At 35.8% G+C, this 144,179-nt stretch overlaps 1 protein-coding gene across 1 annotated transcript; it reads right to left on the bottom strand.

The window, feature by feature from the left end:
* Positions 1 to 48,224: 48,224 nt before the first annotated feature.
* On the bottom strand, positions 48,225 to 90,903 carry LOC131035143 (guanine nucleotide-binding protein subunit beta). The gene is made up of 6 exons (XM_057966782.2): positions 90,398 to 90,903; positions 90,183 to 90,277; positions 73,069 to 73,493; positions 72,301 to 72,658; positions 48,955 to 49,068; positions 48,225 to 48,797 (listed from the first exon to the last, which is right to left on the bottom strand). The coding sequence occupies exons 1-6, from the start codon at positions 90,501 to 90,503 to the stop codon at positions 48,762 to 48,764; spliced, it is 1,134 nt and encodes a 377-aa protein (XP_057822765.1). The 5' UTR covers positions 90,504 to 90,903; the 3' UTR covers positions 48,225 to 48,761.
* Positions 90,904 to 144,179: the final 53,276 nt, after the last annotated feature.

Here is a 144,179-nt window from a genome sequence, read left to right as displayed (position 1 = left end):
CATGAAAAATGGACAAAGCAAATAAAGAATGTCCGCTCATTTAATTCATCCTCTTTTGGCTCTCTCTCCATCATAAATGAGCTTGTCAATAATAAAACTTCGCCCCCAAACATAACACTCTCATTACGTTATCTGTACTTGAAGAGAAGCACCAAATCCAACTCAATCTTTAGTAGACTTCCCAAAAGAATTAATAAAAATTAAAACTCCTCAAAATTAATGTACCTTAGGTCCTCGAATCTTAACTCTCCTATCTCATTAAATGTTAATGCCCACTTTGAAAGAATGTCTGCCTCTACATTTCTCGACCTTTTGACATGACTTACTCGGAAGTCTTCAAAGTTGTTTAATTCTTCCACAATACTTAGGATTGAATTTTGAAGATGCCAAGCTTCAATTGAGCCCTTCATTATGGCCTTAATAATAGTCACAGAATCCCCCTCCAAATGCAATTTTCTAACACCTATCTTCCTACACAATTTGATTGAAATCAATGCAGCTGAGACTTCAACAATATTATTAGTACCTGGGTTAATTTTTTGGGCACCTAAAGCCTTCACATCCCCTTTCCAATCTTTGATAATGAATCCTGCACCAGAAGGTCCAAGATTACCTTTTGATGACCCATCGAAATTGATCTTCCACCACCCCTCCGGTTTTGGTTTTAGTATTATTATATATAGTTGTCACGTAAAAGTCACCATTTATATAAATCAATATAAATGGGCTCATTAAATAAATAGAACAATTAAAATGAGTTAAGGTTGGAAATAATAAATAAATATAAAAATTCAATACATTTAAATGTTATATTTTGTTGGATTTTGATAATGAGATAATGGTGTAAAAAAATATTATTCAATTTGATCAAAATTTAAGAATTTTGAGTTTATTTAAAAGTGGTCTTAGTGGATTGTGCTTTGTTACTGGATTGCGTCTTGTTCAGATTCACCTTAAAATGGCTATGTTACGATTGCTCTAATGTTTCCACTTGCATGCCATGGATGGCATAATTATAATTATTGAGATTTTAATGCTCTAAATTATTTTTAGGGGTTTATTTTAATCCACCTATATTAGAATTTTGAGTTTATCTAAAAGTGATCTTAGTGGATTGTGTCTTGTTCATATTACCTTAAAATGGGTATGTTACAATTGCTCTAATGTTCCCACTTGCATGCCATGGATGTCATAATTATAATTATTGAGATTTTAATTAGTTTTATTTGATTTTAATGCTATAAATTATTTTTAGGGGTTTATTTTAATCTATCCACTTATATGTTATGATTATTATATTATTATTTTTACTTTAAATTTTGCACACATTAATATCAATAACATTATTTTCATCATGTAAATTGTTTCACAACACTATGCATATTTTTCACACGTGTTTAATAAATAAATTTAAAGAAGTATTTTAAAAAAAATTCACTTGCATATCATGAATATTATCTTAGCTTTTTTCTCTCAAATTTTATTAGCATTAACATTATTCGATTTCACAACATCAATATTATCATTATCATTGTAAATAGTTTGATTAGTTTTTTCAATTTGTTTTCCAAATTTTAAATTATTGCATACTTATATTTTCACACGTTAAAATAATTTATGTAAATATCTACAATGTCACAACATATATCAAATTATTTTATTGCTAATAATAATTCTAGGATTTTGCATGCAAGTAAATGAATTTTCTATCAAAAAACATCATACCAAATCTTTTTTGATTGTAAAAAAAGATATAATTTTTTTATATATATACTTCCTTTAAAAAAATCAATTTAAGGAATTGTGGGAATATAATATTTTTGCATTATTACAAAGAGTATAATATATAATTATTTTTAAAACTTATTTAATTTTTAAAAAATAAATTTTATTATATATTAAAAATATTTAAGTAAAAGTAAGAACTTGTTTTTGCTTGTAATTGTCATTTTAATTTTTATAAAATATTATCAACTAAATAAGTATGGCCCATTAATGGGTTGGGTAGGGTTGATTCATTGATGAATACCAAGGAATTGGTGAAATAGCAAAGTTCGGACATAGGATGGATAAAAGTTAACTTTGACGGTATCTCAAAAGGAAATCTAAGGCCTTTGTGGGCAGGTTGTATTGCGAGAGATGAATTTGGGATTGTTTGTGTTGTGAGTGAAGAAACTGCCAATAGGAACAAATAATGAAGCACAAACACAAGAAACACTCCTCGCAATTAACCTAGCAAGTAGACTTACAATATCAAGATTATATCTAGAAGGTGTTTCTCATATTATAGTGGATGCAATTTCAAAGGGAGAAACTCATAATTGAAAGATAAACAAGTTCATCAAACTGATTAATCAAAGGTTAAATTCCTTTCAAAATTTCAAGGTCTCTCATATACAAAGAGAAGGCAACAAAGAGGTAGATCTACTTCAAACTAAGGTTGTACATTCAATGATGATCAAGAGGAGGATTGGTGGGAGGACCTTCATGGCATCCAGGTGGTAGAAAACTCTAAAGAAGGTGGTAGATAAGGATAGAGTGTGCACCCACATGGAACCCAAGTGTAATAAGTCATTGAAGTAGGTGGATGTGTTGACTCGACATAATTTGAATTGCAAGAGACAACCTTGACCTCAGGGTAATTGTATCATCGTCATTGTTACCCGTATTTATAGAATGCATGCCATTGATGCCTCTTAAAAGATCGAGAAGGAGATTTCCACACTAAAAGAGGATGCTCCCGCATGTGAGCAGTTATGGAGAGGCAAATGTAAATTTTGCGGGCAACGATAGGGATTCTTTGATAAGCTTTCACACTCGCATAAACATTTTACCAAAGTAGGTGGAGCTTGTGGTTTTGAGTGGTTTCAATGGAGCCAAAATTTTCACTAGTTGCATCCAAACAACTATTAGCTATTAAGGGTGCCATATCAAAAGAATAGGTGCACAATGTGTTTAAAATAGAGGACTTATGCTTCCTATGGATGTTGGACTTACTCCTTGGCAAGTAGTATATGGATTCAGAGTTCAGGTATCGAACCAATGTTGATTTGGAATCAATGTTCTTTGCTTGGGGGTTGGAGCTAGGCATGAAGGAAGACGCCAAGTGGGTCATGAGGGAATGTGTGAAAGAAGAATGAAAGAACGAGATGGACATATCCATGGCCATGGCTAGACTTGGTGAAGGTTTTGTGAACAAGAGCGGTGAGTGGATGCATTTTGTCAATTTTACTCTACCAGTTTGGTCGTTTCTCTTGTGGGGTGTAGATATGGACAAGGAAGTAAGGTGAGTGAAGGTGTAGAGGGGTTGGGAGCACATTAAGGACTATCTAAGATGTTGAGAGTAGGAGCCTCAAGCTAAGGGCCTAGAGGACACTAAGAAAGTTAGGAAGCAAATTATTTTTGAGGATTACTGGTTCACCCATGGGAAGGCAGAAGGACAAGATCAAGACAAGTTATCTCTTTGTTTTGTGTTTGAATTGTAGTAGGCTAGATTATTTCAAGATGGGTATTTGTGATATTTTAATTATTTATGTATGGGTTGGACAATGTTTTTTGGCACTGTGGTAAAGGTACACAACAGTTAAATAGCAATTAGAACTTTGTGTTGAATTTATATATGATCTTTGGTTTTAGCTTCTATTGGGAGACTCGTTCTATGCCTTTTGTATGGATTTCCTTGCTAATATATGGGTTGAGCCATTGAAAGGATTTTCTTTTTTTTTGTAATATTTCTTATAATTATAAATATAAATATATAAATATTTAACAATTAAAAAAAGTATATATTAATTTATTTATTTTTTATTTCTAGGATTTTAATAATTAAAATAATATATATTTAGAATTTCTATATATTTTTTCCATTTTTAAGATTTTAATAATTATTACATTATAATATATAATGAAAGTTCAGGTTCCATAACGTAACTATGTAATAACATTTCTATTATATTTTATTTTTAATTAAAAAAAAAACTTTTTAATTTTTATTTATTTATTTCAATAATTATTATAATGGCATCCTTCCCTACCTACCTCCCTTTGTTCCCCTCTTTATAAATTTGCAATTAATATTATTATAAATTTTAAATTAATCTCACAATATTCTTTATTATTGATCAATAAATTTGGCAGTTATATATATCTTTAAAGTTTAAATTCATAATTAATTTTATAAATATAGAAGATATAAATGTATAATTTTTTATGTTTTGAGTTTTCTTTGATTAAAATATCCTATATATAATATATTTTATTAAGAAGATTTTAAATATAATAATTAGTTTTCAAGTGACAAATTCACATATTAATGTAGCTTATAACATCCCATGTCCCTTTGTTCTGTTAGAGGAAAGTTGAGGGGGTTGTAATTTTGTTGTTGCTCTGCTGACAGTTGGCTTGCCACTGTTTCTTTGTTTTGTACCTGGATCAGTCCCCTTGTTTTGGTTGCTTTTAATATCAAAAACATCCCATGTCCCAATCATACTAATATTGATCTTTAGAATAGTGATACTTCTTTCATCACCTCATATTAGATCTATATGTGTAGGCTTGACCTAGGTCACTATAATAATCCTAGATGTGAACCTTGCAGCTTTATCATTTTCATTTACCTTTGATGTTTTAGATTCCTTCATACTAGACATTGTGAGTCGAGATAGCACACACACACTTTCAAATTATGTACTTTCATCAAATGAATACAACATCACACTACTAATCCCACTTAATCCTGACTCTAAACACATATCCTAACACCATTGGTAGGATCTTGACACATTGTGTCCCTTGTTATATAGACAAGCAATCACAAATAAGCATAATTTTAGTCATATACAATTCTATGATTACTATGATGAAATTCAAACAAAAAAATAGTGAACATTAATACTAATATCAAAAAAACCTCATGATTAATAAAATGTAAGTAATTTAGATAATATCATCATGTCCCAATATCCAATAATCAATAAGAATATTAATTAGTGTAGATCACCACATCCTAATAATAACCTAGTATATTTAGGCATCATAATTAACATTATTAATACTCAACTAAAAAAAAAAAAATTCAACTTAAAATCCTAAGATATTAGTACTTGTTGCATGTAATGCTATTGCATTCAACAAAACCTAATTAATCAATTGTTTTGCACTAATCAAAAGTGGTTATTATTTTCATTTTCAAAATAAACTTGACTTTAATAAAGTTGATATTTATATTTTTAAATTTAATATATTGTAGAAATTATTTATGTACACTATGACTGGTTTTAAAAATTTGGTGTTATAGGAGATTTTTCTTAGGAATGATACATTTTTAAGGTTTATTTTGGATTTTTAATATTTTAAAAAGAAATATCTATTTTGATTTTTTTTGATTTTTTATTTATGATATTGTTTTGATAATAGAGAGTAAACTGAAATACAAAACAGTTATAGCTTTATCAGCAGATCATGGCAACCTTCTAAGTAAGTAGTCACATCAGAGAGTATGTAAAGGTTAGGATATTGACATATGGGTTTAAACAGAATACCCATCAACATATACACAAAGCCTATACAATCCTAAACCGAGATATATGAAAAACATATACAGGCCTATACAACTAAAGAGACATATAAAAAATTTGTTCAGCTAAATATATCCATCATGAGACAATTATGTGCTAGATCCAAGCGATCCATCTTAAGTGGCCTTCCATCCAGACCAACCTCTGATCATACAACATTCTGGCAGAGTGTACCATTTGCTGGCGAAAAAGTTGTCCATTTCCTCTGATTTCCTCTATGAGAGCATCTAGGGCGTTGACAAAGGGTGTTCTTTTAGCATTCATCCTCCCCCAGGTATAGCCATGAGAGAGTTCGAAGATAAAAATTCTTGTATGTCCATCAGTAAGGAATCTATGAAATTTCTCCTTATTTAGCCTAATAACCATAGCAACATGCGAGAAAATAAAATGAAAGGTGAGTCTACGAAAAGACTCAGTAAGGGCCCTTTCCTGCCCTTGAAATCTTTCTAAATTCCTAATTTTCCATAAATACCAAAGGATTTCACAAGATAACAGATTCCAGAAAAGATCAGTGTCTTTCTTAATGCCTTTAATAAATCCAGTAACAACATCAAGTATGTTAATATGCATCGGTAAAATCAAACCAAACATAAGCCACACTTCCTTAGCAATAATACAGTCAAAGAAAATATGTCTACTGGAGTCCTTAACTTTACATATAGTACAAAGTTCTTCTTTACTATAATCAAATATGATAGGCAACTTATCAAGTATTAGCAACCATCTAAAAGTTTTCTTTTTAGGAGCCAAAGGAGAGCTCCAAAGAGCCTTAAACATTTTACCCCATTGAGCATGTGATAGATCCGAGTACCAGTTAGTATTAACATGATTAAGCATATTATCATTATAAGATAGATTTTTATAGATAGAAACTGATTTCACATTACAAAGTGGGCTGCCATAAATCCATGAGAAGGATACAAACATGTCTTCATTCACATCGCATTCTTTAGGAAGCTGTAAGAGATCATAAGCATTGCACATTATGTTATAAGTCCTTTTATTAGATATAGGAAGCTGATACTTGCTGGAGAGATCATCCCATGAGATGAGAGCACTATTAATAATAATATTTTTAGGACAACAAATACCTTTGGTGGCCCATTTCTTGACCGAGCAACCTTGAGTGAGGGCGAGAGGTTTACCATTGTGGGTTAAGTTCCACCAGATTGATCTTTCCCCACAAACTTGGTTATCTCATCTGATCCAATTATTGCCAATACTAAATCTAATGCTTTCCCATGCTTTCCATATAGACTTAAAGACAACAGAGCTTGCAGTAGAGACTAAGAAGGATCCAGCTAATAGGTCACTAATAGGAAGGGATTTCCAGGATTTAGCCTTCTTGGGAACACCAAGTTTGATATTGTTCTGAATGAGCACTTTCCAAGGCTCATTACCTTCCAATGCATGGAAGATCCATTTAGCAGCAAGTGCAATCCCTTGCACTTTAAGATCCTTAAGTCCTATACCTCCAATAGACTTGTCCATACAACACCACTCCCATTTCACTGAGTGTGCTTTTCTATGACTTCTACCATCCGAACATAATTTTTTTTTGATGATCTTCTGCAGCTCATTAATTTGATAATTAATAAACATCCATATAGAGGCATAGTAGATATTGTAGGATGATAGAATCTTTTGACAAACTTGCACTCTCCCTACTAGTGAGAGGTAGTGTTTGTTCCATTTGGTAAGCTTGGTGTCAATCTTACCCTTAATCCATACCCACATATCTTTGAGGAAAGGAGAGAGTGCAAAAGGAATCTCCAGGTATCTGACAATTATGTTAGGTCCTCCCCATTGAAGCCCATAGGTGGAAAGCCAATCTGGTGGCCGCTCAGCCCAACTGAGCATAGTAGATTTGCTTTGAGAAATCTTTGCCCCTTAAGCGTCACAGAACATGGTGAGTTTGGCAGATAGTGAACTCATGTTTTCCTTGGACAGTTCAAAGAAAAGTGCAGTGTCATCTGCAAACTGAATGTTAAGCAACTCAAATTTATCCGGCAGGGAGATTCCTCTAACCTTAGGGGAGAGAGAATTATCCCTGAGCAGGTAAAACAGAGCATCAGAGGCTATTACAAAAGGGCAGGGGCTAGAGGGCACCCTTGCCGAATAGATCTACTAAGCTTGAAGGGTTGTGAGATCAACCCATTAACTTCCACCTAGGCATGAGGATCCCTAAGAGGAAACTGAACATAATGATAGAAGACCTCAGGGAAACCAAAAGCTTTAAGAATTATGGAGATAAAGTTCCATTTAATCCTATCATAGGCCTTTTCAAAGTCCAACAGAAACATGGCCACCTTTTGATTCAAAATTTTAGCCCACTCCATAGCCTCCCAGCTACTAATAAGGTTCTCCAAGATGTATCTCCCTTTAATAAATATGGTTTGAGTGCTACAGATAAACGTGGGTAGGATATTCTCAAGTCTAATAGCAAGCATCTTTGCAAGGATCTTATAGGATACATTAAGTAATAATAGGACACAATTTTTTATAAGAGCCTTGTCCCCTTCTTTAGGAATAAGTTTGATAAGGCCTCTATTAATGTCAGCAGCCAGAGACCTTGTCTTAGCAGCTTCCTTATAGACCTCAAGTAAGTCATCTGCAATCCAATGGTAAGTCCATCTGGCCCGAGGGATTTATCATTGTGCAGGGAGTTGATGGCTCCTTTGACCTCCTCAGTCAATAAGGGTCTAATAAGAGTCCTACCTTCTTCAAGAGATAGAATCTTGGGTATAAGAGTTAGACATTTGTCTCTAGCAAGCATGGATGCAAGAGAATCCTCTGAGGAGAACAACATCTTGTAAAAATTAAGGAATTCATCCATGATCTCCTCATCTACAGAGACTTCCCTATCATCCACCCATAGCTTGTCTATTTTCACCTTGAACTGCTTCTACTTCAGAAGATTGAAGAAGAATTTTGACCGTTTATCTCCTTGAGACAACCGCAACATCCTAGCTCTAGTCTTGAATCCCATGGCTCTACCATGTTGAATTCTCCTGAGTTTATCTCTAGCCCCCACCACCAAGTGGGTAAGGTGTGAGTTGTTAGGGTCATTTTGAATGTCTTTCTCTGCCTTATGCAAGTTAGAGGATAGGATAAGCTCTACCTGTCTAGCATCCTTGGCCTTTTTCTTGCCAATGGTACAAAGAATATTCTACCAGCTAGACACTGAGGTATTCCACCTAGTAATATTAGAGATAACTTGAGAATCCCACTTATTGAATAGTCTCACAACATGAGTAGCAGCCAAAACATCATAATCTTGCAATAGTTTATTGTTAAGGATGAATTAGCCACCACTTTTGATATTAGTCTTGTTAGAACTTCTAAAGACAATATTGGCAAAAATGGGATGATGGTCAGAAAGGGAGGAGGGCCTCACAATCACTGGGCACCCTTGTTGATCCAGAATAAAGGAGAAGTCATCCTTGTTGGTGTAGAATATGTCCAGTCTAGAGAGGATCTCGTTTCCATCTTTTTGATAATTGCACCAGGTAAACCATATGCCCTTATAGGCTTTTTTTAAATCTTCCAGGGGCTCAAAGAGTCTCTTAATTCTTTTCAGTCTTTCCCAATGTAGCTTCTCTCCACCTTTCCAATCAACATTGGCTCCCCCTATCTTCTCTTCCTTATGCTCAACCATGTTGAAATTACCCCCTAGAATCCACGGGATATTTGGAAGGGATGCAAGCCATTGTCGGAGGTTAGATCTATCCCTATAGTCATTGAAAGCATATACAATGCAGAGCCCAAAGGAAGAGTCACCATGATCAAAGGTGATCCATATAGCCCTATTGCAGGGGGATACTCCTGAGTAAAGGATAGAATTTCTCCATTTAGGGTTAATCAGAATAGCAGCCCCCCCTTTGCCTTTCTCATGTTTAGTGCAGAATTCGAGGGAATCCCTCCACACAAAATTAAGATTGACTTCCAATGAAAAACTAATGGCTTTAACTTCCTGTAGTAGGGAAAAGTCCAAATCCTTATGTTGATTAAACATTCTTCTCACCACATATTTTCTATCGAGGGATTCTAACCCCTAGATATTCCAGGATAGGCACTTCATGGTAACTAGATATTTAATTATCATTCTTGTCACCTTTAAAGCTGCTAAAACACTTGGGGAAGCTAGCCTTCTAGTTATATTTTTTGTGCAAGGGAAAGAGCTTATTTTTAGAGCCTAGTGGCTTGCCTCTTTTCCTCCTAGTGAGTGCTTCAGACTCAGAAATCTCCTCATTTGGATTATCATTGTCCTTATTCCCTTCACAACTAATAACCAAAAAGTTGGATCTCAACTCAGTCTCAAATTCAGACTTATGAATGTCAACTGAGGAGGCTTCCTCAAGGGTATCTCCCTCAGATGGGCAAATAGGTTTAGGATTATCAATCATTGGAGCGGTCGGGATAGCCTCATAGAAGACATTGTCATCATCAACCAGGGAGATAGATTTCATAGGGGTAGAGCCCAAGGAGGCAATGACATGAGAGGGAGGGGGACAATCTCCATCTCCCCTGGGATCCTCAGCGCCAGTCTATATTATGGTCGAATTAGATAAGTGACCCAAGGCTTGGAATTGATTAAGTTAGAAGCAAAATGAGGATCACAGGGGGTAGGGGAGGTTGCATCCCTTCTTATAATATCACAGCTTCCTCAATCAATCCCTTAAAAAATTTTAATAATAGATTTAACATGGGAGTCCTTGTCTGAATCATTCATTGATAAAGTCTCAGGCGGGGGCCTACTAGAACCATCTTCCATGAGTGCCTCAACAGAGCATGGCTTATGTTGCCCTCTAGCCCTGATTGTTTCTTGTGCCAATTGTTGGGCATTTTTCCTTTTTGTCCTCTTATTCTTTTTGGAGACCACCTGGAAGCCAGAGCCCTCAACTCCCTCCATTTGGGAGATGGCAGTAGATACAACCGAGTGGTGGGGGCGTCGGCAATAAAGCATCCAAAGTTGACATCTTTTTCAATAACAGGGGGGTTAACAAGTTTTTCTTTTGGGAAACTAGCCACAACATTATTAATGGCCTTTTTGAGAGAGTCCAATTTATCCAGGATAGGCAGGGATCCTTCAATCTCAGTGGTTGAGTTGGGGGGAGCAATGACACCTTTCTTAGCAACGGCTCCAGTAGGGTTACCACCATTTTTTTTCTTGGCCGAAAGGATATGGCATGGCCTTTTGATGTGTCCTTCTTGTTTACACAGAAAACAAGAATTCAACCCTCCTAGGGTTTCCATAATACATGTGAAAGTGTCATCTTGGAGTTTAATTTCAATAAATCTAGTAATATCAATGCCAGGGTTAATGGAAACTAAGACTCTGGCATCCAGATGGGGGACAAGATTCGAGGAGTGATCAACCCTAATCACTCTACTGATGGATTCTAGAATCTGAGGGATGAAATTCCAGAAGATGGGAGTCAAATTCTTAATCAGGAGCCAACGAGGGCAAGAGAGAGCCAAAATCTCTTCATTAATCACATCAAAGGACTATTTGAGGGCTCTGAAGGTGGTTTGACCAACAGCCCAGAATTGTTTTTAGAGGACCTCTACCTGCAACTTATTATCTTTAAAGAAAATAACGAATAAACCTTTCTAAATCATTCTACAGAAAGAGAAATTAAACCCTAGCTTTTTAATCTATACATTTTTCATCCAGTCATCTAGAAATTTTCTAGTTGGACATCTATCTAAATCAGTAACAACAAAGAAGATGGCGATGTCTTGAAGCCTAAGATTTTCTAATTCAAGATATTTGTACATAGAATCATTAGGTGAAATAGAAAAGGTACAGAGAGGCGAGGAAGGGCCCTTACCTCGTCCTCCATCTCCACCATCGCACCCAGAGGATGAAGCACTTACTAGGTCAAACTTGGCTTCACGGGGGACCTGCATAGTGTCTCCAACAATGGCGTCTCTAAAGGACTTGTCGATAAGTCCTTCTTCCACCACTTTTAAGGATATTGGCTGGGTCGAGTTAATTCTCAACCCACTTTATTCCTCTTCCATCAGGTATTGATTGTGACCGCGTCCTTCACACGCCTGCAATAAATTCTTCTACTGAACGGAGAGAGCCAGACATAGAATGAAGCGAAAAGAAAGGGTCAGAAAAGAAAACAAGAGAGAAATAATTACCACCATGGAGGAAACCTTACCACCTCCTCCACATGCAGGAGTGAGAACCCCAACGCCAAGTGTAGCCAGAGGATCCACGTCAAACCCTAGGTTGCAGAGCCTATCCTTTCCTAAAATTAGTTTTCTTTTATTTATGATATTGTAAATAAAGTGATTTTTATATATAGATGTATAAATTTTAATAATTTTTTATTTCTAAAAATGTAGGTGATAAAATCAATTAGCTATTTTGAAAGGACTTGATTCACATTATCTAAATTAAATTAAATAAAAATTTAAATTAAGCTATTCAATTACAAGCATTACACTTCAAATATCTCTCTAAAATAAATACCTAATTATTGTGTGTATTCTTTAGAATTATAATTTGTATATTTTTTTGAAATCATTCTATTTTTTATTACTTTTTAAAAATAATTAAAATTATTTTTAATTATTTTAATATATAAAATTAATTTAATAACTTTTAATCATAAACTTAAATATTTTTCATTTAGTCATAAAAAGTCTATTATCACTCTAATATTTATATTATATAATTTTATAATTATTAATAATTATTTTATTAAGATCAATTAGAATTAATATTATATAAAAATATAATTAAAATAATATAATCTTAAAGTAATAATTAAAAAAAAATTTTAAGATTAATTTTTTTATTATCTTTTTGAAAAAATACATATAACATATTTATTGATATTAATTATATAATTAAAATACATATTGTGAAAATTAGTCTATAAGACTATTAAGAACTAAACTAGTCAAACCTAACAGAGGAGTTAAGCTCAAACCCAAAAAGAGAGGAGAAATTAAATTGTAGAATTGTGACCAAGGAAGTAGAGCTCAACCCATGAAAGCCAAAAACATATCTACAAGTAGATACAATGAGCTTAGATTAATTTTACAATTATAATTAAAATTATATATTTTTAAATTAAATTAATTTTTTTTTTAAAGATGTTTTTTCACTATAATGTTTATATTATAATTATTAATACTATTTTATTGAAGTGAGAGTTATATTTAATATTACATAAATATAATTACTATACTTATAAAATAACAATAATTCAAAATTACAATTATGTCAAAGATGTATAGTATACTCACATACGGATGCAAACACGTTCATTAATAAAAAAATAAAAGCATTTAATTTGACATGTTTGTGACACTAAAATGCATGAAAAGAAAAATATTTTATTTATTTTTATTTTATTTTTTGGTAAATTAATGGCTACATATGGGGTAGCTATTGTGTTGATAAAAAAAAGAGAGTATACATTGTCTATGAGTAAACCAAAAAGCCTTGCCCAAAGGGTCAGTGCCAAAAAACACCAGTCCATGAGCACTAGACAACAAAACGATACCCCCAGTTTAAACAAATTCCTACACATCCTATCAACATATTTATATCTACGATCTAATAACAGAGAGACAAACAAAAAATAGAGCAAGAAGCTACTCTAATAGGCATCCACTTCAGTCCTTTAGCAACGAGACATCCACAAACACACCACCCCCACCACCACGGATCAAGCCAAGCAAATCAACGACTTTGAATCACATATCCTCTCTGATGGTCGACCCAAACTCATCATCCTCATCCTCACTATCATTAATCATGCCTTCCACTCACTTGTAGTCCTTTATCCAATCATCTCCCTCGTTCAGCATTAGCACAAGCAACTTCTTCACAAATGTGATATTCTTGGAGATGATGGCCTTACAACTTTAAAATGCCTCTGGGTCAAAGAAAGTGAATATAGGGAGTTTGGGCACATCTTTGCCCTGTTGACAAATCACAAAGTAGTCTTGGGGGTTGGGGATTCTCATTTCCTCATCCACATTTTCCACCACTAGGTCTAGCTCCCCAAGGAATGGCTCCTTGAATATCTTCCTACACAACTGCTTAGCTCCAACTTTAGATTCACCTATCATTAGAGAAATCACCAAGAACATGGTGGTGATATCCATGTTCACCTTGTAGCGGTAGCAAGTAAAGATAAATTCCCCACCCAAAACCTTCCTCACTGCATAAATTATTAATTCATGAGAGTAGTTGGGCACAGATTTGAGCTATTTCTCCTTGACTTCATCGAGAAAAGACATTTGCCTCTTGTTAGAAATGAGTCTGATAGGGGCATCTGTGAGCACCTTCATCAAATTTCTAGTATACGCTAAAAAGCCCAATAGAATGAGAAAGGATAGAGGGCAGGATATGGAAGGCTTCCACCAACTTGTCACTTAATGGAAGCGTTTAGTTAGTCATGATTACATTTTCATTTCCCAACTAAAAAAAATCATCAAAAAGAATAACTTTGTCTGGGTGAGAATTCATTCAATGCTTAAGGGTGTCTCTGGCCATGAAAATCATCCTTTGCCACCGAGTTCATTCATTATGAGTTAATCCATGGTCGATCGTATATGCCTCATATGCTACTAAATCTCCTTAGGGTGCAGAATCGTCATTGCTTTATAATTAATGAGATGTTAAGATGATTTTCATACCCACTCATCCCACCACCAATTTTGAAATGGAGATGGTATACTAAGCAGAGTTCACATGGCACCTTCCAACACCATACGGGCAATTGATGTCCATTGGGGCCTTTTTGGCTAGGTCATCTGCATCCCCGTTACCCTCTTTGAAAATATGAATTAGCTTAAAATCTTCGAATGAATGGATTAATTCATGATTTGGCTTTAGCCAGTGATCAAGTTTCCAATTGGAAGCAATAATTTCTTGAATTGCATTGACTACTATTAGTAGTCCCCTTTAAGATGAAGTTGCCTAACCTTTAGATCCTTGGACATTTGCAATCCCAAAAGGGCAAACCTAAACTCTAAAATATTCTTCGTGGTCACCCTTAAATATTCTACTCTTCCATCAAAGTGTTTTCATTATGATCTCATGCAATACACCCAACATTGCTTTCCCTTGGATTCCCCTTAGATGACCTGTCAAAGTTGATCTTTATACAACCAGATTCAAGAGCATGCCATATCACATTGGCCTGAGGGTCCTACAAAAGACTAACCTTCCTAATCCCATTAACAAGGGGCACTATGAGACCATGAAAGAGCTTCATCATGTCACCATCCCACTTGGTGAAGATATTACCTTTCAGGGGCCTCTTGCAAACTACCGCAATAGCTAATTCCACTATTTGACTGTCTATCTTCTTAATCATATTTTCATGGGACATCCAATCTTATCCTAGAAAATTCAGCGGTTTCTCTCTTTTCATAATTCCTAGACCCAAATGGATGGGAGTATTTTCCATAGGCAATCAAATGTTCCCTTTAAGACCATCCTTGGCCATATGCGGAACCAAGCTTCCAATTCTTGCAGTAAAGAGCACTAAATGTTTAGTTTCCCGATGAAGTGTTTCTAGCATGTCTTTGCATACAAACAAGTTAAAAGTAGGTGATTTTCTATCTCCTCCTTTGATTTGCATAAACTACATTTCCATGTACCCAAAATTCTCAATTATCCATCCATGTAAAGAACCCTACCTTGGGCAAACAATGCTTTCCCCATAGTAATTTAGTTAGCTAGTTCTACTTTGTTAAGGTCATTTCTTTCATCTTGTACCCAATTTTGAATTTGTAATTCCTTGTGGACTTCAATCCACACCATATGATGATATCATCTTCATTGGATGGGATGAAAGTTTTTTGGCTAATATTTTCTGCAGTGCATTCTTTTGTTCTCTTGGTGCTTCAAGATACTCCAAGGATCGCCATTTCCACCTCAAGGTAACATTTTCTAAAGTTTGCTCCCCATAGTTGCAAACTTTGTTTTCCCATGCTCGTGTAGTCTCCTATTTTATGTCCTCCAAGTCTAGTTCATTTTTAAGGGATTCATATACATCCCAAGAATCCATCCAAAACTGGCATGCCTCCCAAACTATATGCTTTGTGATAAAATCTTTGGACTCAAGAATGTAGTTCCAAATTGCTGAACCTCTTGGTGGATTCCTTGTGGTGAGGATTCAAGCTAGGTCATTTGAATTGAGGTACTTCCTTTTGAATGTTTGCACCTATTTTTTCTCTCCTTTGGTGTATAGGTGCTAAACGATTTTGGCCCCCTTGACTATGTTTATTATGTTTAGTTACCTGATCATTGCACCCCCAACTTCCTATGGTTTGTAGATCTTTTCCATGACAGTAGTGGGAATTTCTATTTGTTCTCTATCCCACTAGAAAAAAATCTTCTCATGATTTGCATTATATTTTCCTCCACTACTTTCGGGATTTGCATACATGACATTGAGTATATTGGAATGGTTGAGAGGACCACCTTTTACCATGAGGATTATGCCTACAAAATCCAGCCACTTCCCTCTCCATGTTTCCATTTTGTTCTTGCAATGTAATATACCCAATCGTACGGTAAGTACTAGAGGGAAATACCCAAGGGAAGTACCTGAGGGCAATTACCGAGGGAAGTACTCGACAGAAATACCCGAGGGAAGTTTAACCAAGGGAAAAGTACTTGAGAGAAAAGTACCCGAGGGCAATTACCGAGGGAAGTACCCCAGGGAAGCACTCAAGGGAAAAGTACCTTTGACCCTCAATCAACAACACTTGACACCCTTCGGATCCGAACATAAAGTTCCACTCGTATAGAAAATTAGGTTGCACACTTCCAAACACTTCGTACGACAATGTTACTTTCACTGAAGGATACAACCGTAGATAATTCCTCCATCGATAAGATTATTGCAGATACAGAAAAGAATTATCAACACAGAGCATACACCAACAACATTGAATGGCCAAGAACTAGATATTTGTAATTATATTTTCACACGGTAGAGATAGATCTAACAATGAAGTACAAAGTGAAATATCAGAAATGAGATCTCCAACGACAAACTAGGGTGGCTGCTAACCATTGAAACTGCGACTATAGAATAGGGAGGATCTTGCACCTCCAAAACTGCAACAATGCCAAACTCCAACTAGAATTCACAAATACAAAGAAAATATTAAATCACCATACCTACAACTATGCCAAACTTCGCCTTATAAATGGGCTCCGGGAAGTTTCCCGAAGGGTTACAAACGGGCCGACACCAAAAAATTTATAACTAACAAATTAACAAAAAGGGCCCGAAAGATATTATTAAGTACGGGGTCATACAATAAATTATTTAAATTGATTATTCAATTATATCAGGGACATTACAGTCCTCTCGGCCCAAGAATTGCTTGCCCTCAAGCAATTGCAGACTCGGATGCTCCTAGATTTGTTCACTCTCCCATGTAGCATCTTCAATCAGCAGGTCCTCCCATCGGACTAGGTATTCCTTGATGGTACGTGACCTCAACTTTTTCTCTCAAATTTTGATGATCTCTATGGGCTCCAAAATAAGTTTCCCTTCATCATCGATGGGTGGAAGTTCCTCAGAAACCATGACATGTTGACCGACAACCTTTTTAAGACATGAGATATGAAAAACATTGTGAATCCAACTTCCCTTGGGAATTTCCAACTTATATGCAACTTCACCCACCCTCTAAACCCCTTTGTAAGGTCCATAGAAGCATGGTTTCAACTTCTCAGCACCACTTCTTTTTAGGGAAGATTTTTTTGTACGGTTGTAGCTAGGGGTAGACCAAATCTCCTACCTCAAAACTCTGCTCTACCTTGTGTCAGTCACCATACATCTTATGTTGACTCTAATCCCTTTCTAGATTGTCCTTCAAAGACCTCGGGATATCCAAGCTCTCCTGCAACCAGACTTTGGCCCTTGGTGCATGACTGTCACCTAAGGCCAGATCAACAAATGAAAAAGGCTCATAACCATAGAGTACCTTGAATGGAGGCATAACAATGGACATGTGATAGGTAGTGTTGTAATAGTTCTCTCCTAAATGAAGCCAGTAGACCCACACTTTCTGTTGAGTTGAAACATAGTTCTTGAGATAGCCCTCCATCCACTTGTTCATAATCTTTGTCTGACCATTCGTTTGTCGGTGGTAGCCGGTACTCGGTGACAACTCTGTTCCTGCCAAGCAAAATAGTTCCATCTAGAAAGTGTTGAGGAATCGGTTGTCCCTATCACTGACTATGTTCTGCAAAAGGTCGTGCAAGCATAACACCTCTCAAAAAAACAACTTGGCCACCTGAGCTGCTTGACATCTCGTGGAAATGGAAAAGAAATATGCATATTTGGTCAAACAATCCACCACGAAATAAATGTAATCCTTCCCTTGCACTTTGGGAAGTCCCGTAATGAAGTCCATCAAGATGCTTTCCCATTTCTGATCGGGTATTGGTAAAGGATGAAGTAGCCCCCCCGGTAAGGTGTGGCCATATTTGTTTTGTTTGCCAGTGGCACATTCCCGTATGTACTTTAGTACATCATTCTTGAGGCCCTTCCATGTGAACCTTTCCCGAATTTGCCTATATGTCTTGAGGTACCCAAGGTAACCTGCAAGAGGCGAGTCATGAAATTCCTTCAAAATCTTCTCCTTCATCTTTGATCTGGGTACCAAGAAGATTCGATCCCTGTAGTAAATGACATCATTCACCATCTTGTACCTATCATCCTCTATTTGGTCGTCCATCAATTGGCACGCAAATGAATTCTTGGAGTATTCGACCAACAAGTGTGCCTTCCAATCGGTTGAGATCTATGCTAGAGAACATATGGTAGGCCTCCTTGATAGGGCATCAACTACTACATTATTCTTCTCCTTCATGTACTCAATGTCAAAGTCATATGCTTGAATTTTCTCACTGATTTCTGTTGTTGCTCATTCAAGTCCTTCTGCTCCAAAAAATATCTCAGATTGTTGTGGTTTGTCCGCACAACAAATTTTGCTCTGACTAGGTACTGTCAAAACTTGGCCAGCGCATGCATAATGATGAGCATCTCCTTATCATGTCTGTCAGTGGTGCTCCAGGCTGTGAAAATCCTTTCACAAATCTTCTGTAATAACTGCATAGTCCAAAGAATCCATGCAACTTTGAAAGTGTCTTGGGTGGGGGCCAGTAAAGGATTGCCTGTATATTTTCCTGGTGTACCTGAACTCCTCGAGCACTAATGACGTGACCCAAGTACAAGATTTCAGTCATCCCCAACTCACATTTGGACCTTTTTGAAAACAATGAATGCGACTCCATGATTCCTAATGCTTCATCCAAATGTCTTAGATGTTCCTCTCACGTCTTGTTGTAAATGAGTATTTCGTTGAAGAACACTAGCAAAAACTTGTACAGTTGTTTGTTGAAAATGTGGTTCATACGGGACTGGAAAGTGGTCAGAGCATTGGTTAACCCAAATGGAATGAACAAGAACTCGTAGTGTCTATAGTGGCAATGGAAATCTATCTTCTCGAAATCTTGTTCCCTCATTGGACTCTGGTGGTAGCCGAAGTGAAGATCAATTTTGGAAAAGTAAACCGTGCAATGTAGTTTGTCCAACAACTCATCGATCCTGTGGATGGGGTATCTATTTTTGATATTCCTTTTGTTTAATGCACGGTAGTCGACACACATCCTGAGGGACCCATCCTTCTTCTTTACCAAAACTACAGAGGATGCAAAGGGACTAGCGTTGGGCCTGATCCATCCTTTGTTGAGGAGTTCCTGGATCATCTTCTCTATCTCATATTTAAAATTCTTAGGGTGGTGATAGGGCATGGTGATAACAGGCTTGGCTCCTTCCTCCAGCTCGATGGTGTGCTCAAAACCTCGGTGTGGGGGAATACCAGGTGGAATATCTGTGAAAACCAAACTGTGTTTTCCCAACACTGCCTGAAGCTCATCATCCTAGTAGTATGCATGTTGCCCATACAATGGTCTATTCAAGACCAAGCAGTGTGCCACCTAGATGATGTCATCATTTCTGAAGATTGCCTCCATCCCTCTGGCCGAAATTTCCCTCACACCGCCATTGGACACTCCCCTTAGTACCACCTTCTTTCCATCCACTTCGAATGAGAACTCCATCTTTTTGAAGCTCTGTGTGTACTGGTCGAGGGTCTCCATCCTTTAAAGGCCCAATATGACATCTGTATCATCCAAATCTACCACAAAGAAATCATTGCTCACTATGTAATTTCCCATTATAATGCTCAGTTGTGGAACCAGATGGATACATGACAAGAGATTTCCTCCCACCACCTTGCCTTCAAACCCTTTGTGTTCCTCCATTCACAAACCCCTCCGAGTGACGAGCGATGAGTTGATGAAGTTGAGTGTGGCCCCACTGTCGAGTATGACTACTGTAGACACCTAAAATTGTCATGTCTAATTAAATAAATATTTTATTTATTTAATTACTTTAGCCTAATTCTTCTATTAATTAAATAAATCTTTATTTATTTAATTAATTCATTTATCCTCTTCTAGCCTTATTTCTCATTTAAATAAATACATTTATTTATTTAAATTATCCTTTTCCTAAATTAAATAAATATTTTATTTATTTAATTATCTCACTTCTTTTATTAATTAAATAAATCTTTATTTATTTAATTAATCCATTAACCTTTTCTACCTATGACACATGTCATTCATCTCTTAATTCATACACTACGTACCCCTTTCATTATTTTATTATTTCTTTTACCTACCCTCTAATCATAGCCGACCTCCTTTTACACCTCTCAATCTTATCCCTCCATTTCATATAGTGTCTTCTATATAAGGAGATGCTTCCTTCATTATCAAACCCTAATCATTCACTGGACTACACTACGATCCTACTTGCAACCACATTCTGTTCTTTGTTGAGCTCTTGTGCATATAAAATCTGAGAGCAAATATATCAAGCAAGATCAATGGAGATAGGAAGAATGGAGATCAAAACCCTATTGGACATGTGATGGTATAATCTTTGTGATTTCGTTTGATTTGCATTGTCTTAGGTAATCTTCATATGTTATGGTGGATCTTTGTTGTTGTTAGGCTAGGGTTTTTGTGGTTGGATTCATTTAGCCTTTCAATATTGTTATTATTGTTATCCATTTTCACCATATACAACTACAACCTGATGTCCTTGGAGTGTGCCACATACTCGGAATATACTGCACCTTGGAGTGTCTGCCAGTGCCATGATAGCACCTCCCCTTTGTACTAGTGTGGAAATTCTCTCTACATGGTTTATCTTTTCTTTAGCCTCCTCAGTACCTTGTTGACCATCTTCCTCAATCTCGTGTTCACCATCAGACACCACTTCAATATAGTGGATATTTCCCTTTCCAAATAATTGGTGCCTAGGTTACCATGGTTCCCTACAGGTAAAACATAGTTTCTTCCTCCTAAGTTCCTGCCTTGTAGCCTCATCCAATAATGGCTTCTTCGGATGGGGTTTGTGGTCTTTCTCCTTTGGGGCGAGGGGTGGTTTTTCATGCAAGTAACTCTTGGTGGAAGAAGATGAGGTGGCCATGTCACGAGCCTTCTTAATCGCTTCAATGAGCGTGTTGGGGTTGAAGCCCTTGACCCAACCCTTCAAGGGTTCCATCAACCCATCCATGAACAACACAACTAGTCTCCTTTTCGAGATGTTTGTCACCAATACTGACAATTTCTGAAACTCTATGATGTAATTGTCCATTGATCTAGATTGCTTCAGTTGAGCCAATTCCTCGAAGTTTAGCTTTGGATCTTTTCCATCAAAGCAGTCTATAACTCTCTCCGTGAAATCAGCATATGAAGGTACTTGATTGTGACCGAGGGTGATCATCCCATGATGCCACCATTCGTGAGTGACTCCCTCTAGGTGAAGTGCTGCAAACTTGATCGCCTCATCCTCAGGCATCGGGTTGAGATGGAAGTAGGTATCCGCTTTCTGTACCCATTCTCGTGTAGATGTTGATATGGTCCCATCACAGAATGATAAATGCATCTTGTCAATTTTTCATTTGATGTCATCATTGTAGTAGACATGACTCCTTCCATCTGAATATTTCATTCTTATGTCTATGTAATCCTTGAAGGATATATCCCCCTCAAGATCCACATCTCTCCAATCTTGTCTCAGCTACCTCTACATCTCTTGAAAAGTGGGATCTTGTTCCCTGTGAGGGGATTCTATTCTTTGGGGAAATGTCAGCATCAACAGTCGAGAATATGAGCATTGTGTGTTAGACCTTCCCGTGATAGAATTATCGCCATATCCATTGTGTTATCCATTTGTTCTACCCTCTGCCAATTTTTGCAATGTCTCTTCCATGAGTTTTTGTCGTTGTTCCCCTTAGATCATAGCTTTACTGATCTCATCTTGAATTCTGGCTAGTTCCCTCAACAATGTTGTGATTTCAGCATCAGGATCCCCCATTCTATCCACAAAATGGTATCTCCTTTTGGTGTATACTTTGAGCTCATTCCTAATCTCTTTGTCTTTCGTATGCATCACTTATTATTTCGGCATCCACAAATTTCCTATCCACCTTAGCAACCAATGTGGACACCATCCACCTAGTGGTCCTTGTTGCCTGCTTATGCCTTGCCATGAGTGTGCTTCCTCCTATAGGATGGAAGGCATGAGTTTTTAACTCATGATTGATCTATCAACAGGGCACGTGACTTATGGTCATGCTTCGAGGTCATCCCCATTATAAAATTTTATAAGTATTAATAGTTATTTTATTAAGATTAATTATACTTAATATCACATAAAAATATAATTAAAATAATAAAATAATAAAATCTTTAACTAATAATTAATTTTAAGATTAAGTTTATTATTATTATTATTTTGGCAAAACGTGGATAGTATATATATTGATATTAATTGTGAAAAGTAACTTGTAAGACTATTAAAATGTAAGAACTAAACTAGTTAGACCTAGCTAGGCATAGCAATAGACTTAAGCTCGACCTTGAGAAGAGAGGAGAAATTACATTATAGAACTATGACAAAGGAAGCAGAGCTGAACCTATGAAAAGTCAAAAACATATCTACAAGGAGATATAAAGAGTTAGATTATTAGGGGAGAACTCAAAACAATTGTATTATTATAATATAATTCTATAAAATTTTAACTAAATAAACTTTTTTTAAAGCATATTTTCACTATATTTTTCATATTATAATTATTAATACTATTTTATTGAAGTGATATATTTTATTAATAATTAGGCTCGTTAATGGGCTTTCTAGGGTAGATCATATTGGTAGTGGAGTTTTGGGCTCTATCTGGGAGAGATCGGAATTTAAAGGATTGGTGAAGATCAATTTCGATGGTGCTTCGAGAGGAAACCTGCGTATTTCAGGTGCTAGTTGTGTGTGCCTGGGATGATGAAGGAATTTTTTTTTTAAAGGTGCTCAAAGGTTGCAGGATGGAACAAACAATGAGGCTGAGGCTCAAGCAACACTTTTGGCTATTGAGTTGGCTTGTAATCTTAAAATTTTGAAAGTTCATCTTGAAGGTGATTCTAAAATAATCACAGATGCAATCTCAAGTGGATCCTCCCAATGTTGGCATATTAATAAGTTTGTTTCAATTATTTGTTCAAAGTTAAATTCTTTTCAAGACTTTCATATTTCACATATTAAGCGGGAGGGAAATGGGGTGGCAAACACCTTGTCTAATGTGGCATGTGACTTGGACCCCCATGTGATCTGGTGGTGGGACATCTCGAGTGGGGAGGTGACTTGGCAGGCATAGTTGGCACAAGTCATATTTTTTTTGAGCTTGCGATATCGCAATCTTTTTCTCATCCTTTGGGCCTGTACTCTGTGAAGATCTTATTCTTTTATCGCTAAATATGTGTCATCACCTTAATTTTTCATAATGACAATGGTTTTTGGGATTGGTTGTAATTGTGGTGGCACATTTTTTGACATGGGAGGAGGCCTAATGCATTTATTTAAAAATTTCTAAATTTGGCTTGCATTGCAAAGTTTCCTTTGCTCTCTGTGAAAGTTGTGTGAAGTTAATTGGTTCTTCTTTTTTGAGTGGCCATGGAGGCAAATTTTACTCTACATTCCACAAAGCAACAGTTGGTTTTCCTAGGTGGCATTTCTAACAAGTGATTGGGTGGCATTTCTCTTTGTGATGAGGAGGATTTCCTTGATATCATTAAGCGCTTGTTAGGTTGGGAGTATCTAGTTTCTGAATAGATACATAACTAATATGGACATTGTGTCTATTATGGTGGCTTGGGGATTGGCGTTTGGTACTAAGGTTGAGGTTGAATGGGTGATGAAGGCCTGCGTACCTGCCCATTCATTTTGTGGATTAGTTTTGTTGATGGGGAAGGTGGTTTCTAGACAAGGATTGAGGTGACCCTTTGGAGAGGATGTAATTCCAGACCGAGTTAATGTGGAATATTGGTCATTCTTGTTGTGGAGAGATGGTGCAGATCGTGTGAAGAGGACAAATGAGGCTCGGGAGGCATGGGAAGATTTGTTGGTTTATGTTCGTTCTGCATAAGTTGAAAGGGAAATTGCACAAGAAGCAAAGAAAAAACAAGACCATGGCAAAAAGGTGGATGTAGAATTTATGGAGGGGTCAAGGTCTATGTTTGGATAGAAGGAGAAATGCAAAGGCAGTGAGTAGTGAAGCTTAATAGTTCATTGGTGATGGCCTGAGTGGAGGATTTTGTAGAGTGCCCTATTTTTGGAGGTGCGAAGGTTTTGGTGACTGCATTTTCTATATTTTGATATGTATACTCTACTTTTAGGATTGTAGGGTTGCAGATGTTGTGGGTCTGGGGATGCTTGCCTGTATTAATTCAGGCTTTTTGGATCTTTTGTAGACTTTATATTTTTGAATATTAATAAAATATATATATTACCGATCAAAATAAAATTATAATAATTAAGTATTACAACAAATATTTTTACACCGAAAGCATTACTTTGAAAGATTACGAATTTAACTCACAAAGAAAAACTGAACTGAAAAGAAGATGTTATTTCATAGAACTAATAAAACTGATATTATAAACTTGAATCTAAAATACAATAACAGTAATTGCCTTATAGACAATCATTTTCCTAAGAATAGGAAAAACATAAAACTTAAAACAATAAAACTAAAAAAATTGTTTTATAACAAAAACTAAAAAATTCCTTCCTATCTTAGCAGTATACGACTGTTGATTCACAAAAACAAAAAACAACAATAAAGTTGTTTTATTTCCAGCACAACATAGTTTTATTTTGAGCTTTCATCATTATCTTCAATCTCCCCTTGAATGATGAATGGAGGTAAGTCCCAACTGATTTCTAAAAGTAACAAAATTTGCTACTGGAAGAGCTTTGGTGAAGATATCAGCAACTTGTTCAGATGAAGGACAAAATTGCAACTCCACTTGTCCATCTTGAACCAAGTCACAAATGTAATGATGATGGATCTCTATGTGCTTCGTTCTGGCATGAAACACAGGATTCTTTGTCATGGCAATAATGCTATTGTTATCGCAATAAATGGTGGTTGGATGCTCCAGAACCAAATATAGATCTGTCAATATCCTTCTTATCCATACTGCTTTAGAACTTGCTGATGATGTTGCCATGTATTTTGCTTCTGCTGAAGAAAGAGCCATTGTTGTATGTTTCTTACTACTCCAGGATACAACTCTAGAGCCAAATGAGAACACATAACCAGATGTTGATTTCCTATCATCCACTAAACCAGCCCAATCTGAATCTGTATAACCAAATAGTTCAAACTTGTTAGTGGGAGAATATTGAATGCCAAAATTTTGTGTACCACTAACACACCTCAAAATTCTTTTAGCATTTTGCCAATGTGACTCATGTGGATCTTGCATGAACCGAGAGACGAGGCTCACAACATACATAATATCAAGTCTCGTGGTTGTGAGGTACATGAGGCTACTAACCAAACTTCTATACCGAGTTGCATCAACCTTGGGACTACCATCTTCCTTGGTCGGGATTATTGATGGATTTTTCTACACATCATCTTTCCACTGCCATACTCCCCCTTCATCAAAAATGACATCTCGGCTAACTATCCATTGCTTTGTCTCAGGATTATAGAATCAGTAGCCTTTAGTTGCATTAGAGTAGCCCACAAACATACTAAGTTGGGATTTAACATCTAACTTCTTCCGCTTTTGAACTGGAATATGCACATATGCCAAGCATCCAAAGATGCGAAGATGAGCCACTGAAGGCTTGTGACCACTCCAGGCTTCCTTTGGAGTCAGATTTTGAACTGCTTTCATGGGACTATGGTTGAGAATATATATTGCAGTGGCAACTACGTCTCCCCAAAAACTATGTGGAAGATTTTTTGTCTATAGCATGCTTCGTTCCATTTCCATAATTATACGGTTCTTTCTTTCAGCAATACCATTTTGTTGAGGTGTATATGCGACAGTAAGTTGTCTCTGGATGCCATTCTTAGCACAAAAATCAGCAAACTAATTAGAAGTAAACTCTTCCCCTCTATCTATTCTGAGTATCTTGATAGGATACCCACTTTGTTTTTCAGCCAGTGCTTTAAAATTCTTGAAGCATGCAAAGGCTTCATATTTTTGCTTCAAAAAATAAACCCCTGTGGCAAGAGTAATCATCAATGAATGTCAAAAAATAAAGGTTCTTACCCAATGATGGCTCTTGCATATCACCACAGTTGTCAGCATGCACAAGCTCTAGAGGAGATTTGGGTCTCCAAGATTTTCCCATCGAAAAACTGTCTCGGTGATGCTTTCCAAGTGCACACCCTAAACAAACTTCTTCTTTTGCCTTGATTGGAGGAAGACCTCATACCATATTCTTCTTAATCAACAAAGTTAGCCCTTGAAAATTCAGATGACCATATCGTTGATGCCATAACCATGAATCATCTGTGGTTGATTTTAGTGCATGCAACTTACTAGAAACCAATTTGATAGGAAACAATCTATTATCTATCATATAAGTATTTTCTACAAGATGATGATTATTAGATTTATCAAAAATCTTGCAGCAGCTATCTTCAAATACAACTTTATAGTTCTTTTCTATAAGTTGTCCTATACTCAAAAGACTATGTTGTAATTTTGGCACAAAGAAAGTATTATGGATATTTGTAGTGTCTCCTTGCTTAGTCTTGACTGCAAGGGTACCTTTTTCTATTACATCAACCTCCTTATCATCTCCAAAGTTAACTTTACTCCTCATTGAATCATCTAATTTGACAAAGAAATCAAATTTACCTATCATGTGATTTGAACAACCGATGTCCAAGAACCAGACATCCTCTTGGGGTTCTTTTGCCAAATTGCATGCAAAGAATGTAGAATTCTTTGCATCAGAACACTCTTCTGCATTACTAGCTCTTGACTTATTCAAGTCGGATTTCTTCTTCCTACACTCAGATTCATAATGTCCATATCTTTCACAATATCTGCACTGTATACTCCTTCTATCAATAGAACTTCATCCTCTTCCTCTATTATTTCCTCTTCCTCTTCCTCTTCCTCTTCCTCTTCCTCTACCTCTTCCTCAGTTATTACAAGAAGATTCACTTTGAAATTTAGTAGTATGAGAGGGAGGAGATTTGTATTTTTCCTCAATATTCATAGAAGACTTGAAAGCTTGCACAAAACTTTCCATGGAACGCTACATGCACTCTTCATGAGACTGCAAAGAACCAATTAATTCTGCAACTTTGAAAGTAGTTAGATCTTTACTTTTTTCAATAGCAATTACTATTGGATCAAATTTAGGAGGAAGAGACCTCAAAAAAAATTTACAATTTTCTGATATGATATAGTTTCTTCTTAGTCCTAAGCAGATTCACAATACCTTGAGTCCTAGTAATAAATTCATGAATGGACTCAGATTCTTTCATCCAAATTCTCTTCGGAAAGTTTGAAGTCTTACCAATTTGATTTTGTTTGTACCTTGGTATGCAGTTTGTAGAGCCTCCCATGCATCCTTTGATTTTGTCAGACTAGCAATTCGAGGAAAAATTGAAACATCCAAGGCAGATTGAATGGTGAAAAAAGCTTTGTTATCCTTCTTTCTATCTTATTTCAACTGACTTTTTTGTTGTGGTGTCCATGTATTGAATGTATTCTGATCAACAAGTTTTGTGTATCCACCTTCCACAAATTCCTTGAGATCTTGGGATAAAAGTAGGGTCTTCATCTTGATACTCCAATAATCATAGTTTTCTCCAATAAATAATGGAAGTTGAAATGCTAAATCCTTTCCATTAGCCATCTGGAGACTACTTGCACAATCAAAAAAAATTGCAACATGCTCTGATACCAAATGAAAGATTACGAATTTAACTCAGAAAGAAAAACAGAACTGAAAACAAGATGTTATTTCATAGAACTAATAATATTGATATTAAAAACTTGAATCTGAAATACAATAACAGTAATTGCCTTATAGACAATTATTTTCCTAAGAATAGGAAAAACATAAAACTTAAAACGATAAAACTAAAAAAATTGTTTTATAACAAAAACTAATAAACTCCATCCTGGATAAAAGTACAAAGTTGTGTCACACTTTTGTAAAAGAAATGGTCAATGTTGATTCAAATTTTTAAATTAAATCAATAGAAAGTGAAATATATGTTTTAAATTTTGAAATGATGTAAACTAATAAAATTTATATTCTTATGTCTATTTTATGTTTGTAATTTTAACAAAAATTTATAAAATTATTTGAATGTAATTTTCTATAAAGTAAACATTATAATTTAGTTGTTGAAATTGAAGTTGCACAAGCCACCACACTTTATTTAGTAAATTTTACCTTTTTTTCTTGAATTTTTTTTTGTATGTTGATAAGTTGAAACTTTAGTGCATGAATATATTTTTTAATATTTTTTATAAATATATATTTTTCAATAAATTTGAAAAGTTGTGTGTGCTCAAATATAACTCTTTCCAATTCCCATCACCTTTTTTTCTTAATTATTTATCCAAATTAGATTCTTTTCTCTACTGCGTCATATTTTTTTCAAATTTTTTTATTAAATTTAAATATTTTTCCTTGACAAGATAATCAACCTTATATTTTAGTGTTGATGATCTACTTTCAATAAAAATAAAATATAAATATAAATACTAATTAAAATATTAAAAGATATATTTTGAAAAATTCACTTACAGATCTATAAAAGGGTATTTTTACATTTCAAAAAAAAAATTATTTATAAGAGTAGGAGTTGTTGAAACATCAAGTTTTAATTTTTTTGGTAATTAGACCAAAAGTAGTATAATATATACATTTAGTAGACACTTCCAATAGGAAATGTTGTGGCCCATATATAACTTAGCTATAATGAATCTATATAGACTACATGTTTGACTAAAATTAATTTTTAGTTATAATTACTTAAATTCACTTGTGTTAATAACCTGAAACATGACACAGTTTTGTGCTTTTACCCTCCTATCTTAACAGTATACGACTGTTGATTCACAAAAACAAAAAATAACAATAAAGTACATTTAAGTAAATTGGTAGTAAACAAATTTAGTTTTTTACATAAAATGTATTTAATTGACAAATGGCATAATACATTCCTAAGCTGGTGGGGCGATTTCTAGCCCCACCCCATTTTCACCAGCTTAGATTTTCAAGCCTAAAAGGTAGGGGCTCTATTTTTTAGGAAAAGATTCTAATTAATCCCGTAGCCAAAAAATATTTGTTTCATGGGACCGCCTCTTCCTTAAAAATAGAGCTTAAGCCCCCTCCATGGGACCCCTGCCTCATTGTTTTCAATTTCCAAACAACTGCTTCCCATACAACAAATGCAAGGATATCTTATCAAGAGGGATATGTGATAAAGGAACAAGGCAAGTGTCTTTATTTTAAACTTTTTAAAGTTAACTTTTCCCAACGATAGAAGTTTTTGAATATCTATTTTAAATTAATCTAATTCTTTCTTGTCCTTTTTGATTAGTCATTCATTTTATTATAGAATTTCTAAAGTTTTTAATAATTTTTATAGTATAATATGTAATGAATATAATATATAAATAAAAAATTACATGTTTAACTTTTAAAATTTTGATTTTTGTTTATTGTAATAATTATTATATTATAATGTATATCATATAAATAATCATATAGTAATTTTAATAATAATTATTTTTTGAAATAATTATATTAATAATTATATTTATATTAATTGAATTAATTAAATAAATAAATTATGAATTGATTTTTTACTTTTTAAGGTTTCTTTTATTTTTAATTTTTAAGTTAATCTTTAAAAATTTCTCCTTGTATAATATATATAAACTAGGTGGGTGCAAGAAGTTGGGTCCCAATTATGTGGAAGTCCGCAAGCAAAAAAAATTGCCGCTAGAAACAGGTGCACGTTTTTTAAGAAATGGGCACCCATTTAGCTTCAGGGCCCCGACCCATAGAAATAAAACGGGTGCACATTTTGAAAAACGAGTGTACGTTTAGGATCGAACCCCCACACAAAACTGGTGCACGATTTTTAGAAATGGGTACACGTTTTTAAAAACGGGTGCACATTTCTAAAAACGGGTGCACGTTTCTAAAAACGGGCACATATTTTTAAAAATGGGTGCACGTTTCTAAAAATGGGCACACGTCTCTTAAAATGCTATAAATTTCAAAACGGGTGCCCCTTTTTTGAATTTCAAATAACGTGCGCCCGTTTCATAAAAGGTGGAGTGAGAAACAGCCCTATGCCTCGGTTTTTGCTTCGCGTTAGGCTTGGTTGGACCAAGCCTATGCTTGAACCTCCAAAAAATGGCCAAGGCAAAAGAATATCATATTTTTGCCTTGCCCAAATTTTTTGAGGGCCTTCCTAATCGAAATTTTTTGATGAAACGAAAATCCATTAAAGATTTGTCCTAATTTCAAAAATATAAATTTCATAGTGATAATATTATTTTTATTATTTTTTCATTATTTATTAATCAAAAGTGGTACGTAAACCTAAAATATTGAGGTTCAATAAAACTTTAATAACTTTTTGGTTTTTAATTTTTTAGAAAAATAAATTATATGACATCAATCTCCATACAATTCTTTTGAAGATAAAAATAAAAATAAAAAATACGAAATTTTCATCAAATTATTGTGGTCGTACACCTAACGTTTTGAAAATGTACTTTATAGTCAATTAAAAATTAAAAAAAAATATATATATTCAATAAAAAAATAATAAAAAATATTCTCATCAATATTTGGTGTCTTAGGTATCTTTTCCCATAAGGATTTGCAAAAATTCATTTATTTGCGTCAAAAAATGGTGGTTGTACACGTGTGGTATGGTCCTGAAACAGGCATTTTGAAGAGTGGTTTTAAACATGCCTACTAAAAAGCAATTTCTACCATGTGGGTATTGAAATAAATTAAATATTTGAAAAGTAGACTCTGTACACTACATTTTCTATTAGTGAAGTCTTTTGAGATTCAATCTCTAAGTGCCTCAAATTTTGACATCAATCGACAGAAAATTTGAAAAACAAAAAAAACACTTCCACTTTTTGCCCAAAAGTGGGACTCAACTTCTTGCAGCCACCCAACTATCATCCCAAAAAGAAGGCCCTCTAGATTATGATACCTGAAATGCATCCCCCATTGTTCTCATCCTTGTCCCCATCCGTGGACCACTATGGAACATAGCATTTAGCTCTTTCAAAGTTGTATAATTGGTCTTATTACTATTCCATATAGCAAGTGGCGCCCATCTCTTTCCATTTGTTAGTGCATAATTCATTAATTATCCTCATTACATACACTTATCATACTTTTTATCCTGCTTAGTTCTTGCCTAGCAAGCCTGTGCATAAAACCATACAAAATATATTAGCTCTAATGAAGGAACTAATAATTATAGACTCTTGCACAATCAAATTAAAGACACAAGGATTTTAATCTTGGAGAACCAGAATTATTGGAACCAAAATCAGGCAAAAGTGAGGGAAATGGCCACCCTTTTTTACTATCTCCAATGAAAAATATAATCAGTATTTAATAAATTTAATTGTTTTTAAATAATGATATTATTAATAATTATTGTATTCATATATAAGTTGAATTAACTTTTTCATTTAATTTTAATTTATACGCCAAATAATTAAAATATAACTTATAATTTATAAATAATTAATTTTAATATGTATTATATACAAACACTTATATAAATATAAAATAAGTTTTTAATAAATATAATTATTTTTAAAATAATGAAATTAATATTAGTCATATCTAAGTTGACTTAATTAAATCAATAATACATGAATTAACATTTCCTTTTTTAAATATGTTTCATTTTATTTTTATTTTTTATTTTTTAAAGTTTGGTTTCATCTATAATCTTTAATATAAAAGTTAAATTTTAGCTTTAACAATCGCTAAGTCTACATGGCTCCCTTATCAATTTCTACCAACATTAAATTTAGTTGAATGAAATAATGTTGATTATTCATGGGATGGTGTGTAAGGAGCATCAATGGATAATATTGCCACGAAAGGACAAAGTACTAAAGGTTGTAGAATTGAGAGAGACAAACCACTAATATGTGCAAGAAAATTACCAAATAGAGACAAAAAATGATCTATTGTATCATTGTTGAACCACATGTAGATGAACTTGATTAAACATATCTTTAAAAAGTTTTTAAAAATTCTATCAAACATGATAGAATTATTTATAACTTATATGGATGAGATGTTTCCATTTTCAATCTCCCCACTCCCAAAATTTAGTGCACATTGCTTATATTAGCATGGTTTTTTAGGCAGGTTAAAGTAATTTTTTTAAATTAGCATTGTGTATGATTAATAATTTGGTGTAATGTAGTTAGTTGTTATTAAATATAATATTTTTAAAAATAATTTAAATATTAAATAAATAATAAAAATAATTACAATAGAAATTTCAGTATATAAAATAAATAAATAGTTGAATATAAAATATAAATATATAATTATATTTATAATATATAAAAATATTATAAATATATATTATAATAGATAATTGTAATATAAACTTTAATAATAAAATATATCTATGGATAATTAATAAATAGGTATAAATATTAAATATCTATATATTTAGTATTTCTCTTACATCACCTTAAAACATGTATAATGTTAAAAAAAATGAATCTCATGTTGATAGTCTAGAGCTAAATCAACATTCTTAATATTTCTAAACACGGATTACATTTCAATGTGACATGTCATTGCCACATGACAATTCACTTCACATGTGTAAAATTTGATATTGTCGATCATATGCAAATGTATTGCATAATAGGTGCAATGGAACTCACTTGATGTATGAAAGGTTTGTTAACATGGAACATGATCAAATATAACCTACAATTTACCTCACATTCTTTAGAATTGAAAACATAGATCACAATCAAATGTAACCCATAATTGGCACATGACAATTCACTTCACATGCTTAAAATTTGTAATTGTGGATTGTAGTAAAATGTAATGCATAATAGGCATATTGCAATTCACTTGATATATTTGAGAGTTGTTAACATCGAACATGGTCAAATATAACCCATTATCAATACCATACAACTTTTGTCACATTCTAAAGTTTTTAAATATCAAATATAATTAAATTGGTATCATAAAATATGCTCCATTTTCTTACAATTTATAAGTGTACATCATATGATAAAATACACTCCATAATTGATATACTACAACTCGTCCTATATTCCTAAGATTTGTAAGCACAACTTACAGTCAAATGTAACCCATAATTGGTATCAAAACTTACCACAAATTTTCAATAAATAAGAAAGCCTATTAATTCTCATTAACTATTGCAAACATCTTTTCAAATCTATTTTAGCCATAGATTACACACGCTAAGGAAGACAAGGGAAGAAAGAACAAGATGTTCTCTACTTTCCATAAGAATTGTTTACATAGTCATTAGATGAAGGACATTTTACTAGGAAGGAAAGGACTTACTTTCTCTCTGATTTAGTACTATAGTGATTCATTTCACATTAACTAATAAATGATGGCAATATATGAAAACAAATATAGATAGAACAAGAGTAAGAATATGTATGAGCAATGATAAATGTAAAAGGGCAAAGATTAAGAAGCCAAACTTAACCAAAAATACATACCAAATGCTACTAGAATATTATATTAAGGAAATTATCTTAAAATAAATCTAAAATTACATAGAAATTGAGACCATTAAAACACATACGCCCTCCTTCTCCCTCTCTATATCTATTTATAACCCCTCTCTCTCTCTCTCTCTCTCTCTCTCTCTCTCTCTCTCTCTCTCTCTCTCTCTCTCTCTCTCTCTCTCTCTCTCTCTCTCTCTCTCTCTCTCTCTCTCTATATATATATATATATATATCCTCTCTATCTCTATCCTCTCTCCATGTCTCTTCACATATATATCCATCTCTCTCTTTCCCTTCTCATATATCTCTATCTCTCTTTCTCTTTACATCTATTTCTATATCTCCCTCTCTCTATATCCCCCCCTCTCTCTCTCTCCCTCTCTATCTCTATCTCCTTACTCCTCTCTATATCCCTCACTTTGCCCCTGTATTTATCCCTCTTTCTATCCCCCCCTCTCTCTCTCTCTCCCTCTCTCCCTCTCTCTCCCTTTCTCTCTATTGCAAACATAATAGGTGCATATTACTAATGGAATCTCCTTTCCTACATAGATATATGCAAAAATAGACCAAAATGTTTCCTAATTGACTTTCCACTCATCTTCGATGTACCCATTGCACACCAAGGTGCAATTGCTAGTTTAAATACTTTACCTTTTCGACAGACTATGTACTTCGAAGAATGTTTCTCCAACTAGAATCCTTTGCAATTTCAAATATCAACCAATAGAATACTTCAAACTCCAATTTCCACAATATATCTCATTTCTTCACTGCCACGTGGCTGCTAAGAGTAAAATATTATGTGTTGCGTCTCCCCTTAGTTGGTGAATTACTTCCCAAATATAGTTGCTAAATTTTCAAGGGGAGAGGATAGATTTCTATTATATTTTAAAATTAATGCAGAATTTTATGGCGAAGGATAAATTCATATCTTTTGTAGAATTTTCATTTGTATAAATTTTATACTATTTTAATAGAATACAAGGATGGTTGGATCGTTTATTATGAATCTGTGGAAAGATAATAATTATATATTGTGTTTGAGAAATTCCTTGAGTAGATATATTAATTATAGAATAGGTATATGTTAATTGTAACTTTTTATAAATATAATGTATTGTAAAAAGTGTGTAGAATAGTAAAAATAAATTTTAAGTTAAATGAAAACATTTAAAGTTTTTTACCATAATATACGTTTAAGGCCTATAAATTATATATATATATATATATATATATATATATATATATATATATTAAAATAGAGATTATTTTAAAACACTTATAATTGAATTTTTATCTTTTAATAGATTTCATTTTATTTTTACCTTTTTTTATTTAAGTTTTACTTGTAATTTTAAATATAAAAAATTAAATTTTAGTTTTAACAATTTTATTATAGTTTATTTATTTAAAATATTCTATATGAAATGAGGTCTTGAATTTCAATAGTTTAACTATATTTACTTTTAATTTTATAAAAAAAAATTAATTTGTTAATATTAATTTTTTCTTTCAATTAACCTTAATATTTATTGTAATATATTAATTATATTTTTAAGTGTATATTTAATAAATATTTCAATTCTAATAAATTGAAGAATTAATTTTACTTTTTCATTTAATTTTTTATTAAGTTAATAAGTTTATTATTTGTTATTAATTTGTTTAAATTATTTTTTTATTAAAATTTAGATTTTGAAATGTTTTGACTTTACATTCAGTTTATTTTATTTTAATTTAGATTTAATTTTAAAATTTATTTTAATTATTTATATCTATTTTTTATGAAATTACAATTAATAATAAAAATTATTAGAATCCATTTAATGTTTAATTATATTTTTATATTTTTATATTTTATTTTAATTCACATATTTCCCTGTTTATCTCCTTGTCTCTACCTCCCTCTTCTCTCTCTTATTCACTCCATCTCTCCTACTATATATCTCTCTCTATGACCCTCTCACTCTATCTATCTCTTTCTATCCATCTATCTTTTTCTCTCAGTCCTCTCTACCTCTTTCCCTATCCTTCTCTATATCACCCTCTATCTATATCTCTTCCACTCTTGCCCTCTACCCTCTCTCTCCTCTACCTATATTCCTCTCCCCCATCTTTGATCTCTCCCTCCTCTACCTATATCTCTCCCTTTCTCTCTCCCTCTCTCTACCACACCCTATCCCCCTACCTATATTTCTTTCTCTATCTCTCTCCCTCTTTCTCTTCCCATATATCTCTTCTCTCCCTATATCTACCCCTATTTATCTCCCCCTCTCTCCATCTCTATTTGCATATCTATATCTCTCTCTTCATATCCCCCTCTTTCTATTCCTCCTTATATCTCTATCACTTTATCTCACCATCTATATATTTTGCGCTCTCTCTCTCTCTCTCTCTCTCTCTCTCTCTCTCTCTCTCTATATATATATATATATATATATACACACACACACACACATCATCATCATCTCTCTCTCTCTCTCTCTCTCTCTCTCTCTCTCTCTCTCTCTCTCTCTCTCTCTATATATATATATATATATATATATATATATATATAGACACACACACACACACACACACACACACACACACACACACACACACACACACACACACATCATCATCATCATCACTTATTATCTCTATCTCTATCTTTCCCTCTTTCTCCCTCTCTCTATATTTATCTCTTTTATCTCTATTTATCCTTCTCCTCTCTATCTTTATCTCTCCCACTTCTCCATCTCTACCTATGCCTTTCTCTCTATCTCTATCTCCTTACCCCTCTTGCTCATGAGACATTGCCCATGGTCATGGTAAATGCGATACCTAGGTGCTAAGTATGTGAGGAAACCCATTGGAAATATTTTGGGTTGATTTTAATATATTTTATTATTCTTTAATCAATTTTAAAAACATTTTTATTATACTAAAGTGATTTCATATCTGAAATGGACAACTTGATATAATAAATCAACGATACAAAGCCTTTCAAAAGGGATGCAATATGATTCAAAGGTTCTAATTCAATCATGTTTGGATCCATGCAATTTGATGCATGGTTCATTTGAAGCTACCAGTTCTCCATTGAGACCCCTTTTGCCCAAACATCATTTGCTAAATGGCCTGCCAATTGACCTCCTATATTGCACAAATATATGCAAAACATAGACCACAATTTTCCCTCATTGACCTTCCACATCTCTTTGATGTACTCATTGCATCTCATATGTTAGAAAGGCATTAGTTATGGATTATAGAGAAATCAAATCAAATCAAATCAATGGAATTAAATATAGTTGCCTCTAGGAAGAATGAGATTCAAAGAAGCCCATGGTCCATATCAAAATAAATGAATAATAGTCCAAAAAATATAATGGTAGCATGAGAAACGGAGTCACTCCATGTACTAATTTGTACCTACATTAGTTTAAACTTTACATTTTGTGTTTTTGCAAATGTTTTTTAGCAAATGCATTCAAACTAGCACCAATATTTACACCCTCTCCATGTCACACATTTGACACTTAATTACCCATAAAACTAGGTCATTCCCTTTTAGAAACTCTTATGAAATGTATATTACATACAATATTTATATTAATATTGTATAAGTTTACATAAATAAAATTTAAATATTTTTCAATAAATTTCATATAACTTTAAAAAATGAATATTGAAGATACTAAACATATAACATATGTGATAATATATATTATGTAGAACGTAATCTACAAAAGTAAATAATATATCTCATATAAATCAAATATAATGTTCAATTAAAAATAAATCATGTAGACGACCCACTAATTACTATGTTTGACTGCAATGTAATACATTTTTATTTTGTCTCAAGTTTTATGAAATTCTATGAAAAAGAAGTTGCATGTAAATCATCCTCTCACATATTGAAAAGTGAATGTGTTGTGATATATCTTTCCATTGTGCTCTAATTGATGTCAAACATATTCTCCATCCATTTTGACAAATGAAAATGAATAGATCTATCAAGGTAAAAAAAATCCTTTTATCATTTGTTAAAAAGGTCAATAGTGAAGAACAATAATCTCTCTCTCTCTCTCTCTCTCTCTCTCTCTCTCTCTCTCTCTATATATATATATATATATATATATATATATTCCTTTTACCTCTCTCTATTTTCTTTGTATCGCTTCTCCATTGAGACCTTTGTTGCACAAATAGCATCATTTGTTAAATTGTCTAACACTTGATCTCATGTACTACACAAATGTGCAACTTATAGACCAATTTTTTTTCCCAATTGACCTTCCACGCCTCTTCGGCGTACCCATTGCACACCAAGGTGCAATTGCTAGTTATTACAATACTATTAAGGCAGGTACTCACCACTAAGTGGCACTTGTTGGTACTCGTAGACAATACTATTGCATTTAATGGAACCTAATTAATCAATTGTTTTCCACCAATCAAAAGTGATTATTATTTTTTATTTTTAAATAAACTTAATTTTTATGAAATTAAGATTTATATTTATAAATTTAATGTAGTGTACAAATTATTTATGTACCCTATGATTAGTTTAAAAAACTTATGAGTTTTTTTTTTTTAATTATTTATATTTTAAAAAAGAATTGTTTAAGAGTGACCCATGTAATACAGTGGTTAAAACGTTTGCTTAGTGAAACCACCACATAGGTTTAAAAAAAAATGTCTATTTTGAATCATTTTTCTATATAGATATATAGATTTTAATAATTTCTTATTTCTACAAATATAAGTGATAAATCAATTAAATTAAAACTTGAATGTAATTCACGCTATCTAAATTAAATTAAATTAAATTGCAAACATTACACAACAAATTTCTCTTAAAAAATACCTAATTATTCTATGTATTCTTTATAGTTATAGTTTCATATTTTTTTAAATTATTCTTTTCTATATATTTTTTTGAAAATTATAATTATAATTTTTATTATTTTAACAAAATTAATTTAATAAGTTCTAATCATACATTTAACGTTTTTAATTTAATCATTAAAAAAGTCCAACCTCAAATATTTATCTTGTACAATTTAATAATTATTAATAGTTATTTTAATAAGATGAATAAAAATTAATATTAAAGAGTATAAAATGAAACCATAAGAATACGATTGAATTTGGGCTCTGCAACATCGCCTGCACCTAAGTCTCGCCTTCAGGGTTGGCACGAGGTTGCAGGGGTCGTAGCCACTAACGTGGGGGAGTGCAGACGGCCTCCTCCATGTAGGTAAGTTTCTTTCTGCATTTTGCTTGTTTGTATCTCCATTCTTTTCATTTTGCATGCATGCGTTATTGCTTCTTGTCCTTCCCAACAGTCGTCTGCACTCCTCTTTGCGGGGGTGGTTAATGTGCGTTTATGGAAGGCTCTTTTGGAGGCATCGGCAAGCCAAGCAACAAATTAAAAGCAAATGAAGTGAAGAAAAAAACCTTCAAGGAAGTCGTCCATCAGTCGCTCTTCACCGTCGCAGAGGGTGCTAGGTTTGTGTCTTTTGATAATGGTGGCCCCCGTGGAGAAGGTAAGGACCCTAACTATACATTGGGATCCATCTCCATTTCTCCTAATGAATTAATGTGAATTGAAATTAATATGGAAAAGAATAGGTTAAGAGATACTGCTATTTTCTTTGTGGTTGTTGATGTCGATAAATGTCCGGCCCGAAAATTTCTTGATGATTGGTTCAGAAATGTCTGGAATACTAAATTAGGTTATCATGTCTCATTCTGTAGATTAATTCAAAAAGGCTTATTTGTAATTTTTTTCAAAGATCATAAAACTCAAATGGAGGTTGGTAGAAAACAATATTGGATGGTTGAAAAATGCACCTTTCGTGCCCAAGGGTGGTCTCCTAAAGCGGTCAATGAAGAAATTTTGGCACTTTCGTGCCCTAGATGGATTCTGGTTAAAAATGTTCCTTCATTGTTATGGAGATTTATACCACAAATAATTGAATCAATTGGCAAGACTATTCGGTTGGATAACTCAGCCTCTCTTATACCTCACTTGGATGCTAGGGTTCTGGTTTCGATCAACCCTAGCTGTGACATTCCCAATTCGGTAAACATTAATCTAGGAAATGAACTTGTTTCTTGTCCTATTAGAATCCTCAGAGGGATTAATGTGTGCTTCCTCTGCAGAAAAGAGGGACATATTCGGAAGAATTGCCCCATTGTTAATCGACATAAAGGAGTGGAGAAGGCCCACAATGAACCTAGCAACCCTTCTCCAATCCACGGAAATCATGTTCCGCTCATGGACAATCTTGACTCCATTAGCAAAATAATCAATAGAGTTATGAATGGAGAAAATAATAGAACCACGGATTCTAGTAAAAATGCTAACACTGGAATCTCCAATAATGTCTCTGCCACTCATTCTGCTATATCAGAAGCCCTAAAATAGATGGGTGAAGAACAACAGGATGGTTTTCAAGTGGTTGAAAAAAACCCTAAGAAAAGGAGAAGAAAAAATGCCCAACAATTGGCACTAGAGAAAATTAGAGCAAATAATCCTAATAATTTAAAGATTAGAAAGGATAAATCTTTTGTGGGGAACAACTTGGCCTCGCCTATGGATGACGATGTGTAAGAGATTCCCCCATAAATGAGATTCTCGATCTCGAATGCAACCTCTGCCCCTGATAGACCCGTTGAGCAAAATCTCGAAGAGAGGGACGGTGTTAGTAGTGAGTTGGGTAAGGGAGGGAGTCCTGGTGAGACCGTGAGTTTAGAGGCTTCTCATAAGAACTCAGCAGACATGGATGTCTCCTATGAGCTTGCCTTAACATGTGTCACGGACATTGCAGAAGAATCCCCCTCTCGTACAGAATTCACTCCTGAAACAGTCGTCTCCCTTCCCCCCAAGAAGTTTGTAGAAATCGAGGACAACTGTGTGATTGAGGTTATTGTTGCTGACCCTGAATGTTGTGATGACAGGTGTAGTAAACCCCTAGCCCTTGAGGATGAAACCCTAGATTGTTCTAATAGCTTGAAGGCACTCGAACCTTGTTCTGAGAGTGGTGAGGCCCCCAGTCAGTATGGCCTCAAGAAGGTCTTTGATCTCAAGGAGGAATCTCAGAATGATGATTACACCAAGGAAGAAAGGGAATGGATGACAGATAGTGAGAACCCTGAGGCTTTACCCAGAAGAAGAAGAGGTAGACCACTAGGTTCAAAGAATAAGGGCTCAACTAATAGAAGGAAAAATGAACAAAAGAAAGATCTCCCTAGGTGTTTTAATAGTTTTAAGGCCTCTAAAGAGTAAAGAAATCTCATATTGTCATGATGAAGTGCATCTCATGGAATATTAGAGTTCTGGAGTCACCAGACAAGAAGCAGATAGTTAGGAAGTTTGTTAATCAACACAAGGATGTAGATTTTGTCATGTTACAAGAACTTAAAGTAGTTAAATTTACCTTGGAGGTCAATTTAGAGTTCATCTGGAAAGACTCTATTAAGATCTGTTCAGACCATGATAAAGGTAGAGGGGGAGTTGGGTTGCTCATCTACTCCAAATGGAAAGATCACATAGTGAACCAAGGGTGCTCACCGTGTAACAGAGCAGTATGGGCCTCACTGGACATTAATAAAACCATCATCGACATATGCTCAATCTATGATGCCAATGATTACAGGGAAATGACCGCTTTGTGGGATTGGATTGCCTCCCTCCCTGATATACTGTGGATAATTGGGGGAGATTTCAATATGATTGAAGGTCATGAGAATAAATGTGGTGGTGCTCCTATGGAATGGAAAGGATCGGAGAAACTACATTGGGAAAGAATGAAGAGTTGTAGAAAACTTTTTGACCCCCTACTAAGTAACAAGAAGGATGCCAAAGGAATTTGGTACACATGGTGCAATTACCATAGAGGAAAACATAGAATTTACTGTAGACTGGATAGGTTCTATGTTGATAGAGAGAAATTCTCCTTTGAACCAGATAATAAGGGTAATATCATGACAGTATGGCCGGCCTCACTCTCGGACCATTATCCGGTTATTTCCCATATTAGACTCAGAGACTCATCGGCAAAGCAAGGAAAAGAAGGAGAGAAATTCTTCCTCAATGCCCATCTCCTCAAGGATCGGGATGTGCTAGTAGCATTAAAAATTGTTAGACTGTTCAACAAAGGTAATAAGGATTTGAACTCTCACGTAAGCAGATGGAACCAAAATGTTAAAAGCTAGCGAGCTCTTCTTCAAACTATAGGGCAGAAGAAAGCTAAAGATTATAGGAGGAAGGAGAAAACACTTTCTGATGAACTGCACCAATGTGAGGTAGAGGTCCAAGATAGCCCAAGCAGAGTAGAACTATCAGACAAAGTGGCCCAGGCAAGGGATACTCTGAGGAAGCACCAACAAGCTAAGATTAGAGGGGCAATGATCAGGGCTCGAAGTCAGTGGATGCAATTCGGTGACAAAGGATTTAAATTTTTCTTCAATATGCTGAATCAAAAACAATAAAGGAGGCTTTTTGCTAGTTTTACAGAGGTCTCTTCTCCTCAGAAGATTCCCTTAATTCTTAGGAAGCAAGAGAGAAGTGTAGAGCTATTATTCCCAATAAGATTGCAGCAAAGGATGCTCAAGTGTTGAGGGGCTCTATCTCAGTGGATGAGCTGAAAACTGTAATTAGGAACCTGAGCAATGACAAAACTCCGGGCCTAGACGGTCTGCCTGTGGAATTTTATAAAGCTAATGAGGAGTGGATTTGCCAAGATCTCCATGAACTATGTTCAAAGGCTTTTGAGACTGGTTCTCTAGGTGAACTTATCAATAAAGGGACTATTAAGCTTTTACCCAAAGAAGGGGACAAGTCACTTATTAAAAATTGGAGACCAATTACGCTCCTCGATGTATCCTATAAAATACTGGCTAAAACTCTTGCTCTCAGATTAGAGAATTTACTGCCCAAATTCATTTGTCCCACGCAAACAAGGTTCATTAAAGGAAGATTCATCCTGGAAAATCTAATCACCAGCTGAGAGGCGATGGACTGGGCAAATGTATTAGGTCAGAATGCGGCCATGTTCCTTTTAAACTTTGAGAAGGCATATGATAGGGTGGAATGGGAGTTTATTTTGATGATGCTAGAAGCCTTTAGATTTCCAGTGGAATTCTGCAAATGGGTGAAGATTCTCCTTAAAGATGCATCGGCTCAGGTAGAGATTAATGGTTCTCTCTCTCACAATATCAAGCTCGGCGGGTCCATTAGACAAGGTTGCCCTCTAGCCCCTGCTCTTTTTGTTATTGCTTCAGATGCCCTGTATTATATCTTAAGAGATGACACCATTTCCCCTAAAGTAGAAGGTGTTAAACTTCCTAATGGCTTTGAGTTGATTAATACACAATTTGCTAATGACACTGCACTTTTATAGAACTCTCCAAACAAAATATGGAAGCCTTGGAGTGCAAAATTAAGTTCTTAGGAGAGATTTCAGGGGCCAAAATATCTCAAGCTAAATCCACCCTGCTTGGTTGGAAAGAGGAGCCTCCAAATTGGTTGCAACAGTTTGGGGTCCAATGGGGGGGGGGCTAATAAGATTGTCAGATACTTGGGAATACCCTTTGCCATCTCCTCATCTCTCAAGGAGATGTAGTTATGGGTTAGAGGCAAAATAGACAAGAAGCTCAATAGATGGAATAATAGGTATCTTTCGCTTGCTGGAAGAGTGCAGGGGTGTCAAAAGAAATTATTTTCCTACAGCATATATTACTCCTCGATGTGGATGTTCTCCAACTATCAAATCCTGAAAATACAAAAAGCCATTAGGAATTTCCTATGATCCGATGGGAAAGGAAATAAAAAGATTCACTCTGTAAAGTGGGAGTGGTGCCACATAGAGAAGAGTCTGGGAGGACTTGGTTCAAGGGGTTGCACTTGCTGCAAAATGGATCTTCCAGGCATTTGATGGCAATGAGCCATGGAAAATTCTGGTAAGAAACAACATCCTGAGAGTTGTTCCTAAAAACGCTAAATCCTGAAAATCTCTACCCTTTTGTGACCTAGTGGCTAGAGGTTTTGCAGTCTCAGTGCAAGGCTCGAGTGTCTTTAAGTCTATTTGGAAAGCCTGGGAAACCATTAGACCTTTCATCAGCAATAATAGGGCCAGCAACAATGACCACATCCATCTGGTGGAACCTTCTCCACTTGTCTAGACCTCTTGCGCTTACACAAGGGTGCTCTGCTAAAGCCTGGGCCGTTAAAGGCATTCGCTGCTTTAAAGACATTTTTGAGAATGATAGGCTTCTTAGTTGGGACTCCCTTAGAGATAGATTTGATTTTCAGAATTCCCAAAAGAGAACTTATAACATGATTAAAAATGCATGTTCAGACCTTCAGTTGCCCAAGAAATGCAAGAGTAGTATTGAAAATTGTACTGATTTTATGTGGAACAACAATAACCCTATGTCTAATATCAAAGCTATTAATGTTTATAATACTCTAACATATGATGAATCCATTATATTGTATGCTAACAAGCTAACAGTGGCAAAAGGTATTTTCACGACTATGGAATAGTCCTATTACGCCCAAGAAAAAATGCTTTAAATGGCTAATGATAATTAACAGGTTGTCATTCAAAAAAGATCATAGTAATTGTGATGTTTGTAATGTATGTAGGCACATTTTCTTTGAATGTAATATTGCTAGAGAAATTTGGTTGTTATTTGGCATTTCTATTCCTAAGCAAATTATTGTTTTAGATGTTCTTACTGGATATATTAAGGGTCTGAAAAAGGATACTAACTTATTTTGGCATATTCTTTTCACTGAAATTTTATTGTATATATAAAAAATTAGAAATGAAGACAAATTCCAAGGTATAGCTAGGGCCCTTACTGAGCCATTTCGTGGACTCACCCTTCATCGAATTTCTTTGCAGGTTTTTGTGACAATGAACATTGAGAAGCACAAATTCCTTCGATTCATTAAGGATGGAAACGCCAAGATGTACTTACATGAGATGGAGAATGGATAAAGTGGAGGCAAACAGCAGGAGAAAAACAAGTTGTTGATCTAGCAATGGAGAGCCTTGGACTAGAGGTTGATAAAATCAGAGACCTAGTTAAGGATCACATTCAAATGCTTGCGCAACTACTCGAGGGCAAACAAGTCGTGTGGATGGAAGGCCCTCTGGGGTGGACGACCTGGATGGAGGCTTTTCAAGAGCATGTGCAGACATGATCTAGCTGCAACACTACATTACCTCACTCATGAGCATTGTGTAATTTTGTATTTAATCCTATGTACTTTGATTTTGCAGTCCATATATACATAACATTGTGTATTTTTGTATTTAGTCCTAAGTAGTTTTGTGGATCTACAATCCAATTATACATTTGGTCGTAGGCAGTTGGATATTGGAAAAGTCAGTTTTTTTGTAACAATTTTCACCCTATATGCAATATAAAAAAAAAAAATTAATATTACATAAAATTATAATTAAAATAATATAATATAAACTAATACTTAATAATTAATTTTAATATAATATAATGCACAACAAACCTCTCTTAAAAAATACCTAATTATTCTATGCATTCTTTATAGTTATAATTTTGTAATTTTTTTAAATTATTTTTTTATATATATCTCTAAAAATTATAATTATAATTTTTATTATTTTAACAAAATTAATTTAATAAGTTCTAATCATACATTTAACGTTTTTAATTTAATCATTAAAAAAGTCCAACCTCAAATATTTATCTTATACAATTTTATAATTATTAATAGTTATTTTAATAAGATGAATAAAAATTAATATTACATAAAATTATAATTAAAATAATATAATATAAAGTAATAATTAATAATTAATTTTAATATAATATAATGTGTGTTGGCCCAATCTAGTGATTTGCCTATAAAAAAAATTAAGATTAATTTTATTATTATTATTGACAAATCACATATAACACATTGATATTAATTATATAATGAAAATACATGTGAAAAGTAACATATAAAACTATCACAGTAAGAATGACACATTGATATTAATTATATAATGAAAATACATGTGAAAAGTAACATATAAAACTATCACAGTAAGAATGAACTAGTTAGGAGTTAAGCTCAACCCAAATAAGAAAGGAGAAATTACATCGTAAAACTATGACCAAAAAAGAAGAGCTCAACCTATGAGAGCCAAAAACAAATCTACGAGGAGATACAAAGAGCTAAATGATAAAAGGCGCAGTGCTCAAATTAATTTTATTCTTATAATTATATAGATTTTTTAATTAAAATTTTCAAAAAATAAAGTATTTGTCAATGACCTGTGATCTGCTGGTGAAGTTGAATGGTTCTGAATGAGCCCACCAAGGATTCAAGTCTTGCTGAGTGCTAATCGGATCTAGTTTAGATAAAATCCGTCCATAAAATATATGTGAAGAAATTAAACAAAATAAATATTTTATTAACATGGAGCTGAAATGAAAATCAAACACCATTCATGGTGTTAGAATGAGATAAATCATAAAACTTAATATTTAAACGCAATACATGACATGAATATTGAAGAACACAATTGGAGTCCATGTGAATAACAGAAATTAGCATCCCATGGAACGAGTTAGGTGTATTGACTATGATCAAACTAACTAATTCTCATCATCACACTTTGTCTCACCTCTCCTAATATAATAGGTTACATGTTCAGACCTGAAATGTTTCTAATATCTGAAGCACTTAGCTTCTTTGTAATATGGATCTTTCCAGAAAACTCCCGCTATAGTAAACTGACAAATATGCCCACAGTGATAACCTGATCTAAAAGGGTTTCACAGTCAATTGCAGCACAACATCCATTACTAACGGCCAAACTGATCTAACCCATTGATCAAATCAAGTACAAAATTGAGAACAGTTTTTTATCCCTTATCCCCAAATAAAGAACATTCAAATTTCCAGGTATTTATCCTTGTCAACTTCAAATAGCAATAAAACAGATCTAATTTTCTGTTAAACCCCACTTGTAACTAGTAAAAGGTCAGCTTACTATCTAAGACGTCAAAATATGTATCTGCAGCAAGTAAACAGCCAAATAGTACGCTCTCTAGTCGAGCAGCAGACTTTATCGGTCCTTAGCAGATTTTTGGAAACGTTCAAACAATTAACGTATTTTACCTGTATTGAGGCAACATCCTGGGACATTTAAAAGGGACATCAGAAAGTTTCTCGCACGCTGAGAACATTCCCAAACATCTTCAAAACTGCTCAACGATGGGGGGATGTCACTAGTCCCTAGAGTGTCCCAAAATTCAAAAACATACGAGGGACGGAAGAGGAGCATTACATCCACATCCTTCTCCCAGAAACTTTCCATGTGGCTTGAAGCTACCTGGGCATGTCCCAATGGTACAATGGCAACAACCAGCATTCTTTCCCAATTGTTGGTATAGATATCGATCATATTTTCAAATTTCCAAATAATATTCAACCCATTTAGTAACAGTGGAAAGGGATTCTCTCAATCAAATGTTAGATCCTTAACACTAAAGTTCCAAGTAAAAGCTAAGAATCAGGGCATTAATGGAACAGGAGCAATTCATGTGAATAAGGATATATTTAATCCTTAATCACACAAGGAAATTAAGAATATTGAATAACAACAAAAATAACATTAAAATGCTACCATGATCTACCAAATGTTGGATCCTTAATACTAAAGTTCCAAAGTAAAAGCTACGAATCGGGGCTTTAATGGAACAGAAGCAATAACAACAAATAAGGATATATTTAGAAACAGAGGAAAGGGATTCTCAAAATCAAATGTTGCATCCTTAACACTAAAGTTCCAAAGTAAAAGCTAAGAATCGGGGCCTTAATGGAACAGGAGCAATTCATGCGAATAAGGATATATTTAATCGTTAACCACACAAGGAAATTAAGAATATTGAATAACAAAAAAAATAATATTAAAATGCTACCAAAATCTACCAGTGTATGGATCATTGCAATTTAGATAATATTTTTTAGCATACGACAAGGAATCACACAAGCAAATTAAGAATATTGAAAAACAACAAAACTAATATTAACATGCTACAATAAAAAATTAAGAATATGGAATAACAAAAATAATGTTAACATGCTACAATAATCTACCACTATGTATGACTATGAATCATTGAAATTTAGATAAGATTTTTATGGTAAACGGCAAGTAGTTCCTAACCCTAACAATCCTTATATGGTAATTGAAAGTAATCATGGAACATTAATCTATTACTTGAGAACCTTTCTGCTGAACAAATAAACAATCCTAATATGGTAATTGGAAGTAATCATGGAACAATAATCTAGTACTTGAGAACCTTTCTGCTGAACCAATAATAAGACTTTCAATACACATTCTTTGCAAAAGAACACTTGACTCCACTGTATCAAAACCAGAAAATGATGCGGTTCAATAGAACCTTCAATGCAAGAGAATCTTTAACTCAAAATCAGGTTTTGTTTTGCCTCATGAGCAGGTCAGTCTGTATAATCTACACATTGAAGATAAATAACACAACAATACTGAACTCCCAAGTTGGAAAGGCATACTAAAAATCATTATATTGGCTTTCAATCAACTCTGGAATTCTTCGTATGCTATCATTGGCTTCACAAATTCAAATTGTACTTGAATTGATGCAATGGAAAAGCACAGGGCCAAGGACCACTTTAGTCCAGTCCTTAATACAACACTCTAAATGCAATGACAACGAAAAAATAAAATATCAATACATAATACAAGCATCTGGCTTCTTCCATGGGTAATTAACATCATGGAGTGCCCGTGGGAATATAGATGTCTCCAAATAGGAGAAAATAATTGAAGCTGTGAGAGAAATTCAGGTTGAATGATATGAGTTGTGTATCACAGGTCACTTCACGAACTCACCTTGTTTAACACTATTCTTCAGCAAATTTTGATTTAATCGGCACCTTATCAAACTATTTTACGGTGACCACTAAATGCCCAAACCTGCAATTGCATAGTACAAATGCCTTGTATATTAGATTATTGACTCAAAACTTATTGACAGTTGATGAGAAATTAGAAACTGTAATACCAAAATCAGTAGGGCAAAACACACTCTGCCTCAAAAGTCCCTCAAAGCAATGCCAAATTAATCATATACCTTTAAATTCTTGTCCCAGCTTCCTGTACACAAAGCACTCCCATCACCTGCTAATCCAAGACAGCTTATCCGACCATTGTGTGTGTCTTGCAAGTCCCCCAAGTTTAGTACTACCTGGAAAGCATAAAATTGAATTGATAAGCAATCGTCTTAGCAATATCATTACACCAAATCAACCATAAGACAGATGAAGCTTTAAACAGCACGCAACTTTTGGAAACTTGCACTTGGATGACATGCTTCAGCATTCAATTATAAACCAAATTACAATTTCAATCAAAATAAAAATCATACAAGACAAAAAACTGTTTCATTTGCCCAAAAAAATTTATCAGGAACCAAGGAAGCAAAATATATTGCAGAAGACAAATGCTATCTTATCCATTTGGTTAAATAGCAAGAGGTTGGTTTTTGTGAAGAACGTAAGACAAAAATTTGAAAATCTTTACTCGTACAAGATGGAATCTATTTCTCCCATAACCATATACGCAATAACAGTACTCATCAACTTTAGTTAGGTACACATCTAACAACAACAAAAATGTAATAAGTATCTGTTTGTAATGGGATCATAGGTGTATAGAAAATCCTTGCCATTGAATCCATCTAGGGAGTAACTGATATTTGAACCTATATGAACATCTATTGATATTCATGTAATTTGCAGCAATCCTAAATCATGGATTCTCCATTGTCAGTATCTCTCTCTTATTCATCCCAAGGATTACCCAAAATATCCAATCATTGGCATTCCTCCTTCCTTTTCTCCAGCAACTTTAGAGTTTGAAAAGCTTTGTACAGTACAATTTACAGTGCCTCAGAAAAGAGCTTCAACCCCCATATCACCAAACATATCACCCACAATGCCCATGCTTTATTCTCCTATCTCATGGGCTAATCAATAACGAATATATCACTCTTTCACAATGTTAAATTGTATATTATGACTGATGAGTGTTAAAGTTTCTACTGGCTTCTAGCTCAAGTTTGAAATGGCTCCAAATGCTAGGAAGACAAATTCCTTCTTTACCTATCCTAAAACCCAATATTAGTCATCAGTCTTTTGGCATTCACTTTGTTAGCTAAAATCATCTGCAATCTACTTGTATGTTAAAGCAAAGGATGAAGAGGGGGCATTTCAGAAAATTGAAATCAGCTGACCCACTCTAGAATAGATCCTTGTCAGACCATAGCCTACGTATGCGTAATGAGCAAGTAAGGATTTTGTAGAGCAATCAGCTATAGGAAAAATCATGCAGAAAACAATTTCTCATATAATTTGCAAATAATATAAAAACATGTAAGAAATTCTACTACTTACCAACTAATTTAGAGCCCTTGAAATTTCCGGCCACCCAATCTTCAAAACTGTAATGTCCCCTACTAAATTTAGGCCTCTTATAAGAGTAATTAATTTATTTCAATATACTTATGACTTAAACTAAATTGATTAGGAGACAACTCCATTTTTAGCTCTTTCCTTAACATAAATCAAATCTGTGATATTCCATAGTATTAAATAATTTATCAATTATTCATGAATAAATTGTCAATCCACCATACCAGGCAAGTAATTCTATTATTAGATAATTAATTGTATCCTCCATAATTCTTAATGCAAAGTTCAATCCTTGTTATTACTCCAATTTTAAGGAGGAGATGACTATGTTGCCAGGTGCTTAGATACCAAACTCAATAGGCTCCCTCAAAGTTTACAGATCCAAGCCCTTGTCCTATCTTGGGACTATGCCCTCAAGGTTTACGGGACGCTGATCCCTACCCTATCTTGGGAATCATCCTATTCGCTGGATTTAGACGGCCCCTCTTGGAAACAACTCAATCCCATCTTCTTAAATACTAACAATAATAACATGATTCAGACTATAAGTATACTAACTTCTCATGTATTATGAATATATATGAAATTAAGTATGACTGTCATACATATTGCAGTCTATATTAATATTACTACTAAATTCTGCATAACAACATTATCAGGCTTCATATTGAGCATAAATATTCAGCACATCCCCATCCATACCACCAAGAACAAAGATGCTACTACCTGTAACTTAATAACAGTTCTGATCTGATCCAATCCACGGTGATGTTGCTGGATGCTTCGATTCCTTTCCTTCATATCTCTCAATGTGAGGGAGAAGTCACACCTCTTCATCATGTATGCCCTTTGGCAAGAGACACACCCTTTCACCATTAGCACCTTTTGAAAGAGTGCAACTCTTCATTATTTCTGCCATTTGAAAGGGGCATAACCTTTCATAATCAGATCTGCACTTTTTATCCCCCTCTCAAATGAGGTTCTCTTCTCCCTTTTATATCTCATTGTTGAGGGAGTCACAACTTTTCCTTCCATGTCTTTTGACCATTCATAAACTTATTTAAGTTTTAATATATTTAGTTATATTCTTTTATATTTTAGTTTAATTTTTTATATTTAAATTTTATTATTATTATTTATTATTAAATTCTATTTCAAAATGGGGACATTACAAATACTGACTCTATCCACTCATCCATCTCTATGTATAGGAGTAGAAGAATACCTTTCAGCCACATTCATAAAAACAATTGTTGCGTGCAGAAAATGTACAGCACAATGAACTTACCTTAAGACTCTATGGATAAAGTCGATTAATCCATTGTGTATAAACTAGCAAAGATTTCATCTTACATAGCAACCATAAAAATCACTCCAGCAAGCATAAAGGAGAAATGCAAAATATTGGTGGATGACAACTTATACTCTACTATTTGTGCGCATGGTGTAATGGTCTATCTATTGGCAGTATAGTAATAGATACCAAATTTGAGTCCTATAGTGGCATTGCTGTGTTGGTTGAGTTAGTCCTTGACGGATGTAATGTTTTGGTGTACACTTGAGTGGGACCCGTTAATCCCTAGACATCCAATGAAAAAAACAATTATATGCCAATATTCAATTATAACCTGAATCACTTAATCCATAAAATGAATATATATAATTTACAGAATGGGTTGAGCGCTGAGCCCCTCCTGATAAAAATTTAATAGATATTCCTACTCAATAATAATAAACTGATTATAGGAGAAAATTCTAAACTTCATTTCAATTCCCAAGGACGCTCCATATTAGCAACTCAAGGATCATCAGGAAATTTTCATACTAAAACTTACATCTCATCTTGAATTTAACTCGGGGACGCAAGATGACATTATATTTCATCCCCATTAATGAGAGCTTCATTTAGCCACAGCAAAGATCTTGATTCTTTAACTGACAAACTTCGCTTCTACCATGACAACAATCTGGTCCTCGGTGTGGCTCAACTAAAACCACACAATCCAATCCCTGATCAACTACTGAATGCAATCTTGATGGAACTCAATGTGCTTGGTCACTGCATGGAAAATTGGATTATGGTCAATCTGGTATAGCAGTTTGGTTATCACAATAAGCAGCATTAATTACTGCAGTTGGATGTCCTGGCTCATGCAGCAATATCCAAATCCACATTGCCTCTATGCCTGCATTGGCAGCAACTTTGTATTCAGCCTCAGTATAAACAACAGCAATTACAGATTACTTCTTGCATGTCATTCATTCATCTTAATCAGCCCAATGCATCCAACCAAGGTAACATCACTGTATAAGAGTATCTTTTGCCAGGCTTATAATATTATAATTATCATTAATGTATTTCACAATCTGCTTCACTGCATACAGATAACTTTGTCTTGGATCCTGTAGGAATCGGGAAACACAGCTAAAGCCTAAAAGCGAAGGCAATATCTGGTCAATTATAAGTCAAGTGTATGCGATTCCCTGCAAGTTCCCTATACAAAGTTGACTCAACCTTTGGAGAATCACCATAATCACGTAACTTTATAGACTGAACTTTATAGACTGAACGAGGATAAAAATTCTCAATAACTAGAGATTGCACTAAGGCTGCAGGACAAAATCACATTATTTGCTTGCAAGATTTTAATGCCAAGTAATGCAACAGGCCTATGCCAGTCATGATAAAAGCCTTCATAAGTTTATCTTTCATGTCAACACAATTGTATGCAAGAATCAAATCATCTCCATTAAGCTTGACCAAGAGAATGTGTTCTTTGACAATATCGAAATGAAGCTTCAGTTCAAACTCACCACCAGCTCACTTTACAGACCTATCTCTCAATGCAGCAACATGGGAAGAAACACTTAGGGAGGTGGTAGAAGGACAGGCCACACAATGCCTTCCCATCTGATTGATGATGGAAAAGGATTAACAACACAGGTTCTATAATTGTTATTTCTCAAATTGTTGTATCTCTGGCAAACAAGGGACTAGCCTTCAAATATTTCTGTTCTGTTTTTAGTGTTGTCTAAAATCTCATAATCAGGACCTGGCTTTGTGATCCTGAGAACTTCTTTTTCTTTCTAATTGCTTCAGTATATTTGCACTTTCTCAAAAAGGGGTTCAGACTCGGAATGGATAAAAATGCAATAAAAAATATTCGATCTTCTCAGACTGCACTCTAGAAGCTAGCTTCAACCCATAAAGAGACTTCAACTTGCAAACAAAGGAAGTTTTGTCAGCCTGAATAACTTTAGGTTTACATCCAACTAAAGAACCTTGTAACAAAAACTGCCAGCCAATGAAGGGAAAACGTCAATGACACCAAATTTGGCAACAAGAGAAAATGTATTACTGCAATCAATTCATTTTTTTAAGGAAATCCTTTCATGACAAGCAGAGACTAATGCCTCACAACATACCATTCAAAGGAAACTAGATTTTTCAAACCAATTTTCATTTCACAAATTTATTTGTCTTTCAAACAAGGTACCAACTCCCCTATCTTGTTCTTCCACCATAGCTTTCACTCATCCCTCCTTGCCACAAGCCTCTTCATGAGTCTGAGGATCACAAGTATATTGTAGGAACAGATTTTTCTTACTCCTTTTGCACATGAAGTTCACCTTGCGTAAGAACCATAGCAGCAAATTTAAGGCAACAAACCTTATCAACAGAAGAAAATTCCAATAACACACAGGGATCCATCCCTGGGTCTTTTCCAACCATCCCCATCCATGTCACATTTTGGATACGTGGGGACACCTTGGAAATGTATCTGGGACCAACACCAAGCCTAGCCAGGTGCAAAATGTTCCAAAAGCAGATGGGAGATGCAGGACGGATGTCCCTTGTCCCAAGGGCCACACACAACCTGAAAATAGAAAGAGGGGAAGGAGGCCAACTATCTATAGAGGCCTTCTCCCACACCTTATCCAAAGCAATGGGGCAACCAATTGGGTGAGGCTCCACCTTTCTATAGCCCCTACTCAACTGAACCCAAGAGATTGGTCAGTCTTTTTGAAAACATGAAGATTTGAAGAGCCAACCTGAAGTGATGAGTGCCTATTCTTCCTACGGTGAGGGAGGTGTTGTGACATTTTGTGATCTTTAGCCTTAGAAGTGAGAGGGTTTCGTCTTGACAAGTCCAAGAGTGAGTCCAGGATTGAAAGAGGAGTCTTGAAGGGTGAGGTTGCAATCTTGCTTTAGTTATTACAAGGGTGGAATTGCAAGGTCCCCTTGCAATTTCACCCAGATATTAACCTTTGTATCCCTGAGTTGCACTACAAGATCAACTTGAACTGCGAATGTCAAAAATGGCGAAGTAATGAAGACCTAAAAACTCGCCATCTATAAATGAAGTGCTCAAAATCCCTATTTTATACATGAAGTGCTCAAAATCCCTATTTTATATAAGAAGTGCCCAAAATCCCTATCTTATACATTAAGTGCTCAAAAATCCCTATTTTATACATGAAGTGCTCAAAGTCCCTATTTTGAGCTTGAAAATCTGAATTTGTGCATGAACAAGGGGTTAAAACCCGAAATTATGCATGCATAGCTTGAAAATCCAAATTTATGCATGATCAGGCGTGAAACCCGCAATCAGTATAAATGCAGAGCAGACCTACGACCTGCAACTCACAGCTGCAAATATGGTTAAATAAAATCATTATCTCTAGCAAGAGGACATGAATCTAATTGAATATCCATGAGAACAAGGGTTTTGATGATCAACAATACAAGGAGATAAAGATTGCAACATGATCATAAACAAATCAGACATCTCCAGATCTGTAAAGAACAGCATTTCCAGAAATTCTGACTTTAAAGGATATTTTTTGAAATTTCAAGCTAGTATTAAGTGTTTGAAAGGTTAAATCAGGTGCTCAGGCAATTTGACAAGTGCAATTTCCTGATTTAAGTTTCTTGCATAAATATTTTATTCATAGTTGAAACAACTCAGACTCGGCAATGACTTGGCTGACCCAAAAAATTTAAAACTCAGGACTTGCCAAAAACTCGGTGAAAAATCAGCAATTACTCGACAAAGTTATCGAAATTTTGAAAATATATAATTTCTTCAAATATTCTTAAAAGACAAAACATATACACCGAATTTGTAGAACATATACTGATTTCCATCATATATAAATCACAGTTTGAGTTGAATACATAGCATAGACCAAAAAACATGTGCAACATGTGAATAAAATTGAGTTCAATACATATTAATGTATCATAGACCACAAAAAAACTACAGCCTCTCAAATTCTAAATACATATCAAGCTTTGGTATCAATGAAAATGAGAAATCATAAATTGCGTCTACGACTAAAGCTCAAAAAAGATTGTTGTCACTGGGTGGGTGGTGCTGAAGTAGTTGCAACATCCTCAATAGGTGCCTCATCCATAGTGATAGGTGCCTTTGTTGCATGACCAACCTCGTGTTCCTCCTCCTCACAAGCTGCCACTTCTGCATCTCATTCCTCTCCTACACTCTCCAACTCACTTAGTTGATCATCAGTAAAGAATGGATCCGCATCAACATCATCAAGAGCAGCAATCCAATCCGTTGAATATGGATCAATGTCATCCTGGTCAATTGCTTCATGTGAATCTTGCCCTTGCACCTTCTTTACTTGCAATCGAAGGTTGTACCGCACATAGACAAGGTCATTCAAGCATTGTTGAGTCAACCTATTGCACTTTTTTGTGTGAATGGCCTCAAAAACACTCTAGTTGCGCTCACAACCAAAAGCACTACAAGGCTACAATAATATGCAGATGGCAAGCTTTTGAAGATTAGGCATTGTGGCACCATAATCTTCCCACCAATAATATTAAAGAGTGAAATAGATAAAAATAGAATTAAACATATGTTTTTTTTACCTAGTTGTAGGGTGTCTCTCCTACATTTGCAATAAGGTGAAGAAAACAATGGCCTTGTGGCCTTCTTATGGCTCTGTAACTCATCAAATATTAGTTCTCGAAGGACCTCATCATCAACTAATCTCCAAATGCATGTGTCGAGGCCAAATTTAACCTTTGCATCTGGTCTGAAAGTCGGGGAGAAGAAAAACTTGAGATTCAAGTAGTAGGTAGCAGCATGAATATGTTGGTGGAGTTGTTGGTTCCACCTCCGATCAATTATGCGCCATATGGGTTCATATTTGGTCTTGTTTGACCCATACAAGTGTTGAATCGCCTCTTTGGCCTTATCCATGGCCTCATATAGATACCCCATGGGGTTATGATCCCCATCCACCATTCATAACACCCTCACTAACAGTTTCGACACCTAGTTATATTAAAAATTTAAAAAAAATCAGCAGATTGTAATATTAGAAAATTAAATAATAGATCATCAATTAGAGTTTCAAAACTTACATTGATGATCTCCACCATCTTGGCAAAACTAGAATAAAAAATGGCAATCACAACCTTCTCTACTTCAGGATTCCTAGCATAAGGACTCTCCAACCATCTTTCACTCACAAACATCCACTTTAGGTTGGGCAATGTAGCTAATGTGCTCTACAAGGTGAGTAAATTAGTAGCGAAGCGTGTAATCCCTGATCGCACAAGATACTTACCATCAGTGTGCTTTCTCATAAGATTTAGGATCCATGTGTGATTGTAGATGTATTTTGTGATATTCCTTCCATCTTCAACCACTTTCTTCACCCAACTTAGTTTCCCTATGTCGTCACGAAGCAAGCCAAGACAATGGGCAGCACAAGGGCTCCAAAATAATGTCGAATGGCTAGCCATTAGAAGTTTGTCAGCTACCACATATGCAGCTGCATTATCAGTCACAACTTGGATGACATTCCACACTCCCACTTCCATCACCACCTCATCCAACATGTTGCACTAGAAACTTGATGAGTGTCCTATTCCTACCATCCGTTCACCCATCAAATAGAATGGTGCAGCCATTCTTTTCCCAAATACTCCTTTGCTCCACCAATTGGTAAGTGTTTTGGACCTCATCCTGCAATAACGACTTGGGGACTTGAACCCCTTACCTACCACGTTCAATGCAGTGACCAATTGCTCCAAAAATGGACTAGAAACAACATTGAACGAAATATTGTTGTAGAACCAAAATCTAGCACAAACCAACTTTGCCTAATGGTGAGCATCTTTATTCCATGCAGTGCCTTGCAATCCAAGTTGTGCACCAGGAATGTTACGTGAAACAGAATAGTTTTCCATATGGCTACTCACACTTCCCGATAAAATATCCATGGCCCAAGGAAGAACTAGATGCCCCCACATTTGCATGTGACCCTATAGAACTCAAATCTGCCCTTGGGGCTGCCATTGCCTCTACTATTCTCTTTTTTGTTGCCTTTTTTTTATCATATGCTTCAAGTGTTGCTATTGCATCCCTCGTACCTCAGCAGGACATAACTTACATGGTCTAATATCTCGGCATTTGATCTTTGCAAGGTGATACTTGAGCCAATTAATGCCACCTTTCATAAGCTTAGTGCAACGGATACAAATGACATCTCCTTGTGTTGGACCTGGTGTCCCATGTTTCCAACAAGGATCTCTCTTTCTACCACCACCTCTACCTGTAGCAGCCATTTTCTTTCAAAAAAATAGGAAGAGAACCTAGCAAAAGAGAGAGCCAACATAAAAAAATAGATAACATAAAAAATAGAGGTTAGGGATGAAGGTAGATACAAATAAGAAATTGAAAAGATTTCTAATATATGGTCACAACGCAAAGATTATAATGCTAGTGCTATTTAACCTTGATGCAATAGAAAGGCTAATATGTTTTACAGTTTTCCAATGGAAATGTTGATCTAGGCATGAAATGAAGCCTTCATTATTATCATTTGATCAAGAAATCAACTGCTATGGATTAGCCACAAACAGAAAATTGTAGCCACTTTTATTTTTATTTTTATTTGCTTCCTTGGAACAAAAGTTGATTGAATTATGTTTATCAACTTGGAAAAGAAAGGTTTTAGGTGGGTATTTTCATCAAGTCAAGAGTCATGTCACAGTCTATAATATTGTTTTGTCATCTTCCTTTTGTATCTTTAAAGGGTCAATGAAAACAAGCTTTCACATGCATTCTAATGTATCTTTGCAGAGTCAATGAAAACAAGATTTAAACATTACCTCATGGTTAAAAAAAGTTTGCCTGTTTTCCAAGAAATTCGCGCCCTATCGTAAAATTTATAATTGCATCTGCCAGAAGTCTGAAGAATTTGTAATCGTGTCTACCTTAGATCATGGTATTTTGCACGCCATGCTGTCTTTTTTCACATCATAAAAACACGTCCATCACGGCTGGGGAAGAAGCGAAATGAAATAAAACCTTTACGATTTTGTAAGTTAGGTTTTTTCATTTTTACTGCTGTTTTTGCCCAAAACCTTGTGATTTTTTGTTGTTTAACTCAGAACGAGTCAGGGCAAAACTCGTCCATGATTTTTGCAGCGAGTGACTCATGGCCAAAAATGACTCACGAGTCTTCAAAAAACATGCAAAGTTTTACATCTTTGATTTTATTCTTACTCTGTTTTCTTTTCTAGGAACTTTGCAAGTGATGATTGCATGAGATGCATGAAATAAAGACACCTCAACAATGCGAGGTAGGCTAACATCAAGGTCAACATCATGATAGAAGATATCAGCATTCCAAATGAAGAAGTGCAACCCATGCCCAGATGCAAGACTCAACAATGTAATGAAGAGGTTGAGATTCACAAGCAAAAATGATGAGATGCATGAAAGAGGACTCGCCAACAACAACAAAAGGGAGATCAAAGTCAAGAACCGAGACATGGAAGAACTCAATTACATGAAGGAGGATACCTCAATAGAATGAAGAATGAAGAAACAAATTTCTCTATGAAGAAGGACTTCACCACTTGAAGAGAAGATCAATCCATCATGACTGAAGAGGACATGACAAAGTGGAATATGCTACAACGATCTTGGATTTGCTACAACGATCTTGAATTTCCTTCGAAAATCCAATATCAAGGTCAATACAACAAGGAGGTAATCAAGGTCAGGGACATCATGCATAAGTGATAACAAGAGAGACATTGCAAATGCAGATGGAGGATACAACTACGACCACACATGAAGATCAAGCATTGACATCATGAAGGCAAGAAAGATGAAGGTGGAATGCAAGTGCAAAAGACGAAATCAATGAATGCATCTCTCAAGAAGATAGTTTCAAAAGAGTTAATCAAAGTTAGCAGATGATGCAATTTGGGAATATGACCCATCGCAATCAGTCAAAAGCCACATGATGATGTTGAGTATCAAGAGATATTGCTTGCGATCAGGTATCAAGTCTACAAAGCGTGCAAGTAGCTGAGGTGGCAACAACTCACCTTCATCCACCAATCACATAATTCTAAGTCAAGGCATCCAAGTTCAATGTACCTGGCTTATTTTATGAGGACAACTATTCATGTGGAAGGCACTAAATCCATTGTACCTAACCTATTTTCTCATTGGTCCACATTCAAGCAAGGACATGTATCCTACACAATGTAATTTTCTCATTGGTCGAAGGGAGTTAGTTATAACTAACCCTAATTAGGGTTTCATCTTGTAATCTTGGCCATTGATTTCAAATCAATCAAAGCCATTTAAGGGAAGAGCTCTATAAGGCTTTGCCCTTTTCATTTCTAAGGGGAATAATTAATATTTAGAAGTTCAAGTAGAAGAATAGTTGGCTAAGTAGGAGTAGAGTAAAAGGGAAGACATAGATTGTTGCCAAGGCTTGATGGAATAAACATACTACTTTCATTGAAGATATGGTGAATTTTTGTGTTTTATTTCAACATTTTGCATGGTTTCTACTTCTCGAGTTCAATTCAAGTTTTAGATAAAGTTCATTGATCTTAATGGAGAAATGCAATGATATATGATGAATTCCTTGGCTCATACTTATTGTGCTTTGCTGATTGTAAGCTACAATGTAAAGTTAGCCTGAACCTTGTTATTGTGGCTAAGTTCGATTGTGGATATTTGTTCAAGTTGAGCCAACATTAGGTATTTGTATGAATATTTGCAATAATGAAAATCATTCACTACCTTGGGAGATCGCATCAGTTTTGTGTAGTTGTTTCTATCATGTTGAAGTAAAGCTTGTCTTGAAGGAGTTTTTTTGTAATGTCCCCCAATGGGACCATCTTATATTCTATCCTAGAATCACAATTTTAGTACATAGAGAGAACAATAGAAGGGCACTAATATCAACTAAAACTTGGTCTGGAACCTGCACAACCAATTAGACAACATTTCCATTATGTCATGATAGAACATATATTCATCATTCTTAATATATTGCAAAGTGTATATGAAGGATTCAACAATCCTTTCTCTCCCTACACCTGTCCTCATATGGAGCTTAAAGAGAATCACACAAGGTGCCTCGAGTCTATCCCTCTCCAACAAGCCCAAGAGCACCAAGGACCTCATCAACTTGGGTTTTTGGCCCACACTCGAGGTTGGTGTACCTATTGGAGCCTAGTGCTCTTGCTTCCTTGTATTTTGCTTCCTAGTATTCCCTTATTCTTAATCTGTTATAATCTACTCTAATGTAACAACAGAAAGAATGGGTCTATGAGACATGAAAGGGTTGCTTGGGTCCGTTGTCTACCAAGTCCAAGGAATGGTTGCTTCTAACCTCCTTGCTAGACTTGGCAGCCCATGTTGCTTGCCTTTCAAGCCCATTACACATACACACCTCATCTTGTGAGTCTGGCATAGTGTAATTGGTTCCTTGACTCCCAAGGGTTCTTATGACCACTTGTGAGCCCCTCGTCACCACTAGATTACACCTCTATCCTCTTCCCACAAGATGCCACAAGAAGATTGGACCACTTCTTCTAGTGCATACATCTCACATGCACTAACTCTATATAAATATTGTTACTGTATTTACAAACATGTTCAGATATATATTTATTATGCTATGCAAAATGGTCATAGCCACTATGCATCACTTAATCAGTACCGTTTAGATAAATAGTATGCAATGTGCCATATATAGGGAACGCATACCACAGTCCCCACTATGTGTTTGAGCCTACTGTTCACACCATTAATTATTAATGTCCAAATCTGATCTTCCCTCTTTCGAACCTTTGGTCTGAGTGAATGCTTGATGATATACTGATTTGATAATCTCTGTTGTGTATGCTTCTTCCTTTCTTTTCCACAATCCCCATGCATACCACCAAGAACAAGGATGTTAATGCCTGCAAATTAATAACAGTCCTTGTCTATTCTGATCGGTGGTGTTGTCGCTGGATGCTTTGATTCCTTTCCTTTATGTCTCTCAATGTGAGGGAGAGGTCACACCTCTTCATCATGTATGCCCTTTGGCAAGAGACACGCCCTTTCATCATTAGCATCCTTTGAATGAGTGCAACTCTTCATTATTTCTGCCCCTTGAAAGGGACACAACCTTTCACAATCAGATCTGCCCTTCTTATTTAAAGCAGATCTGCACTTCTGATTCCCAAATTATCCTCCTCAAATGAGGTTCTCTTCTCCCTTTTATATCTCATGTTTGAGGGAATCACAACTTTTCATTTCATGTCTTTTGACCATTCATTAACTTAATTAAATCTTAAATTATATTCTTTTATATTTTTATTTTATTTTATTTTTACTCTTTTGTATTTTAATTTTAGTATTATTATTTATTATTAAATTCTATTTCAAAGTGGGAGCATTACATTGTCTATCAAAGCATTATTCATTATCATCATTGACCTTAGGTGTTAGCATAGATTCTCTAAACCCTTTCCTCTTTATCTTTCTTTGTTTGAGAGAAGTTAGTTTCCAAGTTCCAGCTGCAATTCATAAGCCTAAGTCCCTTTGTAATACCAGCATATCACATCATATACACTGAGTCTATCCATGTACAATGTCAAGACCTGACTAGAGAAACCTTGGGGTAAATCTTATTTGATCACATTGTTTAGAATATAAGGTTTCCATGTTCAAGAGATGATAGAATATTTAGTAATTTATTTTGTGTTTGAAATACATAAAAAAAACATCATCAGGAGGCAGCAGGGGAAAGCAGCCCCACCCCCACTATAGAGGATAGGTGTATAGGGCACAACTATCTAGAGTAGAGGCAACTATTAGTAGGGTGGTAGGGAGGGCATATAGATTATCAATGATCGAAACCACCTATTTCATCCCCTAACATGACCACCATTCTAAATGCCCCCAAGGCAGTGGTTTACCCCAAAAAGAAAAAAGAAAATATATAACACTATAAAGTAAAATAATATAAAATTAACTTTAGAACTTTAGTGTAAATATTTAAATACTCCCATCCAAGTTGCGAAAAGCACTACTGTGGCATCAAAAAACCCAATTGAGCATTTCACAAGATGAAACTGAAGCAATGGGATGAAAAATGGTGCCAACTTGGAAACTTACCAAAAATAGGCACGCTCTCCAAGAAATTCGAAGAACATCCCAGAAATCTGAAAACGCTTCAGCAACCATTACTGCAATCCATAACACCAATTGGGCTCGAATCCATCAACAAAAACCAAGAAAGACTGAACCAGTGCACTCCAAGATCATTGTTGTCCCCTTTCCAATACCAATTAGACTGTTGGGGCCTAGGAATCGGCTGATGGTCACCCCTGCTGATTAGGCTCAAGAAGGGGACATTACATAATTTCAACTGCAGCCAAACTCCTTAAACTTACCTAGCATTTGGCTTTTCTATTTTAAAGAATAAAAGTAATTTTATCTAGAAAATCATCCATGGAGGTTAAGATGTATTTTGCCCCTGCTAGGGACAGCTCACATGTTTGGATACACAGATCACTGTAAACAATCTGAACTTTAGTCTTTTCATGCTATGCCTTCCTTCTAAAATGTCTTGAGAAGACACTTCCCAAGAACACACACCTCACATAAACAATCTTGAAAAGTCACCTAAGGCAGATCATGGACCATCTTTGATTGGCTGACCAATTGCATGCTCTGATTTTTTAAGTGACTATTATACATGCAGCTCTAGCTAGCGACAACTGATGTCAAGCCCAAGTAGAAACCATGCTTGAAAACTTGAAAACCCAGGTACAAAAAAATAAATGAGTACCAAAATTTCAAAATATCTGGGTTTCTAAATATTTTTCTAGAAAAACTGACAACAAATCAGAACTTCACCATCACTGGAAATTAGACTTTCAAAGAATAAAGGAAGAATGATTTTCCAAAGGGTATGGTTGTTTGAATTGGACCAAATTCTTCATACAGTATGACACTGCACTGGGTAAAACAGCGTAACAATAAAACTAGTGCATTTTTGTCCTTTGTCTCCTTTTTTACCTTTTACCTGTTTGCATGTCAGTAAGAAACTTCAAATAACCTATTTTCAAGTTACCTTTTACACAACTTAATAATTACTTTTTACGTGTACAGATAACACATTTATTTTTCAATCTGATAGAAACTTTCAATCATAACAATAGTAATATCATTATTTGCATAGAATAAAAAGGCTCATAACAGTCCTCCCTAATTGAATTGCTTTTGCCTTAAGCAATTGCAGAGATGGATGTTAAAAATATACCAAGGCTTTTCAAAGGGCAAGCTCAAGAACCTGAATTGCAGACATGAAGCGTTCATCAAATAGCACGACCACAACACAAAACAAATCATTGACACCATCTAGTATGGTAAACAACATAACATGTATCTCTACATAAATTAAAAATAAATAACAGATAAAGTAAGATAAGAAAAGGTGTGCAAATGATCATGGCAATAAGCGAAAGGGATGGAACTTACCAAAAATATTGAACTGATGACAACAAGCATTCAAGGCAGCAGTATATGAAATCAATGACTAACACACTCCAGTCTCTAACATAATAAACAACATTAATATTCATCTGATGATCCACCAATCACTACACCAAAACAGGCTAATCAGAAACAAAATCAATGTAACGTGGACACCCTTTCCAATCACCATCATTTGAAGTTAATTTAGGCTTTACTTCTAAATGCCATGCAATGGAATCAAACATTCAAATTTCCATTAGCTCAAGAAACTCTCCAAGAACAAATGAACATATTGTGGCCTCCTAACTATTTTGCAATGTTTCCTAAAAATGACAAAATAGAAAAAATGAATCAACCAAATGCAAACAGTTGTGTTACATGTAATTGGCAAAGTGTTTTCCTTTGTATTGCGCACTTGTTTATTAATGTATCATAGTGGATCTTTAGAAGATTTATTGGTTGATATTGAGAAAAGAGCAGATACACATCTTGTAACACATCGAACCTCTAGGATGCTGTATAAATTTTTTGCATAATATAATATTGCAATTTATAATTCCAACATGGTGTCTTTCTCTCTTGAAACTCTCTTGTTCTTTAATACTTTCTCAATAATATTCTACACTTCTATCATTCTCATTATTTGCTTCTGTTCATGATACATTTCAGCCAATTTGAGTAGTTGTCTCTCAAGAATCCCTGGACCCCAAATCAGTGGTATCAACACACAAGAATTGAATACATCTCTCAAGTTTGTAAGCCCATTCATACAAGGCTCGAGTACAAGAAGCTTGATCTCAAAACTCATGACCTTTCATACATTCCTTCACAATGTCGGCAGATGGTAAACAAATCTACACCAGGAACACCAACTTCTAAAAGTGTTTGCAAAGATGATAGAGAGCACTTTGCGGCAATAAAAAAAAAGTAAAGCAGCAGCATCCATAGAAAAGAGCTCGAACCATTGATCATTTCACCTGACTTTTGCAGTGCATTCAATCTCCTTCAAACCCATCATCTCCAACATCAAACAAATTGTTTAGAGACCAAACACCATGTTAGGTAAAAGTCAATCTAATTATCCTTAATTTACGAAACAAAAATAGATGAGAACGCTCTAGGTAACTCGCTCAACCTCATTTGTTCATATTATGCAGTAAAACACTTTTTGATAAATCAAAGATTACCTATGCACTTCAAAGAATTTCCTTGTTTGTTAAAATGGTGAAATACCTATTGCACCACCCAAGAGGATGACATAACACTTGAAGATGCCAACAAGGTTTCGCAGAAGCCTTGAAAGAATCCTACTCCTGTTTAAAGCTATGGATATCAATATATTAAATAATGACAACTTCAGAAAGGCTGTGACCAATCTACTCAAGAATATACTGACATATTCAACATCAAGTTGAATATTTAAGATTGCAAAAAAAAACTCAATTTTGAGTGTGGGTTAGGCTTGAGACCATTTCTTTAAACTGATATATCATCTTCCATATGTCCCCTTTACGAGAAGCCTACAAATATTTTGCAAATTTGAACTGAAAGATAAGCATAAGTCAAAGAACGAAGATTCTAAGTCCCAAGACAGATCTAAGAATAAAAATCTCAAATCCACAGACAAACGAAATTCCCAGCAAGGAAACAGACCTTCATGTCAATCACAGAAAAAAAACATCATCAAAACAGCAAAACAAGTAATTGAAGATAGGCAAGTGGTGCACAATACAGTGGACACTCCATTGAGATATGCCGTGCTCAGAACGCTTTACTTGATCAGAAGAAAACATCAGATTCTACCATACTGACACAAGTCATGAACTGTGGGTCTAGCATCATGGTAGCAATGACCAATGTTGCCTCATCTTCCAATTCATATCTAGAAGTCAAACTTTTTATTCCATTATCAAATATGAGACAATGGACAACCATGGGCCATTGGACGGCCTTACCTCTGGCTTAGAGAAGCACATCACTCATTAGTGCCACCCAATCTAAAAAATCAAGCCCTTCCACGATATAGCCTTTTGTGACACTGCCGTAAGACATACATGATGTTTTACTTGGAGTTTTCAACAACTGTATCTGTTTCAGCACCATGCAATCTATGAAGCAAATCCTAGAAATGTTATCATGGATGTTAACCAAAGTAGATGCTGCATACCAAAACTAGTCCCTACGTCCTCACACATCTTCGCTAACAAATATAAAAAGCCTATTACTTCCAGTAAGAAATTGTGCTCTTAATGATAAGACCTGAACATGAAAAACACATCCTTGCAACACAAGCTAAAAGCAGACACGTAATAGACACTATGATAGATATAGGGATATAATTTTGATCACCTATGGGAATTCCTCTGCAGTGCAGACTACCTTTTCCTAATGCCTCTCTATACTGTCGCTCATTCCTACAGGATGAAAAGGTCAAGTGCCAAATTCATTAATTAGTGAAAAAAGTACATATCAGACCTAGCTATTCACCTTGCAGTAGCCCAATTGCGTTCCTACAAATTTACAAAAGAAGGATGGCACCTCAAGGTTGTGCATCAACACCAAAGCTCCCAACGAAATCGCAACAAAGAACTCTTGTTGTCTTTCCACAATTGAGAATCTCTTAAACCAGCTCCATGGTGCAAAATGCTTATAAAAATTGATCTCAAGTCAGGGAACCATAAGATTTATCTTTAACCCTCAGACATATGTAAGACAGCCTTTACAGGCAAGTAAGGCTTGTTTAAATGGGTTGGTTGTGCCTTTTGGATATCATTAACCAATGTTCCCACAACATTCCTGATGATTATGATTGAATTTTTCATCCATTTTACTACTTCATTTGTTTTAGTTTATCTTAATGATATCATCCTTTCAGTAATGCATGTGAGGTATATTTGTGTCATATTCATAAAGTGCTAGATGGTTTGTGGTAGCACAAATCACATGCAAATATGGAAAAATCTTCTTATGCCATTAAGGAACTGCATTACCTTGGGTATATCATTGATGTACATGGAATACATATGGAACCAGCTAATTTTTGTCACAAAAATGACTTGTACCAAAGACCCTCACAGAACTTTGCAGTATTCTTGGTTTGGCAAATTTTTATACAAAATTTGTTCTTGGCTTTTCTCACATAATTTGGACTTGGACTCCAGTTATAACCAGTTTCAAAGCAAATTTCACCTGGTCAACTCCACAAAAATAACCATTTAAGAATTGAAATGCAGACACTATTTTACATCAATCCTTGCCTTACCTGTTCTTCAGCAATCATTTCAGATTGAGATTAATATATCTACACGTCCTCGGGGAACTCCACACTCAGTTTGATCACATGTAGCTTACCACAATGAATCATTTACTTCAATGGTGAGAAAGTATCCTACATATGATTGAGAGTTTTATGTTGCTGTTCAAGCATGTAAGCATTAGAAATAATTGTAGTCACTGCTAGTGTATAAAAAGTTGCAACAAGAATGACATCAAACATGGTCTTCATATCATAAATACTTCCTTCTGATCATCCGGCACAAGAAACAGATTATCAATCCAGCAACAGAATAATTAGGCAGACCCCTAGCCCAATAACTCCTCTCAGTGCTCAATACATGTGGACACAAAACTAACAATTGAACAGAGCTGTATGAGTAAGATCAAGAGTTCGAAGAAATGTATTAAACTTTGCACACCAGTAAAACTACTGATGACTACTGTTTCCAAGATTAACTATTTGTAATGTCCCATTCCTAAACTGAGATCAGTCGCCCCCCACTAAGCATTATCCACTGAGATCATCTAAATTCAAGAAATCTCCCATGTAGACAAATTTGTAAATAAGATTCGAAAAGCGACCAAATAATCTTTACGATCGGTCAAAAAGAGGATAAGGAAGATAATCCCAGCCATCGGAAGGTCATAACGAGTCCAACGTATAAACACTTCCGCTATCTCAAAAAGAAAAATAGATAATGCAGAGATATTATGCTTGATTGGATTGATCGATCAAGGTATATAACCAATACGTGAGGAGCGGTCATAGGAGTATCGATGCTTCACACCATGAGTTTCTAATCAAGAAGAACATATCTATTAAGGAAACATGGCGCCAATACAAGACTGTCATGATAGAAGATATTAATACCAGATCAACAATGTAAATGATTGGTGCAAACGTATACATTTCAGGGAGGTCACCATCAAGAACTAAATATCAAACACAGTTGCTACAATATCAACCAGGTATATACCAATTATGGTAACGAATATTAGCCATTGGTGGTAACCGCATTTTCATGATCGTAAATGATCATCCACGATTAAGGCATGAACCGACAAGCCTGGGCAAATGCCGATAATTAGATTGCATTAACTAATACACACCACAATCATTCACGCATCGATATCTGTTGAAATGACAACTATGACTAATGAATAATGCCATAGATATCACCTGATTAATTAATTAACTGATTTACTAATAAAAACGGCCTGGTTAAAATACAAGTTAAGGAGCAAAAACAATGACAAGGATCAGCGGCAATAGTTGTAATAAGGAGTCACGATCCCTTATGAAGAAACATAAATGGGAGAAGGCGTAACTTTCAAGATGCAATCCTTCAAGGATAACGGATACATAAGTCAATCAGATCGCTCATTCCAATCATCGGAGAATTAGTATCTATCCTTTATCTGCAGATTTGAAGAAGTTTGTGGGCAGGCCGAAGGCCAAATTATCAAGAACCAAAACCAGGGCATATAAGTGCTTGGTGGTCAAGATTAGTATCAAACAATTCAATATAGAAGCTGTTCTTAAATAAGACAAAGGTAGTATGATTTACATCTAGTCTTGCTATACTGGTCGTCTGAGCCCCATAAATTATAAGCAGAATTTAAGTGTCTCAGTAAGGGACATTACACTCTTGTATCATTTGAGACATTAATGAGTACCACACAGGCCTGAGTACAACTCACTTCAACAAGGTTACAGGAGATTTTGGAGTTGGAATGACTTGCCACATTGAGGAAATATTTCTTCTGTTTATGTCTCAGAACTGGTGTTGCAAAATACATCGATCATTGTACTACCAGTGCTGCACCTAAACTGACATGCAAGAAACAACGATTGTATAATCCTTTGCCAGTACCAAATAAGCCTCAGAAATCAGTTTCCATGGATTTCTTCTCTTGTACACTAAGAATGGTAATTATTGTGCACATATAATAATTGTTAGATTTTCAAATATGGTGCTTCTTACGCCTTGCAAGAAATCAATCCAGCATCAGAAAGGCAGAAACAACTCAATTGTTCTTTCGATATGTGCAGGTACATTTTAAATTACACTCTCTAAGTCATTTTTTGCAAGTAACTTTACTCAATGATTAATACAAAGCTATCCAAATCTACCATGTTCCAATCTCAGATTGATGAACAACAGATAGGATGATTATGCATCTTCTTAGAATGTATAATTCATGGAAGCATTGAACATGTGATGAAAGTCTCTCTTTTATTCAACATAACTACAACAAAGCTATCACAGCGATACTTAGCACAGCCATTTTAAAGTCTCACAGGATTTTCAACCTTTGGCACCCATTGATGTAACCTATCCTATGCCAGCTACTATGACAGCAACTCATTTAGCTAAAAGCAAGTGCAAACCATTTTGCAAAAATCCAATACCAAATATAAGCAGCACCATAAACAACATCAGACTCAACATACATTTCACATTGGTGACAAAGCTGGCTTCATTTGCAAAAGGAAAGACTCACAAGACCTCATCACAAATCCAACCTCTTTGGTACGGCCCCATTCCCTATCACTAAGAAAGTCGGACATAATGCTTTTGACTTGAATCTCCAACTAGTCTTGGTCTAAATCCAGTATTCAATGCACAAATATTGTGTCCTTCCTTCCCACTTTTGCTGGACACTTTCAGACATTAGTGATTCACTTTGATTAGGAGAAATTAATCTTGATTGCAACACTCCAGCAAAAGCAGCAAGCAGTTGACCCCAAAATCCGATACACCAGGAATCAAGACTAAATGGTTCATAGAAGTTACAATCGCAAACATGTTTCCACATCTTCTTCCATGCCTTGGCCACCATTGCTTCTTAAGAAAGGGTGACTTATCCAGGAGAATTTGCAACGTTGTTCTACTCACAATGCAATGTCATTACTTCACATCATATATCGTTGTCACAATCAGATTCAGTTCCTCTCCTAGAAAACATGGACATACAGCAATGCCAAACTTTTCTCCAATCATGCCACAAAACTCTGATAATGCCAACCCTATTTTATGCAGTTGTTTTGTAGTGTTTCCTAAAAACAACAAAACAAAGGAAATGAATCGAATGAATGAAAATAGCTGTCTTTCTTGCAACTTCTAAGACAATCCTTTGTCCTCTGCACTTGTATATTAAAGTATTATCAAATTCTTTTAGAATATTGGGAGGTAGATAACAATATAGCAGCAGATGGACCTCTTCTAACATATGAAATTCAAATTACATATCAGACCTCTCGGATTCATTACAGAACTTCTTTATAATAAAATGCTGCAATTTACAGTTCTAACACAGTGCCTTCTCTATCTTGAATTTCTCTTGTTGTGTAATGTACTCTAAATTCACTATGTGCTGTCATTTCCGTAATTCACTTTTGTTCACAGAACATTTGAACCAGCTTGAGTGTGTTGTCCCTCAGGCGACCCTGAGAACCACACCAAAAAAGTTGTCCAATTAAATGAATATTAAAAAAGGAAGACCTCATGGAATACATTGGAATAGGATTTAAAGATTAAAAAGCTTAAAATGAAACATATAACCCTGCATAGAGAAAAATGTAAAAAGAGGGCTGAGAAAAACAACGCATTGAGTGGGTACTTCCAAGAAAGCAAGCCAGAAAAAGCAACAAATATGACAACAGACTGTGATGGAAAAATGGTAGCATGATTTGCAACAATGAATTAATCAAAGATTGAAGAAACAAAAGAACAGAAAAATACACACTGACAAAGTTCTGTCCCAGGTGTCCAAAAAACGTGCTAAAACATACGTTTACTACAAACAAAAACGAATCTACTTCTGTACACTGGAAACCCTCGGGCAACCAATAAAAGAATGTTTCTCAAAACAAAAGTGGAATCAAAAATAGTTAATAGTGACTATAGGTGTCTCAACATGATTTAATAGTACGTTTAGCTTTTTTATCATTGGAATTTATTTATAACAAATTAAAATTATACTAAAGAAAATGTGCCAGATCGAACTATTAAAAAAGAGTGTCAATTTGAAGTACTACAATATTCACAGATTGGGAAAGGAACAACTTCCGTAGGACTGTCAGTAAATTCAAGAATACACTTAGAATGATATATTATAGAAATTATTTAATTAAGGAATTTATTGCAGCAAATAACAGATGTGTACAGCAAATTTATGTAAGGATGTTGCATAAATGTCTTGTACAGTTCAAACATGAGAATTTGTCACTAGCTTCATACTCTTTTGTGATTTCATGGATTAACTAATGATACAAACTTTTTCTGCCTTTTTTCTTGGCAACAACTGAATTTTGGACTTGTAACCTTTCAAACAGGAGATGACGGAGGCTAGAGTGATACAATAAAACCTGTCAAATAAGTACTCTATTATATGCTTGTACATTAGACTTAGCAAGTTGCAAAAGATAGAGTTTATATTAAGAACTGTATTAATTGGCCCTAACAAACAAATAAATAGTACAATCGAGCATTGCTGGAGTTACTAATCCACGCTGCATAAACTCAATCTGTAACACACCAGTAGCTCAAGTGGTAGAGCACTCAGAGATGATGGACCAAGACTTCAGAAGCTAATCAAAAGGAGATTTCAGAAGCTACGTCAGGAAGATTTTGGAAGCAAAGTAGGAAAGGCCAAGTTGATTATGAAGGCCAGGAAAATGTTTGTTAGACTATCATGGAGCCAAGCATATTATTTGCATGCTACTTGATCCAATTATTGGTAAAATTTTATTTATTTCACACTAAGAAATAAGTGAACAATAATTTCAGGATACAGATATTCATCTGATTCAATTTCTCAAAATATTTCACATGAGAAAATTTGCAAAAAGGATATAATATCATTTCTAGAAATACTTTACTTTTGAGGAGAGAGTGCACATACCTTTGCCATTATTGTATCCCACGCAAAACAGTCTCCATTAGAATATCCCGCAAAAAGGAGCCTGCCAGATAATGAGAATGCCACTGATGTTACAGTTGGAATCTCATTTTCGTTGTGTTGCTGTTTATATACTTGTAATTCATGTCCTGTCCTTATATCAAATAGACGACAAGTGCCATCGTCTGAGCCAGTGCCAAATCTTAGCCCATCTGGAAAAAATTTCACAGTGTTTACATCTCCCTCATGTCCATGGAATGTTCGAGTGGCCCTACTGGCAATTCGTGTGTCCCATAATCTGGTTGTCATATCACAAGAACCTGAAACAAATAACTTGGAATTTGTTGCACTGACAGATAAACTGCACATTCAAAAGTTAAAACATGACAAGCTTTAAAGGGCAGGTATACCAATAAAAGTCCAAAATACAAAAGGAAACTCAAGCTTGACCATCCAAAGAATTTATCTCACCCACATGATGGCTCAACTACAGGTATTGTCAATTTAGACAAGAGATATAGACATTTAAGTAAAATGGTACTAGTATTGAAACCATTCTCTTTATCACATCCAATGGACTTCAAGACAAATATCTTTAAAATTATGATTCTTGAAAACCCTTGAAGCACATACTGGTAATTAATGCAAAGAACACACTTAACTGAAATTTGCAGATGATTATTTACAAAGAACAAGTATATTATTGCAGCAATGCAAAATAACCATCTTCAAGTGGCAATGAATTTGGTACGTAACTGAATGCCGGCCTACCTCATGACATCAGCAGTGTGACCTGATGGAAATTCACCACCAAAGACTGAAATCCGCTGGCCTGTTGCAGCATCCCATAAAATACATGTTCGATCACCAGAACTGGTTATTAGATGTGTATCTCCTTCTGGTACATATTGACAACAAGAGACATAGCCCTTATGACCACTGAGAGTTCTTGAAACAGGTAGATGCCCATCTTTGTCAAACTGGGAGTTAAGATGAAAAATGGAACAGACACTATCAAGACCCCCACATGCAACATACTGTCCATTGGTAGAAAATGCACATGTCATGACCCAGGCACAAGGGAGTTTAATGGCATGTGTTTTTTGGCTTGTTAAAGCATTCCAAACTATCAGCCGCCCATCTTGAGATGCACTGACAATTCGATTTCTTTCCCCATTCCAATCCAATGAATAAACCTGTTAAAGAGAATACAATATCAAGAAATGTCATAGAATGCTCTCACAAAAGAACAAGGGATGCTCATTTCAGCTTCTCAAAAGATTCAAGAATGAAATGTTTCATCATTTGAAATTTCCAATGGGTGGGAAATAATGAACAATGTCAAAAATTAACAAACTAATGCTTAGTATCTATTCAGCTCTTTCAGAATATTTCCAAGGACTTGGATTACAATATATTCTTCATTTAATCAAAAAAAGACATATGATGGATAGACACATTGTATTCAAAACCGAGTTGACAACCAATCAAATTGAAGATCTCCCAATTTCAACACTTGCACAAGGATAAGTGGACATGTTGAAAATCTTTGATTAGATGTCCTTCATATCAGCTAAATAAGGATCTATTCACACTGAATTAATTAAAAGAAGATATCACAAGCTACAAATAAAGACAAAAAAAAATTGAGGGAGAGACTGCATATAGAAGGAAAACTTGAAGCTCCAAAAAAATTTCATTAATTGCTTTCAGTATGTCTTGAACAACATGCACAACATAGTGTCTATAATTTTGGGAGGAAAGTTGCTGATTAAACAAGTGTACATATTTTGGGCCATCACTCATTGCTGTTGTTGAAATGATAAAATTTTCTTGTGGATAAATGTGTTTGGGTCTCAAAGTGGCATCTAGCAAGCTCTGCCAGGGTTTCAGATTTCTAAATAGTGATTAATATCTAGTTTTCACATATCTTCCTCAATAGATTTTAGATTTTCCTCTCCTTGCCAATGGAGTGAGGATCATGCAAAAGATGAAGGGGGGCAAAAGGTCCCCCAAGTCCTCCATTCTGGCAGACAATAATCGCTGGATACTCTGCCTCACTTCACAAGGAAACATCATCGGCTATAGGTGCAATGAGGAAGAAAAAGAAAACACATCCTCGGAAGTTCAGGAATGTCTGTTTGGAAGCTACGGAGGATAGCCCTATTCCTGAATGATTGAATTGGATTAAGATCAACTACAACACAATATTCATCGATTGGCTACTAATGGTTTAAGTTGTCTGAATTGTCAATTCTTTGTCATGTAACTCTCCATCGATGACCTTCATGAATGGGCCAAATAACACTTAAAAACCTTTGGTGAATATGAAATCAGATCATTCATGTCCAAGCAATGAAGCTGATCAAGAGTACATTTTCTCAGGAGCGGCACTGGTTTAATCAAAATGTGTGACTTTTCAAGTAATTTTGACATATTGACTTTAATCATACTGAGAAGAAGCCTTCCCAAGTTCCTATTTGCATTAGATTGTATGCCCCCAACATGACTTGTAGCCAGAGTATATGTCTTTACAAAGATGGGAGACTTCATGAGAGGATATATCTGTTTGTCCCAAGCAATCTTTGGTAGAGAGGCTTAGAACCATACAAGAATATTTATTGATTCCAGCTTAGATCTACCTGCTCCAAAAAGTCTCACACTGAAAGCAAGGTGCCTGGAGCAAATCCAATATGTAGACTATAAATGCTTTGTCTACTAATAAAACCTAAGATCATGGTTAAACCAGAAAATCAAGTGAAAATAGATAATGACTTCCTAAAGCCTAAGAAGAAATGCAAAGTAAAATCAATTTTGGTTAAATTTGGAAAGACAAGCAAGAAGGATCAAGGAGAAGTCACAAATATGCAACAGAAGGCTCTGAAGAACCTCATACAAAAAGCGGTATCAAATGGAAGAACAGAGATCTCATGTATGTGTATACTTTGCAAGGAAATTCGTTTGCAGTAATAGTAGATGAGGCACTTGGGCATCAAACTCAAGCAAAAAGGCCTCACAATATTGTGATAGATCATAGAAGAAGTTGAGAATAACATGGTGTTGGAGGATAAGATGATAGAAAATAGCATTTAGATCTCCCTACTTTGATATAAAGGATGATAAGAACAACGCTAGTCTGAGGATATTGTAAATGAATTCAAGGATGATAAAAAATAGGCATTAGATATCCAAAAAGTAAATATGGATCCAAAAGAAACTAAATTAGTTCAAAACAACTCAAAAATGCCAGGATATGCCCAAAAAAGTATAAGCACATGGAAGATAACATGCAAAGCAATATATAAAAGGAAACCATATTTGATTTGACACTTGGTTCTCAATCTCAACTTGTATTGATAAAATTATAAATATAAAATACTCTGGTTGTACAATTTGAGGTAAGAATGACTACAAATGAGGTAGTTTTGGAAATTCATGAGAAAAGATTGCAAGTCTTACATGTGATGAGAATAAATACAGAAAGCAATTGAATTATTATGGAAAAATGCAGTAAGTCTTGTACGCAAAAGGAAGACAAGCATGCATAGAATAATCAAGGAATAATTTGCATGCAAGGCAAAAAGCTATGAAAGGTTCAAAGGCAAGTATGTGAATGACAGGCAATTCTAGAAATAAAAGCTATTATGCATGCAATTAAAACCAAGCTTGATAATTCACTGTCCAAACAAAATCTTCAAAGCAATGGTAGTAGATGGTGCCATGATCTGGCTGTGTTACTCTCATCTAATGAATGTTCACATTCGTCAAATCTTTGAGTTTGTGCATTTTTGTGTTTATTGTTTAATTGATTCACAACCATACCCTTGTTGGTTCCCTTAACGTGAAGTATACCCTTAGTTGAGCTTCTTTGATGCTCCACGCCATGAGTACATGACTGCTGCCTCTCGTGGTGATGTATACATGTCAAAGCCTTTTTAGGCATAGAAATGTATCCTATTTCTTTAGACTCTTCAGCCTTGTCTTCCATCTATTTTTTTTTTTTGCTTGTGGAAGTGAAGGATTGGAGCACCCTACATAAACAACCAGGTCTTCTTCATCTTCTTTTATAAATTCAACCTTCTGCTCCTCTTCAGAATCTTCTTCTACTCAATGATGTTTTTGTCCTTGATTTGTTCTCCATATTGTAATACCCTGCAATGTTAATTTCTTGTTCTTTGTACATAAAAAGTAAAACCATATTCATGATCAATGTTCACAACAATTCTAACCAAGGTATCCAAGAACAATATCATCAGCCATACATATACGGTATACCATAAAAATAGAATGTAAAACATATTTGTCTATGGTGACCTTTGAATCTTCTAACCCTACAAATATTCTATGTTAGAATGGTGTAACAATCATCTGTAACTACATGTATGAAGAATCTGAGTTTATAATAAATTATCTGTAAATTCATAAGTGAAAAATCTGAGTTACATCTCATGGGAGATGACATATCATGAATAGTACCTATACATAAGAATGGAATAGTCTAAAATTGATATGAGAGTTACCTTTGACTTTGGGAAGTGGACACATGAATGATGTCATTACAGGAGCCAAAAAGATAAGAATAAATTATCTGATATATATATCTCATGACCCACAAACCCAACTAAAGGCCCTAATACTGCCTTGGGAAATAACTGTCAAAAACATTATATCTAGCACAGAACATAAGAATTAAACATTAATTCTTATGCTGACTTGATTCTTCTTACCGGGGATGAATGTGGAACTCTTAATTGAATGGTGAACATACCTTCAGATTGGCACAGAAGACAAAGGTGCGAAGACAAAAATGGTGGACACATCTTCAGAAAAGAAAACATAAAGGTAGAAGAAATTACTAAAAATTCTTGGGAGGATAACATGGTCGTCAAGGTAAACCCTTGCAACAGCCCTCAAGTAGACCGTAAGGGGTCTGATCACTATGTGGAACCCTTAGATTCTCAAAGGAAAGGAAATCGATAAATCTAAAAATCATCTACAAGTTAATTTTTCAAGAATGGAGAAAAAAAATAGAAATAAATATTTATCCCCAAAACATTAAATCTGCGAGAAAAAATCTTTGGGATTTACTTGCTACTAATATACTAAGCAATCCTGATGACTCATGGGTGGTGAGACATCAATACTCCCTTGGTTCCCTCAAAGAAATTAGGTGGATTAGTGGATTAGTCTGACAGTATGGTAGGGCTTGCAGACTTTCTCTCAAAAACTGATCTAATGGACATTTAACTCCAAGGCTTCCTTTTCACATGGTCTAACAGAAGATTAAGAATCCATTCCATTCAGGTTTAACATGATAGGTTCCTTATATATGTTGCTTGGGGAATTGTTGCTAATGTCATCATTTTGGCCCTACCTAGGGATGGCTCTGATCACAACTTATTGATTCTAAATTGGAATGATCCTTTGAGAAAAAGTCCTTCCCCTTCGGATATGAAATGATGTGGTTTTCTCACCCACAGTTCAGAGATTACATTGTGGATCGATGGGGACAGCCTCAAGCAAGGACGTGTTGATGTGTTTTTTATGCACTTCGAACACAAAATAAAATACCAAGTATTCTAACCTCTATTGAACAAGGAAACCTTATATGCTAAACAATGTGATCAAATAAGATAACCCCTAGGTTTTTTTAGTCAGGTCTTGACATTGCAATGGATAGACTTAGTGTATATAATGTGATCTTGCTGGTATCCAAAGGGACTTACGTTTATGAATCATAGCTAGAACTTGCAAACTAACTTCTCTCAAACAAAGAAATATCAAAAGGGAAAGGGTTTAGAAAAACTATGCTAATCCTAATGATGATGATAGATGATGCTTAGATAAACAAATTTATTACGCAAGTAATTGGTAAAAAAATGAATGAATTAACAACGAGCAAACGCTCAATAAATAGGATTACAAAGAATTACAAGAGGGCAAGTTTCTAAAAAGAAACTGCCAATAAGATCGAGCAAGATCTTATTAAGATATTTACAAAAAGTTTACAATATTGAGCATTAATAATAAAATAATAAAGTATTATTCTAATACCCTCCCTTAATGCTCAATCTATCAACTACACCAATAGAGACCCTAAATTTTACAAACTTATCTGGACTGAGGGGTTTGGTGAAAATATCTGCTGACTGCTCCGAGGTAGGAACATACAGCAACTAAATGGATCCGTCTTCAACCAACTGCCAAATGTAGTGACAATGAAGTTCTATATGTTTGGTTCTTTCATGGAAGACTGGATTCTTGGCAAGTTTGAGAACTCCCTGATTGTCCGAAAACAAGGGAGTCAAACCTACTTGAGATATTTGCATATCTCCAAGCATCCGACTAAGCCAAACTGCCTCACAAGCTGCCTTAACAGCTCCTCTATACTCTGCTTATGTCGAAGAGAGAGACACTGCCTACTGCTTCTTACTAGTCCAGGTGACTGCACCAGATCCCACACTGAACACATATCCAGAGGTTGATTTCCTGTCATCAACTGAGCCTGCCCAATCTAAATCTGTGAACCCACTGGATCTAGGATCATCACTCCTAGTGTAAAGAAGTCCATAATCCGAGGTGCCTTTCACATAGCGCAGGACGCGCTTCACTACTACCCAATGATCAGCCCTGGGGGGCGTCATGAAGCATGAGATGTAGCTCACTACAAAACTGAGGTCAGGTCTAGTGGCAATGAGATAGATGAGACTACCCACTAGTTGCCTGAATTGTGTTTCATCTACAAGAGGAGAATCAGACTTGGCTGACAATTTCAGACCAGTCTCCATAGGTGTGGAAGCAGGTTTGCAATCCTGCATTCGAAACCTGTCAAGCAAGCTTTTGGCATACTTAGACTGAGAAAGGAAGATGCTGCTATCAGTCTGCCAAACCTCAACACCCAAACAATAATGAAGAAGTCCTAAATTTGTCATATCAAAAGTGTCACACAAATCTTGTTTGATTTCTAAAATCAAATGTGTTGAATTCCCAATAATGATCAAGTCATCCACATAGACAACAAGAAAGAGAATATCATTACCAGAGTGTTTGATATATAGATTACTATTTGAAGGACTACGCTGAAAGCCATGAGCAACCAAGTACTGATCAATTTTTATGTACCATGCTCAAGGAGCCTGTTTAAGTCCGTGCTTTCCGAAGTCTACACACTTGCGGTTCTGAACTAGCAACCTTGAAACCAGGAGGCTATGTCATGTAGACTTCTTCCTGCAATTCACCATTGAGGAAGGCACTCTTCACGTCCATCTAATGGACTTTCCAACCATACTGAGTTGCAATGGCGAGAAGAAGACGAATAGTACTCATCTTGGCAGTAGGAGCAAAAGTCTCCTCATTGTCAATGCCTTCTTGCTGTGTGAATCCTCGAGCAACTAATCTGGCCTTATATTTATCTAAGGTACCATCTGCATGATACTTGACCTTATATACCCATTTACAGCTAATGGGTTTCTTCCTTGGAGAAAGATCTGAAAGAACCCAAGTGTGATTCTTCTGAAGACTTTGGAACTCAGCCTCCATTGCCTATTCCCACTCTGGAATCCCTTTGGCCTCTGCATATGTTTGAGGCTCATAGATACTGTGGATGTTAGCCATAAGAGCAAAATTAACTTTGTTTTGTTGTTTGCCCTTATTTCTGGAAGCTCTACCCTCAATGAGCTCATCAGGACGAAGAGCACTAATGGTCTTAGCCCACCATTTAGGCCGAAGAGTAGATGTGCCAACATCAAGAGCAAGAGGAATAACTGGAAGAGGAAGCGGATCAGGATCAGGAGTAGGAGGAAAATTAGCATCTTCCGGAGGAAACTCAGGTAGTGCATCATCAAATACAGAATCTGCATCATCCCTCCCATCAGGTGAACCGAATGGAAGACAGATACCTAAGTCAAAAGCCTTCAAAGGCTGATCCTCAGAATGTTGCTGAGACGAGGAAAGCTGAAATGGTCCTTGTTCTTCATCAAAGACAACATCACGACTGAAGATAAGACGATCAGAGTCTACATCAATCAGTCGGTAAGCCTTATGGTTGTCACTGTACCCTGTAAACATGAGCTTCTGACTCTTGGAATCCAACTTAGTGCGCTTGGCATCAGGAATCCACACATAAGCTAAAGAGCCAAAAACTTTCAAATGGCTGATCCTAGGTTTGCGACCAGACCATGCTTCCTCTGGAGTCTTATTTTTAACAGCATGAGTGGGTGACCTATTAAGAAGATAGACTGTTGTGAACACTGCTTCTGCCCAATATTTTTAGGAACGTTTCTATGTTCCATCATAGACCTAGCCATTTCTGTAATGGTGCAAAACGACGTTCTACAACGCCGTTTTGTTGAGGGGTGTATGGTGTGGTTAACTGACGTTTTATGTCATGTGTATCACAAAAAGTAGAGAAAGCAGAACAAAACTCCCCCCCATTATCAGACCTAAGAGTAATAATAGAACTATACTCTTTTTCTCCTAAGGCCTTAAATTTCTGAAATACAGTAAACACATCTGATTTTTGCTTAAGGAAATACACCCACATTTTACAACTGAAATCATCAACAAAAAGCAAGAAATACCTGCACCTAGTAACAAAAGTAGTATTCATAGGACCACATACATTAGCGTGGACCAGCTGCAGTACCTTAGAGGCTCGCCACGAGTCACCATCCTTGAACAGTGTCTGGTGCTGCTTCCCAGCCTGGTAAGCTTCACAAACACGATGATTCTGAGTTTGAATATCAGGTAGACCATGTACTAAGTCTTCCCGAACAAACTATGCAAGATAATGAATGTTCAGGTAACCATATCGTTGATGCCAGAGAATGCTGATAGATGAAGATTTAGCTGCGAAGGCATGCTCAAGAGAATCGCCTGTATCCAAAAGTCTATATAGACCATGATCCTCAAAGCCAACAGCTACAGTAGTGCTAGAAGCACGATCAACAATTGAGCACTTATGTGTACTGAAAACGACATCCAGCTGAGGAGAATGCCGCATAATCTGACTGACAGAAAGGAGGTTAAGTTCCATACCAAGAACATAGTACACATTGAGGAATATGAGATTCCTCCCACCAGACTGTATCTGAACGTTGCCCTTGTCGACAACAATGTACTCTTCACCACCTCCAAAAATAACTGAATCAATGTAGGGAGAGAACTCAACAAACCAGTCACGCCTGTGAGTGAAATGACGAGAAGCACTAGAATCAATGTACCAAGCAGAAGACTTCACATGATCTGTAAGTCTTTTAGCCATGAAGGCATAAAAGGCAAACTCTTTCTGCTCTGTGTGCTCAGCAACATTGGCTTTAGGCTGAGACCCTCCCTGCTTCCGCTGCTCGGAAGCCAATCTGGTACGGCAATCTTTGATCATATGACCAAATTTGTGACAATAATTGCATTGCACCTTCTTTTTCTTGGAACCATCTTGAGATTGAGAAGAGCCCTTCTGCTGAAAGGACTGGGATGACTGGGATTTACCTTTATCCTTGTGAAAGGATTTGGCAGCAAAAGCATGTTCTGAGGAGGTTGAAGTAGCACCGCTACCAAACTGTTGTTTCCAACGATCCTGCTGCAGAAGTTTGGTGCATAACTCTGGAAATTTCAGATCAACATTAGTAGAAGTAATGTTGAGAGTCTCTATAAAGTGCTCAGGTGCTACCAAACTGTTGTTTCCAACGATCCTGCTACAGAAGTTTGGTGCATAACTCTGGAAATTTCAGATCAACATTAGTAGAAGTAATGTTGAGAGTCTCTATAAAGTGCTCATACGGTTTTGGTAGACTTTTTAGAGTGATGACTACCATATCCTCTTCCTCCATTTTCCGACCAATAGCTTCGAGCTGATCTCGAATGTCCTTAATCTTTATAAGATGCACCTGTAAGGACATGCGTTCATCCATCATAATGGAGAACAGCTGATTCTTCAAAAAAAAAGCTTGACTCTCATCGGATGTCTCATGCAACTCCTTCAGATGCTTCCAGATTTTTGCAGTTGACTTGTCGGAAGGAATCTGAGGTAGCTGGTCATCTGTATCAGAGAGCTTGAGAAGCATAACAGCGTCTTGATTGCGGTCATCAAACTTGACCTGGTCAACTCCAGATGTTTGAGGATGGGACTCCTTGTCCAAAACAAGATTATCCAGGCGGCAATATTCAAAAATAGTCAAATTGCGCTACTTCCAGGTGTTATAATTTTTCCCATTAAATCGTTGACTGCCTTCCAACATCAAGTTGGTCAATGACGCCATCTTGCACGTTTCCCAATGCACGAAAAATGAAAAAACTGAGAAGAGGCGCTGGCACGGAATTCAAAAAATTCGAATCCCAATGCAGAAACAAAGGCAGATGCAGGTATAGACTTCAAAAAATGAATTATGAATGGCACAGATTTTGAAAAAAAATGTCGGTTGACCCAGAAAAATCTGAAAACAACCTAGTTGAGGTCTCGAAAAACCCACCAAGAATCTAAAGTCGAAATTTGGATCCAGTAAAAAAATCTAAAGTTTTCGTAAAAACCCTAGCCGCGGGGAAAAATTTTGGGAAAAAATCAAAACGCCACCATGGATGTAAAAACGCATAAAAAAAATGCCACCTTATTCTCGACGCAGGGCAGAAGTGGAGCCCGAAGCAACAGTTGCAGAGGCGGCAAGGGAGCCGCAGATCAGAACGCGACGCGGCGAAAAACAAAGCTCAGCGGCGGCGGGGAAACAAAACACGGTGGCGGAGTGAAGACAAAACTTCGGCGGCGGCGGAGAGCAGAGAACAATAACATCGGCCACCAATAAAAAACATCACGGGAGGTGTTGCAAAAAACAAAACAACGCGATTTTCTTCAAAGAATCCGCCTGCGATTTTTTTGACGAAAAAAGATTTGCGAATTTTTGTTGAAGAAAACTCAAAAAAAAATCTAAAATTTTTCAAAAGGAGAAAAAATTTGATATAAATATTTTTTTCATTTGAAAAATTTCTCGAATTTTTCTTTAGATGGCTTTGATACCATATTACGCAAGTAATTGGTAAAAAATTGAATGAATTAACAATGAGCAAACGCTCAATAAATAGAATTACAAAGAATTACAAGAGGGCAAGTTTCTAAAAAGAAACTGCCAATAAGATCGAGCAAGATCTTATTAAGATATTTACACTAAGTTTACAATATTGAGCATTAATAATAAAATAATAAAAGTATTATTCTAATAAAATTCCTTATAAAACTACTTTCTATTGACCAAAGATAGCTCACAATGCCATAGAAAGAGTGCAATCTCCTAAGGTAGTGAAAGATTTTCACATTGTAAACATCCATCCAAATACCCAATGCTAACGCAACTTGAACAAATATCCACAATTGAGCTTAAGCTACAATAACAAGATTCAAGGTAACCATGCAAAACAACTTGCAATCAACAAGATGTATACAGTATGAACTGAAGGAATCATCAAATATCTTTACATGCACCCACCATGACCAATGAACTTTAGTTAACTTTGGGAAGTAATAAGAAACAATGCATAATGTAGAAACACAACATGAATCCACCATATCTTCAATGAAAATCATGTATCTATTTAAACATAGTCTTGGCAACAACTTTAAGATTCCTCCTCCTACTCTACTTCTAAATGCTACTACTATTTTCTAATTATCAACTATTATTCTCCTATTAACCCCTACAAATGAAAGGCCAAACCTTTATATAGAAATACCCATTACAATTCAAGGGCTAAGATTGATTTGGAATCAATGACCAAGATTTAATGATGAAACCCTAATTAGGGTTAGTGACAACTAACACCCCTTCGACCAATGAGAAAATTACAACATTTGGACACATGTCCTTCTTTGAATGTGGAACAATGAGAGATAAGATAAGGTACATTGAACTTAGTGCGTTTCCACATGTATAGTTGTAGATGAGTCAGGTTCAATGCACTCGAGCGCCTTGACTTGTCATGATTTGATTGGCTTGATGATGATTAGATGCCACCTCGACATGTATATCTCTCGATAAACAACATTACGAAGCTTTGACTGACTATGATGGTTCATATTCCCAAATCGCGTCATCTTTGATGATCAAGTTTCTATTTTTGCTCATCTCTTTTGAAACTATCTTATCTCCTTGATTATTCTTGCATTTCATTTTCCATCTTCACATTCAGGTATTTTCCTTCTTTGTAATGCATTTCCTTCTCATGCTTGGGAATTATCCTTGTGTTGTCCCTATTTCGCCTTCATCTTCATCATGTCACAAATTTGTCTTTTCCTTGGTGTAGTTCTTGAATGTGGAATATGTTGCAATCATCTTATGTATGTGCATCTTGACATCCTCCTGAAAGGCAGAACATGTCTTTGATGTCCTCATCTTAACATTATCCTTGAAGATCCTTGATTTCCTTGACGTTATTATAGTGTCCTTATGTTGAACTTGGATTTCCAAGGGAAATTCAAGGTCAAGTGCAATCAGCTTACTTTCATCCTTGTTGAGTAATGTTGTCTTGATCTCCTTCTATGTTCTTGATGAGTTCCATTCTTTTGATCGCCCTCTTCTTGAATGTCTTAAACTTGGATTCCTTTCTTGAAGTGTGGGTAATGATATGTAAGTCCTTACTCGTGATGTTGAGTTTTCCTTCTTCTTGTTGAATCATTCATCTGCATCGTTGAATGTGAACACCTTGTATAGTCCTTTTCTCCTTGCCTTGAATGTGTGGATCATGTCCTTGTATTCTTGAGTCCTTCCTCTTATTAATATTTCAGAAGTTTTTTGACCTTGATGCTGATCTTGATTATGGTTGAGTCTTGTCTTTCTTCGACATTGTTGTAGAGCTCTTCATCCTTTTCATTTTGTAAGAGCAACTAGAGCCTCTGGCAAGCTCAAGATCCTTTGGATGGCCTAGTCAATGGATGTGTCCTTAGTGGGTTTTGGTAACAATAGGATGCTTGCTCAAGTTAAAAGCTTTGCCATTGACTTGTCTTTCTTTATCTTCAATATTTATCACCCAATGCGACATATGCTCAAGAAAAGGCCCCAAGAGGAATTGCTCTCTATCCTTGAACCTCTTCAAAGAGAACTTGTTCTATTGGTAGGTGACTTCAATGCCATTCTTTTGAATGGTGGTAAGAAGGGAGGAATTGTTTGGGCTACATCCTCTCAAAAAGACTTCATAAAATGTGTCAAGTTGGTTTAGGTTGTAGACATAGCACCAAAACATGGAAATTTCACTTGGAAAAATAGTTGGGCTATTTTGCTACATTCCAAAGAGACTTGTCCACTTTCTAATGTCCTTTAGTAATTGGATTTTGGAATCCAAAATTCTTCCCATTTCTGGTTCTGATCACTTTCCTCTAGCTCTCTCTCTCTCACACATTGGCAATTCACATCACCCCCAACCCCCACAGATGTCCCTTCAAATTTGAACTCATCTGGCTTAAGAGATGATGAGTTTGATGATAAGGTGGACTTTTGGTGGAGCCATCCTCCAATTTTTAAAGGCACCAAAATGTTTCGATTATCAAAGATGCTCACTTAAGTTAATGGTTGTATGAAGGACTGGGACATTCACTCCTCCAATAATATATTTGCTAAAAAGGCTAGAGTAGATGAAGATCTATCTGTTATGAAATTGCTCAAAATTTTGGGATGGATCAAGAAGCCTATCCAAAGTAAACGCACTTTTGGTCAAAGTATAGGAACTACAATAGAGAGTGGGGCTATTCTGCAAACAAAAGTCAAGGGAGCCATGGCTTGAGGGGGAAATTGAAACAACAAATTCTTTCACAACTTGAATAAGGCTAGACATGGCACAAAAAAGAATTTCATCAATCTCAGCCGGTAAGAGAAAAATATTGGATCAAATCTCAAACAAACAAAAAAAATTGGATGTGGTTAGCTTTTCCAAAAATTTGCTTGGTTGCAAAGACCATATCAATTTGATTGACGAAAACAGACATTACACTTTCATTCTTCAACTGGTATCAGGGCAGTAAAACAGGGATTTGATGGCTCCCTCTGGAGAGAATGAAGTCAAGTCTGCCCTCTTCCACATGCAGAAGGACAGAACTGCAGGACTTGATGGCTTCCTAGCCACTTTCTTTCAACATTTCTGGCAGATAGCAAGAAGTTTTTCTTGCTATTGAAGAGTCCAGAAGATCAGGAAGGATTGTAAAGGACTTCAATGCATTCTTATTGCTCTCATTCCTAAATTACAAGCTCCTAACTCCTCTGCAGATTTTTTCCCCGTTGCCCATTCCAATACAGTCTACAAAATCATCTCCAAAGCAGTCCTCCCCAACCTGATCCCTCCCGAGCAAAGCATGTTTGTTATTGACAGAAGCATAGCAAAAGTCATCATTATCTCCCATGAAGTTATTCATACTGCCACACAGAATAATATGAAAAGTATGTTGATCAAGCTTGATATCAAGGCATATAACAAGGTCAACTGGAAATTTCTAATTAAAAATCTACAAATATTTAGTTTTAGCAAGGAATGGATTGCATGGAATTACAGTTGCATTTCAAGTCTTCATTTTTATATCTTACTCAATGGTAGTCCCTCGAGTTTTTTTTAATCAACTAGAGGACTGAGGTGGAGTGATCCACTATACCCCCTTTTTTATCATATTGGCTGAGGCACTGGGAAGTTCATTAAAGGGGGCTGAGCTCAATAATCGCATAAGAGGACACAGAGATGCTGATGAATTGGAACCTTTCTCCCACCAACAGTTTATGGATTGCACCTTGTTGTTTGGCAATGCTTATGCAACAGAAGCTGCTACCTTCAAAGAATTCTTTTCTTCCTACTAATCAGTAATCAATTAAGACATATCTTAGAAAAGAAAAAAAAATATCTCTTAATGGTTGCAAGTCAGAATAGCAAATCTTCTAAATTTCAAACAAGGTAACCTTCCAAGTAAATAGTCGGGGGTCCATCCTAGATCACAGTGCCAACTGTCATGGCAGAACTTGGTTATGCCTTCCAGGCCTCACTTAGCTCTTGAAAGGGGCAGTGGCTATATTAAGCAGGCAGAATCCTCCTATCAAATTAGTATTTATGGTTATTTCAATCTACCTTATGGTTTACACTTAAGTCTCCAAGTGGAATTATAATAAGTTTTGAGAAGGTAATGAGAAAATTTCTTTAGCAAGGGAGTGGGAAGCAAAGGAAAATTGAAAAACCCTTTGATAGCATGTTTGCCCTCCACTCCAAAGAGTGAAGGGGTAGCTGGAATCAGAAGCTTGAAGATATATAATCTGGCCTTGTGGAGCAGTTCTGTTCACTCAATCTTCCACAAAATGGTGCCAATTTCTGCAAAAGAAATACCTGGACAACGGCAACCCCAAGAGGATTTTCTCAATGACCAATCCTCCCCATGGCTCTTACATTTGGAACTACATCATGATGTGAAGAGCCATCATTGCTAGTCATTTGACCTGGGAAATTTGAAAGGGAAAAACAATGGATTTCTAGGTGGGCTCTGGGAATGGCAGAGGTGCCCTTGAGAACCTAGAGGAATTTAACAAGCCAAAGTTACTCTCAATTACCTGGAGCAGGAAGGTGTCACTATTTTGAAATAGTTGTGGTTCATGGAGTACATTTTTCCAAATGGAAGAATCTTGCTGGGTCTCCCATTTCAGAGGATCTAGAGATATGTATGGCCAGTGATCTACCTCTCAGAAAGATATACTTTTGTGGATATTCTCAAATGTGCCTTGGGTCAAAATCAGGGTCCTATTTGACAAAGCAAGGTAATGATGCAGTTGTCAACCTTTCACAGAAGATTTTTGCCTCAAAATCAAAATGGCTATTTCAGAAACATTACTGTTCCAGGCGTTGGAAAGGTTATCTCACAGTAGGCAACCTTCAATTGGGATTTTCAATACAAAAAATCTTGGAATCTTCTCAGCTCCATGTCTACATATAGGGTGCCCATGATTAAAAATCGTTCCGATGTTAATTCAAGCCAAATGGTCACATAAGCTAGAGAGAATGAAAATGGTCTACCTTTATTATGGGCTTCAGGATCCCCTTAGGAATCTAAAACACTTATAAACTTGCATTACTTCATTCAATTGCCACTCTTGGACTTCCTTTAGGATGGTGGTAATGACTTCAATGCAGATTTCTATCTCTGTCGGTCATGTGGCTATTCTGCATAGTGGACAATGGAAAGAAAGGAAGTAGAGCCAACTCCACAACTCAACCTTGATGTTATTTGCTGCCCTCTCATATTTGAATCTCCATTTCCAGACAGGGAAAGGTTGAGAAGGCAGGTTTGGTGGCGAAATTTCACCTCCAGGTGGCAGTGTTTCAGTAAAGGCAAAGGTGAAAGCAATAAAAAAGTATGTTGAATATTCTCCCCTCCTTCTGACCCAAAATGTTAATGCCTCTGTACTCTCTTCAATTGGAGACTATTTTGCATTTGTTGTCCATGGAACCCCCGACATAGGCTGGCCAGACTCCCCAGCTGTTAAATTACAGTGAAAGTCACCACTGCAGAAAACTTTAAAAACTTCAAATGTTTTTTGGCTGTTAAATTATTGGGTAGGAGACCCTATTCTCTTTTTAACTTATCAAACGAAAAACATCAGAATAAAAGAATACCGTAAAAATAACAAATATTTGTGCACTGGATGCAGTTTCTCTGTGCCTTAAAGATGCTGATTCTAGAATTTAAATATTTAACATCAAACCAAATGTTGAAATTTTGGGCTTTCATATGTTAACGTTAATAAAAAACAATGAACCACATGTTAAAATTTTGGGCTTCCACAGGTTACCATTACTAAAAACGATGGATTATCATTAAGTGTTTTAACAGTTCAATTGTGTTGCATAAAAGGCCTGTCAGAGCTTTAGTTTACTGGAAATTTTAAAATAACAAACTATTCGGTCACAAATTTACCAAGCTAAATTAATCTCTGTTTCCAAACATATTGTGGAAAGAACAAAAAAATTCCCTTTATTCATAACATGTTTAGAAGACATTATATTCTATTCTGGCAGTCTGTCTGAAAGGGCATTGAAGAAAACATGAATGGCTGAAATTACCATGAAGGGCATCTCATTCACCATATTTGTGTCCAGGGTAAGAATTGCTTCAGCTTCATGAAAGTAATTTCAGCCATGCTATTTAAATTTATTGCTATGAAATAAATAAGAAAAAAGATCACAATTTAAAAACTTTGCTCTTCTAGATACAGCATTCCATTTAAAAAGTAACCATCCCCATAAAAACGTCGCTAATAAAGGTTGAAAAACATACACCTAATGTAGTTCCCTGCTTCCCAAAGACAGTGATTCTAAAATTTAAATATTACACTTTCAAAAAACATATATATTTCTCATTAAAACAAACATAGAAATGTATATATGATGTCCACAAGTAACTAAAATAGGTCAATGCGACTGCAAGAAAAATACATTTTATCTAAAATCTTGTAGGAAACCGAAAGATAAATATAATTCAGAATGAGCTTGAAGCATTCACTCTTCCAAAATACAAACTTAGTAAAATTAAATTCTAAGTATCTTTGTGTTACTACGATAGATAAAACTCTACGTTTAACTTGATTCGCATAAAAGATCTGTCGGAACTTCAATTTGCTTAAAAGACAAGCCAATGATCTGTTAGCGCACAAATTTAGGAAGCACAACGTTAAGATAACATAGAAACTTCATATAAACCCATGTCAAAGATAATATTCCAAATTCTAACAATGATATTTCAGGTTCCTTCTAAAAATGTCAATTTTCCGTCGTATTTTCGAGAAAGAACTATGTTTCCAACAAACACCAGCGCAAACAACATAACATTCTCCAGTCTACAGCTACACGCTTCAAATGACACCACAACATAGACAAAGATTTCCTACCTTTCCGGTGTGGCCTTGAAGCGTTCTACAGCACACAACATCCGCGTTATTAAAGTTAACCGCCGAGCGTCCACTATTTCTAGCATACGTTGCAACTATACAAAGCGACAACAAAACGTCAAAAAAAATCCCGATCCGTTCAACCAGACAGTTAATTTAAACCTAAATCCGACTCAACACGCACCTAAAAAACTAAAATAATTACAAAGACTAACCGTCTGTATCCAAAAGCAGAAGGCGCTTCTCTTTAATTCTCTCCCTGAGAGAATTGACCCTTGCCGTTGAAGCTACATGCCGCTCCCTTAGCTCTGCCACCGACATTGCTCGATTATTATGCAGGGTTTCGATGCATTGAAAACCTGATTTGCATCAGCAGAACTATAGGTTTTATTCCCAGAATTGATCAATACACCTCCGTATCTTTAGTCAAATTTTGTACAGATTTGATATGATAAACTTCGCAATTACGGTGGGAGGTGCACAGAAGATTTTGTTTTTTTGCCCTTTTGTATATCGACTTCCCAACACGCCGGTTTTCTTTTCTACGGAACAGTATTCCAGGAGGCGTCGTGAAACTGGCGACTTTGAACGAGAAACCGGATCAGTCAACCGTGAGGTTGTAAATGGTTTTTAGCTGATAATTGCTACTACATTTTCCTATATTTGTCCAAAAAAAATAAGAAGGTATGCGACAGTGACTCTTGTTGGCACTCACTCACATCAAATCACACGCGTAAGGAGAGCTCGGTACCAACTCCTCATCTTTATTGTTTAACCTGTAATTTGTCTGATATTGCAGGGGAATAATTGGGTAAAAGCCAGGTATGTTCATTGAAGCAGGGTACTTTATTTTATTAGTTACTGTCGATAGGCAGGGTACTTATGCATCGGTTTGATGCATTTGTTTTTTTCAAAAAAAATTAGTTATCTGCTTTTCTATTGGTTCATAATGGTAACAGTCATTGCAAAAAATATTTTTTTCTTTTTTTTCTTTAAATCAAAATAATTTGAATCTTTATGTTACATTTATTGTAATGTAATAATTGTGCCTGCCACATAATTGTGTCTATGACATTGCGAATTAAATGTGTGAAAGGCATTTGTCCCATTTGAAAAGATAGGGATGTAAAAAAATATTGAAAAAATCTAAGAATGTTTTAGAGAACTTATCTTTTGAGCTGCAAGGAAGTACAATAATATTGAAGCAATGGGCAAAATCCAAGATATTTGCACAATAATTAAATGTGCATTAAGACAATTGGTAGCTACTTGTTAGACTCAAAAAGACATCAATATAAAAAAATATATAAAAATCTAAAACTACTGTAAAAATCTTATCTTTTTGGATTTGGTCCAATAACCATGTATCTTACCAATTTTCACAAGAAAGTTTTAAGAAATCTATATGAAATCAATATGGATTTTATGGCATTGAATGCATGATGAATGCAGATAAGTACACAGAAGTTGTGATTTACAAAAAAAAAGTGGACATGGGCATTGTTAATCTTCAAATGATATGGTTTCTTTATTTTATGGGGCATTTGTTCTACAAAAATATGGAAAAATCTGTATGGTATGGTATGGGGCATTTGTTCTACAAAAATCTAGAAAAATCTTTGCCCTTTCAATGCGCATTGAATGCTACTGCAGACTTGGGCATTTGTTTTAAAAAAAAATTGGAAAAATTTTTGCCCATATAATGCACATATTGAATGCTACTGCGGATTGGACTCCATTTTCTTCATTTTTCAGCTCTTCGCATTCAAGTTATCTCCAGATATTCTATTTTCATTGTCTCCACGTTTTGGTGTTTTGAGCCGAAGAGGGTAAATTGACCGAGGCATTGTATCATCAATCTGCATCCAAGAGAAATGATGTTGTAATGCTATTCGTTGTAAGGACATGTTATTTTTCTTTTGGGTTTGTATCTCCATGAAATGAAAGCTATATCTCTGTTAAATATCATAGAATGCATTTACCTCTTAACAGCCATGACAATCTTTTAATCTTCCATAATGGTACAGGTTAGATTTCGTTTTCTCATTCTCTTTTTCTAGTTTTTAGTCTTGGCTTAGTCATATTCTTAAAACTCTCTGTTGTAACAGTTGTATTATTAAGTTTTGTCTAAGGTTTGAGAGCATGCAGGCTGAGACATTGAAAAGGTATCTAACCCCATTATCTATGTGAGCAGTTACAACACTTCTTGGCTCATATGGTAATTATTATAATATTATAATAAATTGAGGCCAACAGCAAATCTGTTGTCAAGTACAAAAACCTCGTGTTGTTCTCTACATCAAGTACAAAATACCCAATCTGATACAAACACTTATCCTCTAAAATCTGTAAAAATCTTTATGCATTTAATGCGATTGAATGAGTTTGGAGGATTTGACTTAATTTTAAACTGTCTGTTTGAGCACTTCTGCATCACATTGAACACATCTTTATTTTGTATCATTCCTTTTCCTAGAAGATAGATAACAACAGCGAGAACGTTATTGAGAAAGACTGGTCACAACATTTTCAGCTTCCTAATACAATTAGCTAGGTAAGAAATGTTTTTGTGAAATTTGAAATGTTTAGTGTAAACATAGATTAAATTTAATGTTATGGCAACCACAGATATTTCATGTTTCCTTGCAAAAAATAAATCTCTAAATAAAAGTTTAAAATATGAAAACAGGAAACGATTTAGCTGATTGGTTGATGCGAGGGATACCCAAGAAGGAAGGTCGAGGCAAGTGATCTATACTTTGTAGTTGAGCCTAAATCATTCCCAAAGCTAGCTACAAAGTCTATGAGGATTTTGGTTAAAAAAAGAAGCTTGCGATATAGCAAGACACCTGCAATCATTTCAATCCATGAGATAGCATCCCTTTCAAGCATTCTGTCAAATAACCCATGCACCCTATCTAAGCTTTCATATTGTGCATAGACATCCTCCAGGATAGTTGCAACTACAACTCCTTGTCCACAGGCTAAAAATGCGTTGGCAGGGGCTGTGTAATTTGGCTTTACACCTGTCAATTGCATTTGATTGAAAGTTTCAAAACAAATCGCTGGTACGTGTAGCCCAAATAGCTTTCCAACATAGCACCAAATTCATGTCATTTCATTTATGTTACCACATCATTCCTAGCTATATTATACTTCTCTTACTCTAATGTTGAAGATTGAATGCCATACCAGTTTCAGTTTATTATTATTTTTTTATTTATCTTATTTTTATTTTGAAATTTTTATATATAATGATGGATTAAATTTATAGGTTTACGTTACTTTATAGTTGAATTTATTTATTTTAAATTTTTAACTTTCTTTTTCTGCCTTGCATGATAATTGCTTCATTAAGTAATATATATTAAGTGCAAATTGATGGCCTTGTTTCTCACTTCACATATATATGTCATATGGTAATTTACTACTAGCATTTAATGGGTCTGCATTACCTCTGTTGTCTGTTTCACCTTCTGCTAAAACCTAGGACTAAGTCACTCTCAATGTTTGATAATGATGATAATCTGCAATACTTAAATACTGCTCTATCTGAATTGATACTTTAGATACATCCAATTAGAGGTTTGTTGTTACTTATGAAATGTAGATTATGAAATGTCTTGTTCCTCTTGAATTCGCTGATGTTGATGCAAGTTTAGATGAGTGTATTACTTTGTTGTTGTCTCTAATCTGCACTAATGTTCTTGCAACCATATAGGAGAGAATGATGTTTCAGATAAGACTAAAAACATACAGATTTGGTGCATGCTCTGATTGAAATCTTGTCCTTCATGCAACCAATATTGTGCCTTCAGCATTTGTTGTAAAAGAGCTCGCCAATCTCGATTAATCAATAAGATAGATATTCCACCTTGCTTGCTGAAATGGAAAGGAGTGCCTTCATATATCTTCAATTTGAATGATGAGTTGCATCCCAAAGGACATGTCTTAAATTGCAACACTTCATTACCATTTTGGTTATCGATTAGGCTTTTCTAATTGTTCCATTCATAATCGAACTCATCCTTAATTGTTAGTTGTTCAAAATCACACTCTGTACATTTCTATATCATCATCATTGTTTGTGAATCCAAAATATTGCACAAAGTAAAAGGGATATTTGTCAATAACTTAGCATCTTTGAAACAAAATTTATCACTGAATTCTAGCTCACATTTCCACTGACAACAATAAGAGAAGATGTACAAAATTTCCACGTTCTACAACCTACATGGAGGAATGCCAGGCAAATCCTTTGCTTTATGACTGACTTCATTTACATTCCTGACCCAAAAAGTCAATTCAACAATAAGGAGTTTCTTAGTATTTGATTACTATTGTCATTTGGATGAAGAAATCCCTTATAAGCTTGCATCAACTTTTGTTATGTTCCTCTACTAATTTTGTAAACAACCTTCAAAAGGACATGAGAAATGAGGTTTCCAGATAACCCTACTATACCATAAAACAAGCTAAATAAATCAAATTCATAAGATAATTACATCAAAATCCAAGATCGTCTTCTCCACACAGTGTAAGCAATCCAGTCTAACATTTTGTTTCTAGGGTCTTACAATCTTCATTGACTAGACTACTAGTTCTACCTTACTACTCTGTACGGTTCTAAGTAAACCATACCTGGCATAGCACGAAATGATACCTTAAGGAATAGCTACCCCACATAGAGTGCAATAGCTATGTACTAACATGTTTTTCATTTGCTTTTAAAATTGTACCATTATTAATCTTTCTATTTCAAGGAGTTGTAATGACAGTGTAAATACTAAACTACATTGTGTATATACATGTTTTATCCTTGTTAAAGCTTAGTTCTATGATTTTCATGGTTTATAATTGAATGATAATGTACAAGTGAGTCGAATTGATTTGAATGAATCAACAAAATTGTTGCAAACTGTCAAACTGTAAATAGAAATAACTTTCAAATAAATATGTTTGGTCATCATGTCTTATATATATCACTATTCATTGTCATTCATAAAATAATTAAGTTGACAAATTAAGCATAATATTTAAAGCATTACAACACTTTTACAAAAATTGAACAAATTAGTTTTCTAACGACCATTTCTAAAATCAACCAATAAAAAATATACAATAATGTCAAGATATGACATATACAATTTAATGATGTGTCATTCAAACCATTAATACCATTGACATTGGATTGAATAAATTAAATGATGTAAGATGCCATTTTTAAAAACGAGAAAATTTTGATTTTCTAATAATGTTTCCAATATAAATCAATAGAAATTGAATGCAATGAATACATAAGTATTATTACCTTACCTTAATAGGAACAAATAAAGAATAATATAATTAGGCCACAACAGACACTTTTGAACCTTGGTGGCCACTTCACCAACAAAGTATTTTAAACGTGACACTACATGTTCGAAGACGTTTAATAAAATAATTAATTATTATTATCACAAATTATATATTTCTTTTGACATTTACATTTCTATATAGTTAAATTTCATCTTATTTTCAAGACAAATTTAAGTTTTAAATTACTCTACTTGATCATTGCATCAAAACCTTCCATTCTCCATATAGTCATTGTTATTAGTTTCACTTGTTGTAGTCCTCAAACCAATGTCAACAATTATTTATGCCTTCGCACCAATCCACTATTTTTCCTGATCTCCTCTACCTCCCACATTTCTAACTCTCGGCAGGGACATGACGCTATGCATCTCTTGTTTTACTTTTGAGTGATTATTCAGTGAAATATGAAAAATATTAGCACTTGTACCTATAAAAAAAAAATCATAATGATTATTTCTATTGTAGTTTATCTAAAATATTTTATAAATTTATTAGGAGGTTTATAATTAAATTTATAAGTATTTTATTAAAATATTGATACGATGTAGAAGTGTGTATTAATGATAATTTATATAAAATAATCTATAAATTTATGGGAGATTTATAAATAAATTTAGAAGTATTTTATTTTTAAAAATGATATAGAAGTACATATTAATGATAATTTTTTGGTCTAAACTATAAAGCATGTTTGCAAGTGAAAATGATTTCAAAATTTAAGTATATATACATTTGTCTCCTTGACATTGCAAATGAAAACTAAAAAAAGTTTCTTTACTTAAAAAAAAAAAAAAAAAGTACTAGTTTTAAGATTATTTTCCCCATGTCTACTTAAATGAATAAAATCTCATTATGGAAATATCTTAAATACATTTTTCCTCTAAATATTTGCAAAAAAAGAATCCTAACTTTCCCATAAAAATAACTAAAAGAATCTCTGAATATTAAAGTTTTTCAAATTTTCCACAAATCGGCAAAAGACAAAGAACGCTTTCAAAGTTCTTTTCTCGAAATACATACCAACATATTCCCTAATCAAATCTAAAAAGATTAAGTTTATCAATTATAAAATCAAATCAAGTTCAACATCATTATGTTAGATTTTAGAGATCAAAATATGTCCAAACATTAGTTTTTCTACAAGTTGTAGAAATGAATCATATCTAGAGCACATTTCAAACAATCTACCAAAATGATCTCTAATGAATTCAAAAACATTATCAATGATAATCTCTAAGCCCAACTATAGTCAAAGATACTTTCCAATAAATCAAAATAGATTAAACAATCTATCAAAGTGATCTCTAACAAATTCAAAAATATCATATGTAATGGAAGCAACAAAAGAGCATAGTTGTAATGTGGCTACGTTGTTTTGTTGTTTTGTGTATGTTCTTGTGAAGGTTCAAGGCCCTTCTTTTGCTAAAGTAATCAAAAACAAAAGAGCATAGTAGAGTGACTAAAGTGCAAGGTAGAGAGAAAAAGGAGCAAAACTACATGGATATTGAAGGGAATTCACGAGATGCAAATTAGGAATTTGAAAATAACTATCAACTACAACTTGAAATATCAGTCGAGCTCGCATCCATTATAGATGGTGATGCAAAGGAATTATTTGAAACAACATTAATCGACAAATTTGTTGAGGCAAAACTAGTAGATTACAATGGAAGGAAGTCAAGGTAGAGAAACAACTTCCTACACTAACCTTGAGAGGAGGGTTATACAAAACTCTTCAAATATTTACAACAATTACATAAACTTAACAAAATAAACATAAATAGCATGCATATCACAACACAAAGATTTACGTGGGGAAAGCCCTTTCGGGCAAAAAACCCCACACTCCAAAAGTCGCCCAATATATTATTCAAAAGTCAACAACAAAATACAATATACTTGCAAAGAAAGCTTCTCATAGGATTATCATCAACCAAAGATCTAGAGGTAACTCAACAATTATAAGACTCTTACACACAACCTCCATCTCATGCACCTAATATATGGGAGATACAATACATGAAACCGTTAATAAGTATTACAAGTCCATGAGCTAAAACCACTTAAAATGTGGTGTCCAATTTACCTCCAATCCAAGATGTCCTATGTTGTGTCAAAACACACACCAACACATGTAACTCCCTTCTACAGCTCATTTATGTGTCCAGTGAGTTTTTATATTTCTCATTTAAGGAGACCCAACTTTTGAAGTTCGTAAATTTTGATTTAGGAGTCTAATAAATGGATCATTTGAAGATTGGAAAGCTTGTGAAATGCTCTATCAAGCTATAATTTGCTACATTAGGTATGGCGACTTTTTGGTCCAAAAAAATGCATCTAAGGCATTCAAAATTAACTTTAGAACTTTCATTTAGAACTTTCAAAAATGGAAACTTTAATATTTTCAATCCACAAATGATCTTGCAACAAAAATTTATTGACATGCTTATTTAGCCAATCTATAGCTTTGGGAAAAACTTCGGATTGATCTACACTCAAATATAAACTTACTATAAATAGTAACCTTCTATAATTGCAAGGTTAAGACCATTTTCCTAGCATTCCCCACTTGTCAAACACCTTGCAAGAGAAAAGAGAGTATCTGTACCATAAATTAATCGCTAGGGGTCATGAAGCCCATAGACTCTGAACACCATTTGAACCCCTATGTGCTCACAGCCTTAATTAAAGAATTTGCAACATTCATCAAAGTATATAACTTAACTAGCTTCACCCTACCATCATCAACCATATCTCTGACAAAATGATACTGAACATCAATGTGCTTAGACCTAGCATGAAATGTCAAGTTCTTAGCTAATCAAATCGTACTCTAATTGTCACAATAAACTATCATTGAACCTTGTTTTAATCCAAAATCAGAACTATCATTGCACCTTGTTTTAAGTCAAATGACTTCTTTACAAGAATGGGTAGTTGTCATATACTCATCTTCGATAGTGGACGAAACAACCATAGCTTGTCACTTATTCATACAACTGATTGCACCACCAAATAAAGTCAACACGTAAGCATTGATGGATTTTATGCTATCAACATGACTTACCTAGTATGAATCCACATAACCATGAATATCAAGGGAAATCTCGTCTCTTATCAAATTACCATGATATCATAAAGAAGACACTAAGGTACCCTTTAAATATCTAGAAAATCTTGTAACTACAATAATGTAGGAGCATCCCCGATTCTTGGCAATCTTGCATCAACCAAAAATATTTTATTTTTTGTTTGTTTTATGTTTTGCAGTTTCAGCATTTCATTCTGCATTTTTTTGCATTGGCTCACCGGATCTTGCGGAGTTGGATTTTGCTTAAGGATATGATCATATTCCTTATTCCTAAACTGTGGAGCAGTAGGATCATTTTTCAACAAGTTATTGATTCCGAATTCCGAGACAGTTTTCTAGCACCGGAACCATTTGGACCTATTTGCATTGGTGAACCTACCAGATCCCTTTCGTAGCTTGCAGAGCCCTATGCGTTGATTTCGATGTTCCATGGCATGTGGCCGACCTTCCCTTTGATTTGCACTTCATCCTTTGGATTTTTCAAAGGAATCTCTTTGGCGGAGGCCAACCTATTGGTTTTACACGTTTGGTCTTGTTCCTCGGCATTTGATCCCTTTTGGACCGACCGGATCTTCTTGGATCATATAAATCATTGTAATTGAGCATTAGAAGTCAATCAGAAGAAACCATATAGAACATAGTAGATAGATCTTAGGTTTGGAGGTCCGAGAGTGACCTGTTATGTAATTAAGCATGTTTGTAACAGGCCAGTGAGTCGAATCTTGTAACCCAGATGTTACCGGTTATCTGTAATCAGTTTTCATGATCTAATTTACTCAGTTTTGCATTGCCTTCATCATAGCCTCTTATTTCTGTTGTGTTTACTCTTGCTGCCCAGTCCGGATTGATCTCTTTGAGGTCCCTCCTAATCGGTGTCTGCACCATACAACCTAATAAACTCTACTAGGATTAGAGATATATTAAGAAATAACTCTCACTACTTAGGCTATGTCTGGTCTAGTGCAAATCATAACATAGTTTGAGCTTCCAAATACACTCTAGTAGGGTTTTATGCTCATGTCTTTCATCTCAAATGGGTATGTAGGGCAAGCTGAAGCGGATAACTTCATTCCAACTATAAAAGGAACACATAATGGTTTACAATCCTACATGTTAAACCTTTGTAAAACTGAATTCATGTACTTACTTTGGCCTACCAATAGCTTTTTATGCACTTTATATCTTCTAATCTTCATCCCAAGAATGTGTTTAGCTACACAAATATCTTTCATTTCAAATTTAGTAGCAAGATGAGACTTTATTTTGAAATCATGCATTTCCCTATACTAATGAATAACATATTATCAACATATAATGCAATGTACGTAAAATGATCACCATCAAATTTATAATGAACATAATGATTTGATTTAGAATGCACGAATCCCAAACTTGACAATTATGTATAAATTTCTTGTATCACATCCTAGGACTTTGTTTGAGGTCATTCAAAGATTTCTTCAATTTACAAACCAAATTACTTTTACCTTTTACCATGTAGTGCTCTAGCTATGCCATACAAATATCGTCTTTCAAATCATCGTGAAGGAAAGCAGTTTTCACATCCATTTGCTCAACCCTTAAATCATAAGTAGTAGCAATAGAAAGTAGGAATCTAATGGATGTCATTTTTGTAAGAAGAGAAAACATCTTGCCATAATCAACACCCTCAACTTGAGAGTATCTTTTTGCAACCAACCTTTCTTTATAATTCTCAATACCTCCATCTAAACCAATATTTTTATTAAACGCCCATTTACAACTAGTGGGTTTTCATCCTTTAGGAAAATGAAGAAGATCCCAAGTATCATTCTTTTTCAAAGTTGTCATTTCTTCATCCATAGCAATGTTATAGTATTTTGCATTATTCATACCTAATACCTCTTCTATAATTATAAGTTCATAGATATATTAGTATTCAAAGCAAAAACACATCTCCAAACATTAAGTGAATACTTTTTAGGTGATTTTCTATGCCTTCTAGACCTTTAAACAAGCTGAGTTGGACATTCTTCTTCCTCTTCTAGATATTCAAAGCTAGATGATCTCTCCTTAACCTCTTATCCATCCAGGGGTCTCAATTCAACTTTCTCAGGCGTAGAAGGAAATTCAATCACACTTTATTTAGTTTGTTATGATTGCAATGTAATAGAAGAAAACTTAGTTTCTATGAAAATAACACTTCTACTATATATTACATTTTGTGCAACAGGATCCCAAAGCTTGTATCCTTTCACACCATAACTATGCCTAATGAATATGCATTTCACAACCTTGTTCCCCAATTTCATTCACTTCTCCTTTGGAACATGTTAATATGACTCACAACCAAAAAATATAATATGTCTCGGTGAAGGCTTGTGACTCAACCATGCCTCCATAGTCGTTTTATCAACAAGAGCTAATGTAGGAGACCTATTCATCAGGTAGCGAGCAATGGCAACAACTTCAGCCCAAAACTTTTATTCTAGACCAGCGTGACTTAACATACTCTTAGGATTTTCCATCAATGTCCTTGTTGATATTTTTTTTATCAACTAGCAAAATTAGTCATTAGGATGGTTTAAAGGAGCTTCATAACATAAAATATTTGATCACCTGTTTTATTAAAGTTCATTATGTTGAGAGATCAAATAAGGTAGAATGTTTTAGGTGTCAAAGGGAAGAAGCAAAAAGGTTTTATTTTATCATAGGGAATGTAGCTTAACAAGTCGATGGTTTTTTGTTGCATATATCTGCATGTTGCAACAACCAAACCTAGATAATGGTGTTGAAAAGGTCCATGAAGGAAGTTCTCCACATTGCAAATTTGAGGGGAGATTTGGCATTTTGTGTGAGGTTGTATTTGGCACGTTGCATTGAAGGAGAGATTTCAACACTTAAGAAAAATCTATGTGGGTTCAATTGTTCGGGCAATATGGATGAGAAAGGTCAATCATCTAAAGCCTCTTAGATTCTATAAAAATGTCATAGACTCAAGTAATGAAGTGAATATGAAGTGTAGACGAAAGACAACAAGGTCTTCATATAAGAAGCACAATAAAATGAGTTTATTGCATAAATAAATTGAATTAGCGGGTAACCCAACTGGGTGAAATGTAAAAAAAAAAATTGCTTAACCCACCATTAATGTCTCTTGATGAAAAAGGCTCAACTCAATTCATTATGTTACCCATTGCCTTCCCAAGACAATTTTTTAGTAATGAAATTGTGGCCATATGTGTGGTATTATATATACCTATTGCAACTACTACTCATCCTCATGACCGCACTATTTTATTTTAGTGGAGCACATATTTATGTAGCATTGGCTATTAAGTTTTATTGCATCAATACTCTCGTGGTGAAGGACTGGGGCTCCTAAGTTTAAATAACAAATCGTTTGTTGAGAACCAAATAATGACTCTCAAGTACAATGTTAGAAGTCTACTCTAATTTAGATAGAATGGAAAGCAAATTTAAATACTTTCAATGCTATGATTGTTGTTCTTGAGACTATTAAAGGACTCAAGATGATGCAAAATCATATTTTTTACCAACTCGAGTAAAGGAAAAAGGTCTCTTTTGATTGAAACAAAAGATGTAAAGAGAGTAAAGCATTATCTACCTTGATATTGGGACAATGAGGGCTAAATTAGTCACATACAATCCAAATACATTGGTCTTGATATGTTATTTTTTCTATTTATGTTCAATGTCCTTTATTACATTGGTATTCATCACTGTTTTTATCCTTAAACTAATGGCATGTCACTCATAAATATTGAGAAAATGTTACATGATTTTCATGTGAAAAAGAGACAAGGGTATTTTGGAAAAGCAAGTGATAGTCCAAAAGAAGCCTTCCACCCAATAGTACACATACTAGAGGCAACCAAGATCAATCATGATAGAGTTTTGTCAAAATGCATGAGGACAAGGTTAGAGCATCATGAATGAGGAATTGTAATAAACAAATGAAGCACACCAAAATGCATGTGGCAATTTTAAGAAAATGTAAAGAAATATATTCAAAATGAAAGTCGGTCTTAAGCATGAGACCATGAAGAATGCCTTACACAATTAGGGACAATGATATTTCATTTGCAATCTTAGAGGTTTAAGAAGACAAACCTCAAGCATGCAAGGGCGAGTGCTTTCGAAATCACAAAGACAATCATTGTCATTAGTTTGCAAGGATAATCTAAGCCATTTAAGTGACAAACATTATATCAACTAACAATAAGAAATTCAATATTGTGTGAAGACTACAATGCTAAAGGAGTTCTTCAAGAATAAAATTTGTTGCTATCATGTGAAACGCCCTACCAAGGGAGTACTCAACAAGGAGGAACAACACCAATACATCAAGTATAATCCAACCTATCAACAAATCACCAAAAGACGGTAAGTCCAATTAGCCAGCATGGAGGGCCATCATATAAATTCATAAGGAAGCACTATCAACATGGAAGGCATAACATCTTCTAGGTGCTACTCATATCTACAAGGCTAGGTACATAGAGAACAAGAGTGGGGAGTTTCATTGCATAGCTCAAAGGGATGGCTCACATAGAGTCAAGCATTCTCTCATATGGACAAGAATGACGATCATGCAAGTCCCAGTGCTACATGAGCTATCATGTTTCTCTGGACAAGTCCCAGTGCTACGTGTGTGGGCATGCCTTCTCAAGACTTCATTAGCCTTGTACTAGTGTTCAAGGCGAGTTTGGAGCACCGATTATCTTATTTAATGTTAAAACCATCCCAAGTTTTAATTAATATTTTCACTTGATTAAGAAACTCCCTAAACACGATTGCTAAGCGTACACCTTATGGGCTGGGGACGTGAGTGGGAGCCACTCCCATCATTAGCTCTACTACCCCCCCTAGGATCAATGAAATCCAAAACTTGAAATCAAATGACAAAGATACCAAAATGCCTTCTCAAGACTTCATTAGCCTCGTACTAGTGTTCAAGGCGAGTTTGGAGCACTGATTATCTTATTTAATGTTAAAACCATCCGAAGTTTTAATTAATATTATCACTTGATTAAGAAACTCCCTAAACACGATTGCTAAGCGTACACCTTATGGGCTGGGGACGTGAGTGGGAGCCACTCCCATCATTAGCTCTACTACCCCCCCTAGGATCAATGAAATCCAAAACTTGAAATCAAATGACAAAGATACCAAAATGCAAGGCAAATAATTCAATCAATTGAGCCCAAAATCCTCAAATACAAACAACGTGTCTGAACACCACGACATGGAATTGGATTTGAATTGATCCCAATTTGGAAATTACATATATAATCCTATTATGCCATGATATAATTTCATGTCAAAACCATCAAATTAAACTTTTCATTAAAGGCCAAATTGAGTCAAAACCCAGTCACGGAGGCCATCCACAATTGATAGGCCTAAAAAAATCTTAAATTTTCAAACTTCATAAATTAAAATTTTGAAAAATCCCATTGGTCTCTAACTACACAACATCCCAAAAATGCAAATTCAAAACGTCTTTTCACCCATTCAATAAAATTTAGGCAAAGTTTCCCCATATTAACCCTTATTTTCAAATTTTGAATCATACAAAACATAAAATCATCTGCACAAGAAAACCCAAATAGAAAGAATGCTTAAATTCATATGACAAATCATTTGCAACTAGTTTAAAACAATCAAATTGCTCAACATGGGATAAATTAAGTTCATACCTCAAATCTTGCTCAAAACTACAAAATGAAAATGCAAATCATACACACCAGAAGAGGTCAAATCATTTGGACGACTCAAAGCATTCACTGACACCACTCTTTTGAGCCACTACTCACAAAATCCCCTAAGAAAATATCCCAAAATCAATCCATAAAATTTCTCATATACGGTTAGAAAGCAAAAAATGAGAGAAAAATAACTGTGTTAAAAAATGAACAATTGCAAATTATAAACTCACTTTTGAGGGGAAATACAATATTAATAAATCAAATTAATTTTTTAATCCAAATCTAAACCCTCAAATAACCCCTAGGGTAAAATCATGCAATACTTATTAAATCAAATATGTAATGCCCACCAAAATACCCTAAAGAAACTAAACAATAATATACAAATGGAGATAAAAAAAATTAATTAACATCTAATAGGAACTAATGCAACTAATAACATCTCCATCTATTTATATTCATTAACCAATTAATCAATATGAACATACATCATTGCTCATTTAATCAAATAATGCAAGCGGAAATAATACAACATCAATAATCTTTCTCTAGGGTACTTTAACATCATTACTTAATTCGTTTCCACAATAACATACTACACACATGATAGGTATATTTCACCTTTATTAATGCATCTTATTTTAATTCTTTAACCATGAGATATGCAACCTACAACATTACTTATTCCTCATGATATGCGTAATTTCCTTTCTACCAATGCATATATGCGAATCCTTCCTATCTACTAGATCCAATCAACATCTTTGACATATTCACTTATTACTCTACAAATATTCCTCCTTCAAGATTAACTAGAGGTCCACAATAACCAACAATAGAAACATGGAGCTGGGAGGAACAGGAAGCAGCAATGGGAGATCTCAAAATTCAAATTCTTTGAAAGGCGGGAACTCTGGTTCCAATGGTGGGAGTGGCCAGAACGAAGTTGCTGGTCCTATGGGAGAGAAGGACAAGCCTCCAGATATTCCGAAGGCTATTGACATTTCGCAGACTGGTGGTACTCTGCCAGAGAAGAAAGCCGGTTCTGGGTTTTCGAGGGAGGGGTCCAGCAGGGGGTCCAACCCACGTGATGAGCCCTTGGAGAATAGAAAAGAATCTAGAAAATGGTCATCCCTTTTTGGAACAAAACCATCTGGTAAATCCTCTTTACCTCCTATCAAGAATATTTCTGATCCAACTGGTGGAAAGTTCGCTATCTCTATCCCCGATCTGGTTCTGGATCATAATATAAACAACATGTCGAACTCCCTGGTAGGCAAACTTATGGGTTCCCGTCCAAACATCAAAGTTGTTAGGTTTACGTCAAATGGAAATGGGCTCTTAAGGGTAACGTTGAAATCTCGGCATTGCCTAAAGGCCTCCTTTCTTTTACTTTCTCGTGTGAAGAAGATAAATTAAGGATACTTTGTGGTAGTCCTTGGATGGTAGGAAGGACAACCTTGGTCCTTCGGAAATGGCATCTAAATCTAAATATGACTGACTCTCTTTTGGCACAAGTTCCAGTTTGGGTAAAGTTACCAGGCCTGCCTCTTGAATATTGGGTAGAAAGTATCTTCTCAGGAATAGCAAGTTCCTTTGGTGAACTCCTCTCGATAGACCCAGTCACAGCATCTAAAAGGAGACTCACTCATGCTAGGTTTTGTGTAGGGATAGCTCATGATGCAGATATGCCGGAACAGATAGATATAGTTTCAAAGTTGGGGACATGGAAACAACAAATAAAATATGAATCTATCCCCTTTGCCTACTTCCATTGCAAGAAAGTAGGTCACTGGGCAAAATCTTGTCCCACCAAGCCTAAAGGAGAGCTCAAGTAGAGTAAACCCCTGGGTGAAAGTAAAAAGGTTCCAGAAAAAAAGGTTTGGCAAGTTAAAAACTCAGAAAATAAGGAAGCTGACTTTGTTGACAACAACTGTTTTGAACCCTTGGGGGAAAATAAGGAAGTGGTCTCCTCAACTTCCATCTCCAACCTTCCAATACATGAAGTATTGAGGAATGATTCAACAAAAGTTAACAACCCCGTGACAAAGCAGATCCGAATAGAGGAATTGAAAGAACAGACTGTATCCTCAAAAGATATAGCCAAAGTGGTAACTGCTAATACTTTTGCTGGTAAAGAAATGCAAAATAAAGAGGAACAACTTGAGGAAGGGGAGATCACTGGCTCCCAAGAAGAAAAGACTAACTCTTCCCCGCTTATGAACAATACTGAAATGCAAGAAGCTCAAAAATGTGCTATACTGGGTATGAACCTTTTAGATTCAGATCAAAATTTAGAAATAGTAAATAGGGCATCACATGATTTCATAACCCCTAAATGGGGCAATCAAGATGAAATATCCAGACTCCTCAGTAATCCTGAAGCGGTTCTTGAGAAAGAAGCTGACTGGAAAATACCAAAATATAGGAACAAGAAAGGATCCACTCCCTCGGCTTCTCAACTAAGGAAATCCAGCAGAATTGCTCAATTTGATGTTGGGTACATTTCCTCTTCCCCAGGTCGACCTTCTAACCACAAAGTCAGAGACAAGGAGGCCAGTAAGAACATTGCAGATGGGACTCAGAAGACTCTTAAGGAGTTAGGAATCGGTAAGTAACTATGCAGATTATCTCTTGGAATATTAGGGGACTTAATAATCCTCATAAACATGATATTATTAGGAATATGATAAGGGATAGTAAACTTGATGTTTTTCTAATTCAAGAGACCAAAATGAGTAGAGAAAAAGTTGAAACTCTAAAGGTTTTTAAAAATGGGAGTATCAGTGGTGGAAGCTCGGAAGGTGCTTCGGGAGGTATAGCTACTACGTGGAATCTCAATAGTGTCAAAGGACATGTTCTTATTCAAGAAAAAAATTTCTCTTGCATTAGATTTGAGAATTTAAAAGATGGAACGTCATGGGTCCTCACCAACATATATGCACCCAACACCTTGAAAGCTAGAAACTCCTGAAAAAAACTTATAGAAACTAGGGATAGCTTCAAGAATCTTAGTTGGTTGGTCATAGGAGACTTTAATACTCCTTTGAGAGAGGAGGAAAAATTTGGTGGAAGCCCCTCTCAGTTTGAAAGTAGGCTGGCCCTTATGGATTTCATAAATACTCAGGCTCTCAACGATGTGGAGATACATGGATGCAAATACACATGGACTAATAGGAGAACTGGCAATGATCTTATCCATGTTCGCGGGTTGGGTCTGATCATTTTCCCATCACTCTCTTTGTTGATCCTATTAACAGAAGAAGACATTTTCCTTTTAGATTTGAAAAAATGTGGATTCATCACCTTGATATTACTTGTAATATTCAGAATTGGTGGAATATCCAAGTTGAGGGCACTGCTATGTACAGAGTTGTTAAGAAACTCAAAAGTGTTAAGGACAATATAAGACTTTGGAATAAATCCAGCTTCGGGAACATTTTTGAGGCCAAAGGTAAAGTCCAGGATGACCTCGAGAAAATACAGGTCCAAATTCAGAAGGATGGTTTCTCTACTGTGTCTATTGCTGAAGAAAATGAGACCCTTAAAAAATACCATGAAATCATTGCTAAAGAGGAAACTTTTTGGAAACAGAGATCAAGATGCACTTGGCTAAAGGAAGGAGATAGGAATACAAGATTATTTCATATGTCGACTATCAAACATAAAGCGGCAAACAGGATTACTAAACTGGCAGTGGACAATGGGGAGCTGGTTAAGGAGGAAGAGATAAGGAATGAGGCCAAAAGGTACTTCTCGGATCTTCTAAGGAGGGATCACAGGTTGGATGCTGATGCTCAATCTTCCTTTCTTCATAATATTCCTTGCCTCATTGATGAGCAGATGAATGCCTCCCTTTCTTCCATACCTTCGAACCTGGAAATAAAAAATGCAGTTTTTTCTTTTGATGGTAATAAAGCTCCCGGTCTAGATGGCTTCCCCATGTTCTTCTTCCAAGATTTCTGGGACATTATAGGGAAAGATGTTTCCAATGGGGTCAAGGAATTTTTTGGGGCTAGAAGACTTCTGAAAGAAATTAATGGCACTTTCATTGCACTTATTCCCAAAATCCAAGGTGTTGATTCCATGGACAAGTTCAGACCAATCAGCTTATGTAACTCTTTTTATAAGATTATCTCCAAGGTTCTTAATACCAGAATCTTGACTGTCCTTCCCTCTTTGATTAATCATCAGCAAAATGGTTTTGTCCCAGGAAGACAAATTCTTGACTCCATTATTACTGTCCATGAGAATATTCATTATCTTGTAAGGGGCAAGAAACAGGGTCTCATCCTTAAGCTTGATCTCTCTAAGGCCTATGATCGGGTTGATTGGTCTTTTCTTGTGAAGGTTCTTGTGGCTTTTGGTTTCTTTTGCAAATGTGTTGACCTCTTTAGTCAGCTTATTACCTCAGCCTCTTTTGCTATTCTTGTCAATGGATCACCATCCCCCTTCTTCCAAGCGTCTAGAGGATTGAGGCAAGGGGATCCCATTTCCCCTATCCTCTTCATTATTATGGCTAAATGTTTTGGTAGGTATATGGAAAGCATGGTGATGCGAGGATCTTTTAAGGGACTTCAACCTTCTTCAGTTGATCATACCTATTCTCACCAATAGTTTGTGGACGATACCATTGTCATGGGGGAATCAAGTATCTCAGAACCTAGAACCCTAAAGGACACTCTTTGTAAGTTTGCCTCTACATCTGGTCAGCTCATTAATTGGGTCAAAAGTGAAGTTTTTTTCATCAATACACCAAAGAGAAGACAACATAGAATCAACAGAATTCTGGAATGTCGGATTGCTAATCTTCCTGCCACTTATCTTGGCCTCCCATTGGGCATTGCACCTCTTGATTCTTTTTGGAGCTCTCTGGTGGACAAATTTCATAAAAAGCTAGCTCGATGGAAAGGAGCCCTTCTAAGTCAGGCTGGAAAGCTTCAACTTCTAAAAGATTCTCTTCAAAGCATACCTATCTATGCCCTTAGCCTTTTCAGAATTTTAGTAAAGTATGTTGATGCAATTGAGAAAATTCAAACAAATTTTCTCTGGTTAGGGGTTGAGGAAAATAAAAGAATGTCTCTTGTGGCTTGGGATCAGGTATGCAGACCGAAAAGTAAAGGAGGTCTGGACCTGAGAAGAATCTGGACCCTAAATGAAGCTCTCTTGTCTAAACAGGTTTGGAGAGTGTTCCACTCAGATAGTGAATGGTGTAAAATTTGGAGAAGTAAGTATTCTCTTCTGTCCTCTTCTCTTTCCTCTTTTATCAATTTTGACATTAGTATGAATGGGTCCCATATCTGGAATCATGCCTCTAAGTGTAGAGACAACATTGCTAAAGGGGTTATATAGAAAGTAGGCAATGGCAGGAAAATTAAATTCTGGGAAGATCCCTAGCTTTTTGATAAATCTTTGACTGATATCCCATAATGGGCCCCTTATGCCTCCTCCTGTATTAGAACATTTGGTCCTTTAGTTGAAGGGTATTGGATAGGTAATAAATGGCAGAATATTGAAAGTATTCACCCAAACCTTATTAAGCTTAAAAATCATTTGTCATCGGTCTGGTTGACTAAAGAGGAAGATTCCCTCATTTGGAAATATGAACGTAAAGGTAATATTATTGTATCTTCTATGTATGGTGTTCTCTCCCTTGCCCCTTCTGAAAATCCTTTCTGGTCTAAAGCTTGGATAAATGGATTGATCCCTAAAATCAATTTTTTCTATTGGACTATTCTTCAAAATAAAATCTTGACCTTAGATAATGTCAAGGGCAGAGGTTTTGCTTTCCCTAATAGATGTGCTCTGTGTCTTGAGGAGGAAGAGTCTGTGGACCATCTGGCCATCCACTGTTCCTATTTTGCTTCTATCTGGGAAAGATTTATTAAGATTTTTTGCATTGATTGGGTGTTTCCTAACACTATCAGTGATTTGTTCTACTCCTGGAATTATCATTGGTCTAACTCCTTCTTGAGAACTTTGTGGCAGCTTTCACTCCCTCACATTCCGTGGGGGTTATGGAAAGAAAGAAATAATTGTATCTTCAGGGACAATTCTCTTACTCAGGAAATTATTTTCCAAAAAATAAAATGGGCTATAGTGGAGAACATTGGGATCATTGGGGGCCCCTACTTTTCTGCCAACCCTTTGGAATCTCACATTTTAAGTTCCTGGAGTTTGAAGAATGCTGACAGTTTTGATCCCAAGCAAAACAAAAGATTAGAAGCAATATGGCAAACTCCCCCTCATGGTTGGTTCAAATTCAATTTCGATGGTGCTGCAAAAGGTAATCCGGGCCCTGCGGGATGTGGAGCTATTCTTAGAGATGATAAAGGTATATGCAAGGAAATGATTGTTGTTCCAATAGGAAGCCAAACAAACCACAAGGCAAAAGCAATGGCAGCTCTCCAAGGTATTCTCCTCGCTAAAAGATGGAATTGCCCCTACCTATGGATTGAAGGGGACTCTAACAACATCATTAAATGCCTCAAGGGGACCTCTAAGCCCTCATGGTCTATTAATAATAGTATAAAGGTTGTTAGAGACCTCATTAACACTTTTGAGAAAAGTTTCATATCTCATATTTACCGTGAAGCTAATGGTTCTGCTGACTGGGCAGCCAATGTGGCGGTAAATCAAGATGAAATGATTACTTGGAAGGGAGAACAGGGCCTTCAAGAGGATGTTAGATTAATCATTTTTAAGGATCGATACAATAGCACCCCTGTAGCGTCCTAAAATTGCGACACTTGCAATTTCAACTGCATTTGGGTCTTCACGATGGCGGCACAACGTTGAACCTGAATGGAGACCCCGAAACCTGTTTACAACACCAAAAACTGCATCTTTTTGCACCTTGGCATGATCCCTCCTTGCACCCTGCTGTCCCGGGAGGTGGGACCATGGCGCCCAGCGCCCTGGTCCCTGGCCCTATTTTGGGCCTGGTCTCCTTTTGGGCATCGGGTCTTTATGTTTGCAAATTGGAAAATATTGTTTCTAGGTCGGCCTAAGGTCGGAAAAATCAGTCTATCAACCCTAATTGACAAGTATATAAACTACTTTTCCTCTCCTAGAAAGGGAGGAAGAAAAGAAGCAAGAGCAAGACGCAGAAGCGATATTCAAACATCCAAACATTCAAACATTCAAGCATTCAAGCATTCCTTCAAGCAATTGAGCATTCTAAGTCTCCATTCAAGGCTAGGTGTTGCATTCAAGACAAGGATTCAACCATTGAAGAGGAGATCACATACAACATACAACATACATTACACCTTCGCATGTAAGAATACAAACATTCTTACAACAAGGTATCAGTACTTGTTTACATTACAAACATTTACATTTACAACATTCTCATTTCTTGGTTAATTCCAAAACCGGGGTTTGACCTAAAGGCAAACCCCTAATCCCTAACCCCCCAATCGTCCTCTCTTTTCTGTGTGTAGGTTGCAGGTACGCGACTGTAATTGAAGATCTGGAATCCTTGTGCAGAGACGAACAAATCCCCCTTCGTTTCGCGGATTTTTCGAAGGACCGTGTGCACACCAGGTGCCATCATCCTGACAACTTTCGCTCAAACTTGCAGAACAACATCGTCTCGACATTTTACTGCTAATTCCAGGTCCGCAGCTTCATCCCGTATCCCTATCTCTGTTTCTAAGTGAATCTTTCCTACTTTACATGCATTCCTAGTTCAATCATTCTATCTGCATTCTTTACAAAAGAGGGTATCCTTGATGTCACGACCCTTGAAACTCATTTAGAATCCAATCTTGCATTGTGTGGGATTGGATCTTGTGGGTTTCAACCCCTCTTTTGAATGTAAAGTCTCCCCTAAGTGAAAACCATCAACCCTAGTGACCTCCCTTCTCTCTCCTTGGAGTTGGGGAGGGGAGAACAACTAGGGTTCGATTTTTCCGCTTTACAACCCCAAAGATCATTAATGGACAAAATAATAATGAAACAAATTAAATGGAGTGCTTCGAGCTATTCTAATATTGTCAATACTAGTATCCAGATTCTGGAAACTATCAGCAGAATCCAGATTCTAGAAACTATCAACAGAATTCAGATTCTGGAAACTATCAGCATTGGCAAAGGGAAGTCAACAGCAGATTGTGTGGAGGATTTGACCGAAACTATTGCTAGAGCTGAAAATATGAGAGACTCCTTCAATCCCAGATTTGAGCAAATTGAGAAAGACCTTATTGAAGGGAAAGCAAATGCCAATGCTATGGATCAAACAATGCGGAAACTGTCAATAAAGTTAGCAAAATTGAGGAATGGCTTAAAATTATCGCAGAGAAAAGCTTAAACATTTTGAAGGCCTCTGATGGCAAAACCAAAACCCTCATCAGCAATTTGGAGGAGGAGAAGGATACCTTGAAAATTGACCCTGACATTGAAGGAACAGGAGATTTTCAAGGACCCAGAACAAGAACCAGAGGTAAAAAGAAGGAGAAGAAGCCAAATAAGGACTTGGATGAACTTAAAGCTGCTCTGGCCAATTATGACCAGCTGATGATTAAGGCGGAGGACCTCCTGAAGGCCTTATAATTGTGCAATGTTTTCTCTAGTTTCTTCATTTTGTTGTTTCTTTCCTATGTTGTCCTTTCTGTTTACTGGCTTTATTGCCAGTTGTTTTGTTAGTTGTTCATTCTTGGTCTGGATTCTCTTTGATGATCCTTTTTAAACTCCTTTGTTAAAGGTTTCGGGTACTTAAAACCTATTTTTCCTATTAACCAGAACATTCTAACTAGCCTCTAAACATTCCATGAAATAATACAACTAATCCATAATGAAATTCCATTCTATTCCAACTATAATCCACTTATTTCCATGATTCATAAGATCGCATCTCTATAATAGTACAAATACAAATATGCCTTAATTCCAGTTTCCAACTACAATTCATCTTGTAAATAAAAGTATATTAAATACATTATGAGCATAGCTCTTTCTACTACAAGATTTCATCTACTATATACAAAAATATTACATTACATACATTCCATCTTATCCATTACATAAATCTGCTACAAGGTACATCCATAGTACATCATGAAGAAGAATCCACATCCACGCAAGAAGAATCCAAGAGAACATCCCAATGGCTAAAAAGCACCAACCTCCCGACCATGTGGAACCAAAGGAACCACCCCCCGTGCTAGGAGATGACACAAGGTCCCAACACATACTCTAAACCTATGCTGGCACCTATAACCAAGGAGACTAACCACACTAGGACTCTCAAGCAAGAACTCACACAAACAACAAGAATGACTCCCAGAGGCATAAAACTCATCAAGACATAAATGCATCCAATAAGTATAATCATAAATCATAAAGGGGAAACACATGTAGGAGTGGAGTGTCATCACATGCCATCCTCGTAACATAATAACATAACAACACAAGGTACTAGCCCGATGGACATGTGGAGCCATCTCAACCTATGAGAGACTAAGGGAGATGAGCTTACCATCATCACGACCTTCTCATGTTTATCTTAAAACATCCTCCCTAGGACTAAGTCACTGAGCACAAATCAATTTATCATCTTATTAATTAATCTAACTACCTAGCCCATCAATTATTAGGTTATCACTTATTTACAAAATCATGGAAAACTCCAATGTGCCTTGGTGGTCTAGACTTCGTGCATCCTTACAAGGAACCTCATGCAAGCTTATCTCCTGGTCATCACAAGGAAGCCCACTCCTCCTAACATGGCCCAACAATAAATCACAAGAGGCTCTACCAACATGATTACATAAAAATAATACTCAAAGCAGCCAACAATTTACACACATACTCTTACAACATAAACAAGGCTACAACAACATCAATATAGCAAAATGAGTCTCTTGGTTAGAAATAAACAAAGGCATATCAAGCCATCAAATGCTGCCATCAAATAAAAGATAACATCACAGCAAGTCCTACTCACTTGTTGGTCCAAAACAACATAGTAATCATCTCAATCATCCATGGCCTATCTGCATGGAAGAGAGTTTAAAATACTCATAATGCATAGGAAATCAAATATTCTCAAAACCATCAAAACGCATCAAAATTGATCAAACCCAAAACTGGGAAATATTAACAGACCTCACATAAAGCCTCTGGTACAAAAATCAATTCGAGAAAATACTTCAAAAATGACCAAAACTGGGAAAATACAAAACACAGACAAGTTAGCGCTTTTGCCCAAAAAAATAGCGCTTCTGTCAAGAAGAACAACGCTTATGCATTTCAAAATCGCGCATATGCATCCTAAAACAATGCTTATATTTCCATATTCACGCTTATGTATCCTAAGACAACGCTTATGCTGCGCAGAGCAGCGCAAATGCATCATAGAACAATGCAAATGCAATACAGAATAGCGCTTTAGCAAAAACAACGCTTTTGCACAAGACTTACAAAAAACTCAGAAAGCTTTTGGGTAAAATAATAAAATGCAGACTTAACGAAAGGGCTTGAAAAACATATGGAAAGAAACACCCATAAACAAGGAATACTTGGGTATAAACACAATAATATCACTCAACCTATAAACCAAGATTTAATCAAATAACTTCACAACAATTTCTCACAGAGCCGTGAAATGCAGACATGGGAAAACCAAAATAAATCTCCAACAATTGTATAAAACTAAAGTTTCCTTCCCAAATATTTCTTTCAACAATAATAAAACTATAGAATAAAATATCATTTCAACCCAAACCCAAAACATTGCAGACACAATGCATACATAGAGAAGCCATTGAAAACCAAACTGCAAAGTGAAGAACTCCAACCTGTGACTTTGAAGTAATGGTTTGAAGCTGAAGAAGAGCTCCCACAAGCCAAACCAAATCCAATCCAAGCTCCAGCCAAATCCAATAGAGAAGAAATCCAAAACCAAGAAGAAAACTTGCTGGAGAAATTTTCCAAAGAAGAGCCAACCAACCCGAAAAACCTCACGGGAATGAAAATAAAAAGCAACAATAAACCAAAACCCTAGCCTTAATTTCGGCCAATCAAAATATTCTATTTTAGAGTATATTTTACCAACCCACCATATAATATAATTTATTCACCCATTTTGAATTTAACCAATGGGAGTGAAGGGTAGGTAAAGTAAATAAAATATACTTATTCAGCTAAGTGGAATTGGTTTATTTTTTTATTTAATTTAATGTGTTCATACACCCACTTAGAAATAAAAGTCAAACTATTAAATAAATATAATCTGTAAATAAATAATACAAATGGGGATTAAAATCAAACAAACCAAAAGCTAATAAAATAAATTAAAGAACCAAATAAATGTATGATATCAATTAAATATTAAACCATAGAAAGTTAAATAAGTAATTAAATAATCAGATACCATTAAAGATTAAATCAATATTAAATAAATATTAAACAACAATAAAGCTTATCAAATATTAAATAATCCTAAAATCAATAAACGTTAATATAAATACCAAATAATTAAATGTTCAAAACTTCTGAATTGAATACATTAAAAATAAACATTACCAAATATATGTTAGGTCCCGGAGACAACTGAGAGGGCGGGGGGGGGGGGAGGGGGGCGGTGAATCAGTTGTCCAATAAATTCAACCAAAATTAACTTAACCAAAACTTAATGCTTAATGCCGATAAACCAAACTTTATGTCGGTAGACAGTTTTATCAGTTAATTGCACTACCGGTAAAGATTAATGCATGAAACAAAAAGACAATAACATCCACAACACATAACACAAATATTTGTACGTGGAAACCCTGTAAGAGGAAAAACCACGGTGGGAAGCCTTACCCACAATCAAATGATACTGCTGCAGATAATATGTGTGTACAATATGGAATCTGCACATGTAGAAAGGCCAGTTGCCCAGTGCTCACTGCTCAATCACAAAATGGGAGTCACACTGACTACAATTGGATGGTTAAATCCAATGATAATGTACTGCACAAAATAGCATCTTCGTATTGTTGATTCAGTACCAGTTTAGTTATGATTATCTTCCTCAAAACCTTCCTTCAACCTTCAAATGATGTATGTGTGTATAGCTCTGCTTATTTTCGCATATATCCTATTACAATCTTTTTCCCATCACATGTCAATCTCACAAATGAGATCTTACATTTATATTGAAATCTAAGACCAAATGAATAGGTTGGCTCACTAAAAGATATTACAATAATTACAAATAAATCAATAAGCGATACATCAAGACGACTCAATGCATTTACAATAATAATAAATCATCTCCATAATGTGTCGTGCTGATCTGGAATAAGTATTCTTGTTGGTGCATAACCTGGACCTATTTGTCGATAACAACAAATATGCAAACCCAAAGAGATCAATAACCAAATTGCCAAAACCAAGTGATCAAATAATGTCTTCGACATAACCAGGTAGTTTCCAAGTCATTCCAAGTGTCGGTGAACAATATAACCTGCCGGTGAACCAAATACCGATGACTATGCATAAGTCACTGACTTGCCGATGAACATAACCAAAGATCTCCAAGTGCTAATAAGATTGACAAGTGTTGAAATCAATGACAAAACCATATCAACATATCCAAAATACCAACAATATAAAACTACACATCAAGAGCCACATAATTATTCTAGCATAAACAAGTAAATCAACCAACATAAACTGAACTCACAATATCAAAAGACCAAGATTACTAACTGACATGGCGGATTATGCCAAGATGCTAACTACTCATAGTGAATAACTTAGACCTAGAGTATGTGAGGGGAAACTCATGCCATCTTCGAACCACATAAGCCATTGGAACTAAAGACACGCTTAGACCTATGAAGCTAGGTGGAGTCGATGTCTGGTACCTGCAAAATCCTGCAACCACAAAACGACAATACCACATATACATATACATATATAGAACAAGCAAGTGATAGAGAATCGCGATGACACATCCTGTTTGCAATGAGTGATGTGGAATCATCTCTATCATGAAGACAGTCAAACAATAGTTAAACACGTCTCATAAACATCTCATCATATGTAATCATGAAGTAGGGTTAGCGTAATCATAATCATCATGAAAACCATGATAAATCTAATCTATCAATAATCCATCACATAGTGAGCATATAAAATCCATCGAGTACATATATCATCAAATCACATGATCAATCATGATAGTACCAACATCCATATTGATAATCAAAATTGCATATGTCCAATAGTGTCTAACATCAATCATAAGTCATTGAAGCACATGAGTAATCATCATCCAAATCATCAAAATATAGTCTAGATAAGTCTATCAAGCATAATACGAAAGTCAACTCTAGTCAAAATAAGTCCAATCAAGGGTGGACATTACATTCTCCCCCCCTTTACCTAGGCTTACTCCTGGAAGCCTGAGAACAAATAGGGATATAGCTCTCTCATCCGCACTGCATCTTCCCATGTAGCTAAAGAATCATCAATCGGATCCCACTGGACCCTTACCTGCTCTATGCTTCATCCTCTGAGGGACATCTCTCTGTGCTAAAGAATGCACACGGGTTCCATAGAAAGTTGCCCATCCTCGACCTGTAAAGCATTCCAATCCAGCACATGCAAAATATCAGGATGGTATAACCTCAAAACTGAAACATGAAAGACATCATGGATGCGGGACAAGCTAGGCGACAAGGCAAGCCGATAAGCCACAGGACCAATCCGCTCCAAAAAATTGAAAGGTCCAACAAATTGAGGTGCCAACTTAGGGCCTTTTCCGTAACGGATCGGACTCTTTCGCAGGCGAACTCTCAGAAATACCCTATCACCAACAGAAAACTGTCTGTCCACTCGATGAGCATCCGCATATTTCTTCTGTCTATCCTGAGCGGCCAATAAATACTCTCTAATGTGAGCCACCTGCTCCCCCATATCCAGCAACATCTCTGATCCAATACACACTCTATCCTCTAAACGGTCCCAACTCAAGGGTGTGCGACATGGTCTACCATATAGCGCCTGATAAGGAGACATACCAATAGAGCTATGGTAACCATTATTGTACGCAAACTCAACCAAATAGAGATAATCCTCCCAACGAGATAGTTGATCCATCACATGCATCCTCAACACATCCTCCAAAACCTGGTTCACCCTCTCTATCTGTCCATTTGTCTCGGGGTGATAAGCTGAACTAAAGTTTAACTACATACCCAATTCATGTTGAAGAGCTGTCCAAAATGTTGATGTGAACACTAGATCGCGATCTGATATGATCCGCCGAGGAATACCATGCAACCTCACAACTCCCTCCAAGAAAACCCGAGCTACTGTCGCTGCTGTATACAAAGACCTGATAGAGGAGAAATGCACTACTTTAGTCAATATGTCTACAGTGACCATAATAGCATCATGACAATGTGAAGACATGGGCAATCCAACTATAAAATCCATAGATATAATATCCCATTTCCATCCTGGAACCAAATGTGATTGTAATAAACTTGCGAGATGTTGATGCTTTGCCTTCACTCGTTGACAATCTAGGCAACATGCCACAAAATCTGCAATATCTCTCCTCATACCAGACCAATGATATATCTGTCTCAAATCTGCGTGCATCTTCTTGACACCTGGATGTGCCGAGTAAGGTGCACGATGTGCCTTCGACACGATCAAATCTCGAAGGCCATCTGATGGTGGAACATAAATACATCCCAAATGCCTAAGAAGTCCATCTGATTCCACTGAGTAACCTGCATATCTGCCCTCAAGAGCTCTACCTGCGGCAATCTCTGTAATAATCTCCTGATACCATACATCTGAAGGAAGGGCACTAAAAATATGGCTCCTCAAATCCACACTAAGAGACATTGCTGAAATCTCATGCCTCCTGCGACTCAATGCATCTGCTACCACATTCTCCTTACCCTGAATATATCTCACCTCAAAGTCATACTCACATAAGAACTCCATCCAACGCCTTTGCCTAGTATTCAAATTCGATTGCGTGAAGATATACTGCAAACTGCGATGATCACTATGCCACTCGAATCTATGTCCAAGAAGGAAGTGCCTCCATCTAACCAAAGCATGAACAACTTTCGCTAAGTCAAGATCATGGGTGGGATAATTCTGGTCATGATTCTTAAGTTTACGTGACTCATATGCAATCACACGACCATCCTGCATCAACACTGCTCCTAGACCTTCCAAAGAAGCATCTGTGCACACCACAAAATTCCCCAAAGGATTTGGTACTGCTAAAATAGGTGCATTGGTCAAACGCTCCTTAAGGATCTGAAATGCTATCTCACACTGCTTTGTCCAAACAAACTTCTTCCCTTTTCTCTGAAGGGAAGTGATAGGATGAGCTATCCTGGAGAATTCCTGAACATATCTGCAATAATATCCTACTAAACCCATGAAACTACGCACCTCTCCCATGTTAGTGGGTGTTGGCCAATCGACAATCACTTGAATCTTTGAGGGATCAACTGCGGTACCCTCTTTAGAGATCACATGACCAAGATACCTCACCTCTGTCTAGAAGAACTCACACTTCGCCAAACTGGCGTATAGCTAATTCTCCCTAAGACACTGCAAAACCTGCCTCACATGATCCTCATGCTCCTCAACTGATCTCGAATAAATCAAAATATCATCCAGAAATAATAATACAAATATGTCCAAATACAACCTGAATACACCATTCACCAAGCTCATGAAAACCGAAGGTGCATTCATGAGACCAAAAGGTACCATTGTGAACTCATAATGACCATATCTAGTGCGAAAATATGTATGATGAATGTCCGCCTCCTGAATCCTCAACTGGTGATACCCGGACTTAAGATCAATCTTAGAGAAGATTTTGGCATCCTTAATTTGGTCAAATAAATCATCTATCTGAGGCAAGGGATATCGGTTCTTCACTGTCACCTTATTAAGTTATCTATAATTAATGCATAATCGAAGAGATCCATCCTTCTTCTTCACAAATAACACAGGTGCACCCCAAGGGGACACACTAGGATGAATAAACCCCTTCTCCAACAACTCCTCTAATTGAACCCTCAACTCATTCAACTCTTGCGTGGTCATCTGATAGGGAGCTTTAGAAATAGGCTCTGCTCCTAGCACCAAATCAATCCTGAAATCTATATCTCGCCGAGGGGGCATACCTGGAATCTCACTAGGAAAAACATCTGCAAACTCCTGAAGAATGGGATGTTGCTGCAATAAATCCTCTGATCTAACTCCCTCATCCACATCCTTCACTCTAACCACAAACAACTGGCAACCCTTAAGAGCACACCTCTTCATCTGCATAGCAGAAATCATGCGAAGAGAGATAGGTTTCTGAATACCTACAATCTCCACACTCTTCCCACTATCATCCATCCATTGCACTCTCTTACCTCTACAATCTATCTGCACTTGGTGAGATCCAAGCCAATCCATACCAAGAACCACATCATAAGATCCCAAAAACATAACACGAAGATCCACAAAAGTATGGCAATCTCCTAAAACTAAAGGACAATTGAGCATAAGGGAATCCACTACCACCTTGGACCCCGTAGCTAACTCTACCTGCCACCTATCATCTTGCTTTGTCATAGCAAGCCCGCATCACTCTACTAGAAAAGGAGAAATAAAAGATTCTGACGCTCTAGAATCAAATAACACTGAACAAGAGATACCACCTATCACACCTGATGCCTCAACAACGGTGGCCTGATGCTTAGCCTGATGATTATCAACTGCTGCAAAAACGCGATGAGACCTTCCTACATCTCCAACTGTAGGTTCAGAAGTAGATGGCTTCTGCTGCCCTGACATCTGAGAAGTACGCTGAGGATAATGAATGACAATGTGACCTGGTTGTCCACATGTGAAGCAATCTCTTCTGACAAACACTCTGCTACCTGGTGTTGTACTCGACTACTGAACACTGCCTCTACTAGAAGTTGGCTATCAACTCTGCGCTGGCTGAGAAGGAGTAGATCTCCTGTCACGCTGACGGTTGTGACTCCTATCAACCTAAAATCTAGCACCTCGAGCAAAGCTCTGCCCTTGAGAAAACCTCTTCTTAAGCCGTTGACTACTATGAAAAGAAGAAGGATTGCTCCTAGCATATGCTGAAGACTGTTGTTGTGGTCCTCTCACCATAGATCCTGAAACAGGTGCACTAACTGTCTATCCTCCAATCACTCCTCCTGATACTAATGAAATATTCTCCTCTGCTAGTCTCGCCTTCTCCACAACTACCTCTAAGGTCTTAGGTCCATGCATCTGAACCTCTCCACCAATACGATTATTAAGACTTCTCACAAAGTGTTGAATCAACATCAACTCAACATCTGCATATCCAGCATACTGTCTAAGCTCAAAGAATCTGCGCTCATACTACTCCATAGTCATCCTCTATTGTCTCAAATCGTGGAACTCATTGGCCTTCCTCTGCCTCCAATGATCTAAAAGAAATATAGCATGAAACCGCTCCAAGAATAATTCCCATGATATCGTTGCTATGTCCAAATGCAACTTCCGTTCTTCCATGTGCCACCATGTCATTGCAAAATCACGAAGATGCATAATCGCACATCTCACCTTGTTGTTACTGCTACACTGATGCATAGAAAAACACCTACCTAAGTCGAATATCCATGTCTCTGCCTCCATGCCACTACCTAAGCCATCAAAGGTAGGAGGATGAGTCTTATTCAGATCTCTGATGTGACTAGCTGCAAGGGCCTCCTGATCCACCATCATTCTCCTCCTAGGAGAACGTGAACGCTCTCTCTCCTGATGCTCCAAATGACGAGATCCCTCTTGCTGGTTCTCTTCCTGTCTCGATCCTAGGCGACCAAGAAGCTCCTGAAGCACGTTCACCAACTGTGGAATTGGATTATCTCTAGGCTGCTCCTGCTCCTGTTCCTCATGGTGTGACTCTTCAGAAACCTCAGGGCAAGGGTTCCTACGAGTACCCATGCGATCAACACGATGACGATCTCTACCCCTAACAGGCATCTTATCTAAGCAAATGCAAAGGAAACTATAAGCTAAACATCTAAGGGAACTATAACAAGGAAAAATAAATAGTAGGGATAAAACCGTTGGGCTACCCCATGCCAAATACTAAAATGCACAATGGGCTCAATCGAAACCAGAGTACCCAGTGTTAAACATGGGCTCTGATACCAAGTTGTAATGCTCGCCAAAATACCCTAAAGAAACTAAACAATAATATACAAATGGAGATAAAAAAATAATTTAATTAACATCTAATAACAACTAATGCAACTAATAACATCTCCATCTATTTACATTCATTAACCAATTAGTCAATATGAACATACATCATTGCTTATTTAATCAAATAACGCAAGCGGAAATAACACAACATCAATAATCTTTCTCTAGGGTACTTTAACGTCATTACTTAATTCATTTCCACAATAACATACTACACACATGATAGGTATATTTCACCTTCATTAATGCATCATGTTTTAATTCTTTAACCATGAGATATGCAACCTACAACATTACTTATTCCTCATGATATGCGTAATTTCCTTTCTACCAATGCATCTATGTGAATCCTTCCTATCTACTAGATCCAATCAACATCTTTGACATATTCACTTATTACTCTACGAATATTCCTCCTTCAAGATTATTTAACATTCTAACTAGCCTCTAAACATTCCATGAAATAATACAACTAATCCATAATGAAATTCCATTCTATTCCAACTATAATCCACTTATTCCCATGATTCATAAGATCACATCTTTATAATAGTACAAATAAAAATATGCCTTAATTCAAGTTTCCAACTACAATTCATCTTGCAAATAAAAGTACATTAAATATATTATGGGCATAGCTCTTTCTACTACAAGATTTCATCTACTATATACAAAAATATTACATTACATACATTCCATCTTATCCATTACATAAATTTGCTACAAGGTACATCCATAGTACATCATGAAGAAGAATCCACATCCGCACAAGAAGAATACAAGAGAACATCCCAATGGATAAAAAGCACCAACCTCCCAACCATGTGGAACCAAAGGAACCACCCCCCGTGCTAGGAGATGACACAAGGTCCCAACACATGCTCTAAAGCTAAGCTAACACCTATAACCAAGGAGACTAACCACACAAGGACTATCAAGCAAGAACTCACACAAACAACAAGAATGACTCCTAGAGGCATAAAACTCATCAAGACATAAATGCATCCAATAAGCATAATCATAAATCATAAAGGGGAAACACATATAGGAGTGGAGTGTCATCACATGCCATCCTCATAACATAATAACATAATAACACAAGGCACTAGCCTGATGGACATGTGGAGCCATCTCAACCTATGAGACACTAAGGGAGATTAGCTTACTGTCTTCACGACCTTCTCATGCTTATCCTAAAACATCCTCCCTAGGACTAAGTCATGAGGAACAAATCAATTTATCATCTTATTAATTAATCTAACTACCCAACCCGTCAATTATTAGGTTATCACTTATTTATAAAATCATGGAAAACTCCAATGTGCCCTGGTGGTCTAGACTTCATGCATCCTTACAAGGAACCTCATGCAAGCCTATCTCTTGTGACCCCGATCATCACAAGGAAGTCCACTCCTCCTAACATGGCCCAACAATAAATCAGAAGAGGCTCTACCAACATGATTACATGAAAATAATACTCAAAGCAGCCAACAATTTACACACATACTCTTACAACATAAACAAGGCTACAACAACATCAATATAGCAAAATGAGCCTCTTTGCTAGCAATAAACAAAGGTATATCAAGCCATCAAATGCTACCATCAAATAAAAGATAACATCACAACAAGGCCTACTCACTTGCTGGTCCAAAACAACATAGTAATCATCTCAATCATTCATGGCCTATCCACATGGAAGAGAGTTTAAAATATTCACAACGCATAGAAAATCAAATATACTCAAAACCATCAAAACACATCAAAACTGATCAAACCCAAAACTCGGAAATATTAACAGACCTCACATAAAGCCTCTGGTACAAAAGTCAATTCACGAAAATACTTCAAAAATGACCAAAACTGGGAAAATACAAAACACAAATAGGCTAGCGCTTTTGCCTCGCAGGACAACGCTTTTGCCAAATAAAAACAGCGCTTCTGTCAAGAAGAATAATGCTTATGCATTTCAGAATCGCACATATGCATCCTAAAACAACACTTATGTTTCCAGATTCACGCTTATGTATCCTAAGACAACGCTTATGTTGCGCAAAGCAGCGCAAATGCATCATAGAACATCGCAAATGCAATACAGAACAACGCTTTCGCAGAAACAACACACTTTTGCACAAGACTTACGGAAAACTCATAAATTTTTTGGGTAAAAATAAAATACAGACTTAACGAAAGGGCTTGAAAAACATATGGAAAGAAACACCCAGAAATAGGGAATACTTGGGTATAAACACAATAAAATCACTCAACCTATAAACCAAGATTTAATCAAATAACTTCACAACAATTTCTCACAGAGCTGTGAAATGCGGACACGAGAAAACCAAAATAAATCTCGCAACAACTATATAAAACTAAAGTTTCCTTCCCAAATATTTCTTTCATCAATAATAAAACTATAGAATAAAATATCATTTCAACCCAAACCCAAAACAGTGCAGACACAATGCATACATAGAGAAGCCATTGAAAACCAAACTGCAAAGTGAAGAACTCCAACCTGCGACTTTGAAGTAATGGTTTGAAGCTGAAGAAGAGCTCCCACAAGCCAAACCAAATCCAATCCAAGCTCCAACCAAATACAAGAGAGAAGAAATCCAAAACCAAGAAGAAAACTTGCTAGAGAAATTTTCCAAAGAAGAGCCAACCAACCCGAAAAACCTCACGGGAATGAAAATAAAAAGCAACAATAAACCAAAACCCTAACCTCAATTTCGGCCAATCAAAATATTCTATTTTAGAGTATATTTTACCAACCCACCATATAATATAATTTATTCACCCGTTTTGAATTTAACCAATGAGTGAAGGGTAGGTAAAGTAAATAAAATATACTTATCCGGCTAAGTGGAATTGTTTTATTTCTTTATTTAATTTAATGTGTTCATACACCCACTTAGAAATAAAATTCAAACTATTAAATAAATATAATCTGTAAATAAATAATCCAAATGGGGATTAAAATCAAGCAAATTAAAAGCTAATAAAATAAATTAAAGAACCAAATAAATGTAAGATATCAATTAAATATTAAACCATAGAAAGTCAAATAAATAATTAAATAATCAGATACCATTAAAGATTAAATCATAAATATTAAATATATATTAAACAACAATAAAGCTTATCAAATATTAAATAATCCTAAAATCAATAAACGCTAATTATCAAATAAATATAAATACCAAATAATTAAATATTCAAAACATAAATTAAATACATTAAAAAAAAACATTAACGAATATAAAACTAAACATCAGGAGCCACATAATTACTCTAGCACAAACAAGTAAATCAACCGACATAAAATGAACTCACAATATCAAAAGACCAAGCTTACTAACTGACATGGCAGATTATGCCAAGACGCTGACTACTCATGGTGAACAACTTAGACCTAGAGTCTGTGAGGGGAAACTCATGCCATCTCCGAACCACATAAGGCATTGGAACTAAAGACACGCTCAAACCTATGAAGCTAGGTGGAGTCGATGTCTGGTACCTGCAAAATCCTTTAACCACAAAATGATAATACCACATATACATATATATATATAGAACAAGCAAGTGATAGAGAATCGCGACGACACATCCTGCTCGCAATGAGTGATGTGGAATCGTCTCTATCACGAAGATAGTCAAACAATAGTCAAACATGTCTCATAAACATCTCATCATATGTAATCATGAAGTAGGGTTAGCGTAATCATAATCATCATGAAAACCATGATAAATCTAATCTATCAATAATCCATCACATAGTGAGCATATTAAATCCATCGAGTACATATATCATCAAATCACATGATCAATCATGATAGTACCAACATCCATATATATAATCAAAATTGCATATGTCCAATAGTCTCTAACATCAATCATAAGTCATTGAAGCACATGAGTAATCATCATCCAAATCATCAAAATATAGTCTAGATAAGTCTATCAAGCATAATATGAAAGTCAACTCTAGTCAAAACAAGTCCAATCAAGGGTGGACACTACAAAATACATATAAGGCACATTTCACAATTAAATATCAAATCATCAATATTATATTAAAATATCGTTAATATTGTGTATTAATTAGCAACAAATCATGATTGACTGACAACACACAAACAATCTTTACGGATCTTACACAAATCTGCATTAGGGAAACCATACGTTACCAAATTGGTAATTGGAGGTGTAAACACATGAAATTGAGAAAAATGTCCAAATTAGGAACACTGACTATGGTTGGGTAACATTAATAACACGTGTGCTATTTCCTGTAACCACTGTCGAGGATATGGACACATACATACATACATACATACACATATATACACATATATACACATACATATTACATATATATATGTATACATATGTGTGTACACATATATGTACATATGTATGTGTATGTGTATGTGTATGCGTATGCGTATGTGTATGTGTGTGTGTGTGTGTTTATATATATATATATATATATATATATATATATATATATATATATATGTATGTATGTATGTATGTATGTATGTATGTATGTATGTATCTGTATGTATATATGTATATGTACATGTATGTATATTATAGACGTCCAACATAAATTAAATTAAATAAATAATTAATTGATTTACTTGTTTATATATATATATATATATATATATATATATATATATATATATATATATATGTATTATAGACGTCCAAAATAAATTAAATTAAATAAATAATTAATTGATTTACTTGTTTATGTATATACATGTATATATATATGTATGTATGTATGCATATATATATATATGTATATATCTGTATGTATATATGTATATGTATGTATATTATAGACATCCAAAATAAAATAAATAATTAATTAATTTAATCCTTTCTACGTAATTAATTAATTTAATTATGTTAACTTTATTCCTCTCAGAATTAATTAAATTAATTAATCCTGTCACTGTAATCTAATAATTGATTTATTAAATAAATTGATTGTTCCCTATTCTTCTAAAGTTCCTACATTAATCATTTCTTCTAAATCCCCTCTTAGTTAATTAATGACAATTAATTAACCAAGTCACATGATTCCTACAAATCACTCTCCCTAATTCTTCATTAGCTTAATTAATTCTTTTAGAAGCCTACTTAACATTATTTCCTAATTTTTAATTCATCCACTCATTCTCTCTCCTCTTGTCAAATCCTCTTACAAATCCCACTTGTCTTCTAATCTTCTATTATCCCACCTAATCACCTCCTTAATCATTTGCTACTGTCTAATCTCCATGATTAGCCACCAAGTCAACCAATAGCCATAAATGACTAAGTCCACTTGTCCCCTCCTCACCTTCCAACCTTAAATGCACCTAATTGGGTCATTTCAATGATTTCAAAAATTCTCATTCTCTCATGCACTCTCATCTTTCCAAGGAATTTTAAATTCCTTTTCCCATTTCATTTCCCTATGCACTCCATTATTTGAGAATTTTTAATTTTCTTGTTCATCCCCCAAGGAATTTTTAATTCCTTCTTGTCTTCCCAATGTACTTGGGATATCTTCCCCATGTACACTGTGGAGTGTGGAGACAAGAAATGCCTTTGTGGCAAATCTCTTGGTCTCCACACCATGTCCTCTCAATCCACGTGCTTCATCTCCTTCAATATCCACCCTTGATCTCTCTTCAATCTTGATCGTCCATTTGTCCCCTTTCAAATCTATAAATTGGGGTCTCCTCCCCTTCATTTGACACCTTCAACTTGTGCAATCTCATGTTGTCCATTTGACCTTAGAATTTATCCTTAACAACCTCATTATAGTCATTTTGCATCCATAGTCACTTAGCAATCAAATCCCCTCATCCACTTTGACATCCATCAATTCATCTACCATCTATTGTTGTGCATCTTGGAGATAAATCCACAAATCCACTAAGGACCAATCCAAACAAGTCAAGGAGGGGCGCATTCTTGGCTTCATCAAAGATCCAATCCGAGGAACAAGTGGTTTCATAACAAAGGTATGAGGTTATTTAGTGTTTATATGAATGTTTATGCTTGTTTTGATTTAAACTAACCTTCTCACCATTGCCTTGTTTCCCCTTGGTTCATTTTGGCACGCCCGGTGGGACCCACGTCCCTTGTTACTAATGAAAAAATTATTTTTTTGTGATTTTAGTGCGTAGGTTGACACTTCACGTTTCCGCCTACTATTCAACATTTCCTCCTGGTTGTTTCAACATCTCCACGAGGAAATAACGAATGTGTTTGAATTTTTAAATTTTAACCCAACTTTTTTGTAGGAAGCTATTATTCGATGTCTCCGCTATCCCATGATGTTTCAACCTAGTGTCTGTTGACACTTAGTTATTTGAGCTTAAGTTTGATTATTCTTGCTTTCTTTATAATCAAAAAGTACAAAAACATTTAAAAAGGATCTTAAGAGAACAAAAAAAAAGAAGACTTAGGGTAGATTTTATCTTCTGGTTTGCATCAATTTTTAAACTATTAGTTAAGTTTTTGTGGGTTTATGGTGGATCGACGCCTGCATAGATGCATCAACGTCTGCACCTTGCTTCAATGCTTGCGTTGGAGCTAAAAAGCCCACAATAAAAATTAAAAAATTAAAAATTCAGATTTTCAGTTTCGGCTAATTTTGTCTACATTTTAATTTTTTGTTGTTTGATGTTTGCGCATACGCATCAGCGACTGCACTTAGGATCCACGTCTGTGCATTAGGTAGTTTTGAATTCAATTTTTAAAAAATTTTAAAAAATTCAGATTTCTCGCTTTCCGTTTTTTAGGCGTGCAGGCTCCCTTCAATGTCTGCGCAAGTGCTGCGACGTTTGCGCCTGTGGATCAGTGTCTGCGCTGTATCCTTAGGTATTTTTTAGTATTGATTAGATTTCAAGTTTTGCAGGACTTTCCTTGCTTGTCCAAGATTGAAAAGCAAACTACTAACAATTTTTGTTACAACACGTTTATCGAAGACATTATTTTTTATACTAATCTATATTATTTTGTGCATTTTAGATAGAAAATCATATACATGTGGGAATAAAATGAACAAGTGTCTTATGTGCTTGGTGCGCTTGCACGCTTAGTGTAGGGTGGACCTGCTGTTGCACTCGAGTATCCTCTCCCCTCGCCTTCATGGACCTTGGGTGTAAGAGAAAAAGTGATCAACAACACCCATCTTTTATTTTCATAGTTGAGGGGTATTTCTTGATTGGGGATTTCATCACCCCACAAGAGTATCTCTACTTGGGACACGTCGAGGATATCAACTCTCCCGACGTGATCTTCACCGGGTTTTCTGAGCCGCTATATAAATAAGTTGGTTAGGCGATTGAGGCATTGAGTGAATTCAATGTATGTGGGGGCCCTCCCTTCACCGATAAGCTCAGTTAGAGCCTTAAGTGACTTGCTTCAAGAATTCCTCATTGGATTGGTGACCCCTAAAAAATTACACTAGACGCCAATTTTAGTAGCCAAAATCCTACATTTGATAGTGCAGGGGATGTTAATCATACCCCGAAGTTACTCCTCATGTACCGGGTCACAGGATGAAATAGGAATTCCCCATATAATAGATCTTCAGATCTTTGGGGTAAGCAAATCTAGTATGCCCGAGAAGTGTGTGTCATGGAGTGGAGCCAGTGCTACCAAAATCCCTATCTATCCACTTGTTGGAGGTATTTCATTGAGGAGCCTATCATGTGGTTTCCACTTTCCAACCTAAGTTGTATGTTTGATGTGTGTCTTCATTTTGTGCTATACCAGTGAAATTTGTTTGGGCTAATCTAGGCCCCCATCGCTTATACATTCATTGTTGAGTGTTACACTTGGCCAATGTGTATACATTGCTTGATGTTTTCTTGCCAAGAGTAGTTGACAATACACCCTTCCCAAACATTTCACAAATATTTTCCAAATCAAATTTTCGCAAGTCAAACCTAGGTCCCACACATTTTTCACCATTTTCCTTAATGCCCACGTCAACCCAACATCTTAGAAGATCAATCCACTGCCAAGTAAAAAAGAATAAGCTTATCTCGAGGAAACTCCTTAAGCGTTGTAAGTATTTGTATATCAATCGTAAGATCTTGTTGAAATATAGGACCTTTTTGCACCGATTCCACAACTATCTATGTGGTTGTAGCAATGAGTTTGAGGAGGAATCCTTAAGAGCCTGTGCCTTTTTGCAAAGAAGTGGTTTATCCCAAGACACTAACTTTAGTGGGCCCATTAATTTCTCCTACTTACCTGAGAATCCCATCACCTATTGAATCATCCTAGGGGGAGCTTTTCCTCTTTCAAAATCAATCTCTTTGCTTCCATAATTCACCACCCAATCATCTTTCAAGGACTTAGCACAATTTGATCAAATCAATCAATAAACTTCAACCTTAATCCCCATCAATTTTCAATCAAATCCAAAACATCCAAAATCAACCAATCAATCAACCTCATCCAAAAAGTTCACTTCTTTGTGAAGTTTAATTTAGACCTTACCTTAAGTCAATCAATCATTCTTCTTGTGTGCTCAGGGAAGAATGTACCCCAAGTACCTTTTGCTCAATCACTTTGGATTCATCCAAACCCTAATCCTTTAGCCCTATTTTTCTTGGGAACACAAGTTCATCCCATGTAATAAAAGGCCCAATCAATTGATCCTAATCTCAAGGTCTAAATTTTACCTAGCCTAGTTGTCACCTTGCTTGGGTGCCATCCTAATTCAATCAACCTTGTCCTAATCAAAGGACTCAATCAAAATCATTTCTAATCCTAATCAACATAAAAAAAATTTTAAGTCCAAATCATCACCTCTTCCCGTCTAAATCACACATCAATCTTCACCTCCCAAGGTCACCCGTGTATGGTCTTGACTCTATCACAAAAGGCAAAAATGGCTTCCCAAGGCAATAACGATAATGTGCTTGAATTTAATGACCCCTTCACCCAAAATCCTCCACCCTAAGAGGAAGTACTTGTTGATCAACTCGACCTTTCTCCACGTGTCCAATCATTCATCAATGACCCTTATAATCAAGACATGATGGAGAAATTTTTCAAACATGATGCCAATAGGCTTGTAGCCGAACTCATTGCCCAAGGGGCACGCTTGCCCCCCAATTTTGACAGATCCATCCTTGAGAGGCCACCACAGGGTGACCTTGTGAACAATTTCATCCTTGATCCTATTCTCCATCCTCAACCTACAACGTCTGCACCCACAATATCTGTACCCACAACTTTTATTCCTACGACCACATTTCCTTAACTTTTTCGTTCCTCCTCACACTTCATCCTTCCCTCTTCAAAATAGGGCCAATTATATCAACATGAGCTTGCCTCCCATTAAGACGATTCGAGGATCACAAGCTCCACACATTTCCCAACCCCCTCCACATTATTCATAGCAATACATTTGTAGTGGTCCCTTATCCTCATCATATCAAATCCCAACATTAAATATGGCTCACTATGTTCCTAATGTCCCCAATCAACAACCCGATCTCATCAAGGAAATCTAGGACATGAAGAACCTCATCAAAAATCTCAAAGAGGGTACTAACAAGAGAATTTATTCCTTTCAGGAAATATGTCCATACCCCTATGATCTGACCATCTCAGTTGCTCTGTATCCATCTGGTTTTGAGATGCCTAAGTTTAAAAAATACAAAAGTGAGGGTGATCCTAGACATCGTGTCCGAGAATTATTTATTTCATGCCAAGAAGTCTCTTATAGTGACATATATCTCATAAGACTTTTTCCAAAGAGTCTCACTGAAGAGGCCCTCTCTTGGTTCTCCTCTCTACCACAGGGCTCCATCACATCATTCTTTGAGTTAGTTGAAAAATTTGTGGATCATTATGTCTATAACATTGAGAATGATGCTTCCATAATAGACCTATGTAACACAAAGCAAAGACCTGGCGAAAATTTCGCCAACTTCCTTCAAAGATGGCGACATCTCATTAAAAGATTCCCTTGGACAATACCAAAGCAAAACCAGGTTGAATTATTTTAACGCAATCTGATGCCAGAATTGTCCAGACCCTTGAATCATCAATGCTTGACCTCATTTGCGGAAATTTCCAAGAAGGGTATAGCTTTAGAGCGCATACTCTTAAAGGATGGAACTATCAAACACTATTAGAAATCATTGCAAAATTCCTCCTCTCACAATGATAAACCAAAATTTTGGTCCATAAACAAAAATGTCATCAACAATGGAGTCACTAATGCTAAACATATCCAAATCATTGCCGCACCATCCAAGCCCACCACCAATAATTTCTTCAACATCTGATCCAATCCTAGCAATCAATCCAATCCTCAAGATCAACCCTGCAATCCCACCTCTGTCCAAGGTCGTCCTCCTCGGTCCAATAGTCAACATGAGTATACCCTGCTAGGTGAACCCATTGAGGTCATCTTTCAAAAGCTTGTCAAGGCAGGTGCTATTGTCTTCCCGATGACGCGCTCTTTTGATCCTAACCAACCCAAACCTTGATGGTACAATGAGAATGAATATTATGATTACCATCGTATCAATGGTCACGATACACACAAGTGTACGAAACTCAATAATTACATCCAAGACCTTATTGATAAAGGGGATATTGAGGTTGATACTGCCAAATATGGTAACTCTAATGACAAGCTTAAAATGTATTAGGACCCATTCCCTAAGCATGGCAAAGACAAGGCCTCATCATCTCATGCGATCAAATATGATTATACCAACTATATATATGGCTTAGACTCCTTGGTGGGTCGCATAGAGCCTGCTAATACCTCTGTCAACACCATTACCATCAAAGGAGTGGACCCCCCACCCGCTACTAGATCCAGAATCACCATCCAAGGGGCTCCTCCCCCTCAGTCATCAAGTTGCCCCTCCCAAGCAAAGATAGTAATTCAAGGCGCTACATCTCCCAATTATCTGAATGATTGCAATGTCACCACCCACAAAGGAAGAGTAGCTATTCCAAGACCCCCTCCTCCCCCTCCTCAACTCCCCATGTCATCCACCTACCGATATAATATCCTTGATCACCTTGGAAAGACTCCTATACAAATCTCCATCCTTGAACTACCAAAATATCCCCCGTCCACAAAAAGCTCATCGAGCAAGCCATCATGTAATCTCACATCCCTGATAATATCTGTATGTGGGAAAAGTGGGTTGTTAGAATTTAAAATGTGAAAAATACGTAAAATACCAATCCACACACACACACAGGACTTCTTGGTGTAAGCTATGGAGTAACGATGCGTTACTCAGCTTCCCAAGGAGGGTCCCATGGTTCTCTATCTCACAATGTCCCTTAAACCAATGTTTTGCTCTCAGATTACTGAGCAAAATGGCTTAGGGATGGCAAATATGAGAACGAGAGAGATTTTTAATTGATTTTAATATGAGATGAATGTTATAAGCTAGATGAGATGCTAGAAATGCAACAAACTAAATGGTAAGATGACGAGGTTAGTATGAATACTATCCTAGCATACTATATTTAATCTGTAATTGAACTAAAATGATAATGAACTTATTCTAAACATGCATATTCATGATTAATTCTGATCTAAAGAGAGGCTAAATGATGAGCATAAAGATGATGAAAAGCTTGAAAGTATTTGAGCATAAGTATAATGCTACAAATTTGAAAGATGATTGTTAAAAATGGAGGAATGAGAGCTCTATTTATAGCACAAACAGGGCAATGGATGGTCAGGATTGAAAGGTTTAATCAAGGGCCAGGTTTGAAAGTTGGGGATCCATGTGCACAATTGGCACCAATGAAATGGTGACAAATGTCCACACCAGATTGGGTTGAAAGAAGAGGTTGGAGGCATTAAAGGCCTGAGGAGACCTCATGGTTATCTAAAGGCTAAGGGTCAAGTCTAAGTTAGGTTTACCCACTGAATTAGGATCTAATCCAAGGATAAACCTTTGTGCAAATGATTAAGAGATAATCATGGTCAAAGAATTAATGACCTGATGAGACCCTTGGGTTGGGTAGAGGTTGAGTCAAAACAAATGTTTTAACCATGTGGGAGGGTTTGAATTAACCATTAATGGTTATTGGAGACTTTGGGGATTAAGTGGTTGAAAGTTGGAAGCCTTCAATGGTTTTCAAAGACTTTAGGGTTTTTGGTGGTTGAAGGTTGAAAACCTTCAATGGTTATCCAAGACTTTGGGCCATTTGAGAAGTGACCTCCCTTTGCTTAGGGATGTGACAAAGTTTAGAGGGGGTTAAGTTAATTAGAATTGGTTAGAAGATTCTAGAAGGGTTTAGGAAGGGGTTTGGGATTTTGCAAGTGGATGTAGGGATAATAGGATTTAATTGATTTATTTGATTTTCATTCAATTTGGTTGCAATTAAATAAATTTGATTTATTCAATTTAGGATAACTATTTAATTAAATTTGAATTTAATTAAAAGTGGCTAGGGGGATTTAATTGAATAAAATGATTTATTCATTAAATGGTATAGTGAATTTTATTTAAATAAATCGAGCAATTTACTTAATAAAATAGAAGAATGTGGATAATTTAATTAAATTGGATTTAATCATATAGAAAAATGAACATAAAATATTCATTTAGGAATATGGTCATTTTTATGCGTCTACAATATTAATACTGCCCAATTCCAAGCCCTCATAGGTAACCTTGCCGCGCAACACCATCTTGTTTTCACATCCAATGATGCACCCTCCGATGACGCATCCCATAACAAGCCTCTCCACATTGAAGCCCGTGCACAAATATAAAATTAAGAGAGTCCTCATATACAGTGGATCTGGTTTGAATCTATGTACATATAAGTTAATTAAACAACTGGGTATCTATGAGGACTTGGTTGACACGTTAGGGAAGATAGTAATAAAAGCGTATGATGATGCACAAAGAGTCTCCAAAGGAATAATCACCTTGCCTCTTAAAGTGGGCCCTGCTATAGTGGATACAACTTGCCAAGTTTTGTACCTTGATCTCCCTTATAAAATTCTTCTTGGTCATCCTTGCATCCACTCCATTCAAGATGTCGCTTCCATGTACCATCAATGCCTGAAATTTCCATTCAATGCTAGGGAAATCACCATCAGTGCCGACCTGCAAACTTTTGAGTATTGCAAATTGCTTGAAGGGAAACATCCTTATCATTGTCCACTTAATAGACCTGCTATGCTCCCTCCATCTTGCATGCACATCATCTGCACCTAGGGACAAGGTCAAAATAATAGACAATGGTTGTGGAGAGTACACCTTGCAGAGTGCCCTTTATGTGGGTCAACTCCTGCTCTCTCCTAAGTCATATGACAAGCCAAAATAAACAAAGAAACAAGAAAAAACCACTATCCAATGCAAAACAACCACTTTCCAATAATGGGGTCCACTTGATGAGGAAAGCTTAGAAACTGACGTCACCTCTTGGCTATATTGAGAAGAAGAAGAACTGACACAAATCCCAAAAACAAATGTATCTGAAGACCTCCATTATAGTAGACAAGATAGGATATAAAGGACATGGTCTCATACTCGAAGAAAAACGCAGAAAAGCACCTATCTCCTTAGTTTCATACAAGTATAATAGGGGCTTGAGATACTCACCTGTGCTTAAGATCACCATCATTGGAGTCCAACCAAATTCTCTTGCCGACATCAAAGACTCTGACGAAGAGGAGTTCCATGAAATGCCTTTTGAATACAAAGACGATATATTTGACGACACCCATGTAAATGCCATTACCCCCATTATCCCCTCCACATCATATAACCTCAAACTGATTCATCCCAAACTCATTGACCATGACGAACAAGAACCACTTCTTTTAGATGGTTGTGCCGACGATGATTCTCTTATAGCATTACTTAATATGCAAGACCTTGAGAACCACATGACTGTCCATGGGATTCAACTTCATCCAGAAGCTTACTTTGGTAGTCAAGTCAACTCCCTTAGTCACAAAAATGAAAACAAAAACAAAAATTCCCTTGATGAAAACCATTCTGTGGCACCTTTAGATATAGAAAAAGTAAAAACAAAGGATGCATCTTCTAGTGAAAACCTGGATTAGGTGCTAGATGGGGGAATTGACTTACCTACCATGGTTCCCTCCAAAAAGGAAAAATCGCCACTACTAATTGAAGAATCTGACACAATCAACATGGGATCAGAAGACAACCCTAAGAATGTGTTCCTTGCCCTTCTAGAAGCTGCACCAACACCACTTATCAAATCCATCAAAATATCTTCAACAAAGCTCTACCGGTAAAACCCTTACCAGTAACCAAAGGGCTTACTAGAACATATGATAGCTTCTGAATCACCAAATCCTGAACCAACTGAATGTGACACACACATGAATGACCAAACCAATTCCACCTGTAGACGTATAAAAATGACCATATTCCTAAATGAATATTTTATGTTCATTCCTCTATTTAATTAAATCACCCACATTCCTCTATTTAAATAAATAAATAATTTAAATTATTTATTTAAATTCACTCAACCCCTTTTTACCATTTAATGGGATAAATCATTTTGTTCAATTAAATCCCTTCTCTCCCCTTTTAATTAAATTCATATTTAATTAAATAGTTTACCCCAAATTGAATAAATCTAATTTATTCAATTTCCCAATTTGCAACCAAATTGAAATAAATTAACTTTATTTTAATTAAATTCTATATTCCTCATCCACTTGCAAAATCCTACATCTCCCACTTGCATCCTAAACCCTATTCCTAATTTCTTCTAGAAGTCATCTAATCCAAATCAATTATCCCTTTTCCCTAAATTTGAGAAGGTCACTTCTCAAATTTGGAGTAAAGTCTTCAAAAGGCATTAAAGCCTTTATCCATTCAACAAGCCAACTTGTTGAATCCCCCACAAATTTGGAAGGACTCTTAAAAATTTGTCCCCAAAGTCTTCAAACCATTAATGGTTAACTAACCCTTAGTGGCATGGTTAGAGACTTTTTGCCTAACTTAACCTCCATCTAACCCAAGGGTCTCATCAAGCATTTCTTGCTTTGACCATGGTTATTTCTTTATCCTTTGCACAAGAGTTTACCTCTTGGGTAAAAGCTTTATCCAATGGATAACCTTAACCTAACCTTAACCCTTACCCCCTAGGGTAACCGTGAGGTCTTCTCAAGCATTTAATGCTTCTTACATCTCTTCTCAACCAACCCTATGTTGCCAATTGTCACCATTTCATTGGTGAAAATTGTAAACATGGATTGATCAACTTTCAAACTTGACCCTTGATTAATTCTTTCAATCCTGGCCATCCATTGCCTTGTTTTTGCTATAAATAGAGCTCTCATTTCTCTATTTTAAGGGGGATGCAAGCTCTTAGTATCATACTTATGCTCAATTTTAAACACATCTAGTCTCTCTTTGCAATAAGAATTAGCTAATAAACATTTTAGACTACTTCTTTTATTATTAGACTAAATCATATAAGTAGTATATCATGTTAAGATAGTATTGCTACTAATCTTGTCATCTTATAACATAGTTTATTGCATTTGTAGAACCATGCATAGATAGGATGCATTCTCATGGTAAAATCAATCAAAACCATCCCTCGTTCTTGCATTTGTCATCCCTAAACCACTTTGCTCAGTGATCTGAGAGCAAAAACACTAGTTTGAGGGACCTTGTGAGATAGAGAACCATGGAACCAACCTTGGGAAGTTGAGTCATACTTCATGACTCCATAACTTGCACCAAGAAGTCATGTGGGTGTGTGAACAAGCCTCTTAGAAGCTTCATTTTTCTCATTTTGAGTTTCATAGCCCCGCTTTTCCCGCACACACCACCAAAATGAACATAACATAGAATACTAGAGATGATCTCCAGATCAACATCACAATCCAACCACTCTACCAGAACCCAGTAGACAACCAAACAAGCTAGTGTTGACATCAATGAAAAACATCAATGCAACACAATCAATTCCTCCAAATTGCCAATAATCTCCCCTTTTGGCATTGATGGCAACACTAGATGTGAAAAACATCCAAATACCAAGAAATGTCAAACAAGTCTCCCCCAATGGAACACACCCAAAAATCTCCCACAAATGATATATCAATGAAGTTCTGAACCTTGAATTAACCATCCATAGACCTGAACCAAACTCCCCCTTTGACCGATATCTCTATTAAGTTATGTTTTTCACATTTATATCTCTCCCCCTTTGACATCAATGCCATAAATTTGACATAAACATCAAAGAAAAACCATAGATCCTCTAAACCATACAACTGACTACTCCCCCTGAGTAGTAGCACCAACTCATCAATCCAGAATGAATGATAGTTCTGATAATGCATGCCGAATTGATGCCAATCAACATCACTTAAGTCTCTACCGAAGGGGCATATACTATTGGCATTTGCATGAAGATTGCATTGATGAACTATTATGTTTTCATTGATGTCAATTATAATTGGTAATGACATTGTTATGATGTTGTTTTGCAACTAGTAGGTGAGCTAGTGAAGGAAACCGATATTACTTGAGAAGCAGCAAGATCAACTAGTAACCCTACTTGTTGATGTGCTAAACCCTAACCGATGGAGCTTGGTGAATGAGTTGTATTGGTTTACGATCAAATGATGAATGGTAATGATTATGCCACATATGCATGTTGTATGTGAAGAGTTTCAAATGGTTTTTGGCACGTGGAGATAACGGTTTTATCTTGGGAATGAGCGAGTGCATTGCATGAAGTAGTGATCAAGGAGCGGTCGAGGTTGACTTGAATCATGTGCAATGATTGTTATGTAATCCAATGATCATACTTGAACTGATTTGTTTGTAATCTCTATGAGATCTTAGGTTTGTGATGTGTTACCGACCTATTGTTTTGCTTATAAGGTTGATGAGTTGTTTTGTTGTAGTGTTGGAAATTTTGGTTAAGTGTAAGTATGGTTGGTTGTCGAACTAGAAGGTGTATCTGCAATATGTGTGAAGGAAGATAAAAGCATGAAAAGGATTTGACAAGCAGAGTAGTGTTATTCACCAGATCAACAAACCCCTGTTGTTCTCTAACAATTACAACAGTCAAATCTGTTAACAGGGTAAGCTCTAACAAGCTTAGTTCTATCTAAATCCTCTAACCAAGCGATCCATTAGCTTGGATTTCAAATCCTCTACCAAGGTTACTCCTAACAGGGTATTGCTTCTAATAGGGTATTATAGTTAATCCCTTAATCGGGTGGTCCCTAATAGGATTTGTTCCTCATAGGACTTTTTGTAAAGCTTTAACGGGCTTGGCTCCTAACAGGGTGAACTTCAGAAGAGTTCAAAATACTTGTGGGTATTCATTCCCACTGTGGTTTTTCCCATTTGGGTTTCAATGTCAAAATAAATGTGTCAAGTTGTGAATGTTTTTGTGGTTATGTTTGCTATGGTTAATTTGCTTAACTGCTAAATCCACTTAGATATAATAAGATGACCAACAATAATCTGAAATGTGCTTTAACTATTGTTAGTAAAGTATTTGAATGTTTTTGTTAAAAGGTTTTGAGAGTTTCAGAGCTGTTATATTGCTATTCTGTTATGACAGTCAACCGGTATACTTGACAGTGATATTGCAATTTATAGCTCAGTGTTTGAACGAGTTAATTTTAAGTTTGTCTTGTGAGATTGTTTTGGAGTTTGGTGAAAGTTTAGCTAGTTTTTCATCTACTAATTCACACCCCCCTCTCAGTATTTGTTTGGATCCTTATTGATTCATCACACCATCAATTGGTATCAGAGCATTTCAGGTCCTCTAGTGTCTAAGCCTAATAGATTGAGGTAAAGATCTTGAAGAACATGATGAAGAAAGAAGGTCTGAAGTTTAATAGAGAAAACTACAGAATATGGAGTGATAGGATAAAAATATATATCAAGAGTCTAGGAAGTCAATACTGGGAACATGTTGTTACTCAATATGGTGCACCTAGTGGGACACTGTCTGATGATCAAAAGAAAGAGCAACAAGAAAATAATCAAGCATTGGAGGCCATTATCAGTTCTTTGTCTGATTCAGAGTATGTTGATGTCCATGGTCTGGAGACTGCTTATGATGTGTAGTACCCCTGCCCTAATCTATTTCTAACCTTGGTTTAATCTTGATTAGTTTATCGTAATATTATGTTATAGTTAGATGTTGATTTTTCGCATAGCTATTGATGTGGTTTTCTCACTAGTTGTATGCAAGTTGTTAGTGTACCTATCTCGTGGTATTAATATTGAGCTAACGCTTTCATTAAATTTTATATATGTATGCATGTATGACTCTTGGTTGCAGGAGATTTCAGGTACAACGCCGTATGAGTGCGAGGTTCTTCTTCACCTGGATTGCAGGTTTGAGTGTACCTTTTTAATCCTTAGAGTTGGATTAGGTGGTTGTAAGACCCTAGTTGACCTTAGTCGTGCTCTAGTGAGCATCGCCAGTTGTCGTCGGTAATCCCTTTTTGTTTGGGTTTGCGAGTCGTCTGTTTGGTTGGCCTTCTCGTTTTGCGTGCTTGGTGTGTTTGGTTAAATTGATTAATCAGTCCTCAATAATTAATTTGATTATATATGTATTTGTGCATTAGAGATTTATGGACTAAATTAATCTGGTTTCCGTTATGCGATTTCCGTTGATATTGGATTGCTCGTTTTAGATTGGGAGTAAGTTCGATTAAATGACTGATTTTGAATATTAAATGCATTTTATATATGCTGTTGAAAAAAGAAAGTTTTGTATTTTATCGCAATAGATTGATCGTATTCTATTGGCTTTTGAGATTAGAAAGATTAAATTTGATTAAATGAGAAAATCGATTTGTAATTGAAAAGGCAAGTCAATTTGTTGTTGTAATTAGAAAAGGATTAAATTTTGAGAATTATTTTGTAAATAAAAATTTTAATTCCCAAAAATAGAATTTTTGGTCAACTCTTCCATATAACCCAAAATTTGGAGAAGATTGGGGGATGGACATTTTTGGAGAAGATTTTGGTTGAAAAGAAATTTTGGGGGTTTTGGGAAGGAATTTTGCTGGATCTGACAGGTGGGCTCTCCTTCAGCTATTCCAGGATTGCATATGAAGGTAGGGTTTACCCAAATTGTTCTTCCTTGTTGTTATGAAAATGGTTGCTTGTTGCCAAAATCCAATCTTTGATTGCTTTCACATTTAAATTTGGATTTGTGGGTTTAAATCCATGCTATAGTTGTGTTCTTCAAGAAGATTTTATGGCTGTATCATTGAGTTAATACGATCCTTGTTGCCATGCCTGGTTTTGTTAATAAAAATCAATAGATTTAATGGAGGGTGTTATTCCTCACAGCTGTTTGGGTGTTTGAAACCCTTTGGTATTTGGGATTAATGTATATCATCAAAATATGACCCCAAACACAGTTCATTTAAACCGAACTTTGATTAAATTGAAATTTTCTTTATCAATTTTGTGCTGGGCGTTTGTGTTAAGTTTCGGACTGTGTGTTTTAAAAAAAACAAAACAAAACAATATATATATTTTGGAGGCGGGCTGTGCGTTGTTTTTAGCACCGTTTGGGTTGGGGTTCGGAGGGCGAGGAGCGGAGCTCCACCCGCTCCTCCTCCCCTCCCTCGCACGCTCCCCTTATTCCTCCCCCCATCCCCTTGCTCTTGCTCGCAGACGTTTGGGTCGCGGCACACTGCGGTGCCCGCAGGCTCCGCGGCGCCCACTCCTCCTCCCCTCCCTCGCACGCTCCCCTTATTCCTCCCCCTGTCCCCTTGCTCTTGCTCGCAGACGTTTGGGCCATGGCACACTGCGGTGACCGCAGGGGCCGCGGTGGCCGCAGGGCGCCGCGGAGCCTGCGGGCACCGCAGTGGCGCCGCCGCTCGGGATTCTCCCCGGCTAGGGTTAGGGCACGGCCCGCCCTCGCCTCTTTTTAAAACGCGTTTTTAACGTAGTTTTTAAAATGGGTTTTTTTTTAAAGTATTTTTTTTTATCTTTCAAAAAAGAAAAAAATGCTTATAATATGTTAAATATTATTTTAATGTTAAGTGTTAATTAGTTCTTAATTATGATTAAGGTTGCATTAATCTTGATTATGTTAATTGGATATTAATTAATTTTATAATGGAAGTTATAAGTTAACTATTATTCAATTTCATTTTATGGCTTATGCACTCCTTTTAATTAAGTTCTACAACTGTAATATTGCAATTTAATATTGTCGATTATATTCTGATTTATCTTAGATTAATAAATCTAGATCTTACCTTCTAGCTGATTAGAGCATTGGGCTAATTGAGGTAGTATTGTTTAAAAATGATAGAGAATAATATGTTATTGGAAAATCATTGAAATACGATGTAATTACTAATTGATGATGTTAAATATTATCGTAGAACATATCATTTGAGTAATTGAGAAGTAAGTGAAATATTCATCGTTGGGTATTTGAATTGAAACGATATGCTTTTGGAAATGATTATCTCCATTTAGATTCTCTTTCTACATTTATATTCCCGTGATCCGTATAATGCATCTAGACTTGAAAATATGAAACTGTAGAGGTTGGTTTGAAACCAGTATGTCAATGATGTTTTGTTGGAGATTAAATATCTTATTTATTTGATTAATAGTTGTCTGAGTTTAATTAATATGAATTGGTTTAAAAAGTCATTATGGCTTTATATGTCTGTTTGATGCTTTGAACCTTAGAGAGTTAGAAAACCAAGAACTACTCATCCCTAGTTGAGGTAGATAACTGTTATCTGGTATAGATCTTGTAGAAAACTTGATCGACTTGTAATGATTAGATCAATTTGAGGAAATATTGTTTTTTCTGATTATTGCCTTTGCGAGTTTAATTTCTGTATTCACCTTTAATTATGAATTGGCAAGAGTGCTTTGTTTGATAGGTCCCTGTCGTATGGAATGATTTGGTGTACCTGTATCAGTCCTCGATTCCGAGTTGACTGTTGTATTGTGGTAGTGTTGTTGTTGATCATATCCTCTTTGTGTGAGTCGAATGATGATTTGTGGTTGACCGTTGTTGGTCAGGTCTCTAGTTAGAGTACCGTTAGTAAGTGTGCACCTATGAGTCGTGTTTGACCAGATGATTATTTCTCCTTCTTGAACTCCGTTCGTCTGACCATGTGTATTCCTTGGTGTTGAGTTCGTCTGAGTATAGTCTAGTGTCGTATGGGAGAGTGGCTTTCGATTGGGGGCCGCGCCCAAAGTGGCTGCTGGGTAACCCGTCGAAAGTGAGTCTAATAAGTGATAACCTAACAGTAGATTAGAATGTAATCTCTAAGTAAGATAATTGTGCCTCACACATGGGACGAGTGCTATCATAGATTCGACATGCTATGAGAAGGCCTGAAATGGCAAACCACCATCCTTGTCTTCACGAGAGGATGTGTGGGTCCACATGAGGCTTGGATGGGCCGGAAGCTCGGATTAGGTTGCCAGGGTGACCCAGTGTATGGGGCCGGGACCTATGAAGACTTGCCATGGTGACCGTACCAGGTTGTGTGATGACACTTGTCCCTACGTTCGCTAGTGTGTTGTCGTTTTGTCCTATTTT

This window comes from Cryptomeria japonica, chromosome 6, assembly GCF_030272615.1.
Source record: "Cryptomeria japonica chromosome 6, Sugi_1.0, whole genome shotgun sequence".
Lineage (NCBI taxonomy): Eukaryota > Viridiplantae > Streptophyta > Pinopsida > Cupressales > Cupressaceae > Cryptomeria > Cryptomeria japonica.
The sequence above is the reverse complement of the archived record's forward strand: the minus strand, read 5'-3'. Positions and strand labels throughout refer to the sequence as shown.

Bases quoted from the DNA above. Each gene is read 5' to 3' on its own strand.
- LOC131035143 (XM_057966782.2), bottom strand. From the start codon at position 90,503: ATGTCGGTGGCAGAGCTAAGGGAGCGGCATGTAGCTTCAACGGCAAGG. The intron at 73,494-90,182 runs GTAGGAAATCTT...TCTCTTTAACAG, and splicing joins TTCAAGGCCACACCGGAAAG to GTTTATTCATTGGATTGGAA. The intron at 72,659-73,068 runs GTAGGCCGGCAT...TTGAATGTGCAG, and splicing joins CACACTGCTGATGTCATGAG to TTTATCTGTCAGTGCAACAA.